Below are 101,149 nucleotides of genomic sequence, written 5' to 3'. Positions count from 1 at the left end.
TGTGCATCAGTTGTTATAGTTGTATGCACGTTATATTTGATGTACGGCCTGTGTCGTATCACGTAGATTCGTGACGTAAGTACATAATGTATGCAGACGCACGTCTGTCATGCAAGTGCGTCATAAAGTATGTACGTAATAAAATCGTACAGTCATGGACAAATGCACGGACATTCCACTTAAACGATTAAGGTGATGCCTGCGTAGTTTTGTATACTTTTACATTTTCTTCCCGATTCTCAGTGAAAGACCTGCTATCTGGAGATCTTAAACATTCGCGAGAACTGCTCGTGATCTGAAAGAATTTGTCAGCTGGTTAGCATCTGTGTTATGATCTGTTAATATAACCCGTGAAGGAGATTCCGTACTAGCCGTGATTGGACCCAGTGGTCATGTGTATGTGTACATGCAATATACTCTTTTTATATGGTGCTTATATAAACTCTTGTTTTAATTCATTTACTTACATTTACAATTATAGACTATAATTTATTTAATATCCTTTTCTGTAACCAGCACTACTAATTATTTGAATTTGTATATTTGTTTTGATATCGTCGCTTTAAACAATAAAAAAAGTTATTAAATATACATATTGCTTACATTTTTAAATACAATTATAACATAGATGGGCGAAACACTCCACAGGATGTGTTTACGCTGATGGCGCCTCATCGTGCCCGAGGGCGCTGCTCATGCTAGCATTGGTTTGTCTGATCGAGCCTAGCTAGCTGCTTATAAACTTTTGTTTTTATTTGTTCTTCAAGAAATAAAAATTTATAGAAATACATGTATGGGTAACCAGTAAACTGTGAAACTATTTGAAAACATCTGCTTGTGATCTGTTTGTTTATTAGCTAGTTAAGCGTTTATGAAGTGATCTGTAAAATAGCATGTGAAGATCGATGTATCTGCAATATCCTCTTTTTCTATGTTGCTTTAATAAAGTCTTGTTTTAATAAAGTAACATGAAATACAATATTTCCTTTAAATATGGAGTATGATATTTTGAATATGCTTTTCTGTAACACAGCAGTTTATTCATTCAATTTGTATATTTGTTTTTCTTCCCTTCACTTTAGTCCATCACAAGGGATAAGTACTTCAAAGTATCATCCATGAATGATCTTTTTAATCAGATAAGTCCTCATTTTATACTTGCTTTTTTAAAGGTAATTGAATTGATTGATACATTTTGATGACTATTTATTGTAAATAAATAAATAACTTTTACTACTGATAGTATGAATAATTAACTGAGATTGTAAGTGGCTATATCCTTGAAGGGGGTTAAAGTAATGTAAAATTATTGTCCCCCTGAGAGGATATGTAAGACCATTTCATCCAAAGTAATTTATCTATGACTGTTTTTAAACGCAGAATATTTGTATATTTTAATTTTCGGCTAATCTCGTCAACATTCGCCAATGTGTAAATCCTGCTGGGGAACCATGTAGGTAGCAAAGGTACTGCAAGTCCCCATGGTCCCTAGTATTTAGTTGTTTGTGATTAATAGCCTGTCTTTATAATGTGTCGTCTGTCGTAATCCAATCATTTCATTGATCTAAAACTAGTTTTAAATTATAATCTGTGATATATTGCTAGTCGTTGTACTGTCCTTTGACGACAGTTTTTATATATGCTATACCTTGTTCAAGTCACGATTATGGCTGAAATATTGCCGATGTGGCTTTAAATATTAACTCACTCACCCTTCACTTTAGTCAATAAAACTTCATTAATTATGTTAATTGTTTACACGTTTGTATACAACTATATAGTGATGACGTCAACGATCGTGAAGAACGATAGGAATAAGATGGGAAATTACAAAGTTGATGTTTTTGGATGTGTAGTACGTAATATACATTCATTCAATGGACGAGGAGTTTCACAATGGTGGTTTGAGGGAGTTTGTCTACTTCAGCCAACGTGGTCGGCGTGCTTCCGTGCGTGCGTGCCTCTGTTTGTACTTGTCCGGTGAATGCAGATTTTAAAGTGCTGTCCCACAGAGATACCCTGCCTCAGTTTAATATGAAAACCAGACTCAGACACAATATACTGACTCCGAGCGCTGGCAGGTTAACAACATAAACCATCGGACGTTGTTTTGTATGACGCAGCCGGGGATCGAACCCCAGACCTTCCGTTCTTCAACTACACCATGGTCTGTCAATCGGGAAAAGGTCTAGGCTCATTGAGGAGGCACGGGTGGCCCCGTCGTCTGAGCAGAAATGCGTCCCTTGGGCACGCCAGAAACCTATGATTGTGGGTTAGAATCCCGGTTCACCCGGATTATGTTTCTAGTTTTGTCAGCACCATACCCGTGCTCACTGGTTTCAGCGAAGTGGTTAACGTCTGAGACCTGCATCCTTCGACATTAAGCTGACACACCGTGATATAGCTGAAATACTGTTAAAAACAGCGTTAAATGCAACTCACTCACTCACTCTTGGCTCATTGCTAGCCATGGCATTCTATGAATAGTGTTATGCTGGAGCTGAGCATTGACAATTCCTGCACAGTGAGCATGGACGCTGTCGTCCTGACAGACAAAACGTCGACCCACATGCCTTACAAACGAGACAACAAAGGGTGTCACTGCTAATAGTGCTGTCCAGTGACCCTTTCTTGCCCAATTTGGAGTGTGATTGGTTCAGTTACACTGAAGCCGCCCGACACCATAACCGATCCACCGCCAAATCTGTCGTAAGGTCTCAGGTGACTTAGGTTTGAGGTTTATTTTGACGTCACCAGACACGACCAGGCCCATGCAGGATGTGCGAAATAAATTCGGACTCATCTGAAACATGACACGTGACCAGTGACTATTACCCCAGTTTCGACGTCGTGTACACCTTTGTCGTCTTTTGGCAATATGGCGATTTGTAAGGCGTGGTACAACACGAGGCCGTCGAGATAAGCTGCATGTAGGCGATATCTATACCGTGTGAACCGCTACTCGTACTCCAGTAGCCTGATGAAAGTGTGCCGTTTGAGCTCGATTTCGTAGAACTTGGTTTTGTGTTTTCTTGGGATCTGGGACGCCCTGAACATTTAGGGTTGATTGGTGCCTTTTCCATGGTATGCTAATCACAGGTTGTGAAACATTGAACGTATTGGCCACTGCAGGCTAACTACGTATACTGCCAGCGATCCGCATTCCAAAAGCCCGTAGATACTCCGTGCGTTGCAGACGACGCATCGCTAGTTCATACACAAAGAATGAATGAAATCAGTTAAATGACAACTGTATGATAAGCAGAATCAATACGACTGACAGATATAATGGTCCACTGAGATTATAACACCTAACTTGAAAAGGTCAAAACCAGGAATTGCACCCTACGCAGTTGTGTAGCGCTTCTGCGTGAGGTACTATAAAATGTGGGTTTGGTGTTAGGTTTTACATACATAAACGTTTTTGCATAGGATGTGTGTGGTCAACACATATACTTGTTTTACGTGGAATTGATATTTGAATTTCATGATCCGCTATTTTTTTAAGAGTTTAGTTACACATGTTCACAATTTTTACCTTTGTTTGTAAACCTATACGTTTGCTTCCTTTTTGTATCTATTTATATTGCACATATCTCACAAATACATCTTAAGGTGAGATGAAATCGGGTGTAACGTGTGGCAGCTTGTTCTAGTTCAGACTGATGCCGATGTATAGTGCCAGCTCACTGAGATACCATGCCGCGGTTTAACATGAATAACCCACTCAGTGCAGTTTACAGTTACTCCGAGCTGACCAGTCCTTGTTTTGGCCCCTTAATGTCGAGGGTAACAACACGTACCTTCCTTTAACGGCGTGTGGTAAGGCGCGAGCGGGGATCAAAACCCGGACCTTCTGCTCTGTTGGCGGACGCTCTACGACTAGACCCCGGAGGCGGTCCAAATACATCTTGAACGTTTCAGAAATCTGCTTAGTTATCAAAATATTCAGTAACACAATTGTTGTACAACAAATTCACATTTAATAAAAACTAATATTACGGATAATTAAATATATTTTTTCAATAACAAAACGAGAGGGGAAAGTAATTCTTAAATCAGAATTTCGGTGAGATCGGCATGAGCGCCGTGTCCCGTACGTGTTTCAGTCCATGAGCTATTACCATGAGCACCAGCAACCGATTTACAACAAACAACACATCTATACACATTTTTGACTAAATCATGATTTTACTTATCCTGCTCCTAATATACTTGTGTCAACAACAATCACTGGACAGCAGCGAACCCGGATAGTACACAGTCGTCATATGGAGAATTGATCCTTTAGCCTTTTCATGCTCTTATACATCGAGCCACAAGGAGGATATTTATTCATTAAAATGAATGCATGTGAGTAAATGTATGATAGAAGCTTCCAGACGACGGAAGTTTTATCGCTGGTCTCCATTCAATGTGTAGATATGTCCCGAAAATGAAGTACAATGTTTCGTATCTCACAGTAGAAGTAAGGCTGCGCCAATAAGAACAACACCGATGTTTTGCAGCAGTCGCTGAAACATATATAAATGGAAAGTGATACAGTTGGTACTAAATTGGGAATCAACAACGAAACTTTTGCATGTGAAACTAAGTAACATGGCGGAGTGACATTAAGCTGACGGGACGTGATGTGTCTGAAATACTGTTCAAAAGCAGCGTTAAACCTAACTCACTTTCGGAATGAAACTATTCACTGGATTCACTCATTCAACTATGATATGAATGTAAATGAATGGAAGTAGTCACAGAACCGATAGCAATAGATGATACACAGATATTCTTGTACAGATATCCCGAGTTCTGATATAGATAATAAACGTGTATGCCTTCTTACTATCAAACGCCCCATTCTATTGTTTCGTGCAGATGTTTTGCGTGCTGATATCTTTGGGCTTGAATTACCATCACCTTAGATCGAAATGTCAACAATGCCCATGTCAGGGCATATTTTAACACTCATGCGCAATCAGATTTGCATCAAGTTTGGGTTTGGCCTGTGAACCAAAATTGTTACAAAATTTTTACTTATTCCCACTACATATCCGTGAACGTCCTATCGCACCTGACGAACACTGCAGAATGCTGTTGACAATCATCATTGTTTTAGTCACTCAGTCGTTTATAGTGTTAATTTTTAAACCCCGCCCCCGTCATTTAATGCAGGGGGACACAGTTATCATCTCGTCGGTGTTTCGTTTCCGCAGCATAACTTGAAAACCGCGAAATATATTTCATCCGTGTTTGGTAGATGTTTAAATCAGGGGCTGAAGTGGTACCTTTTGTAAATTAAAGAATTTTCCAAAATTCATTTCCCCAGGTTTCCATGGAAGCAAGTTAATTTTACCTGAAACGGAGAGAGGTGTCGTTCCCGAGTACTAAACACCTATTCAACATTTTTCATCCGAGCATTCAAAAAGCATTTCGAAAATATCAAACAAGAATTCGACAAAATAGGTAACAGTTTTTCGTGAAACGTATTGACACTATTATTTCATGAAGTAGTTTTTTCCTTTTCTTATACCTGTATCGGTAGTATAAGGGCATGTTGTATGCAGGATGCTACAGTCAATTATCGTCAACAGTCTGAATCGTACATTTCATTACTACAATCTTCATGATGGTATGTTGACGACATACTCGGGCAAGCATTAGGTGTTGTGCCCTCGCTTACTGTACATATCGCGGTACGATCATTTGGTTTTAATAATGTTCTTTTCATCAGCCTCTGGACTGGGGCTCCGACACAAATAATCAGAATCCACATTCATACCATATTGCCCATGCGATCGCATATGCAGGAACGGGTTAATCTCTATGGGCACAATTGCGTTCTCAGTATAATCTTCGTAACCTGCCAGGTTTACATGGGTTAACGCTGCTGTGTATTCCGGGCCTTTGTCGTTGTGACCTCAATATGTATTCAGAGAGGGAAGTTCAGCTCTGCATATGATCTCCGCATATGAAGCGAAGACTGAAACAGCAATACGCTCCCTTGTGTACTAGCTTACTGTGATGCGGTATTATCAGTGTCTACTAATATATAAAATCGTACACATGCTCCTCGGTGTATATGAATGGATTCATGTTGCAGAAACAATGTGAAATCGACAAAACACAAATTGTGTCCAATTAAATTGAAATAATGTTTTATAAGTAGACTGTGGCAAGAAAATACAACCCCCAATTTACTTGTAAATCACGTGCTTATATGTCCGTGTCAACCCAAATGACTAACGGGTATGAAAAGAACTGCTTCAGTGTTTGAAGACAGAAGGTGAAGTGAAATAATATCACGGTGCTTGTTAACTGTGCGAGCGATAGAACGCCTACAGTGTGCAAGGTCTGTCATGATATATGTCAATCGTCAGGCTTGACTTACAGGTTCATGTATATCACATAACAACTCGCCTATTCTGATGGGAGAAACGTATTTATAAACTCCTCGGATAGATATATATGTCGGTACTTTTGTTTCTGTTTGAACCATAACATTCTTGACCCCAGATTGACACTGGTGTCTATTTCCAGGAATGTGTACATACGTCATTGTTGTATCCGCATGCCTTTCCTCACATCGTCTGCTGTACTTGAAAATGACATGCATGCTTAACAAAACGTTTACCTGTTGTGAGACGGTTTGATTTAATTTAAATCTTAACGAAATAATTAGAAGATATTGCTTTTGATATTGATGAAAGTCGTCTTTTGTCAATTTGTCAGCACCATACCCGTGCTCGTGGGTTTCACCGAAGTGGTAAACGTCTGAGACCTGCATCACTCCGGGCTTTCCTCCCACATTAAGCTGACACGCCGTGATATAACTGGAATAGTGTTAAAAGCGGCGTTAACCCAACTCACTCACTCACGTTTTTGTCAAACATAACTCCCAGGTGTTCGTTCATCAATAATAACATGGCGATATTTGCATGCATTTCATGTAAGAGGAAAAGTGATATGTATGACCTGCATGAATTCGGGCTTTCTCACACATCATCCTGGTATTCTATTCCAAGATATTCGGTCCTGGTTTCCCAAACGGTTGTTAAACTCAGAAGCAAAATTATCCGTTTAACGAATGCCTCCATGTGGATTATTATCATTAGTGGTGGTAGTAGTAGTACTGGTAGTAACAGTGGTGGTTGTAGTGCTAAGTGGTAGTGGTTGGAATAGTATACTTGTCCTCGCGGCGTCGTTGCATGAACAAGTCGATAACGTCGCCGAAGATGCCTCCCATGGCCACCAAAACTATTTTGCTCTGGAAAGTAGGAAATGTAAAGCTAATACAGTGCAATACAGTGGTTAATGATAAATGAAAACATAACAAAATTCTTTGCCCTATCGCTTCTCTGCTTGCATAACTACATTTCCTCGTCTAGGGCTCTATCGCTGTTCACTTTTTCGCCATGTAACCAACTACGTTCCGTTTTCCAGTGCTCATTTACTGTTCACAGTTTGCTTAACCAACTGCGTTGTCGCTTCAAGGGCTCAGTCACTGCCCACTTTTATCTGACCACGTTACCGTTCTGCTAATAATAACTACGTTCCCTATTTATTCAGTCCTTTCTTGTGTAAATGCGTAATCAATTGATTTATCGCTGCTTGCCTAATTTGGTCCCGCTTACTTAGTTTTGTTACTGCCAGCCTGATAAACATACATACTGCAGCTACTTGCGTTAATATTCACTTCCGGTAAATATGTATTCCACTTGCAAGGCAGCCACATCTCCGCCGATTCTCTCTTGTAATACATCCACAAAATACACATTGCATTCTTGTCGATGACGATGATGTTTTGAACCTCCAGAATATTTATTTTCAGATGTATAGCACTATCATACTACATATTAGTTTACTCAAACGTAACGTTATTATTATGCGAGATGATACTTTATAGCACCATGTAATTTATTAGCATGTGACAATATACTGTACTTCTGAACCTACAGTCAAACACTGTTTTCTCGAAGTTAAAGTTCGGTCCCTGCATATTCCTTCTTTATTCATTATTTTCAGTTGTATTCAACCTCGGATAATTCGAAGAATGCCCGTATGTCCCTTCAACTTCGACACAACGGTGTTTGACTGTATTAATTTGAGTGGGCATTTTCATACATGATGTGGACTTTCACTTGAAGGACGTAAGCATAAAGATAGGATAAACAACAATTTACTTTATAACGCTACTTTTGTTGTTCTTCTTGATGATAGTAGTTTTCGGTGCATTAGGCGCAGTAAAGAGAAATCTTCTATCAAGACAAAATACACCCCACAGAGCGTTCACAATGAACGCATCTAAATAGCAACGTAATATTCTTCCTGGTGTGTGCAGCAGGGTGTCACAATGGCGGTGTGGGCCAGAGTTGTGTTTGTGATAGCAAATCTGAGTCTCGTAGCAGGTAAGTACACCCTTTACCTACATGAGTTTCAGCCTCAGATACTTGAGTAATATTATTCGGTTATCAGTTTTACTTCAAAATAATCGTTGAGACATGTACCGAATGATTATCGGACAACATTGCTGTTGTTGAACGTTGTATAATACATAGAGTCCTTTTGAATTATCTTCTGCTTAGGTGTATACGTATCAGTAACACTAGCCCAGCGTTTTCTCTTAAAACACTGAAATGTTGCCTGATAGATCATTGACAACAGCATATACGAGGGATTGTCCAGAAGTTCTAGGCTTAACAAACAAAACCAACGATTGTGAAAGTGTTTTTAAATTTATTTTTCAATATAATCTCCTGCTTTTCAATACATTTCTCACATCGATAGTGAAGCTTTTCAATTCCAGTCAGGAAGGCTTTTTCTGAAGCGACACTGAAAAAACCCATTCAGTGAAGCTTTGAGGTCATCATTGTCACCATAGCGCTTTCCACCAGTTATTCTGTCAGTTTAGGAAACAGGTGGAACTAACTTGGAGCCAGGTCTGGCGAGTATGGAAGGTGCGGAAACACACATTCGAACACACATTGTCGCACAGCAGCCTTTGCAAGTCGAGGTGTGTGAGAAGAGGCATTGTTATGAAAAGGTACAACTCCAGCGGTCAGCATTTCTCGCACGTTTCTTTGATAGTATACTTCAGGCGATGAAGCAAATCAGCATAATAGGCACCGGCGAGCGGTAATCGACTAACTTTCTAAGTAATCAACAAGAATCACACCCTTCAGTGGTAGTGGTCGAGTCTGGACAAGACAATCCAGAGGTCGACCTCATGAACATCGATCCCCGCAACTTGGATACGATGACATGCATCAACCAAGTCAGCGAGCCTGACCACCCGATCCCGTTAGTCGCCTCTTACGACGAGCAAAGTCGCCCATTATAGCAAGCATATTATAGCAATTATATACTGAAGACCTATTCTACCCCGGATCTTCACGGGTCTAATATACAAACGGTCTCAGACCATGTACACTTGCAATAAACTACTTTAACAATGTACTACATTGACTAGTTCACTTTGTTATGGATCATTGTTGAAAGTTGGTCAGGTTTAGAACTTTTTGACCAGCCCCCGTAATTCGCACATGTATATTGTCGAATTGACGTTTGCTGTTGTTTGCTGACAAAACTGGGGTTTTGGTAGGTTGTCGGGATGCTGCTGAAGAAAGCTGATGAAACTGCAGAAACTTCAAAAGGGACAAGCAATCAGCGATGATGTTGTTTTTCCCTGGAATGTGTGAACCCTTTATGATAACGTTGAGCTGTAGGCATCTCAAAAGAAAAAGCCTGGCTAACACCTTAACCACTGGGACTTTGAAGTGAGCCTATTCATGAGCCTAAACGCTTGTGGTAGGGCAGTCCACAGAGGCTCAAGCCATGTGCTTCTGATATTACTCATCGTCACTCAGTTGTTGTGGGAAGGTCTGTTTTGGCCTCTAGAGACTTCGTCCCCAACAGTGCCCAGCATGAAATGCAGCTCTTTTGACATATTGGTACAAAGCGGCCATTCTTTCTGTCTTGGAGAATAAGTCTTGGCGTGCCTCATAAACACTTGCACAGATACTGGTCCAGTCACACAGTAAGACCACAAAGACCACCCTGAATGACTGGCATGACATCACATACTGTTCGGTTAGTACATCACCATTGAGATTGAAAGTTTCTGTTGCTTCATCATACACATTCCATGATGGATGTGACTTGTTACATGCGATGCATGCGATTGCCTCAAAGTCGGACCGAGCCTGGCCAAGGAGGGTCAAAGTTTTAGTGGCTAATTACTCCATTATCGACGACCATAAGTGGTTATAACGTCGACCGTGTACAGTCATGTATACAACAGAAAGGCAATGCGCTTGTAATAATCACAGCATAAGTGACATTGCGATACATCCAGCAAATCAAGGCATATCACGTCGTGAGTGACATTGCAATACATCCAGCACATCAAGGCATGTCACATCATGTGTGACATTGCGATACATCCAGCAAATCAAAGCATGTCACGTCATGAGTGACATTGCGATACATCCAGCACATCAAGGCATGTCACGTCATGAGTGACATTGCGATACACCCAGCACATCAAGGCATGTCACGTCATTAGTAACATTGCGATACATCAAGCACATCAAGGCATATCACGTCGTGAATGACATTGCGATACACCCAGCACATCAAGGCATGTCACGTCATTAGTAACATTGCGATACATCCAGCACATCAAGGCATATCACGTCGTGAATGACATTGCGATACATCCAGCGCATCAAGGCATGTCACGTCATGAGTGGCATTGCGATACACCCAGCACATCAAGGCATGTCACGTCATTAGTAACATTGCGATACATCCAGCACATCAAGGCATGTCACGTCATGAGTGGCATTGCGATACATCCAGCGCATCAAGGCATGTCACGTCATGAGTGACATTGCGATACACCCAGCACATCAAGGCATGTCACGTCATTAGTAACATTGCGATACATCAAGCACATCAAGGCATATCACGTCGTGAATGACATTGCGATACACCCAGCACATCAAGGCATGTCACGTCATTAGTAACATTGCGATACATCCAGCACATCAAGGCATATCACGTCGTGAATGACATTGCGATACATCCAGCGCATCAAGGCATGTCACGTCATGAGTGGCATTGCGATACACCCAGCACATCAAGGCATGTCACGTCATTAGTAACATTGCGATACATCCAGCACATCAAGGCATGTCACGTCATGAGTGGCATTGCGATACATCCAGCACATCAAGGCATGTCACGTCATGAGTGACATTGCGATACATCCAGCACGTCAAGGCATATCACGTCATGATTGACACTGCGATACATCCAGCACATCAAGGCTTGTCACGGCTGCCTGTAAATATTAAAATCCGGTTCAAGGATCAACTATCAGCGATGGACCCGATATCACACTGTCACTCAGCCGACACATTTTAACCAGTCTATCCTCATCTTTCATCTGAATATGACATTGGCGATCAATTCAATTCACGAATTGCACCTAGCATATCTTAATATATGAAGTGGCCGTTCTTCTGATTATTTCTCGGAACGGTTGTTTACCGTTACTGTTTTTTAACTTTGAAAGAACCTGAAAAAAATAAACTTGGTCTTCTTACAGCATTTGATTTCAAAGCCATTTCAGCCCCTGTTGCAATACGTGCACCACAACTCAAATCATTAGGCTTCTATGCATTTTTGTTTATCGGACATTTAATCATAAACTTGCACCTTCACATCCGTGCACCTGCTTACGTACATATTCCATGCTGCCCCTGTTTCAGTAACATTTCTTGTATAACCGTATGAATGGTTTATTTTGTCTTAATATCAACAGATATGGATTTAAGGTTTGAGTGACGGAGTTGGGTTTAACACCGCTTTTAACAGTATTTCAGTTATGAGCGTGTCAGCTTAATGTGAGAGGAAAGCCTGAAGTGATGCAGGTCTCAGACGTTTACCACTTCGGTAAACCCCACGAGCACCGGTATAGTGTTGACAAACCTAGAAACATAATCTGGGGAAAACACGAGTGGGCCACCCGTGCCCCATAGATTTGAGGATTGTTTTCTGTGAGCGAAAGTTTGAGTTATATAAAATGTTAAACTACACTTGCCTATCTAATATCATTCACATGTTAATACTTGATCTTGACACATGAAGGCTGACCGCATGTGGTTAAAGCTTGAATCAAGGCTGAAGAGTAAATATCATGTGCCTCCCTTACCGTAACTGAATGACACGAAGCGGGGATCCATTTCTTTTTAAACGCACGTGTGACGTTATCCTATTGTTTAAACAACCCATTACTTTCCTATAAAGGACAGTTCGTTGTCAATTATCTATGCCATCGCCATCTTGAAACCACATGTCATTTAATGCTTTGACTTCAATCTTAAAGAAAATGTATGTCTACATCGACTCGAACCCGCATCGTATGATAGAGGTCATGCGACAGCGATATGTACACTCTGTGTGAATGTAACTAGATAACAATAATTGCTAAAAATATTTTATGATATTATAAGGCTAAAAAAGTAATATGAATTGTGTGGTTACCTACAATGTTACCTAAAACAATATTCATGTTAAAGTAATGTGATAACCCTTTATGAGAAATGTGAAAAAACAACAACCCGAAACACATGTATCCTTGTCCCGGGCTCTACATGTCATGTCCTCAAACATGCTCAAACGTGCTAGCGATTTATAAAATACTTGCTCAGGGCCCCACGAAATTGTAAACCATGTCAGAACAACTTGCGACAGAGAACGTGCGTCAGCAGCATTTAATACATTACACGCGTATCACACAAGAGCGACTCACAAAGTATGAATACAAACTACAATCTGTTGTCATTTATGTTTTGTCAAAGAATAAACATGTCTAAAATTGGAGCCATTTGTCGTAACTGTCGGCTCGTGAGAATCCTCGTGTGTTTACGGTGACGGTGGATATGCCTTCTGTTCAGTATACAGTGCATGACATTGTCATATTTCCGTACTTCCTCTTAACCCCTTTTCATTTTTAGTTTATGCACAAATTGTTCATCACTATTGTGTTTTCCAAAGTTGTTTGAAACAAATGCGTGAATGTAATTATCACAATGTAAATAACCGTTTTGATATCATGAGCAACAGTCAGTCACACCACACGTTGTAAACATCGGATGCACATTTATTGATTTTATATAAACTACGAGGACATATTCTGCAACAAAATCGATTAAATAATAAGCAGCTAGCAACAGGTTGACACCCTGACATACTACGGGAGATAATGTCACAACATCAATGTAGAAGGAACATGCATCGTTGTACTCATGAGAGGCTGACACATGACTTCACCTGGTTATGGGGAAGTGCACACGATGAAGTCTTTTCCCTGGGGAATGTTTGCATGTTTGACGTTTTACGAGCCATGCATTACATTATATGTAAATATGTGTGTTGCCATGCCTGATCTACTTCTTTCATACAGACAAACCCCAACAGCAACTATCCTTTTTAGAACGCTATTTTTGTTCATTTTACTAAGCATGTCGTTTCGGCTATTTGGGCACATCAAATGTCAATAGATAGTTTGTGTGTCATGTGAGACCCATGGTGTCATAAATATCAGTCACATTTGTTCAACAGAATTCACTTCTTGGTGGTTCACAATGAACAGATCTAAATAGAAACGTAATATACTTCCTGGTTTGTGCGCCAGAGTGTCACAATGGCGGTGTGGGCCAGTGTTGTGTTTTCGGTGGCCAGTCTGAGTCTCGCAGCAGGTAAGTTCATTCGTTACCTACATGAGATTGATCACAGGATATTTGAGTATCATTGTACATTAATGAGTTCTATTTTTACACAATCGTTGAGACACGTGTACCGAATGGTATATCAGACAACATTGTCATTGTTGAACTGGTACCTGAAATCACCTTGTGCCATATATTAGGAAAATTATACCAGCGAGTTTTCTCATAATACTCCAATGTCGCCTAATAGACAATTGACAAAAGTGTATAATTTATTCTCGGTCACAATATAATCATGTCATACATGGTAATGAAGTATGCAATGGTGGAATGTCATCTTAATGTGCTTTATGTGCCTCCGTGGTCTAGTGGTAGAGCGTCCGCCCGGAGAGCGAAAGATCCGAGGTTCGATCCCCGGCCGCGTCATACCAAAAGACGTTGAAAGATGGCACTTGTTGCTACCCTGTCTTGCGCTCGGCATTAAGGGGCTAAAACAAAGACTGGTCGGTTCGTAGTCAGTATAGTATGTCTGAGTGGGATATTCGTGTTAAACTGCGGCATGGTATATAAGTGGGATAGCACTGTTAATCGGCATCAGACCGGATTATTGCCAGCACCAACCCCCACTCACACGTGCATGCACGTCGTTATATAAGTACAATAATCTGGCGCGCGAGGCTAAACCCTATTATCCCTCCCCTATATGACATCCAAGCATGTATGTTCATTGTACTGTGGCCTGACGGGGGTACTGTAGCCGAGATACACACACATTTAGACCCTGTCATCACTAGTTACACACAAATCTAGCCTTTAATGTTTCCTCTCGTCGATAGTGGGAAAGGTTGACTGGCCGCGTCTCGCCACCCGATATAACTTCCTGATTGACTGTCACGGTTGAATCAACAGGCATGTGTTTGTGTGGATACCAGCCGTGTAGAATACTCGTACTCGGATTACCGTTACGCGTGAATACGTCTGCGCGTAGAAAGGGCAAGTTGAAATGCAAATTGTGTGTCACAAAAGTCACTTCACAGAACAGGTCACGGGGACTCGGCTGGGTATAGATTACCTACTGATCATTCTCTTACTGCTTTTCATCAGTTTTGTAATGGAGACACGTTGACCTGTAAAGATCAACGTGTCTCTATCACAAAAGTCTTCAAAATGGAAAAAACAAGTTTGCCGGCTTGTATTATTCAAGTGCAAACGACACAACTGACATTCTGAATTATATATAGATTACGTTACGTTACGGATTCATGATTAGGGTAGTGGGGATAGGGGTGCGTGGTGTCCACCCAAAAGCTTATAAAACCCACAAACGCTATATGTAAACTTTTATTTCATTTCATTTATCAACATGACAATGCATACATAATGTCAAAATGTCATCAGATGTTAAACAAAATGTGTGTGGCCAACACTCCCCCCACACCTGCCCCCCAATCCCTGCCGCGTTATCCCCTGAATCCGACACTGTTATATTGTTATACTATACATGGGAAAAATATATTGGACAGCTTTAAGTGTTGTTACCTATTTTTGAAGCAATGTTATTCAGATAAGAGGGTATCAGGACTTTGGTGTCTGATGCATGGTCACAATTTGCATGTTAGTGGGGAAGGAAAGCTATATACAATAAACAAAAGATACCGTTTGCCGTAAACATGCCCGCGTTCAACACACACTTAAGTAAATATGTCATCCAACATACAAACGACCCATTGCCTTAAGTAAACTTCAAGCAAAACCTGACTGTTTATTCTGGTCCTTGTATAAGCCATTGTACACACAGTCACTCATAGGTATAAGGATTTTGTTCAAACATACTTCAGTGTTTAATTTGTTGAGGAGCTGTATCACACGCCTTCACACACGTGTGTGTAAACCTGACAAACCGGGACGTCGTCATGCATTTCTGCGACAATGCGACAATGATCGCATTGTCGCGCTTTGAATAATATTTTTTATTGTACCTTAGAGAGAAAATGCGGCAATGCGATATTTTTCAAGATATATGTAAATTATATCGCTTTGTCGCATAGTCGCCCTATCTAAAATGCGTTACAATGCGCCACAATGCAACATATTGATAATGTCGCATTGCCATGTTGTCGCTCTTTTTGATTAATGGTGGGCATGTTTCCTAAGTGAATTAATCTACGCACACGAAGACATGGTCATACTCTTTTTGTCTATACCCCAGTGGTTATAAACGAAACAAATTTCACAGCAAGAAACAAACTCTTTGCATTTCTATATATTTACTTTTATTCTGGTCTCCGACAGCTTATCAGGGCTCACAGATATGCGTTAACTTTAGAAACCTATGATCTTGGGTTCGAATTCTCGGTTCGTCCTGATTAATTGTGTTTGCTTGTTTTGTACCTACGTCACTTTCGGCTTTCCTCCCACCTCTAGCTGACACCCAGTGACATCGTAAAAACTGTTCAGACGAAGTTAAATAATACTCAGTCACACACTCACTCACTCATGACATCCTTTTGGACGAAACTACGCCTAAAGAGCTTGGTATATTAGGAACGTATTTCACGATAAAATGTTTGCGAGGTCTATATTTGAATCGTATATACTTAATATACCAGGGATGTCACGATTTACCCGTCCACGATGCACTGATGATATTCCCACATGATACTATACACGATACACACTTAGCTGTATCGATTCATATTTTTATCCCGTATCGTTTCACACATGGACCTATTCATTCATATTTAATTTATTTAATTTCGAGATTCACACCCAAGAGCGAATGTCCTGCAACCAATCAACCTGTCGGAAATTTCATAAAGTTGGACACTGGGATGTTGTATGCAGGAATCAAACTCAACGGGGGTGGGGTGGGGGGTCTTTCTGAGATTCACCTCGAACGAGGACCTGACAGTGAGTGTACCAACGAGGAGGAATATGCGTTCCTTGGATCCATTAGTGCTGATAGTGCATGCTCAAATCCATCACAGCCTTGGCTTGTAAATCTTTAGACTAGTTCGTGACTTTAAGATTGACACGAATGCTGACGTCACAGTCATTCCTTATGACCTTTATGTGTCTAAACCTTTTCCCAAACTTCCAAGGAAAGATGGAAGGTGAATATTCTATCAAGCTCAAAGAGTATGCTAAGCCTTTCTCTATGTCAACACCCAGACGTGTGCCTCTATCTCTCATGAAGAAAGCTCCAATCAATGGAAAGCAGTAGTGGTGTCATATCTTAGGACTAAATTGATCATGAAGGAGGAGAGAATGTCACCCTCTTACTGCTATGGGTCACACACTTAGTCAGATGAGTGAAGCTAAAGTGTTCACAAAACTGGACGCAAACTCTGGATTCCACCAGATTCCATTATCCCCAGATTCCTCACTACTTACCTGTTTGGGCTTTGGTCGCTATTATTTTTACCGCCTACCCTTTGGCATGTCGTCAGCACCAGAACATTTTCAGAAGAGAATTCAACAGATTCTGGAAGGACTGGTGGGGTTGTGTGCCAGAAGGACGATATCCTGATTAGCACGTAGCGGCAGCCTTGAGCAGATTGAATGATGCAGCTATAAAACTTTATCTGGATAAGTGTCAGTTTTAAAAGAATACAGCGTAATTGCTTGGACACATAATTGACAGCACTTGCATTTATGCAGACCCAGACAAAATTCATGCTATTACCAGGATGACCGAGCCATAGAAAGTCTCTGATATCAGGACATTTCTCGGTATGGTTAATCAGCTACCCAAGTTTGTACACAATTTTGCGTCTAAAACACAACCTCTTCGCTAACTCCTTGGACAGAACATGGGTCTGGGAAGTACCACAGTGTTTTTGCGTTTTAGTCAATCAAGTACCAATTGACATCTGCTCCAGTGCTCGGACATTATGATCCAAAGGCAGAGACTTGTGTGTCAGCCGATGTTTCCTCATTCGGATTGGGGGCAGTAATCTGTCAGAAAGACTGCAATGGAGTATATAAAGCAGTAGCCTACTACTCTAGATCAATGATGGACACTACGCACAAGTGGAAAAGGAGGCATTGGCTATATCCTGGGCTTGTGAACGTTTTTGTGACCACCTGCTAGGTAGACAGTTTCACATAAACAATGACCACAAACCGATTCTATCTCTGTTGGGAAACAAGGGCCTATTGTCATCTCGCATAGAGCGATTCAAAATGGCCTATTCCTATACCATATCACATGTACCAGGGAAACAGCTTTGTTCAGTGGATGCACTCTCTAGACCTCCGACGGATATTCTACTCTCAAGCCAAGCGTCTTGTCTTCTGAGGGAAACAAATATCTATGTTGATTCTGTTCCTGCTATATTACGTGCAACAGATCAACGACTGGATGAGATACGTCTCAAACTACGTCAAGCCACGGTATGTGAATTCATAATGAAATACTGTACTGATTGATGGCCAAAATACACATCTCTCCCGGACTGTGCACGAAATTACTGGCCATTTGAGTGGGATCTCACTGCAGCAGATGGGCTACTCATGAGTAAGACTAATAATTCCAGCTTTGCATGAGAACTGAAATTCTTGACATTTTGCATTCTTCTCACCAAGGCTCTTCTCATTACTAAGTGCAGGGCTCGAGCAAACGAGTCAGTTTGGTGGCCAGGCATCAGCTCACAGATAGAACATGCAGTCATGAGTTGTCATACATGTGCACGATTCCAACCTAACCCACTTGAACCTCTGAGATCTTCAGAAATTCCATCTCGCCCAAGGAGTAAGGTGGGGACAGACCTTTTTGAACTGGATTCCATACCATATTTACTTGTTGTGAACCACTACTCGAAGTATATTGAGATAGCAAAACTTGTCAGTACTACCTCTGCAAGTGTGATAAACCAACTGAAATCTGTTTTCATAAGACATGGTATTCCGGACACTGTGATTTCCGAAAACGGTCCACAGTACTCGTCCTATGTCTTTAAGAAATGTTCCGAGATCTGTTGCTTCACTCATATCACGCATAGTCCTAGGTACCCAAAATCCAACAGTGTCACAAATCGAACTATGACTCTCGTCACAGGTCACGCATTCTTCCCCAGGTGAAGGAGGGAGATACGGTGCTTGTTAATGACAGTGGATTCATCAGAGAAGGTCAAATCCACAGGGAGGCTGAAACTCTCAAGATCATTCTACATCATGGCAGGTGATAGCATTCTGTGCAGGAATCGTAGACACCTCACTCCTGTGCAAGAAAAGCAGCCAACAATCACAGACGCCAGGTCACAGCCCATGACTGTCTTGCCTGGTGTGCCAATAAGTATGCAGCATGACATTCAGCTGAATGTGACTTTGACCAGATCCGGAAGGGTTTCAGTTAGACCTGACAGATTTGATTTGTAGAAAATTGAACAGTGGTCAGTTAAGAAACATTATTGTTTCATGCTAGTAGTTAACTGTTCAGTAGATTTAAATCTACATTGTGTTTGTTTTCAGAAAACGACGCTGAAGATCAAATGTATGTTTACTCCAAAAATGGAAAGGACATTATTATTTGTGATGTATAGTTTAAAATCAACAGTTATTCGTGTACTACTAGCTTTGAACGAACTCTCAACCTGCCATTGTGCTTTTCAAAGGGATGTGGTATTAGCTAAACCCTAAATGGGCCCCATCCTTAAATGGGCCTCAGCCAAAGACAGAATAGGGGAGATAACTCACATGACATCAGGCGCACTCTTGTACACAGCTACACTTACAGTGATTAGACACAGTTAACGAATGAAGACATCTTTGTCATATCGACACATAGCTTGATTACAAATTTCGTTATTTAAGCTGACTTGAATTATTGTCGAAGGCAATTCATAGCCACTTGTTGCCAGATGAATTGCACCTACTTCATTCTTTCACCAATTTCTCATTCACTTTGGTTACGCAATGGCAGATACTCATGCAAAATTTTCACAGACATTGGTTTTTTCATGCTGTGTTCGACCATGTAACACGTCAGTCAGTCACAACTATCAAGCTCTCTGCTTGAAAGCAGATGCAGTGATCAGTCTGTAACATCTCCCAACAGATGATTTTCCTCATACAAGTCATTTGGATGTACAGAAACAGTTTCCATATATTTCAAGAACATTCCATTGAACAATTTCAAGTATATCATAAGCATTGTGTCATGTCGTTATGTTCTCCCACGCCACCTGCCAAGAGTGAATCTGCATCTTGATTGTTTTTACGCCATTCGTCCATGTTTGAGTACTTTGATGATTTCAAACCTACTGAAATTTGTCCACTACTGTTATAGGTACCTGGCAAAATGTCGCCCTGAGAAAACCAGCATGGGTGAGTAAAGTATACACAGGCGACAATCTGCCGGCCAGTAAGGCTGTAGATGGAGTGACTACCGCAAACAGTTTTTCATATTCAGCCCACACCGAGGCTAATGAACGTACAGCCTGGTGGAAGGTGGATCTACAGAAAGAAGTACAGTCAGCACAGGTTACAATCTACTTCAGGACTGACTGTAAGTATTCTTAGAAATAATGTAATTATGGTGGAATGTAGTAATAAAGCTGCCTAGACACTACATAATACAGCATGACTACCGTAAATAGTAGACATTCATTTGTTAGAAATTGGAGTATGTAACCAATGCATTTCTGCGAAAATATTATTCTTTAATCTAATTGGGAACCATATGTCAAATGGACTTCGGCCTACTTGTCTGCCCGATTCTTCAGCATAGTCCTTAAAAGTTCTTCTCAAATTTGTTGAAATGTTTTGACGCATATCTAATATTTGATTTTTATGATAATATTTATTGAAGTGTTGACCTTGTGGAAATGTCCATATCCTTACATATTGCAAATGAGTGAGTGAGTGAGTTAAAAGTTAACGTCACATCGGCAATATTCCAGCAATATCGTGACGAGAACATTAATAATTCTTAATTTCAGACGAAATAAAAATCCGTCATCGACGGACAGTATAATAACTAGATTTTCACAGTTTAGAAGTAAAACTAGTTTAGAACGATTAAAAGAACAACCTATTATTCAACAATACATTATAAAAACGGACTATAGATCGCCGGCAACCAAAGTTAGGCCACCTTACTGGGGACTGTGGGGACTTGCAATACTTCTGCTACCTGCACGTCTCCCCAGCAGGATTTACACCATCCCTTCAGCTGCTGGCGATGGAACGCAATTAATAAGCCATCATTTAAAAGAAACAAACATACTACGTTTAAAAACTGTGGTAAATATTGTTTGTTGCAATTGTAACAGGGCGTGGAGTCATCCCACAGATGACATCCTTACTTTGTCAGCTTGCTGACGGGGTTAACCTCTTTGGTCATGTGGACAAGGCGTCCGACCTCGAATCAGAAGGTCCGTGGTTCGAATCCCATCACGGGACTTGGGAATTTTTATGGCCACTACATTGGCGCCCAACGTGAGGCTGAGCACGTTCATATTAAATTTTAGCAAAACAAGCCTCAGTACCCTACTATGCGGCCCGGGACGTGTCTTCTGTTGACGTGGGAGTATGTAACAGGGCGTTGATTCATCCCACAGATGACATCCTTACCTTGTCAGTGACAAGGCGTCCAACCTCGGATCAGTAGGTCCGTGGTTCGAATCCCATCACGGGACTCGGAAATTTTATGGCCGCTACACAATGATAATAGTTTGTTGGTAATAAGGAAGAGAACTGTAACAAAACACGTTTCGTTGTTCAGGAATGAAGATTTATTTCTCTCAGTGCAGGATAGTTCTACTCCTGGCTCTGGCTCTCGGGACCTTTTCACTGTGTTGCTGGTGATGTTGCTCGTCTCAGTCTGTCTGCCGTCTGTATCAAACACCTCGACATTTAAGGGGTGTCTGGGTTGACATGGTGGCCCAGAGTTTGCATCGTGGCGTACGTCAGCAGTTCTTATTCCTGCTGCGTAAGGGATATTTAAATCCAGGCTATCTGCTATGTAATGACCACATGTTGACACCACGTGCTCTTGCTTGGTCAGCAAGAGTCTTGCTTGGTCAGCGAAACATCATAGGGTATCCTATCTTCCTTAACCTAGTGGTCATATGGCAACTCTGTGTATTTCAGAGTTGGGTTATTAGCCTTAGAGACAAGATAACAACTAATTGTCATCTCTGCTTTGACAAACAAAGTAATTAGGATATTTGCAGAGTCTAGCAATCTTATCAAGTGTATGTGACCGAAGTCGATGTAGACTGAACCTCGTGCTGGACAGCTATGTTACAGGATTTATGAATGTCAGCTTCTTTATTGTGATGAACACAACGTTTCAGTGTGAATGCAGTGAAGCAGAGAGCATATATATGTACATGTAAGGGCAACAAAAATAATAAGATAACAAAAGGTGGAAACTTAACAAGGGAAGCCACGAGATAATTGGCGCTGATAGGTGGTTAGCAATAGACAATAGAAGCCAACACATGACAGTAATTAGCGCTGGCAGTCCTGTCTACCAACAACAGCAACTGGCGACAAAGAAAACTAAAAGGAGCCATTGACATCAGGAGACACCATCCCGCCACGAACCGTGACCGTGACCTATCTGCCAAGTGCTTTGGACTTATTGCTTTGATCTTTATCGGTGCCAGTTTGTCGGTGGCTTCCTTTTGCTCTATCTATTCTTGTACATATCAGTGCTAATTTACCCCGGCCTACCGTTTGCCCATTGTCCATTGCCAATTACCAATCAGTAATAATTTAGTCCTGGCTTCCAGTTGTCATAACCAGGAAGAGTCGATGGAGCCATCGTTTAGATGCACATTTACAACACCGTGGCGTTGATCTGAACGCAACAATCCAATCACAGTGAAATTTCACATGATGCATGAACCGCACGTAATGGATGTTCACACGGGAGCAAAGAAATTGGTGCTCAATGGGGACCTCACAATCACTTTTAAAATAGAAGCTCAAAAGTGTTTCCGAGACAGTATTTCAATGAATAGATAAAACGGAGAATAGTGGTTACGATGGAGGTGGAGATGTCAATATCCCAAGTTGCCCGAATGTCTGACAAATATAAATGCGTATTTTCTCGACTGTGGGACAAGTACCGTCAAACGGGCGAGGTTAAATGAGACCGCAGGCCTAAACACGAAACCTATACAAGGTCGTCTCATTACATTAATTGCACAACATACTAGATTCCAATCAAATTTGCATGGGGCGGCATCATTCATACATGACCGGCGAACTCATTTGGTTACTGTGAATAGACTTTAGACTGGCCAGTCATATTATGATGACATTTTGCATCCTGTCGTTGTTCCATAAGCTAGAATTATTGGCAGAAAATTTGAACTGCAAGATGACAATGCCGAACCTCTCCATGCGCATGTATTCACCGATTACCAAAAGAGGTTTAAAGATGGTACTTGATGTTACCCTGCCTGGCGTTCGGCATAAAAGGGGCTAAAACAAGGACTGGCCGGCTTGGAGTCCGTATACTGTGTCTGAGTGGCTGAGTTGGGCATTCATGTTAAACTGTGGCATGGTATCTCAGTGAGCTAGCACTATAAATCGTCATCAGTCTGAACTAGTACAAGCAGACACACACACACACACACACACACACATGCACGTGCATGCAATATCGCTATAAAAGTGCAATAATCTTGGACGCGACGTTAAACCCAATTTCACCTCACCTCACCTTCACCGATTATCTCTGACGAGAAGGCATATGGGCATTGGACTGGCCCGCTACGCTCCTTTGCATGTCCCCAACAAAGCGCCTGTTGGATGTTCTCGGGCGGAGAGCGTATGCCAGAGACCCAGCACCAATGTGGCCCAGCGTGGGGTAGCTGTTGAGGCAGAATGGCGGACAATACCAAGGGCAACCAACCAGATGCCGTCAAGGTGTCGTACATAAATCGCCAAACATAGTGGACACACTAGATCTACAAGCCCGAAACAATTTTACAGAGGGCAGTGTAGTAGTGTAGTTGGCATTATACATGCCACTTGTGAAGCAGTATGTTTCTAATTCTTCTTGTAATGTCAGACTGGATAAATCGTTTCTAACGCTCCCATTGCTGTATGCATATATTAATTGATGGATTCCAGCTGAAATGACTTGTTTTGTCGCTTTCATTCACTGACACGTTAGTATGCGAAACAAATACTTCTTAGTGTTACATACAGTTATACATTAATACCCCTATAGTGTAATTATATGTTTATTACAATAGCTTGTTTGTTTGTTGTTTAACGCCGCACTCAGGAATATTCCAGCTATATGACAGCTGTCTGTAAATAATCGAATCTGTAGCAGACAATCCAGTGATTGACTTAAAGAGCATCGATCTACGCAATTGGTATACCATGCCATGCATCAGCAAAGTCAGCAAGCCTGACCAACCGATCACGTTAGTCGCCTCTTACGGCAGGCATGGGTTCCTGAAGACGTATTCTAACCTGTATCTTCACGGGTCTTCAATAGCTTGACGACGTGGACAACATCAATAGAAACAGTTGATTACTGTAGTCACATAAAATGTAGTTTGTACCTATAACGACCCAAACACTGTTGATCATTAAGACTCAGTGTCATATCTGGATTTGTGAATAGATATTCATAATGATGGCAGCCTCCATTCCAAGCTGTACGGCAAGAATGATTTCTATTTTCAAATAAAGAATATCCCCTTCAAGTCGAGGAGCATACCATCAGCTCCAGGGTATGGTTTCTATATTTCTCACTTGCTTAGAAACTTAAGAGCATGTGTATTTATTCAAGTTTGACATCGAGACACATTTTTCATTTTGATTTTGGTACTCTACAGGGATTGTTTTTAGTGCAATTAGAGATTGTGGTGGGTGTGTGAATCTGAGTTTGTAGGATACTAAACGGAAACCACATCTTTCTAATTATAAAGCAATACATTTGGACTGATTTACATGTGACGCATCTTACAATTATATTTAGGTATTTTTCTAATATCAAGAAATACTTGATATATTTCGAAATCAGCCTGAAATTTAACAGTAAATGGGAATGCCTTACATTACATTTATGAAATCTTAATTACAACCCCCATTCTCGCCTGCCCCCTCTCTACCTATGTACTGACCACTGTCCACTCGAATCTTCTCTTTTATCCCACCTTATAGTTCCTTCTGTTATTTAATCTACCACTAAACAGAGACACCCGTTTCTGTATTACAATAACTCAGGAACGAACTATAGGAAACGAAGTAAGCAAAAATGCATTGCTCAATTCCGAAACACAACTTTGGATATAGTTACTTATTCAGGGTTTAACATGTTACGGAAATGCTTAAATTCCTCTCTAAAACAATGTACACATTTAGTATCATTTTATCATTTACTATAAAATACAGTGATATTGCTGTGAGAGGCGTTCGGCAACAAATAAAGATTAACATTGTATTACAAATTGTGTGATTGGTAAAGCACGACACGCATACCCATTTCGCGAACATGGTGTCATCACTGATTTTCATTGATCCATTCATATAATGTTCTTCGCTGTTTTGCCTCTTAAGCCCCATTGAATGTTTCAGCAGATAATAGAGACTCATTATTCTCTGAAGTTAACGTGTTGAGTTTTGAAAAAAGATGTTGCCTTGGACAACTTAAGTCAAACAGTTTTCACAAAATGAAACACGGCGGACTGTCCATGCGTGATATTTGTTAAGTTTCGGAAGCATTGTCTTAAACAGTTTATTAATTCACGTGATTCTGTAGCTACGTATCACCTTAAATACAACATAGACCCTGGTCATCTCATTAGTGATGGTAACGTTATGATAGACTCATTCCTTCCTTTGGTGAATTAAACATACAGAAAGTCCCTTCTTAGCTTATCCTATCCACAAGTTCACATGGCAAACACATCGTTATCTTAAAATGATACACGCTGGGGCTGTGTACAAGAATTGACGGTCACATGGTTTGTTCATTGGATCATGAACCTACACACAGCGAGGGCCTGGCCGTATTTACCTCGAAGAATATAGTTTCAGATCTATACACAATTCTATTTAGTTCGTGTGACTTCATGTTTACACTGACAACGACCAGCTGTATCGCGGAATAAAATAGTTCCTAAAACAAGGTGACGAGAGAGTATGTATTCTCAACTTGTTCTACAGGAACATATGCTGTAGTTTGTTTACAATAATAATAATAATAATGCCATCATTGGATGAGAAAGGTCTGCGAAGAACTACCTCTGTAACTCAGAATGACAGCGCGTCGTAATACATGTACATAAAAACAAGACGTCAAAATGGCCGACACGATAAACTTTACGGGAGTGATCTCCCATAAAATGTGGTGGTTACATTTGTTCAGAATTGATCAACGTGCAGATCATTGAAAGTTGATTTTAAAGATGTGTCAAATAGATACTAAGGGAAATTCACGGATCGAGTCGATACTACGATAGTTCGTTTCAGCCACAATGATTGATTGTAGCGAGGATATTGGTGAACGTTACCGCAGTCAATCCTTCTGACGTTTCTCGATGTATGCTAAAACGCGGAGTTCAATATTAAAGGGTCTAAATGATCGGAAACAACACTTCTAGATCTGTATGTATTCGTGCCAGGGAATTCCCAGGGGTTCCCCTAGGAATGTGTACGTAGTCCTCCGTCTGATTTTACATAATTCTATAATGCGGTCTCGTGAACAACGCAAGAACGTCAAATTGTCACTTATTGGGTTAGCCTAGTGGATAACGCGTTCGCTCGTCACTCCGAAGACCCGGGTTCGATTTCCCGCAGGAATACACTGTGTGATTTCTTGTGTCCTCCGCCGTGATTTTGCTTGGATAGTGCTAAAAGCGGTGTAAAACAATGCTCACTCACTCATACACCTATGAACGTCAATTTCCCGGTCATGTGACCGACCTTCCGCCCATAAGAAAAGCCGTATATCGTGTTACTTCAGATTGAAAAATTACTAACGCGTTTCCTGTTAAGTTGTCTAAGGAGAGTACATTGTAATATGTGTATGCTGCTTGACCGTCAATGCAAACTGTGACGTAATTAAAAATGTCGATGAAGTAGGTATTTCATTTAGAATGCATTTCAAAATTGGTACTAGTGACAAGAAAGGAAACTTGAAATGTTAAATATATTTTCTGGATGGATCACCCTGTCCATATGTAGAAATAAACACATGTAAGTTATATACGATATTCAGAAATGTATTGGCCAACAATGCAAATACTGGTTATAGTTGGTTGGTTTGTTGTTTAACGCCTCACTCAGCAACGTTCCAGCTATATGACGGCGGTTTGTGAATAATCGAATCTGGACCAGACAATCCAGTCATCAATATCATGATCATCGATCCACGCAATTGGGATCGATGACATGCATCAACCAAGACAGCGAGCCCGACCACCCGATCCCGTTAGTTGCATTTTAAGACAAGCATGGGTCCTATAGTATGTAGCTTACATGTAGGAATAATTACATCACTAAAATATATCAATTTGTTGTTATTTGTTACTTATATTGTCTTTACAACAACACACAGAACGTTATAAATTGCAAAAGTCTTCAACACTGTCGATACTGCAGTGTATATCTATATACAATTGATTGATGTTGACCTGGGAATGCAATTGTTTCCATTTACATATAATAGTCTTGTTCATTAGGCCAACATATCTGCGACATGCCACATAATGCGGTTCCGCGCATGCCCAGAAAAGATACAAGTACAAGTATCGTACCTCGGAATGTGGGAAGGCTTGCGTGAATCCACAGGTCGGTTTTTGCGATCCGACGTTACAATTGCGGCTTTGCTTCATTGAGAAGGTTATGTCATTTACGCACAGGTAAATCCAGCAAATATCTAGGAACGAAAGCGTCCTCTTGGTTTTGGGTCTTTTTGAGCCCGAGACACATCACTATAAATTGGAAGCGTAAAATACAAAAAGTATTCCATTGATTTACCCACCTGAACTAGAAATAAAGGATACCACTGAGACGGTCTTATTTGTTTCATATCCCTTTGTACCTTTGTACGGAGTCATCCATCAACAAATATATTTTCAATTGTGTCCACCAACATTTCGATTCTGAAAATTAATCAATTAATCCTTTGCATAAGAGTTATGATATTATAAATAATATATATCAAATAGCCTAAAATGCTGTCGACCTGATGGCATGTCGAGAGAAAATATTTAGATTCGACTGTTGTGCACAGCAATGCCATGTGGGTGTAATGACGTTGTATGTTATTCTAACCAACGAACTGCCAACGTCAATATATTTTGTCACTCCCCGGCATGCCCAAACCGCCACCGTAACCAGGACGACAAAAGAAGAACTAATGTTTTTAAACGTTTGACCAAATCAGAAACAGACTCCAATAAATTTAAAAGAGACCGTATGTGCCTCAATATGAAATTTGCGAAGAGGGAAATTAATGATTTAAACCGCAGTAACATTTACAGACATAAATACCGACAGTATTTAATATATTTAAGAACCAATAGTATCCTTTTTCCACACGAACATGATAGGAACGTGCTGCAGAACATTGTCCTGGTAGCTCATCATGTAAATTTCACTACTTCCATCATGTACTGATGCATGCCTGTTGGTCATATAATCACAAGTGACTTCTGTAGTGTTGTCAATATCAACCGTCGAACAGTTATTAAAATATGGGCCAAAATCCCAGCCTGCTACAATTTGGGATCACAACTTTAAAACATTGTGGATGCTGTCGAATTGCATGCCAACGAACTTGTTAAATGAATTTTACATTGGGTTAAGTCAGTGCGTGATGCTGCAGTTAGTAGAAAACTGAAAATGAGGAAACAGAATTAGAATAAACCTATTCTGTCACCTGCAGCTGACATCCAAAGTCTTGCTGCCCAACATATAACATTTTGCAGTTGTTTCCCACTGATATGTGTTGTGCCCCTTATCCAAATATCTTCTCTTGACATCCAAAAAGGTCGACTAAATTTAAAGCTACAAGGTGGAAGGTATAATGTCTCTAAAAATAAAATAACTTTTAGTCATATTTTAATTAAGGATCATTTATTAAAATGGGATAAGTGACCAATTGCTTTAATCACGTTTCGATTTTATCAAAACATTTTATTTTCAACTTTGTACACTGTTAAAAGGTGATTTCAAAATTATAGCGCACATATTAACCCAGAAATCAGTACATACAAACCTAAATTGTGATATCTGTAAATGACCACACAAGCTCACTGAATAATCAACAAGCTACAGTAAACTACGGTTATAACGAACTGAAAGGGACCTCTAATTTTTGGTCGTTATAATCGTAGTTCGTCAGGAGCATATAAACAGTATATATACAGCAAAAATACAGCAAATGAACGGGATCAAAACATTTCTTTATATCCGTCAGTTCGTTATAAACGTAGTCTACTGTATATTGAAACGCACAATCAAGTCGGTAATACAATGGGTCACAGTACGTGGCAGCAGCAGTAAATAACAGGCCACATTACACAAGTCACTGTACTCACGAATGTCCTCAATTTGCCACTGTTGAATGTCTTGAATGAGGCATGTTCTCCGTTCTTGAATCCAGAAAACAAAGCAGACAGAACAGTCGGTGTTTTCCTACAGGTATCGCGTTTGCACTTGGCAAGTAGATAAGACGCAGGTTGTAGTAGTAGTAGGAGAAAGAGGATGCCTCGAATCGCCCACGTCTTGCTCTTACATAGGTTCTGCCAGCCTATTAGAAACTGACACCTAAAAGCGTAAATAAGCTCCCCACAGCGAAGCTCTCTGTACCCGGAGAGACGGAGTATAAGGCATTATTGTCCGGCGTCTCCATCAAATTGTTGCCTTACAATCTACACTACTGCCTATAACAAAACATAACATGATGGTAAAATTAAACATAAATTTATATTTAAACTAAGGTAATAATGTTGTCAATAAAGCTCAGACAATCTGCTCCAGAATAACTTAGAAGAATAACTGACGGTACAGTACAGAGGGTTTATGTGAAAATGAATAACTGACCAGTTGATCAAAATTCTGTCATCAAAGTATAAAACAATTTGTGTGAAATAGCTAATAGAAATAAGTATTGAAAGCGAAATATCCAATATCCCACTCTTTTGTTTACGTAGGTTTCACTTCAAGGTCGTTTAACACATTCTAATGATCTATGGGTTCTTTCATATAACTATTTATTGAAGATGTATAACGTGGTTAAAACCATTAATAATCTACCATGGGTGGGAAACATCGTTATAAATGTACAAGTTTCATCTGACATGGAAAGACTTGGATATACTAGCGTGTATATATATTATACTGATATAGGATAGCTACGCGATGAATTGCAAAGAAAAAATGAATAAGGCGTGGTTTATTTCACGATGAAACATGGTTCTATCGTGAGGTCATTTCTGGAGACTCGAACATACTCTTAAAACTTGATGACGTCGTACATTGGGAGAAGCTATGTTTGAGAGGGTAGTGAGTTGTTACCCTTAAATGTAGCCAGGCACCTCAGATTAGCGCAAGAGATGAACGATCGCATTCAAAAGTGGACGAGATGGAGCGTAAAGATACAGATAATGACCGCCAATTGTTTGTGTTTCTGAGAATATTCAGGAAATACCATACTGAACTCCCTTGTCCCTAAACTGGACTGGTTCGACATTGCCGAGGCGGATTGTATTCAGTGAGTGATCATGATCTGAATACGAGTAAATACTTTTAGATCTTGTACATAATCAGAGAATAATACGTATATAATCATAATTAACAGTAGAAAGCCGTAGAACAGCGTTTGTCCCTTGTTAAATTTGTAAATTTTAATATCGTCTTGTTAGAAATATTGTACTATTAAGCAAGATTATGAAAACAGTACACATATGCTTCGATTGAACATTATCCAATATATATGCAAAATACAAGGAGAACTAAACTTCAAGAAATATTGTACAACTGAATAAAGAAATCAAAGTCCAAATGTATCTGAATCAGTTTCATTACATCTTCATAGGCACATGTATGGCAGGTTTTGTTCCATTCCGATGGAAGGAAGGTTAAGCAAATACAAGTGATTTAAGTTTTCCACGTAATGGCATTTAATATAGGATACTCGCTACAGTCAATGAGATTTTATGTATCTATTTTCAGACAAAATCCGGCGTAATGGCGTCCAACTCTACACCTCTGCTACGAATTCATCGGACCCAAAAGAAGGAAGTTTGTGTCACGCAGTTACTGGACGTCCTGACGGTACAGACATCCCTGACATACTGAATGTGACCTGTCTTGGAACCTGGCGCTACCTGACTGTCTACACAGAGACTGATAATGATAAAGCTGGTGCTGTGTTGGACTTTGTCGAGGTACAGGTGTGGAGTAAGTATACACATCAAGACAGATCACTTTCAGCATTCCCAAAATTAACGTCTTTACAGGTATAGGTAAGCAAATATCACGTTTTCACAACAATATTATTATCACCGACATTTTGCTTTGGCCACTTCTATTGTATTCTGTACTGTAATTGTACTTGAACTGACAGTTAATTTTGTACTGCCACTCTGTTGCGAACTGCCATTGTAATTACAGTAAACTACATTTATTACGAACACGCTCATAACAAACAGATGAATATAACTGTTTTTTGGTCCCGTCCATTTGCTGTAATTATGCTGTATATATACTTAATATGAGGTCATCAGAGATCCAAAATCCAGTTCTGATGTGGTGAAAGTACTACAAGGTATGTAATATGAATGTGGCAGCGCAGCAAGAGAGGAATGATCAGTTGTGTTGTAAAAACATCCATCATAGGATTAACTGATAATACTTTATCGGAAGTTGTTGTTTACCTTTTCAAAGTTCTTAGACATCTTCCCGGGAAGCCCGTGCTAAACGCTAACTGCATACATATCCTGATTTAAAATTGCAGCAGACCTGGCAGAAACTACATCAATACCTAAAAGAAAAAATACAGTGCTCACCATTCTTTACTTCAGTTATGTTGTGTCCGACCAAATCTTTGATGGTGTTTATGATCCAACATGGCGTCTTGACTTCACACAAGACTCTCTGAAGTTTCCTATTCGCGCTTTCAATAGTTCGATAATATTTCCGTTTGGTAGATCATAAAGATATATACTAAACAGCAAAAGTTCCTGTGACTTTGAATAAAATTTAATGCAAAGTTATTTTTTTTACCAAATCTGAAACAATTTCGGTTTGCAACAGATAAACGACTCCTGTAAGTGTTCAAATGGTTTAATTTGCCATACTGACTGACAGAAAATGCGTGATTTCATTAAAAATCCTGAACATGCCAAAATGTCAATTTACAAATCAATAGCGAGTGTGTCCACACCTCTGGTTGCGATGCAAGCAACACATCTTCGTCTCATGGAATGGACCAGGCGTCGCACAAAGTCCTTTTTGGATATCTGTCCATATCTGCTGGAGCATGTTTCGAAGTTCCTTGAGTGTCTGTGGAACACGTGGTTGACGTCGAAGGCGCCGATCCATCTGATCCCACATGTGCTTGATTTGTGAGAGATCAGAGGAGCGAGCCGGCTAGGAATTGACATTCACGTTGTTTTGTTGAAGAGAATCCTGAACAAGTCGAGGAATATGAGGCCGGGCGTTGTCATGTTGAAAGGTAATGCCTTGGCCATGACGACGCAAAAACGGTAGAACAACAGGGTCGATGATCTCGTCCGTTGAGATATCCCTCTGCCACTATCAAACGGGTAATCAGCTTGCTGTAATCCCACCCCATACCATAACGCTGCCGTCCCCGAACCGATCTTCTCCAATGACACAATGATTGACGTAACGTTCACCTCGACGTAACGTACACTCGAATCCGTCCATCGCTGTGGCTGAGGTAAAAACGAGACTCGTCAGTGAATAGAACTTGTCCCCATTGCATGGCCGTCCAGCGTAGACGCTGTTTGCACCACTGTAGACGTGCTTGAAGGTGGTTTCCCGTCAAAATGGGACGTCTGGCGGGTCTTCTGGCGACAATCCCTGCACATCTGAGGCGGCGACGTACGTTTTGTGAAGATATTCGTCGAAGGCCAGGGATGCTTCTTGCAGTCTCTGTTGCTGGCTGGAATCGATTTCGTATGTGTGTTGTTCGAATCCAGTTGTCTTGTCGATTATTGGTTTCGCGTGGCCTGCCACTCCGAGGATGGTCTCTGACTGCATTCGTCTGTTGCCAACGTTGCCATAAACACCAAATGGTGTTTCTGTGGACATTAAATTGTCTTGCAACATCAAGTTGACTCGATCCTGCTTCAAGCATGCCAATGACTCGCAGACGCTCATTTTCGGACAGGCGTGGCATTTCGTAATGTTGAATAATTGCGTAATTTCGTTGTTTTTTCCGAGTGGTTGTAAGCACGATGCTAAACAATGCCTTTGGAATCCCGTTAACGCACATGTGTGTATACCCTTTCTTGGGTAGTGAAATGCATGGGGCTTGCTTAAAGTCAACTTTTTCATGGAATGCATGTTTTTCTGTAGCTGTTGCGTTTTTGTGACTTCATTCCATACATGTACTACAATATTGAAAACCAAACTTTACTTGTTTGAAAAATAATCCACAATGCCTCATAATGCCTCAATCCACAAATTGGAAGCACCTTACTATATATTTGGTTTAAAATATATAAAAAACGGCCCCGGTAGGGTGATGTATCATGTGTGGTGGCAGTTCTTAAAAGAAGATGGAGGAATTGTATCCAGTAATTTCAGAGGAGTAAGATTTTGAAGATAGTAAAATTCTCTCTGAAAATCTTGAAAAAATCTAATATGGCTTTTGGCATGCAACAAAGATAGAAACAAATGTGAAACACATGGCATCAAAACGTCCTTCAAACGTTCAACAGTTTAAGTGAAAAACCTTACAAGAAAAGATTTTCAAAGTATAATTACTGAGAAAAAAAACGTAAAATATAACGTAGCCGCAACCATAAGACAAAATCCCAAAAGAGCTCCATCGCTTTGATGTATTCAGTATGGAAACAATTCGTAGAAAGTTTGGAACCACATAATCTCGTAGGTACAAAGGAGCAGGAGTTTGAAGACATGTGCCAAAACCAATAGTAAATAAAGTACTCGTACTCTGAAAATCTTGAATAGAAATATGACCGCAAAGCAATGTTACTTTGGACATGCAACTAAGAACCAAACATGTGACAAAAAATGTGCATCAAAACTCCCTGCAAAGGTTCAATAGTTTCTACAAGGCCATTACACGATATGATTTATAGTGTACAATGTATGAGAAACAATCGATCAGAATTAAAGTCTAATATAGCCACAACCACAAAAACATACAGCAAACCAGAGCCGTTTATGGGTATCACGTGTTGAGACTTTGCGGGAAGTTTGGAAGCATTTTATCTGGCAGGTTCAGTGGATCTAAAAAAAGTAAACCGCACTTCGAAAATCTTAAATACAATATTTCAGCCAAACCACGTAACCAATGACCAATGTCAAAGAACATACATTTAAAAACCTAAACCTATTTAGCATTACACCTTTTCTCCAATATTCGAATACCACACATAGTCTTTTTTATACATGATCATGAAGTGATTAAGTTATATTCTAGTATTCCTCAACACATTATTGCTTCAGAACAACAGGGAAAAATACAGCCTAAAACGGAGAGTGCAATCAACTTTTATATGACTGAGCCAATGAAATGTAGGCGCCTGATTAAATTCGAAACCTATTCCAATTTATTCCAGTGGTAGTAATTAAAAGAGCTGGAACTCCCGTCACTGATTCACTGCTATTAACAACTCACTGTGCCAAGTTGCGTCCATTAAACGTGCCAGAACCCTGTGTCCGAGAGTTCGAATCCCAGATTCATCCTGATCATGGTGATTGGTCTATGTTACAGTGCCGTACAGTCAAAGTGACGTACACCAAACTCACTCACTCGGATATATAGCAGGTTAACGTCACTGATCATTAAATACATTTCTAGAAAAATGACATTTTGCAAATAGTTATTTTAGACACATTTATTACTAAATTTAATGTACAAAAGTCTTGATTTGGAGTTAATTTCGTCTTATGTCATGATCACATGTCAAACAATAAACATAAATATAAAGCATATCTCAGGAAAATATGTTCGTCCGATTCATATTTTGAAACCAATTGTCAAGATTTTCATCATTTCAAAACATCTAGACCTACCAATGACGTAATTTAAAGCATATATTCCAATAATCTTTCAAACATGTGTATATAGATGGACATGTGGACAGCTTACGGAATATTTCGACAAATCAATTCAACAGAATCTAGAATTCTAGTAATCATTTTAGTTGAATAGTCTATATTTGCATCACTGCAGAAACCAATATTTGAATAACACCATGTAGACTTCCAGGCTGCCGAATAAACACGTTCAACGTACATGTGTATGCGGTAAAACTACCACTTTATATTTTCGGTTACGACTCTTTTTGGTCGCCACTGCACAGCATTAGAGTCTACGGTGTATATTGTGGTCAACATATCTGTTAGACTTTCGACTGACTATGGCAGTATCGTCTGCCATCTCTAGGTCTGTCAGCACCATACCCTGGATAACTGGCTCGACGAAAGTCACTTAGGGCTTCCTCCCACATCAACCAGACACACCGCGAATATAACTGATTTGTTAAAAGCTGCCCTCAACCGAATTTCTTCACTCATTTACCAGCATGCACTTCTGGGTATTACGGAAGCAACTGTGACCAAAGCTGTGCTGCACTTCACTGCAAGACGGACTCAAGCTGTGACATACAAGGACAGTGTGTTGGTGGTTGTGCGGCTGGATATCAAGGAACAGACTGTATTCAAGGTAATAGTCAACACATCAGATCCATGACTGGTGCAACTACTTGGGCGGGATACGCTTACTATTTCTCGAAAACCTGCTATCATCCCTACTTGATGTAGTCGGAATCGTACAATGGGACATTTAGAAGAGATTTCTTCTGATGGAAACGCTCTTGTTGCTTTTATTAAAAAAATATTTTTTCAATTGCTTTTATTTAACTGATTCAGCGACTGTGCCTGTGTTGTTCTATATTAACAGCACATATATTGCATTAACACTGACACTGTTCCTTTTAATTTCGTTCAAAATCAATATCGGGTTTCATATTTTCAGAACTTGATCACAGATAACTCACATTTTGCTAAAAGTCATGTCTAGGTAGTTCTTTTCAGTATGACGGGGCATATTAATATGACAGCTTGGCCACTCTGGAAGCGGTTTTCAATATCAGATTTTACATATATTTAATGTGGACGTTTGCATTGGTCACTCATGAAAGTAATACACGGAGTCTCTTGGTAAGTGATATATATACATATATATATATATATATATATAATATATATAATGGCTGTAAATATGCTTGCTGTTTGCTGTGTTGGCATCACATCGTGAGTATGGGTTCTTGAATTCTTATGGGTTTTCTTTGTGTACATTCACGGAACACCTTAGTTACCAGCAGCAATTTTGACTGATGGACAGATGTACTTCTTATTAAATAGCATAGTTAGGTTTATAAATATGCATCTGAGACATTTGTATGTGGTAGCTTTTTTTATTGAAGTTTCACATTGATATTACTTCGAAACATTGGACTATAAACTCTTAGTAAATTTTAAAGTATATCCTGCTAAATCCTGCATGGCTTACAGTCATGAAAAACATGTTTCATTTAATTTAGGATAAGATGTTAAAAAACACCGATTATAGATGAAGAGCAGAAGTTAGCTGATCATTAATTTCAGCCTGTGGTTCTGGGATGTTTGGAGAAGGATGCAGCAAGTCCTGCAGCAACCGTCGCTGTAAGACACCAACTGACACATGTAATCACGTGACTGGGTTGTGTCCTGATGGCTGCGCTAGTGGTTCCATGGGAGATGACTGTTTGCAGTGTACGTTTATTTCGTTTTCTATTTTTAACGCATTCACAGTATTGTGCATTTCATATAAGCCGTCTTTAATATGGTTACTAATTTAATGTATTAATTATTTAAACATTCCGTTACGGAAGTCATTGATAGGCGATGAATGAAAATGAAAATCATCTGCAAAATATTACAGTAACGGTTATTTTCCAAAAAGGACACTTTGTGTTAAGGATGTAAGTTACAGTACGGATTTGATGCGTCCAACCTACACTGGATGTTCCACACTGCGGCTATAAGAACTTTCTCATAGGTTATCTGTACACTTTTTATAATAGGTTTTACTTATACCCTATTCAGCATGTAACTTTGGGGGGACGTACGGCCCTAACTGTGCCAGTGACTGCAGTTCCCGACACTGTAAGACACGCCCCTCTACATGTGACATATACACAGGACAGTGTACTGCTGGGTGTGAAGATGGGTGGACAGAGACAGACTGCACCAAAGGTTTGTACATTTCACCATTTGTTTATGATTGTCAAATGACACATTTTCCACTGCATTTACATAAGAGATGATCGAGCAACAAACACAGATTTTGTACAGACGTAAGACGTCTGTTGTGTCTCCAACCATTAGTTCTCGTACATGAACAGCAGACAAAGGCTATGAAATAAGATGAAACCACACAGATGATTCTTTGTCTAATATACATCTGTGACAGTTGATTTAATCAGGAAAGTAGATAACGCTATTGGTATTGTCAAAGGATGACGACATCTGACATAGAATTGCTTCTTGAGCTGGGTGCATGGGAGTCCTTGTTACAGTTTTCAACGAGTTGGGGGTCATATTTCTGTTCACAACATGGACTCAAGTTAAGAAATGAATATCATTGATCTTCACAAAAGACAACAACATCACAACATATATTTATTTCTTTTCATTGTCATTTCTATACAGTCATCCAAAGTCGAAAACAAGCAATTTTAGGGCAACTTTAAATTTTGCGTTTGCAGCAAGAAATATGACTATGTTTTTATATTTTTATTTGTTTGTGATTGACATAAAGCTTATGAATATGCAAATAGGTGTATACATGCTGTCTATCAGAATATAAAATGTAGCCTGAAGCACATAAGTTAGATAATCATGAATTTCAGCCTGTGATCATGGGAGTTATGGAGAAGGATGCAGCAAGTCCTGCCGCAGCCGTCACTGTAAGACACCATCTGACACATGTAATCACACGACTGGGGTGTGTTCTGATGGCTGTGAAAGTGGTTACAAGGGAAAGGACTGTATGCAACGTATGTTTATTCCCTTGCGATTGATTGAGTTAACCTAATGCATTTCATAATTGCCTTATTTCATATGGGAACGACATTCGTGAATATCTGAATATTTCCGAGGTCTAAAAATGCTGTTTTCAGGTGATATTCAAGTAACATACGATATCAAGTAATTCAAGGACGGTACAAACAGTTATTTTCCAAACTGAGTGACAATCTGTGTAAGGATGTAATTTTCGGTTCTTAATCCTTACTTTTAATGACATTTTGATAACTGGATGGTCAAATATGTGGAAGCTAGAAGTCTTTACAAGTGTAAACACTCTTCATACATAAATGTCACTGCATGTTGTAGGCGACACTTCTTTCCCATTTTAAATTATCACTCAGCCAGGAATCCCCCAAAATGCTTCAAAAGGGTTCGACTGAATGGATTAGCATGTTTGAAGGTTATTTGGGCGCGGTTGAAACTCAAGAAGCACAAATAAAGTTTCAATATATTGTTCATATGTTTTGGAGCTCTGTTTGTGATTAATATTAAGCTGATGTATATGCAAATCGGTGTATAATGTATAATGTAGCCTGAAGCACATAAGTTAGATAATCATTAATTTCAGCCTGTGATCCTGGGAGTTATGGAGAAGGATGCAGCAAGTCCTGTCGCAGCCGTCACTGTAAGACACCATCTGACGCATGTAATCACACGACTGGGGTGTGTTCTGATGGTTGTGAAAGTGGTTACAAGGGAGAGGACTGTATGAAAAGTATGTTTATTCTCGTGTGATTGATTAACTTAATGCACTTCATAAGTGCCTGCTGTCATATGGGAAAGAAATTCATGACTATCTGAATATTTCCAAGGTATAAAAAATGCTGTTATCAGGTGATATTCAAGTAACATATGCTATCAAGCAATTTCCTGGTGGTTCAAAATCAGTTATTTGTCAATCTGAGTGAGAATCCATGTAAGGGTGCATTTTCCGGTTCTTAATCCATACTTTTAATGACTTTTTGATTACTGAATGGTCAAATGTGTGAAAGTCTTTACAAGTTTATACAATCTTCATACGTACATTTCACTCCTGCCTGATGCAGCATGTACCTCGGGGATGTACGGCCCTAACTGTGCCAGTGAATGCAGTTCTCGACACTGTAAGACACGCCCCTCTTCATGTGACAGAGAGACAGGTCGGTGTCCTGATGGGTGTGAAGATGGGTGGACAGAGATAGACTGCACTAGAAGTAGGTTAAAAGCACCATTATTTTGACAGTGTAAACTGGACCTTCTTCAGACATAAAAAAAATGTTGTGTAACAGTCTTGTCAGTAGTATATCATTTAGGCAGAATATTTCCGTGAAAGGAACAAATGTAAGGCTATACCATTTACTTTATCTGGACTAAAATCCAAACAATGAATATGTCTAATTCGTACCTATAGCCACAGTGTTATTCTGCACAGGTTGTAAGTGCACGCTGTAGGCGACACTTATTTTCCATTTTAAATTACCATCATTCAGCCAGGAATCCCCCAAAATGCTTCAAAATGGTTCAACAGTTGAAACTCTAAGAAGCTAGGTTCAAATATATTGTTAAAAATATATATTAATAAGGAATCATAGAATTCAGGGTACACTAATACCACTTGAATTCCAAAACAATTGAACGTAAAGAGTTTGATATGCCCATTTCCTTTTAGACTGTGCTGATGGATTTTATGGAAATAACTGCTCTCTGAAATGTGCTGATAGACATTGTACTAGTAAGACCTGTCTTGGTGATGGAGAATGTAGTACTGGATGTGATGTGGGATGGACTCTGCAGGACTGCACACAAGGTAACATTCAATTTTCTGACAACAGTGTGACATACATATATCATATATTCAAGTAATTCTTCTGCCAGCTATCATAATCCAAGCACTAAACAGAAAAAGTACATCTAAACTGTAATTGTCACAAGATGAGGATAGAAAATCAACAATAATACTGCGGTAGTCGGTAACCTTTTCAAAAGTGTCTCAAGGCACTTCGGCAAAGATATTGGCAATACCTTTTTCCTGAAAAAGTTCGTGGCTTCGTGATATTTTCGGAATGGTACAATCGTCTATGCTTTTAGCGATTGGGATACGATGACATGCATCAACAAAGTCAGCGAACCTGACTACCCGTTCCGATTCGTTGCCTCTTACGAGAAGCATGGGAAAGTGAAAGTAAGAAAGTGAAGGCTAAAATCTGCAGCTGTAGCTGTTTCTGCTGGTATAGAAGGTATGAACAACTTCCCCGAAAACCCGACTACATAGAAATTGAATGGTCCATTTTAGATGCATGGAAGCTCTGAACAGTTTATGTATAAATCACTATGTCACATATCAAATGCATGGGCATTTGTTTGAATCGTGTTGGGGCAAGGAAACAAGTTTCGAATTTTAAATATGAGCCTCCAGGTACTTTGATTGTAAAGTGGCCTGATTTGACATTCAACGTGTATATTAGGGGCCGGCCATATTTTACACAGAATAAAAAACATAAACTATTCCCAGAATTTCTAGCACAAACATAAGTTGTACGTTTGGCATGCTGGATGTTTTGTAAAAAAAATGAGTTATGAAAATGATAATGTCTGTTCCTCACTTCACAAACATATGCTTTAAGGCAGTGACGGAAAATATGTCCTGATTCTTACATAAATCCCAGTCCCACTTTCCCCCTGCCTGAATATTAACTGATTGATCCCTCGGTGTTGATGTGTTAAGATAGGGCTACTATCTGCTCTGTGCTATTCCAAACAGAGTGCTCCAATGGATCATATGGCAGAAACTGTGAATCCACCTGCGGCCATTGTTCGGATACCAACACATGTCATCACGTCTCTGGAACCTGTCCAGGTGGATGTCAGGCAGGGTGGGAACTTCCCCTGTGTCAGACAGGTTAGTGTGAACAATCTACATACAACAACTGCACTTAGCCTAAATTTAACCATATAATGATATCAAAACAAATATGATTTATCGTGTTTGCCTGTTGCTCTGGAAGCAAAGTAGGAACGCCTGGTAGAACCCCAAACCACCTAAAATAAAGGTCTGGAATGTGAGATCCACACGTGTGAAAGAATCTGTCATTGACCTGAAAACACGCTCTATGAGAGATAATTTACTCTTTCACGGGATCCCAGAAATGCCTGGAGAAGAACCTAAAGAGGTAATTAAAGGTTTCTTAAAGAAAGAAATGAAGTGTGACACAGACATTCACCTCTTACGTGTACATAGGATTGGCCCTCACTTATCTAACAGACCACGTACTATAGTGGCAAAATTTGCAAATCCAGACGAACGGTGGGAAATCCTGACTAACACAAGACAGCTGATAGAAACGCAATTCGGTGTTACTGAACAGTTTCCTCAAGAGATTGTGCAGAGACGAAGAGATCTACTCCCCATTTTCAAGGAAGCAAGGATGCGTGGTTTGAAGTCTAACCTCATAGTAGACAGACTGTATATAGACGGGAGACGTGTGTACCCAGGAGACGACCCGTTTATAGATCTCACCCCACGAGGCCCTCCCCCCAGCAGGAGATCATACGCGAGTGCCGTCGGTCGGTCAGACAACAGACAACCCAACAAGATGGCCAGGACTGAGGACACGGGAGAAAACAGGCCGCGGTAGGAGAATAACGGAGGTCAGCAAACCCGTGAGTCGCCTAACAGTGAAAACGTAACTTCCCACGAGAAACTTAAGATACTGTCTCTTAATGTGTGTGGGATTAGGACAAAGCTGTTGAACCCCGATTTTGTGAACGATGTGTCCAGATACGATATACTGTGTCTGACTGAAACTAAAACGTGTGATTTAGATGCTGTGAAAATCCCAGGATTCTCAGTTCATATGAATAACAGAACTAACGCACTGAACACACGTGTATCTGGCGGGATCATTGTAGCCATCAAAGAGACACTATTTGACAAGGTCAGCGTCATCGAAAAGATGCATGATATTGTTTTATGGTGTAAGATACCAAGTGATTTCCTGCATGTTAACGATGACCTTATCCTAGGAACTGTGTATATACCACCAGAGCAAAGTAGATTTCATTCACCGGAAATATTTACAACACTAGAAAATGATATCATTCGTATGTCAAACTGCTCACAGTACATGTGTATTGTTGGTGATATGAATTGTCGTACCAAACATCTTCCGGATTTTATCATTTTGGACGAATATTTATGTGACAATGATATTATTGACGAGGAATTATTGTTTTCAAATGTACAACTTCTAGTTGACACCGGTGTAGAGGTAGATAGAATATCAATGGATACTGAAACAAACTGTAACGGGTATAAACTCCTGGATTTATGTAAAAATAACGGGCTGTATATTGTGAATGGAAGATTAGGCAAAGACAAGGGTATTGGTAAACTGACATGCAGAAATGCCAGTGTTGTCGATTATTGTATTGCATCAGCAGAAACATTCCCATTATTAATAGATTTTGAGGTACAGGAGTTTGACCCGATCTCGTCCGATGTACACTGTGGCTTATCGTTAACGTTAGATTGTACAGCACAACAACTATCTCCAGTTATAGATGATGACAAGGATGTACATGTACATAAAGTTGTAAAAAGATGGGTTCCTGATAAAAGTGAAACATTTTTATGTAATATCGATAAGGTTGCCATTACCCATCAGTGTACAGAATTAGATGCATGTAAAGACCAAATAGAGCGAAATGACATTAACCAAATTGTAAATAAACTCTCTCAGACGCTGGTTACTGCGGCTGAAACTACTCTAGGTACTGTAAGAAATTCCAGACATTCTGTACATAAGCACAAGCATAAACCCTGGTTTGATGAAAAATGTAAATCATCACGTAGATTCTACCACAAGCGTAAACGTATATATGGAAGGACTAAAGACAGTAATAGCAAAGCTATGTACATTTCAGCTAGTAGAGCTTATAGTAAAACCCTAAAGAAGGCATTTAAGACATTTCAAAACAAATGTGTCCAACAACTGAGGGAATGTAAGGATAGTAACCCTAAGAATTTTTGGGAAATTTTAAAATCATTTGAACCAAAGAAAACAGCAGAAAATATCAGTATTGACAATTTTTTTCAATTTTTTAAAGATCTTAATCGAAGTTCTGATGATAATGACGATGTTTTTGCCAATAACACAAATTACGATAATCATGATGATATCTTAGATTGTAGGATTACAGAAGAAGAAATTATGTCAGCGGTCCGTGCATTGAAGAACAATAAGGCTTGTGGGTTGGATGGTATTTACAATGAGTACATTAAAAGCTCTATTCATGTTATGATGCCGGTTTACGTAAGGCTTTTTAACCTCGTTTTTGACACTGGAGTTTTACCTGAAGCTTGGCTTGTTGGCAAAATAAAACCAATCTACAAAAACAAAGGAAACCAAGCTGACCCAGACAATTACAGAGGTATTTCTATCCTAAGCTGTTTAGGTAAATTGTTCACTACACTATTGAATAATCGTTTACAAGCTTACTCAGTTCAGACTAATCTGATAAGCGAAGCGCAAGCAGGATTTAGAAAAAAATACTCAACAATTGACAATATGTTTATTCTTAAAGCTCTCATTGATATCTATAGAAACCTTAATAAGAAGTTGTATTGTGTTTTCGTCGATTTTACCAAAGCTTTCGATACAGTATGGAGGTGTGGTCTGTGGTCAAAAATGATAAAGTCTAATATCAAAGGAAAATGTTTTAATGTCATATATAATATGTATCAAAATATCAAATCTTGTGTTACACATAATAACAAGGTGTCAGGTTTCTTCCCATGTCAAATTGGTGTAAGACAAGGTGAAAATTTGTCACCTTTCCTGTTTGCTTTGTACCTTAATGACCTTGAACAATTTTTATCTGAAAATGACTTTGAAGGACTGCATAATGTAAATAACCTTTTAATAGATTCACTTGAACTGTACATAAAACTTTTTCTCATTTTGTATGCCGACGATACTGTTTTAATGGACGAAAGCCCAGAAGATTTAAGAAAGTGTCTCACTATATTTGAAGAATATTGTACTATCTGGAAACTTAAAGTCAATGTTGACAAAACGAAAGTTGTTATTTTTGCCAAGCGCTCCACAAATAGAGTCTTCAAGTTTATGTTAAATGGCTCGTTTCTTCATGTTGTTAAAGAATATGTTTACCTTGGTATTTTATTTACAAACACTGGTAGATTCTGTAAGGCACTAAAGAGACTGACAGATCAGGCATCTAGAGCAATGTACGCTGTATTTCGTAAAATTAGAATATTAGAAATTCCTATTGACTGTCAACTGAAATTATTTGATCAACTTGTTCAGCCAGTATTGTTATATGGATCTGAGGTTAGGGGTTTTGAAAATACTGTTGTCAATGAACGTGTACATCTTAAATTTTGTAAATATATTCTCAAGTTAAAACAGTCAACACCCGATTACATGGTATATGGTGAAGTAGGGAGGTATCCTCTCAGCATTTTCATTAAGATAAGAATGATTTCATATTGGTGCAAGCTAACATCATCACTAACTAGCCTTTCTAGTATAGTATATAAACTTATGTTCCAAATGTCCATTGCAAATCCAGATTACCATTTCCCACTATTAAAAGAAGTAAAATGCATTCTTCAAAATATAGGCTTTAATTACATTTGGTTGTCTCAAACCTTTATTAGTGCCGCATGGTTGAAACAAAATGTGAAACATGTTCTCATTGATAATTTTCTGCAAAGATGGCGAGAATCAAAGGAAAATTCATCTAAAGGTTACTATTATAACATGTTTAAAGAGTTACCATCTCTAGAACCCTATTTACTAGAACTACCAATCACCTTACGCATCTCTCTTGCTCGTTTTAGAACAGCAAATCATAGATTACCCATTGAAACAGGAAGATGGTATAATATTGTGAGAGAGGAAAGAAAATGTACATTGTGTAAAAAATTTATATGTGATGAAATGCACTTTTTATTAGAATGTCCAAAACTCTCAGAAATTAGAAACAAGTTTTTGCCTCAATACTACTGTATGTATCCCTCTGCCGTAAAATTCTCTCATTTGATGTCCATTACTTATAAGCCAACTCTATTAAAACTGGCAAGTTATATAAGATCATGTATGGAAATGTTCCACTGACATGTTTTCTTAATTGTATCTTATCCCTGTGTCCAATTACATCTCTGTATCACTGCCGTGATTTACGAGAATAAACATCATTCACAGTAATGTGTTATGTTATTGTAGTATGCAACTGTATTGTAAATAACTGTTCGTCGTTTTCGATTTCAGAGTGTGACAATGGGACGTACGGAGAGAACTGTGAGAGAGACTGCGGCCACTGTAACGGGACATGTGATGCTGTTGACGGAAGATGTCGCTGGGGATGTACTGAGGGATACAATGGTTCTCACTGCTCAGTGAAGCTTGGTAAGTTATCTCATACAGCTCACATAAGGTCTGACCCTTAGGTATCTGTAAATGGGGCACCAGGAATCAGTGATAGTCCTTATACTACTTGTTGCGTAAATGTTAGTCTGTGTATTATGAACCATACATTACTTATTTTATGATATGCAATACAATATTCGACATGATTACGCTTTGTACCTATCAGCAATAGCAATCATTGTATATATGTATCTCCACGTAGTAGTTTGATGATTAAGGATGTGATTAGACTCAACTATTCCACGTAAAAGTGAAAGTGAAGCTTCAACTGCATCCTCGGCCTCTCAATATATGGGGAAGGCTACGGTAAAGGGACCACATGGTCGATCACCCCTAAGGAGGAATCAGCTAACATAAAACATGTTAACATACGCATGATTTTGTTCATATCCTATATGAGTGATTGGGAGTATAGGTATAAAGAGACCACTCAGACCATTACGCATAAGCACGTTGTGTGAGCAATGTTATACTTTTTTCGATTTACAAAGGCTCTAATTCTGCTAAAACAAGATATATGCAGACGAGCTCACGGAAACTTCATAATAATTATTGTTTTATGGCAAATTGAAAACACAACGTTTTCTCACTAAAACACATTTCTCAAATTCTAATAATACCATTCGTTGACAAGGCACTACGTTTTAAAGTTATTTAGTTATTTTTTTTATTTTGGAGGGATGCCGTTGTAAATTATGAATAAGCTCTTAACTCAATGGCGATCACGTGGTACCTTTACTGGTTGCCTTCCCCATGAACTGCCACTGCACTTGCATCCTCGCCCTCTTTATATACCGCCACATATAATTCTGCAGCTCATGTCCGTAAAACCTGATTCTATGATAATGTAATTGCAACTCGTATTGTTGTTTTAGGGTAATGTTGCCACGAGCGAAATTTTAGGTTGTACATAAATTTACTGGATACATTTACAGCTGCTCTAAACGGACAAGACACATCCCAGTTGTTTCCGGTGTCAGCTGTGGCGGGAACAGTTGCCGGTCTACTTGTTGCGGTCATCCTCATTGTTATTGTGGTCCTTGTCATCAGGTAATTTCTGACAATAGCATGTACACCAGCTAAGTGTGACTCCATATGTATTTACATTTAGCACACTACTACCTGTTACACACTTAACGTCAAACCTTACTTGGATATAGTTTCAACTCGGTCTAGATTTCAGCTTTTAAACAATAGTAAATGGTTCATCCCGTAAATTGGATTCGAAACCCATACATCTTTTTGACTACATATATTTATTTTCCTTGATATATATGTTTTCACTGCCGATGCTAGAACCGGGTGTTATATTTATGTAAGTGCCATGTGTGGTCTGTTTATGTTAGTAGCGTGTGTTTTGTTTTTTTCTAGTCCTGTGTGCTTTGTTCATGCCAGTAATGATTGTTTTGTTGATGTTATTAGCGTGTTTTGTTTATTTTAGTCCCATGTGTTTTGTCTATGTTAGTAACGATTGTAGGTTTACGTAGTAGTGTGTGGTTTGTTTACGCTCGTACCATTCTGATGTCATAGGAAGAGGAGGCGTTACCAAGGCGACATCAACAAACACGTTGCAGAGTTCCACCCTACAGCACAAGGTGAGAACACTAAGACGACTTGGTAGGAAACAATTTGGTCAACCACGTCTGTTTTATCTCATATTTTGTTTTATGAAAACAAGTGTTTGAAATTATTATTAAAGTTTCAGATGTATTCATATGAATGCAGGATTTGTTCTTGATGTAGAGGTTAGGGTAAGAATTGTGACTGTTGTTTTAGCTCGTTTGCAAAATTTGAATGTAAACCTTCAGGTAAACTATATTTTAAGGAGATCCAGGAAAGTTCATACAAAAATCGTCTTGAATCAGGGACGTACTTATTTTGCTTTTCTTAGCTACAGCTCTATTCTTTGTCCTGTGATAAAACAAGCTCATAACTTTCATTACAACAGTGAGTATTCAAGGCAGATCCCAACCTAAAGTATAATTCCCTTATCTGTATGCTTTCCATTGCTGTAGAGAACGGCGCTGTTGGTAACGTGGTTCTGGATGAGAATAAAGCAGTTCACCAGAAGCCACCAATACAACCAAAGCCTGCCACACACGCAGCATCAAGCAAACAGCTTAGTTCTAAAGACAAAGACCAGGAGGAAGAAGACGTTGATGAGGAAGTTCCATCTCCTGACAGCTGTTACTACAACGCAGACGCCGAAGACACCATCAGAGACGTCGTTGTGCCTGAATTAGCTGCAACAGTGGCAATGCTTAAACAGAGGAAAGATGGATTCGAAAGAGAATATAACGTGGGTCGTAAATAGTGCTTCACAGGGGGAACGCTGTTGTATTATTGTATCACATTGATGGTACCGGGTGTTGTGTTTTATTTAAGTCCCCTGTGTTTTGTTTTCTGTAAGTCCTGTGTGTTCGTGTATGTGTGTGATGTTTATGTTGACTCACCTCACAATCTGACTCTGCATAACAATATATGCAACCCGAGATCAGATTTCATATCTGAAATGCACTGTACTTACAGCGACTGCCGACTGGATTCACAGCGTCATATCAAGACTCTCAGAAACCCGAGAACAGTGGCAAAAACAAGTTCAGAGGCTACTACCCCTGTGAGTAGAACTGAAATTGGTGACTTTATAATAATATACAAGATGTGGTTATCAAGAGTTTTACTGACATTATTTTAAATTTCAGACGACCATAACCGAGTCCGCCTGACTCTCTTGCCAGCTCTCCCTGGCTCTGACTACATCAACGCCAGTCTCATGCACGTGGGTACTTTTGTAATCTCGTCTTCTTTTATTTAGTGTCATGCCATGTTAACCTTTTCACGGTTATATTTCAGAACTGTTTACTCCGGACAAAGTCATCTTTGCGAAATCGCCCGGATAAGGGGTACTGAGAAATGTTCCTTTTGGTATAACAAATCGTTCAGAAGGCGGGGTTTCGAGACTAATACGGCATACACAATTCAAATACAGAAAATAGATAGCTGCAAGGAATAAACTATAACTCTGCCCCGTTTCTATAATTTCAGAGCTTCAACCAGAGGAAGACTTACATAGCAGCTCAAGGTGAGATACAAGTACATGTATTATGGCGTAGTGTTTTTGAAAACGGTTGAATAACCTGTTGATAGAATAAAATAACTGACACAGATGTGACCAGTACATCTTACTAATTCTATAATGTACACACTTGTCTCTGTGTGTATCTGACCGCCTACATGGTCTAATGGTAGAGCGTCCGCCCGGAGAGCGGAAGGTTCGATCCCCGGCCGCGTCATGCTAAAAGACGTTAAAAGATGGTACTTGTTAGTCTGTCTGGCACTCGGCATTAAAGGGCGAAAACAAAGACTAGTCAGCTCACAGCCAGTATACTGTGTCTGTGTGGGGTATTCATGTATCTCAGTGTGCTAGAACTATAAATCGGCATCAGTCCGGACTAGTACAAGCAGCCACAAAAACACATACACGTACATGCACGTCGTTGTACAAGTGTAATAATCTTGGATCTTGGATCTAATGCATATCATTGGAAAATACAGTATTTTAGGGGATGTTTCAATCTTGTGATGATTTAACGAACAAATGGAAATTTGTACATCCAGCCAATAACAACCTCCTTGTTTCAATAACCCATTAATTAATGTCTAGCCCCCAACAAGAAGACAGTGGGCGACTTCTGGAGGATGATCTGGGAACATTCCTGCAGCGCTGTGGTCATGTTGACTGGTCTGGTGGAGGAGACTAAGGTAGGATTTCATGATATATAAATAAATAAAGTATCGATCATCCTACGAAACATTCAGTTAAAAAGGCAAAACATCAGAGAAAAATATATGAATGGATCAATAACGATCTTGGTTTCCATTAAAAAAACATGCAAAATTTCATTATAACTGTGTCTAATCACAGGAATGCACATTCTGTCAATATAGACCAACTATATCAAATTGTAGGTGAAATGTGAGCAGTATTGGCCGGCAGATGGTGTAATGGACGTTGGCCTCTTCACAGTAGAGGTGGAGGTAACACAAATCCGTGCGAACTTCACAATGAGACACATGAAAGTCGCTTCAAAGGCAGTGAGTATTGGATCAAAACAGTCACTGCATGAGTTCACTAAATTATGTCGTGGTATAACTGGACAATATGCTGAAGTAGTGCGTGAGTCAACATCTGAATTCACATTGACACACAGCAATTTGAATTAATAAGGTACCTCAGCAAGTCAAACATATTATTGAAGTTTGTTTCGTGTTACCACGAAATATAAAACACCTTCTATCACAGACTGGAGAGAGTCGGACAGTTATCCAGTTCCACTTTACATCCTGGCCTGACCACGGTGTCCCCGACACCCTCGCTCTCGTCAGCTACATCTGGCTTGTCCGACAGACAGTTGAAGGAACAAACGGACCACTGCTTGTCCACTGCAGGTAGGTAAACTTTAGTTACAAAGATAGCTAACCACTACTTGTCCACAGTAGATTGGGAAGCCATTCTTCAAACAAATAGGAGGACTAGAAATTGCGAAAAAAATCCTACTTTAATCACTTCTTGATTACATCATTCACACTATTTTGTTAAATGTTCTGACATTACGACTGGGACATGCAAAAATTAAAGGATTGTAATTTTTGAAACCACATTGTTCTGGGCCCTGAAATACGCTGATCAATACTCTGTCGGTGAAATTGATTCATTAATCAATTTATCTGGAATCAGTGCCGTCGTGGATAACACGTATCCACTGTAATATGTTCACATCACTGGTATATGATGTGATAGAACAGATCTCGTTGACGATTTGAGCTCAGAAATTTGACAGTTTAAGTAAATACATGCATATTTATGGACTATTTCAGAGAGTACAGACGCATATATGTACATTGTGGACAATTGCAGTGTGGATATTGGATGTACAGGCAGAGATAAGAATATTGTGGACTATTTCAGTGCGGTTATTGGATGTACAGGCAGAGATAAGAATATTGTGAACTATTTCAGTGCGGTTATTTGATGTACAGGCACAGATATGTACATTGTGGACTGTTTCAGTGCGGGTATTGGACGTACAGGCACATACATCGCCGTTGACTCCCTGATAGACCAGGCCCGAGAGGAGGGGGTGGTGGATGTCCTGGGGTTCGTGTCCGTGATGAGGGGACAGAGAAAGAACATGATACAGACTGCAGTAAGTGGAAACAATAACTACATACCTTTGTATGACACGTGAGTGGCGGGAGCAGGACACGCTTATCCTTTCCAAGAACACCTGGAGTCATCAGTATGTTTCACTGACCCATTCTTATAATGTCATCACTAGTTTGGGTTAGACCCAGTGGAATCTGTTTCGGAAGATAATCGCGACTAAAGATTAAAGCGTACGTAAAAGGGTTTACTGGCTGAAATAAACCCCTTATATCTTGTGTATTCTGCTATATATACCTATAGCAATAAACCTTTTCAAAACTAATGTTGAATTCCGACTGCATGACGAACATGTGTTCATGAATCTCTATCAATGAGGGATGATACCAGGTGTTCGCGAAAAGGTGAGGGTATCCTGCCCAACCGGTGGCACCCGTCACAAACATTAAATATTATTTGTAGTATTTTATCGAAAACAATTGTCACGTCCAGATACTGAAAGAAACGGCAGTAAAATATGTGCATAACCCAGTGCAACCTCGTCATAAACTGCCTGCTCGTCAACGATAGGGTCTCGAACAATCATGTCATGATGATCTTCTGAGGTTAGTATATATTTCTGATAACTGAAAACCGTTTATTATATCAGAATATATTCTGATTGTGTCAGTCATGAAACCATTTGAACCGAGGTTTTACTCCAATTAGATTGTTTTCTGAAAAAGGAAGTGAGTCGGAAGTTTAATTTACCATCTCCTAAATTGAGCTGCAATGGCAGTACTTTCAGTTCAAAATATTTAAATCAGTAAGAGTTTTTTCGAAACGGTTCATACCGACGTGAATCAACATTTTGTGTTTTTTCTCAATCACAGGCCCAGTATGAATGTGTCTTCCACTGTCTGGTAGAGATGACGACATACGGCAGCACCAGCATGGACGTCTCCAACTACACCACCAGTTACGGCAGCAGAGGCATGGACACCACGGTTGATGGCCGGACTCACAGACAGTTGTCACAGGTCAGTGTTGATACGTATGTTTATTTGTTTGTTTTTTTCTTTAACGCCGCACTCAGCAATATTACAGCTACATGACAGTGGTCTGTAAATAATCGAGTCTGGACCAGACAATCCAGTGATTTCCATCATATGTGTTAACCTAAAGAATGTCATTGTCGAACATTTAAAACATGTATCGAGAAACCTCGGAATAAGTGTAAATTGCTGGATGTCAAAGACATTTTGCGCAGTGATAATTTGTGAATAAAAAAGTAACAAGGCAAAGACTCTTGGTCCCAAACACTCTCACCTCAATCTGCGATTATACACATTCTACACAATACATACCGTCCTGTTGGACTACCATAATATTCAAGTAGGTCACTTCCAAATATTTTGTAATTCCACGGACACAGACAGAATTTCTTCTGACATACATATATACCTTCCTGTTCCTACACGAAGGTGATAATCAACATTTCTTGGAATTGCAATTCTTATCCATTTCTTATGTTATATTGAGAGAATGAATTACTTTCCTTTTTTCTGTATTTTCACAGATGCTGGTGTCAGAGACCCGAGATGGTAAGTACATATGATTGTCAACATTGAATTTGATTCAAATATATGCATTGACGCTGATGATATGCTGTAAAGTGAACATGCACTCTTTTCAACAACACAGTCCACACCTTACAGTTCCAACGTGTCTACTAGTGACCCAAGAACATCTGCTTTCAGTTTCAGTCCCTATGGGCACGGAAGTGGACGTGTAGCTACATAGCAATAGCTACATGTGTAAGATTAGAAACGTTTGGGAAATTCCCTGTTATAAGACATGTAATTCATTTTCTTGGATCAGTGACCTTAATATCCTGAATGTCAGCAGTACTTCAGTTATATCACGGTATCCAGGCAACTCATTGACTGAAAGCATGAGATCCATGTCATCGGGGATTCTGACATACCATGCACCAAGTCACACTGAACCTATTCACGCCTTACGACCAGCATGGAAGATGAGTTCATCTTATAAACCCTGCATGATACTAAAGTGCCTAGTTTTCGTCAAATTAAAGGTTAAGTTGGTTAGGTGTAAAGTCGTTGTGAAGGAAACCTTGAATAGATGCAGGTCTTTGACGATTTACACTTTTGTGAGACCCACAAACACGGGTACCGTCAAGACAAAACAAGAAACAGGATGAAGGCGAGTCTTGGATTTGAACCCACCATCAGCAACGCCTTAGACGACATGGCCACTTGTGATTGAAACGATTAACCAAACATGAAAATTGAAGATATCATTGCTTATGGAATAACCCACAACCTCCCCATCCACAACTTCGTCGACAATCAAAGCTAACTGAGATTTCTCCAGACCTGGACACACTTGCACACAGCGATCTTAGCGCTAAGATGATCGTAACTCCCATACTTTAACATAGGCTTACAATAGTCTTAGCGCTGAGATCGTTTTTTGGCAAGTGACCCCTGCTGCTGAATGATGAGACTACATATTTATGTCCTCTGACATTCTGTTTGTACTGTAACATTTTGCAGATGCCCCTAACCGACACAGAATGTGGGTGGATGGTAACCCTGACTTCATTGTTCGTGTGGGGCCGGTAGGTGGACAAAATGTTAAATATCTTTTATTGCTCATAAAACCGTTTAAATAACACGTTTACAAGTATAATAAAGAATACCAAATTTACTGTTGAGATAGAAATTCTGATGAAACATCTGCAATGGAACAACACACAAACTGTTGCATCTAAATATAGCAGGTAGACTCTCTGTTCACATTACCACCCATGACACACATATCCGTTCCTTCTTCCAGACCCTGACGTGCCTGAGGGGGTACCTGCAAGCCGCTGCCCCAGCCCCGAGATTAGTGAAGTTGTTGTGGAAACTGGTTGAAGAGAACAACGTCCACAACATCATCGTCGTCACGCCAAATGTATGCACATAGAATCTTTTGAAATAGTTAAAGAAGCTTGTTCTTCACACTGACGCATCGTGTTTTAGATTGATAGACCATAATTCAAAAGCTGTAGCATTTCATTCATGTTACTCATATGTTCACCTCAAGCAGTTTTTTGCTACCTGGAGCATACTTGTTTGACAGAAGTGAGGTAATTCGACTTCTTGTCTGCCTCACATGATATTGTAGTCTGCCTTTTGTTTAAAAAACATGCATGTGTTAAATACTGACGATTGTAACATGTCCTCCTTAGCCGGACTTAGTTGAAGCAGAGGGCAAGTCCAAAACGCACGGTGGGATTACTGTGACGACAACGAGTCAAACCAACTTATCGGGGGACCTCTCCATGATCAACTTGCAGCTTGCTACAAAGGTAAGAGTTCTTGGTCATAAGCTTACAGTATCAGAACAAATATGTTCGCAATACAATCTTTTCTTGACTGACAAAATGCACCGAAAAATATTAGTCGACTCTCTTTATGCTCCTGTTAACTGAATACTTTCACAGTATTTCTTTTCTCATCATCGTATGGCTCCTGATAACAAAACTCCTTCAAGCTGAAATTGCGATTAACAAAATCAACTGGCTCAAAACAATGTGCCATACATAAGCTGTACATGGACATATTTAGCGTTTTTTAGAGACATCATATCGTTTACGTACAGTAATTGTTGTGATCCCTACTGAAAAAATGTCACCACATACACATTATAAACTAACTATACACATGAACCTAAATCTGAGGAGCTTGCTATAATACTGAAATGTAAATAAAAGCTATAAAACTATTTCCATAATAATACGAAAGCAGTGTCCATCGTACGATTCCGTGCAGTAAGTGACTTATCTCACTGTCATATTGTAACGATACCAGGTGTGGGCGAAAATGTGGCACCTCCTGTGCATTGGAGAACGTCATTCTTTCTATGCGAGTTTTTGGGATGTTTCAATCAACAACCAGGACGGTGAATATGTCTGTAAGTGCAATTGCACTGGTATATATGGGATTACATGACAATGACAACATCATATGTGTGATAGGACAACAATATAAACAATAAATATGCATGCAAGTGAATGTTATTCTGTCTGCGGACAGTAGAGTGATATTATCTTGAAATATTTCACCCGTGTCACACAGGCAGGCAGACCCCGGCAAGTGAAGATGGTCAACGCTGACGCCCACTTAACAATTGAAGCAATGACATCACATTTGTTAAACCACGCCGACCTCCAAAACACATCAACTCAGGCCCACCCTGTTGTTGTTGTTCACAGGTGAGAATGTCTCCAGAATATTTGACATATTATCATTCAGATTATGAGCCGAATATGTTCCCAATTGTAAGTATAATAGTCAAAGAAATCAAATTGTATTTTGTAATTCCTGATATATGTTAGTTAGGACTGAAGCACATGCGGGTCAAAATCTCTTTGTTATATTATTTCTTTCTTTAAATAATCGAAATTAAATACATATTTTCACTCACTGATGCAAATTTGAAAACTATTGTAATACACACACCGACCACTATTGCACTAAGTGAAGCCCATGCTTATTTGGTTACAGAAATACACAAACTTTCGGAAACATCTATATACTTATTTGGGAATGAATGACAATGGTTTATTGAGGAAGTGGGCGTGCCATCGATCTGTAGTGCTTATCAAAAGTAGTTCCTGCTTGGCGACCTCTTGTGTAAATATAGTGGGTCGTGATACAAAGTTTATATGCTTGGTTTATCGTATTGATAACACGATACATTATGTGATAAACACATTTACTGTTATGGATACATGAAACAATGTATAACAGGAAACATGACATGTAACTATTTGAATTGCAGCAACAATGACCGAAAACTTGCTGTCTCGCTCTGCATCATGGGTAATATTCTGTCCGGTATTCGTGAGGATGCCCGTGTTGACGTAGTCGATCACGTGAGGACGTTCCTCCAATGTAGCCCAGATCTTCAGTTCACCCAGGTAGGGACACAGGAGTTTCCTCAGTTTGCCGATAAATTCTAGCTTTAAATAACATTTAATTTAATATGTCTTGGCATCATATTGGGTATATTATATGATCGGGTGATCAGCTTTGCTGTCTTGGTTGATGAATGTCATCCTATCCCAGTTGCGTGGATCGATGCGAATGATATCAATCACTTGACCTGGTCCAGGCTCAATTATTTACATAATGCCTCCATATAGCTGGAATAATGCTGAGTGCGGCGTTAAACAACAAACAATCAAACCTTACATAAGGAAATCAGAATAGACGTCAAGAAGCAGCCGGATTCAGAAGACTGGTCTCAGTCATCACTCACTACTGTCATTATTGATACTGAAGTGAAATGGTAGCATTATGTAGCACATGTAGTACCGAAACAGGAGCGTAGTACACCGTAGAAATTGCCAGCAGCAATGGGTTGGGCTGCAGCTGTGTGAGAGTTTGAACCGTGGCCCGCAGATCAACGTCAGCTGTTGACCAGAACTAGCCACAATTTTTTTAAACTGGGCTTGTAGACTGTTCTAAAACTTTGAGAACGTCTGTGGCCAGTAACGGATATTGTATTGATGCTTACCCCTGACTCAGACCCTGCGGTAGCCCTTAAACAGTGAGTTGTGTACAGATCGTGATGTCATAACCGTGACACCTGTACGAGCTTACCGGTATTGTTGGTTCCCGCAACAACGTACAACACTATCAGCTGTCTAATATAAGATAGAATGTGACCATTAATAATGCAATGTAAAACATTATAAACACAAAATATGGTAAGCTAGATGTTGAGTCTCTCATGAATACTCTTTCAGTAATATGAATTTGTTTTCATTTTTCAGAGCGATGTCCATATGTTCCACGACTTTGCGCAGCAGTGTATTCTGAGGACAGACCCAGCTAATACCTATGCCAACATCTGAACTTAACACCGAACAATCCCAAAGGACCACATTACATCAACTGTGCCAATATCTGAACTTATTACCACACCTTATGAACTTCATCTTGCCAACACCTATGTCATTTCACCTTGTTCTCTCTGTATGTGTTTCCTTCGCTTTACACTCGACACCTGTAGCCTTATATGTGATGCGTGTATCATATACCAATTTGTAAGAATTCAACACTTGTGGTAATCGTAAGGCGAAACTACCTTTACAGGTGGGAAACGAAGGAAGGGAAATCCAGTGCTGTCGCGGTTATATAGGCTTCATGCTGTGTCCGCCCTACAAAATATATATGTTGTTTTCCCATTATGTTTCGACTCAGGACAAGCATCATATTTATATACGTTGGTAGTATACCCATAGTGCATCCTTACAATGTTAATATGGACTGGATAATCGTTTGCTGACGTTTGATGTACCACTGCAAGATAGACCGCCTCCGTGGTCTTGTGGTAGAGCGTTCGCCCGGAGAGCGGAAGGTCCAGGGTTCGAACCCGGGCCGCGTCATACAAAAAGACGTTAAAAGATTGTACTTGTTGTTACCCTGTCTGGCGCTCGGCATTAAGGGGACTGGTCGGTTCGGAGTCAGTATACTGTGTCTGAGTGGGGTATTCATGTTAAACTGCTGCATGGTATCTCAGTGAGCTAGCACTATAAATCGGCATCAGTCCGGACTAGTACAAGCAGCCACACACACAAATACACGTGCATGCACGTCGCTATATAAGTGCAATAATCTTGGACGCGACGTTAAACCCAATTTCACCTCACCTCACTGCAAGATAGTCAACTCCCTATCTTGTAAAACAAAAACGTATTTCCTCGTCGTCTTGGTCTAAGGAAATATTCGGTGGACCAGGTGCTTTTTATATTGCCTTCTTGTGTGTCTCAGTTATGTCTGAATAATTGTGTTCTTCCCTAAACGGTGCTAAGTTGTGTTAAGTGAGGACCATGTAGGGAAAACGACACGCAAATACAAATGCTACGTCAAAGCATTCCTGTGCATGTATATTTCAAACGAAGGCTGGCATACTTGAGGAAGTACTGTGGTCGTGATACTTACTGCAGAAAATAACATCTTTTAGTAGTTATATGTATTTGTACGAATTTCAAAATGTCCAAACTATTTCTACTATCTAGCACTTTCTGTAGTACAGGTATCATCCACACGTTACATATTCCTGCTCTAGTTATGAATTTCATTACTCTTCATTTGTATGCATATATTTAAATACGAAACAGAAGGGGCGGTGTCATTGGCTAGTTTTATTTCTCTTTATACAGAAGGGAATTGCCTATTTGGCCATTAGTGGCACATGTACATGTGCATCAGATGTTATAGTTGTGTGCACGTGATATTTGATGTACGGCCTGCAACGTGATTTATCGTATCACGTAAGTACGTCATGTATGCAGACGCATGTCTGTCATGCACGTGCGTCATAAAGCATGTACGTAATAAAATCATAACGTCATGGACATATGCATGGGCATTCCTCTAAAAATGAACGGTAATGCCTGTATATTCGTGTATACTTTTTCCTTCTCTCCGCGATTCTCAATCTTAAACATTCGCGAGAACTTCTCGTGATCTGAAAGAGTTTGTTAGCTTGTTAGCATCTGTGTTATGATCTGTTAATATAACACGCGAAGGAGATTTTGTACTGGCGGTGATTGGACCCAGTGGTCATGTATATGTGTATATGCAATATCCTATTTTTATATGGTGCTTATATAAAGCCTTGTTTTTAATTTGTTCAATTACATTTACAATTATACAGTAAATTTTAATTCATATCCTTTTCTGTAACCCGTACTACTAATTATTTGAATTTGTATATTTGTTTTCATCTCTTCTCTTTAAACATTAAAAAAAGTTATTAAATATATATATTGCTTTATTTGTAAATATAAATATAACATAGATAGGCGAAACACTGTCGGGCACTGACATGTAAGAAGTTGTATTTCATGACAATTGTATAAATGTCAATAGATTTTGTATCATCCTATTGGGGACCCTGAGGGCCCCCGTAAACCAATGTCTGTCGGGGGAGCCGACTCCAGAGGATGTGTTTATGCTTGGTGACTTGGCTGATGGCGTGCCTGATCATCGTGCCCGAGGGCGCATTGTTTTGCCTGGTCCAGCCAATAGCCTTTATAACCGTTTGTTTATATTTGTTCTACAAAAACTAATTATAAACTGGTAACAAGTAAACTGTTGGATATTTTGAATATTCGAAAAAAGACGTTTAGCGTTTATGATATGATCTCTTTAAGTAGCATGTGAAGATTGATGTATCTGCCATATCCTCTCGTTCCATGTCTTTTAATGTCTCGTTCTTTTATAACTATGAAGTATGATTTATTGATTATTCTTTTCTGTAACCCAGAATATTATTCATTTCAAATTGTATATTTGTTTTCTTCCCTTCAATTTAGTCAATAAAACTTCATTAATTATAAATCTTGCTTGTAACATGTTTGTATACAACTATATAGTTATGACCGTCAACGATCGTAAAGGACGATAGGGGTAAGATGGGAAATTACAAAATTGATGTTTTTGGATGTGTAGTACGTAATATACTGTCACGATTTGTCAAACATTCATTCACTGGGCGAGGAACGAGGGAGTTTGTCCCATTCCTCCTTCAGCGCCTGGCCATGTTCGGCCAACGTAGTCGGCGGCCAATGATGTTGATGCACACGTCCCAGACGTGTTCAATGAATCGCGTCCAAGATTATTGCACCTGTACAGCAACGTGCGTGCGTGCGTGCGTGCGTGCGTCTGCTTGTACTAGTCAGCACTAATACCGATTTTATAGTGCTGGCCTACAGAAATACCATGCCGCAGTTTAATATGAATACCCACATCAGACACAGCTGTGTCCCTCTACCACCCGTCCTTGTTTTTGTACCATCGCGTATTGTCTTTTTGTAGGACGCGGCCGGGAATCGAACCCCTGACCTTTCGCTCTTCAACTACACCATGGTCTGTTCAATGGGGGAAAGGTTTGGGCTCATTGCTGGCCATGGCATTCTGTTGTTATGCTCGAGATGAGCATTGACGATTCTTGCACAGTGAACACGTGCGCTGTCGCCCTGAAAGACACAACGTCGACCCACACGCCTTGCAAACGGGACAACAAAGGGTGTCAGTACCAAAAGTGCTGTCCAGTGACCCTTTCTTGCCCGATTTAGAGTGTGATTCACTCGGTTACAGTGAAGCCGCCCGACACCATAACCGATCTACCGCCAAATAAGTCATGAGGTCTCAGGTTGACATTGTCGTTGTGACCTCAATATGTATTCAGAGAGGGAAGTTCAGCTCTGCATATGATCTGCGCATATGAAGCGAAGACTGAAACAGCAATACGCTCTCTTGTGTACTAGCTTACTGTAATGCGGTATTATCAGTGTCCACACCTGTATAAAATCGTACACACGCTCCTCGGTGTATATGAATGGATTCATGTTGCAGAAACAATGTGACATCGACAAAACATGACTTGTGTCAAACTAAGTTGAAATAACGTTTTATAAGTAGACTGTGGCAAGAAAATACAACCCCCAATTTACTTGTAAATCACGTGCTTATATGTCCGTGTCAACCCAAATGACTAACGGGTATGAAAAGAACTGCTTCAGTGTTTGAAGAGAGAAGGTGAAGTGAAATAATATCACGGTGCTTGTTGACTGTGCGAGCGATAGAACGCCTACAGTGTGCAAGGTCTGTCATGATATATGTCAATCGTCAGGCTTGACATACAGGTACATGTATATCACATAACAACTCGCCTATTGTGGTGGGAGAAACGTATAAACTACTCGGATAGATATATATGTCGGTACTTTTGTTTCTGTTTGTACCATTACATTCTTGACCTCTGAACCTATACGATTGACACTGGTGTCTATTTCCAGGAATGTGTACATACGTCGTTGTTGTATGCGCATATGTATATTGTTGTATACTTACCTCACATCGTCTGCTGTACTTGAAAATGACATGCATGTTTAACAAAACATTTACCTGTTGTGAGACGGTTTGATTTAATTTAAATCTCAACGAAATTAATCAGAAGGTATTGTATTTGATATTGATGAAAGTCGTTTTTGTCAATTTGTCAGCACCATACTGTGCTCGTGGGTTTCACCGAAGTGATAAACGTCTTAGACCTGCATCACTCCGGGCTTTCCTCCCACATTTAGCTGACACGCCGTGATATAACTGGAATAGTGTTGAAAGTGGCGTTAAACCCAACTCACTCACTCACGTTTTTGTCAAACATAACTTCCAGGTGTTCGTTAATCAATAATAACATGGCGATATTCGCATGCATTTCATGTAAGAGGAAAAGTGATATGTATGACCTGCATGAATTCGGGCTTTCTCACACATCATCCTGGTATTCTATTCCAAGATATTCGGTCCTGGTTTCCCAAACGGTTGTTAAACTCAGAAGCAAAATTAATCCGTTTACCGAATGCCTCCATGTGGATTATTATCATTAGTGGTGGTAGTAGTAGTACTGGCAGTAACAGAGGTGGTTGTAGTGCTAAGTGGTAGTGGTTGGAATAGTATACTTGTCCTCGCGGCGTCGTTGCATGAACAAGTCGATAACGTCGCCGAAGATGCCTCCCATGGCCACCAAAACTATTTTACTCTGGAAAGTAGGAAATGTAAAGCTAATACAGTGTAATACAGTGGTTAATGATAAATGAAAACATAACAAAATTCTTTGCCCTATCGCTTCTCTGCTTGCATAACTACATTTCCTCGTCTAGGGCTCTATCGCTGTTCACTTTTTCGCCATGTAACCAACTACGTTCCGTTTTCCAGTGCTCATTTACTGTTCACAGTTTGCTTAACCAACTACGTTGTCGCTTCAAGGGCTCAATCACTGCCCACTTTTACCTGACCACGTTACCGTTCTGCTAATAATAACTACGTTCCCGATTTATTCAGTCCTTTCTTGTGCAAATGCGTAATCGATTGCTTTATCGCTTCTTGCCTAATTTGGTCCCGCTTACTTAGTTTTGTTACTGCCAGCCTGACAAACATACATACTGCAGCTACTTGCGTTAATATTCACTAAAATATGTATTCCACTTTCAAGGCAGCCACATCTACGCCGATTCTCTCTTGTAATACATCCACAAAATACACATTGCGTTCTTGTCAATGACGATGATGTTTTGGAACCTCCAGAATATTTATTTGCAGATGTATAGCCATATACCATGCAATATATTAGTTACTCAAACGTAACGTTATTATTATGCGAGATGATACTTTATAACACCATGTATTTTATTAGCATGTGAAATTATACTGGACTTCTGAACCTACTGTCAAACACTGTTGTCTCGAAGTTAAAGTTTGGTCCCTGCGTATTCCTTCTATATTCATTATTTTCGGTTGTATCCAACCTCGGATAATTCGAAAAATGCCCGTATGTCCCTTCAACTTCGACACAACGGTGTCTGATTGTATTAATTTGAGTGTGCATGTTCATACATTATGTGGACTTTCACTGAAGGACCTATGCATAAAGATAGGACATCTTAAACAACAATCTACTTTATTACGCTACTTTTGTTGTTCTTCTTGATGATAGTAGTTTTCGGTGCATTAGGCGCACAAAAGAGAAATCTTCTATCAAGACAAAATACACCCCACAGAGCGTTCACAATGAACGCATCTAAATAGCAACGTAATATTCTTCCTGGTGTGTGCAGCAGGGTGTCACAATGGCGGTGTGGGCCAATGTTGTGTTTGTGATAGCAAATCTGAGTCTCGTAGCAGGTAAGTACATCCTTTACCTACATGAGTTTCAGCCTCAGATACTTGAGTAATATTATTCGGTTATCAGTTTTACTTAAAATAATCGTTGAGACATGTACCGAATGATTATCAGACAACATTGCTGTTGCTGAACGTTGTATAATACATAGCGTCCTTTTGAATTATCGTCTGCTAAGGTGTATACGTATCAGGAACACTAGCCAAGCGTTTTCTCTTAATACACTGAAATGTTGCCTGATAGATCATTGACAACAGTGTATACAAGGGATGGTCCAGAAGTTCTAGGCTTAACAAATAAAACCAACAATTGTAAAAGTGTTTTTAAATTATTGTATAACATAATCTCCTGCTTTTCAATACATTTCTCATATCGATAGTAAAGCTTTTCAATTCCAGTCAGGAAGGCTGTTTCTGAAGCAACCTTGAGAAACCCATTCAGGGAAGCTTTGATGTCATCATTGTCATCATAGCACTTTCCACGCAGTTATTCTGTCAGTTTAGGAAACATGTGCAATTAACTTGGTGCCAGGTCTTGCGAGTATGGAAGGTGCGGAAACACACATTCGAACACACATTGTCGCACAGCAGCCTTTGCAAGTCGAGGTGTGTGAGAAGAGGTATTGTTATGAAAACTCCAGCGGTCAGCATTTCTCGTACTTTTCGTTGACAGAATATCCCAGGCGATGGAGCAAATCAGCATAATAGGCACCGGTAAGCGGTTATCGACTAACTTTCTAAGTAATCAACAAGAATCACACCCTTAAGTGGTAGTGGTCGAGTCTTGACAAGACAATCCAGGGGTCGACCTCATGAGCATCGATCCCCGCAATTGGGATACGATGACATGCATCAACCAAGTCAGCGAGCCTGACCACCCGATCCTGTTAGTCGCCTCTTACGACAAGCATAGTCGCCCATTATAGCAAGCATATTATAGCAATTATATACTGAAGACCTATTCTACCCCGGATCTTCACGGGTCTAATATACAAACGGTTCATTACACTTGCAATAAACTACTTAAACATTGTAATACATTTACTAGTTCACTTTGTTGTGGATCATTGTTAAAAGTTGGTCAGGTTTAAAACTTTATTGACCAGCCCCCGTAATTCGTTTATTGTCACAATATCATTATGTGTTATATCTTATAGCCTTCCCGTTATTAGAAGTGAATCGTTAATCAAAAAATGAAGTGTGACCTGAACGATCGTGGTAATGCAGTATGCAATGGTGGCATATCGTGTTAATTTGCTGACAAGCTATAAGATAGTTGAGCCTTATGGAAAGTATCATGATTAGAAGTGTGTATGTTCATGGTATCACTAACGCAGCCATTGTGACCTGGATGGAGATCTGTAGCAGAGATAAACATACATTTACCACTTATCATCACCAGTTAAACACAGATCTAGTCTTAGGTGTATACATGCTTTGATAGTGGGAAGTGTTGACTCGGCGCGCCTCACCGCCCGACGTTTCTTCCTGTTTGACTCTCACATGACTATATACGTATGTGTAAAAAAAGACCGAGTTGACATGAAACATGAGTATGCCTGTCGTTTCACAGAAGTTGTCACAGGGGCTTAGCTGTGTACAGATTACCTATGGATCAGTCATGAACTGCTTTGGGAAGGATATATAGGCCTACGTGTCACTCATACGTTAGTGTTTAAACAGAGGAAACAAGTTTTTGCTTTGCTTTGCACTATTCCAGTGGAAAGGACACAACTGACTTTCCCCAAAACATGAAGATTACCTAAGATATTGTTATCATTCAGTGAGGGAGTGAGTGAGTGAGTTGGGTTTAACGCCGCTCTTAACATTATTCCAGTTATATCACGGCGTGTCAGCTTAATGTGGGAGGAAAGCCCGAAGTGATGCAGGTCTCAGACGTTTACCACTTCGGTGAAACCCACGAGCACGGGTATGGTGCTGACAAACCTAGAAACATAATCGGGGCGAACCGGGATTCGAACCCACAATCATAGGTTTCTGGCGTGCCCAAGGGACGCAACTCTGCACAGCGAATCGCGGCGCCTTAGACGACTGGGCCACCCGTGCCCCCTGATATCATTCAAAAGCTTCTTAAACGATATGTTGATATGGTGTTGAGGGAGCACTAACTGCGAGTGCTAAGACGTTTGCTGTTGTGTGCTGACAAAAGTGGGGTTTGGGTAGGTTGTCGGGATGCTGCTGAAAAAAGCTGATGAAACTGCAGAAACTTGAAAAGGGACAAGTAAGCATGATATTGTTTTTCCCTGGAATGTGTGAACCCTTTATGATAACTTTGCGCTATAGGCATCTCAAAACAAAAAGCCTGACTAACACCTTAACCACTGGGACTTTGAAGTGAGCCTATTCATGAGCCTATTGGTACCACCTAAACGCTTGTGGTAGTGCAGTCCACAAAGTCTCAAGACATGTGCTTCTGATATTACTCATCGTCACTCAGTTGGCGTGGGAAGGTCTTTTTTGGCCTCCAGAGACTTCGTCCCTAACAGTGGCCAGCATGAAATGCAGCTCTTTAGACATATTGGTACACAGCAGCCAGTTTTTCCCTCTTGGTGAATAAGTCTTTGCGTGCCTCATAAACACTTTCACAGATACTGGTCCAATCATACAGTAAGACCACAAAGACAACATAGAATGACTGGCATGACATCACATACTGTTCGGTTAGTACATCACCAGTGAGATTGAAAGTTTCTGTTGCTTCATCATACACATTCTATGATGGATGTGACTTGTAACATGCGATGCATATGTAAGGGGATTGCCTAAAATTCGGACCGGGCCTGGCCAGAAGGGCCAGAGTTTTATTGGCTAATTACTCCATTATCGACGACCATAAGTGGTTATAACATCGACCGTGTACAGTCATGTACACAACAAACAGGCTATGCGTTTGTTATAATCACATCATGAGTGACGTTACGATACATCAAGATCAAGTCATATCACGGCTGCCTGTAAATATTAAAATCCGGTTCAAGGATCATCTATCAGCGATGGGCCCGATATGACACTGTCACTCAGCCGACACATTTTAACCACTCAATCCTCACCTTTCACCTAAATATGACATTCGTGGAACACTGGTGATCACTTCAATTCGCGAATTGCAACAAACACATCATAATGAAGGGGCCGTACTACTGATTATTGTTCGGAACGGTTGTTTATCGTTACTGTTTGTTAACTTTGAAAGAACCAGAAATATTGACTCTTAAAGTCATTTCAGTTCCCTCTTGCAATAGGTTCACCACAATTCTAATTATCAGGCTTCTATGCATTTTTGTTTATCGGACATTTAATCATAAACTTGCACCTCACATCTGCCCACCTGTCCACGTACATATTCCATGCTGCCCTTGTGTCAGTAACATGTCTCGTATAACGGTATTAATTATTTGTTGTATCTTCATATCAAAAGTTATGGATTTAAGGATTGTTTTCTGTGAGCGAAAGGTTGAGTTATATAAAATGCTACGAGGGCTGGCTGAAAAGGTCGAAGCTTAACTGTGAAAAACCAGTACCAAGTCGATGGTTTTCATTTATTTTGCCACGTAGTCCCTTTCAGGTTTACACACTTTTGCCAGTGATCCTGCAAGGCCTGGATGCCGGTCAAGAATTTTTTTTTCTTCAGTCACCCTAAAAAAGTCATTCAAAGCGGAAATTACGTCATCATTACCATGGAAATGGCGACCGGCTAGTTCCTTTTTCATTTTAGGAAACAGGTGGGAGTCTGACGGGGCCAAATCGGGTGAATAAGGGGGATAGTCAATGAGTTTGAAGCCACAATCATGGATCGCTGACATGGCAACCACCGATTTGCGAACAGGATCATTGTATTGGTGGAACAGTGAGCATTCCCTGTCGCTTAGCTTTGATAGCTTCACACAACTGTCTCAGTATGTCAGCATAATATCTTCCATTGATAGTCTGGCCTTTTTCAAGATAGTCAATCAGCAGAATCCCAAAAGACTGAAGCCATCACCTTTCCAGCAGAAGGAACCAACTTGGCTTTTTGGGTGGCTGGTGATTCCGGATGCTTCTATTGTTTAGACTGAATTTTGGTTTCTGGTTGAAAGGGATGAATTCAGGTCTCATCCATGGTTACAAATCAGGCCAAAAAATCATCGGGATCCGTTTCAAAACGGCATAAATTGTCACGGGACTTCAGGAATCTGACACGTTTCTGATCCGCTGTCAAGAGCTTTGACACCCATCTTGCAGAAACTTTTGTCATTCCCAACTCGTTGGTGATAATGTGCTCAACCCTCTCATGAGAGATGCCCACAACACTGGCAATATGTCGAGTGGTCAATTGTCGATCAGCCATCACCATGTCATGCACTCGGGTAATGTTTTCAGGAATGGTTGCTGTTGAAGGCCTTGTTGGACGCGCGTCTTCGTCAAGGCTCTCTCTGCCATGCTTGAATTCCGCAGCCCACTTCTTTACAGTGGAAAAGGAAGGGGCGTCATCCCCTAAAGTGGAGACCATGTCAGCATGTATCTGTGCTGGAGTTAGCCCTTTCAGTTGAAGGTACGTGATGACTGCCCTATAGCCAGTTTTGTCCATTTCTGGTGATTTCAATGGGTAGGTTCCCAAGATGGACTGGTACAAAGCCAATAATAACACTACAGTTGCAGTTCTTATGTCTGTGATTCAGTAAATGATTGTACTTGTTGGTGGCAAAAGTTTGTTTCAATCCGATTGAGATATACCACTTAGGCTAAGAACTTTTCAGCCAACCCTCGTATATTACATTTACCCATCTTATATCATTCACATGTAATTACTTCATCTTGAGACATGAAGGCTGATCGCATGTAGTAAAACTTGAATCAAGAGTAAAGAAAAAAATATCATGTGCCTCCCTTTCGGTTGCTAAATGACACGAAGCGGGGATCCATTTCGGTGAAAACGCATGTGTGACGTCATCCTATTGTTTAAACAACCTTATTTTCCAATAAAGGACAGTTCGTTGTCAATTACATATGCCCTCGTCATCTTGAAACCACATGTCATTTAATGCTTTGACTTCAAATCTTGAGGAGAATTTATGTCAACATCGACTCGAACCCGCATCGTATGATGGAGGTCGTGCACTCGGCTGCAGCGACATGTGCACTCTGAGTGATTTTAACCAAATTAAATGATCGTTATGAATATTTTATAATATTATTAGGCTAAAAAAGTAATATGTATTGTGTGGTTATACATGTTACCTAAAACAATATTCATGTTAAAGTAATGTGATAACCCTTTATGAGAAATATAAAACAACAACAACCTGAAACACATATATCCTTGTCCCGGGCTCTACATGTCATGTTCTCAAAACGTGCTTACGATTTTTAAAATACTTGTTGAGGGCACCACGAAATTGTAAACCATGTACTGAACAACTTGCGACAGAGAACGTGCGTCAGCAGCATTTGATAAATAACACGCGCATCACACAAGAGCGACTCACAAAGTATGAATACAAACAACGATCAGTTGTCATTTATGTTTTGTCAAAGAATAAACATGTCTAAAATTGGAGCCATTCGTCGTAACTGTCGGCTCGTGAGAATCCTCGTGTGTTCTGCTTTACGGTGACGGTGGATATACCTTCTGTTCAGTATACAGTGACTGACATTGTCATATTTCCGTACTTTCTCTTCGCCCCTTTTCATGTTTAGTTTATGCACAAATTGATCATCATTATTGTGTTTGAAACAAATACGTGAATGTAATTATCACAATGTAAATAACCGTGTTCACACCATGAGCAACAGTCAGTCACACCACACGTTGTAAACATCGGATGCCCAATTATTGATTTTATATAAACTATGAAGACATATTCTGCAACGAAATCGATTAAATGAAAGCAACTTGTAACAGGTTGACACCCTGGCATACTACGGGAGACAATGTCACAACATCAAAGTAGAAGGAACATGCATCGTTGTACTCATGAGAGGCTGACACATGACTTCACCTGGTTATGGGGAAGTGCACACGATGAAGTCTTTTTCCTGGGGAATGTATGCATGTTTGACGTGTTACGAGCCATGCATTACATTACATGTAAATATGTGTGTTGCCATGCCTGATCTACTTCTTTCATACAAACAAACCCAAACAGAAACTATCCTTTTTAAAACGCTTTTTTTTCATTTCACTAAGCATATCGTTTCGGTTTTGGGGGCACATCACATGTCAATAGATAGTTTGTATGTCATGTGAGTGAGTGAGTGAGTGAGTTGGGTTTAACGCCGCTTTTAACAGTATTCCAGTTATATCGCGGCGTGTCAGCTTAATGTGGGAGGAAAGCCCGAAGTGATGCAGGTCTCAGACGTTTACCACTTCGGTGAAACCCACGAGCACGGGTATGGTGCTGACAAACCTAGAAACATAATTGGGACGAACCGGGATTCGAACCCACAATCATAGGTTTCTGGCGTGCCCAAGGGACGCAACCCTGCTCAGCGAATCGCGGCGCCTTAGACGACTGGGCCACCCGTGCCCCCCGTATGTCATGTGAGAAGCATGGTGTCATAGATATCAGTCACATTTGTCCAACAGAATTCACTTCTTGGTGCTTCACAATGAAGAGATCTAAGTAGAAACGTAATATTCTTCCTGGTCTGTGCGCCAGGGTGTCACAATGGCAGTGTGGGCTAGGGTTGTGTTTTGGGTTGCCAGTCTGAGTCTTGCAGCAGGTAAGGACATTCTTTACCTACATGAGTTTCATAACAAGATATTTGAGTATCATTGTTCATTAATGAGTTCTGCTTTTACACAATCGTTTAGACACGTGTACCGAATGGTATATCAGACAGCATTGTTATTGTTAAACTGGTACCTGACAATCACCTTGTATCATATATTAGGAAAATTATACCAGCGAATTCTCTCAATATGCTTAAATTTCGCCTGTTAGACAATTGACAAAAGTGTTGAATTTATTTACTGTCACAATATAATTATATCATACATGGTAATGAATTTTGCAATGATGGTATGTCATCTTTATATGCTGAAATGCTGTATGACATACGATGGCCTCCGAGGTCTCGAGGAAGAGCGTCCGCCCGAAGAGCGAAAGGTCCGAGGTTCTATACCCGGCCGAGTCATACCAAAAGACGTTTCTCGGAGTCAGCATAGTGTGTCTGAGTGGGGTCTTCATGTTAAACTGCACGTCATTATATAAGTACAATAATCTGGTGCTCGAGGCTAAACCCCATTACACCTCACCTAGATGACATGCAATCAAGTACGTTCATTGTATAACTAACGCGACCATTGTGGCCTGACGAGAACACTGTAGCCGAGATACACATGCATTTATACCCTATCATCACTAGTTAAACACAAATCTAGCCTTTTATGTTCACTCGCGTCGATAGTGGAAAGGTTGACTCGCCGCGTCTCACCACCCTACATTACTTCATAATTGACTGTCACGGTTGAATCAACAGGCTTGTTATTGTGTGGATACCAGTCGCGATACTAATTCTCGGATTACCATCACGCGTGGATACGTCTGTGTTTAGAAAGGGCAAGTTGAAATGCAAATTTTCATACAAACGACCCGGCAGCATACAAACGACCCGTTGCCTCGAGTAAACTTAAAGCAAAACCTGACTGTTTATTCTGTTCCTTGTATAAGCCATTGTACACACATAAACGGTCACTCATGGGTATGTACACACGTGTGGGTACAAGAGCAGCGTGGGTTGTACGATCCCGACTATATCATGAATATGTGTTTATGAATCACTATCAAATAGTCATGATGGCGGGTGTTCGTAAAAAGGTGAGAGAATCCTACCCTACAGGCAGCACTCGTCACAAATTTGCTGAACAATATCGAAGTGGGAATAATACATATCCGAAAATGAATCACAAGTATTTAAAGTGAAAGCAATGATCCCCAGGCACAGCTACGTTGTTTGTAGCGGCGTATCTATATTATGTTACAGTGGCTGTCTGTGTGATACCCAGCCTTCATTATCAACTACGCCTTCACTGCTTACTGAACCAAATCATGCTTAATGTTACATTCACATGGATGCAGTTAGGAAATCGATGTCCACACTGTGTGCACAGCCGGCCCTGGTTATCACTTATTATATAATCACTGATTATATAATCATTTCATGAGATATTGTTGTCACTATTTTTAAAGCTATTTCTTTGAGAAAATTGATAAAGAAACTAATTAAGAATGTGTATTCTAATCTCGATTGCTTGTTTGTTACAATGTGAAGTCGGTTAATATAAAGCAGCAAGCGTGTGCTGTGTACTTTTGTTCAACATCACTGTGCTATCTATTATATCATAATGTTTAAAGTCACATGGATATTTTTGTGGCATGTGATGTCAATATAATAACCTCCAATAAACAACATAATGGCTGAACATCCTCCAATAGTAGTCAGCTAATGTTCAACATCCAATAGTTTTCAACCGAAAGTACAGGAACGGAAGCAATTAAATCATCGTAGAATAGCCAAAACGCAACGCATTCTTTTTCAAGTGAATATAATACAACACTTCGGAATTGTTAACAAGTGAAATAAAACAAACAAGAAACAATGAAGCATTTTACTCTAGAAAGCCAACTGTTGTATCAGGTAGATTAACTTTCGAATCTTTCCTCTCCGATACCGATACTGACGTTGATTGGATAGCAATGTCTACAATTCCACCCGTTGAGTCTTCCGTTGTAGGAGGTACTGTTGCCCTCGATTCCAGATAGAATTTTTGGTAACGGATGTGGCACCTTTCAAGGACTTCCCACGGATAACACTGTTCAGGAGACCTCCATCTCTGCGGATGTTCTCTGCAATTTAGTATAAATAAGTACATTTTCAATTTTCTTTTTCTGGATTTGTGACATAGAGTTACAGCCTATCAAGAACAAGACAAGTATGCAAATTTCTCAGTCCACCTTGGTTATTGGCGGCATTTATAGTTAGAAACTGGATGAGGAATCATTGAACACAACCGAATATACTGTTCCCCTTCACAGAGACACTGCAACCAATGTCGCAGATGCACACTGACAACACTTCACCGACAATCATCGCTCTCCATAAAAGCATATACGGTGATCAAATATGGCCTACAAACATCTGATAAAAAATAATTAACAACAAAAGCATCACTCTATAAATCAAAGTAATCTGTTTTACTTCTAAATAAGCTATATACATCCATGCAATTTGAACGTATATTACATTGTTTTCGAAATTAAAAACAATTAAGAAATTATTGCTTTCAAATTAATATTGTTTCCATCAGTTCATAAGATCTTCTACCTTTTAAATACAACTTTATATATGGGACTTTGTATCTCGTCCGCAACAAATGATTACTGAAGAAACCTTGAAAAATAAATAAAAACAGAGTTCCAACTGTTCGATCACTTTACATGAGAGAATTAGCGTGAAATGACAATAACTAAACAAGACTTGTACAGGTTGAAACAAGGGCGTGTTTATAAATGTATCTGGTCCCGGTTCCGATTGCGCATGTGCACAGGTACAAGGGACCGTCCATTATTCAGAAGCGCCATAAAGTACAATGTTCTCTAAATATATCATCACATTTGTCGCAGAGCTGGGATACAGTTGACCTCGTGTTTTCCTACGGCAGTCTCAGCATCTCAAACATTGTCCTTCGTGTAAGCGGAGGGTCGCAGTTAAAGTGCCTTGTATTTTCTTACTTTTCCGGAGCATAAGAATATAAGGTAATATGTATTAAGTATCAGGATTTTGCAGGAAATGAAATGAAACCAAGTGACTCATAGATAAATGATAAATGATAACCCATAGGGTTAGAAATAACCGAGTTGACCAAAATCGTATGTGCACTCATGCAAATATCACTGTATTGTTAAGGTAATTCGTATCTTTTTATGACGTAAGGTCGGAATGATGTCGTTCTCGCTCGGGAAGTACAAAATTTCTGTCACCCGTTTCGTAAAATCGGTATGACACACAAAACAAGTCATGCTCGTATAATAATCTCTACATCGCAAATGTAGAGTATTAACCATTGTTTTGCCTATAATTATTCAATGTTGCAAACTGACATATTTATCTCCATACATGTCATAATCAAGGCATAAAAACTGATGACAGAACGCCAGGCATATTGATAGATATATGTATTAGTGAGTTGGGTTTTACAACGCAGTGAACAGTATTCAAGTAATATCATGGCGTGTCAGCTTAATGTGGGAGGAAGACGCGAAGTGATGCAGGTCTCAGACGTTCACTACTTTGATAATATCACGAGCACAGGTAGGCTGCTAAAAACCTATAAAACACAATTGGGGCGAACCAGGATTCGAACCCAAGATCACATGTTTCTGGCGTGCCCGAGGGACGCGTCTTTGCTCAGCGAATTACGGCGCCTTAGACGTCTGGGTCACGGATGCCCCGATAGACACAAAGACAGACGGAAAGAAAGACATATAGACAATTTACCTCAGGATAGCTTTTTTGAATATCATTATTTACACGTTCATCAACACTTCGTGATGCCTCAAAAACTTGCGAATCACTTCCACAGAAATGTACAATAGATCAATCTTACTTAAATTAAAAATCGGATAATCAACTTCTTCGTTTAGTTTCACCTAATCTTTTGAATGATTCGTTCACAATGAAAAATGCACGTGCATTTCCATTACATAGAATTGACTTTCTGTATATTATTCACATATAGCTATACATGATATAGAATACATCACAGAAGTGGGCTCATCTTTCATGAAACTGACACAGTACATTGGCGACTTTTTAAATGTTTACTACAAGCATTTCACCCTGAGTCGGGCTTGGTTTCCGTCATGAACATTCAAAGATCCATACAAGACATAACTGCCTCAAGCCAAGGTCATCTTAACGAATTTTTCCTTTTTTCATTATTGTATACTGTTGGGCACATTATATCGGCAGACCCACCCGTATCCTTGTATCATTTGTAGTTGATAGTTTAAACACAGAGAGATGAACAGAGAGATGAACGAGAATCCTTCACGGTATTAGTAATTACCAAATTAATATGCAAACAATACAGTTTGAATACAGTACTTTATGAACATGGGAATCAGATTGTATTTCTTTTACGAAGGAGGGCATATTGAAACATGTTTGCCCACATCAGCCGTGCTTATTTAATTACGAAATCAAACAAATGATTTGGATACACTATATTTCACAAAAATATAGTCGAGTATCCTAAGTTTGTATAGAGATGAAGTCAAACCTTAGCAAATCGTGTTACATTCAGTGTCAAAGGCACTTACAGTCATCACGCTAAATAAATGTTTTAAACAACTCCAACACACCCAAATATATGTTTTGTAAACATTGCATTATTACCGAGGTTCGTTTTTCTTGATCACAAACAGCAATTTGTTAAAGGACGTTCTTCCAACAGTCTTCAAATACACATTTGTTCAGAAACAAGCCAGGTGCGTGTATTTTCCAACAAACAATCGACATATGGACAGCTACTGATACAGCTAAGGCGAAGAGTTGAGTATGAAAAGTATTTTGTGAATTGAAACATAGAAAACAATTGTGATCTATTTCAAAAAGTACCACCAGAGTACCTTAATAGATATTTCCTAGTGCTTAAGAACTAATTAATCTGTTTGCATGAATCTTTAACCTCCATCTGAACTTTCATTGGAACAAAGCTAAATAAATATACCCTTTTTAATTGGTATTTTGACATCTGAATAACACCTTCTTTGTTTACCGTGTCTTCTTTGGTTTGACGCCAGTGTCTCAAGTTATGTCAGCTATATGTTGTGGGAAAGCCCAAATCTGAGATTCGAATCCACGATCATAGGATCGAGGCACGAATCAGGGACCAAACTCTACACAGAGGGTTGTTTAACCATATATGCATAGGCTACTGTACCAGTGGTGTCCCTACAAGTCACCAGATGTACATTGAGTCTTTACATTGAGGTGGAACCGCCTCCGTGGTCTAGCGGTAGAGCGTCCGTCCGGAGGGAGGAAGGCCTAATCCCCGGCTGCGTCATTCTTCAAGACGTTTAAAGATTGTACTAATTGTTACCCTGTCTTGCGCATGGCATTAACGGGATAAAACAAGGACTGGTCGGCTCGGACTCGGTATACTGTGTATACTGAATGGGGTATTCATGATAAACTGTGGTACAGTATATTTGTACAATATCTATAACCAGTTTGTACATGTGCAAAATATTGTCAACTCGCTCTATTTGACCACGCAGCTGTTAACATGAAGTCAATTTGACACAAGCGGTTGCGTAAGTTTAGCTGGGCTTTGGCTTCAGCTTCAGTGGGCTTTCCTAGGTTAAACCACAGGACCCGGTTGTACCGAATATTTATTAACTAATGTCTTCGCTAATCCCTACTAGTTCCGTTAATTCTTAATGTATGGTATCTCAGTGGGCTAGCACTAGTAATGTGTGGTATCTCAGTGGTCTAGCACTAGTAATCGCCATCGGTCAGGACTAGTACAAGCAGACACACACACACACACACACACACACACACACACACACACACACACACACACACACACACACACACACTCACACTCACACTCACAAACGTGCATGTACGTCGCTATATAAGCACAAATATCTTGGACGCGGCGTTAAGCCTCATTTCACCTCACATTGAGGTGGTCAAAGTATGCATATATTTTAAAACATATCGGTTATACTACAGATGTGAGACAAAATATCGCCGAGAACAAACCAGCATGGATGAGTACAACACGCGAACCTTCACAGTCTGCCGCTAATGCTGTAGATGGAAATACAACTGCATACAGCGAGACGTTCTCAATCCACACCAAGGCTGATGAACCTACAGCCTGGTGGAAGGTGGATCTACAGACACAAGTACAGTCAGCACAGGTTACAATCTACTTCAGGACAGACTGTAAGTGTATTATACTCATGTTAAAGCATGATTTATATGCTGCTTCCTGAACTCCACTGCACCTTACCAGAACTTTTACTGTGACCGTCATAGTATACGTTGATGTTGTTATAATATATACATGAAAGTCGCGTGTTCAATACTCGAAAATGGAAGCATCGCTATCAATCTACAAACTGAAACGATCCACAGTAGATTAACATAAGTTCATCTTAAACCTGAGTGGTGAGCGTATGTGAATATAATAGTACTGAAATGATAATATCCAGTACTTAAATTGACTTTTTATGGATTGATATTCTAGTTTTGTTATCATTAAGTACAACTTTAACGTGAAAAGATAACATAGCCTGATAATTATATTTAACGCTATGTATATCTTGAAAGTGTCTGAGTTTGAGAAAGAACAAGGGCACCATGAAAATAAGAACTGGAGTTTTGATGTTGTTTTATCCGAATGATCTGCACAAGCGTCATTCACAATGGCACTGTGCATGCCACAGCATTCTTTAAAGGCAGGAATATATTTGTACAACATCGGCAACCAGTTAATCCATGTTGTGCAAAATATTGTCAACTCGCGCTATTTGACCACGCAGCTGTTAACATGAAGTCAATTTGACATAAACGGTTGTGTAAGTTTGGCTGGGCTTCAGCTTCAGTGGGCTTTCTTAGGTTAAACCACAGGACCAGGTTGTATCAAATATTCATTAACTAATGTTTTCATTAATCCCTACTAGTTCCATTAATTCTAAATGTTTCATTAGTTATGAGTTATCAATAGTCATTACCGTGTGTCACTGTAAGACTAACATTTCCATTAACTTGTAATTAAAGTAAGGTATTGCCATATATTTAACCACAATTCCGTTCTTGCAACCAAGCACCATCTTCTTCCTGTCCTGTACAAGTGATACAAGTTCTAGCAGTTCTCTCGACTCGAACGTTTGATAAGTCATAATTGCCGAATGCATTACTTCTGACGTTCATGTTATGTATTTTATGTATTTTGTAGCATTTCAGTGCAAAACATAAAGTTCTCTGACTGGACCCAGGGATGCATTTTATCAACTCATCAAGTTTGGTTCAATGACAGAATGGTTAATTACCCGTTTATATACGGATGGCGTCTTTAAAATATTGATACAGCAGCATGTAATTGCACATTTATTAATGGAGGTTTAATGACAAGTTAATGTATCGTTAACGTTTGATACAACCGGGTCCAGATACGTATGTTTCACACATCATTACAACCTAAAACTTAATATCTGAATCAATAGAGACGAGAAGCAGTGACAACGTTGAATTGTAAAAATATAAAACGGATCGCGCCACTCGAGAGGATACATAACGTAAACAGTATTAAAATCAGACATGTTCTCAACTGATAATAACCAAAGCCAATTTCAATAGTGCCGCATTTGATAAATGTGTACGGTAAAATATAGCAGTTGTGTGTACATCGTGGTCAGTAATAGTAAAGGCTAACAGCAAAAGTAAAAATGGTAACAATTCACGTATCGTATTCTGTCAACGACTGTAATTGTCGACTTTGTCAAAATATATATTATATCGCCATCCCTCCAGTAAACTGTATAAATCTATGTTTGTAGCTTTTGTCGAATTTTAGATTACATACCAATGGTTGAAAACTAAATTCTTGTTAATTCATGATAATCCCCTTGATAATTTGCATTTACATATCAGAATGCCTTATAACCATAAAACGCCATATAATAATTATTCTCGATTATCCGCTGAAAGTGATTCCATTGGGTGGAGTGGGCGAGCGATCTAAAATCTAGTAAGCGCCAGGTGCTGATCATGAGGTTGTATCCTGCTAGTGGCTATGTTGTTAAACCATTCAGCCTTGGCTTACATGTCTTTATGGTGTTGTCACCACCCCTAGTGTACAGTACAGTCACCCCTTGCACTCAAAGGAACCCAATCATCCATTGATAGTTGACCAGATACATACATTAACAAGTGCAAAAACGTGTTGTATCACCATGGGCAAGAGATTTAGTTTAAATGTGTCTCTGTTCACCCAGCAGGAAATGGGTACCCAATGTGTGGGGAGGGTGTAAAAACCGTCTGCACCCCAGGGAGTTGAGAATGATACCAGGAGCCAGGGATCAGGGAAAACATATACCACAGTTGAGCAGCCATGTCTGGATAAGTGCGGAATGCAAATGTGTAATATGAATTTCGGTGCCAAAGACCAACAACGACGTTCTTTCGTGAACGGAAGTTTACTAGGAAAAGACAAGATTGATATGGCACTGAAATTGAATTAGGAAAAGACGAACTATACGAACCACAAAAAGTAAAACGCAGTCAAATCTACATGGTAACAGGTCCTAAAAGGCAAAATAGTGGTGAAAAGTATATGAATGGAGCACCGAAAATCGGTGATGACACAAAAGGTAGAACATGATCTCTAACGATGTCGTCCCGGTAGCGTACGCTATGTGTTCTTCAATGAGTTACGATGCCAGCCCATACCATTACACTTCTACCTCCTAAACTGACAACGTTGAGTAAGCAGACGTCACTAAAATGTTCTGGACGACTGTAGATCCCTGCGGGACCATCAGAGCTGTCCATATGAAACCTGAACTTATCTGTGAACAGTATACCGCCCCAGCCTCTGAACCTAAGATGTGGAGATGTCTTAATGAACATTTATCATGACCCCTTATTAATTTTCATAAAATATTTATTTCTAATCAGCTTTATATGAAGCACTGTTATTTTCCCCCGTTAGTATACACATTTAATAAGGCTCATTACGGTACTGACTCTTACATTTGGAAGCCAGGTTAAGAAAACATCACAGTTGATAGAAAACAGCGCAATCGACTTATTATATTCATTACGCATATATACACTTGTATATCTCGTTGTCGTAAGCCCACGCCGTACTGCCTCATTTATAATGTCGAGAATCAATATATACTAGTAGATAGATAATATTCTAGCAAATATTTCCTTTCAGACGAGAAACGACGCAATGGCCTTCAACTCTACACTTCTGTGACAAATTCATCTGAGCCCAAAGAAGGAAGACTATGTCACACAGTTACTGGACGTCCTGACGGTATAGACATTCCGGACGTACTGAATGTGACCTGTCCTGGAATCTGGCGCTACCTGACTGTCTACACTAATACAAGTAATGATGGACAGGGTGCTGTGCTTGACTTTGCTGAGGTAGAAGTGTGGAGTAAGTATAAACACAAAAACAGATCATGTGCATGTTTGTCCGAATTAGTGTATTCTCGTGGTACGTTGTAGCGCATGAACATATTTGTCAATTTCAAAGTCGTGTTGCATGACACAAAGATGAATCAGTTCTTAGTAAAATAGAAATAGTGGTGAAACGTTATGTTTGTATTTATGAAGAAATGTCACGTGTTACAGGAATAACACACAGAGGTAATATGAGTAAAATCAGAAAAAATAATCTCACTGCAACATCAGGGACAACGTAAAGTGAAAATCAGTGAATATTCGGCCTAAACAGTTTTGTATTGGATGTCGCCTTGACAAAGTAGAAAAATTCGAATGTTGAATTGTGTAATTTAACACCAGTCTTGGATCTTGAACTGCCAATGAAGTGTCACGTCTAATTCACATTAACAATAGTCCAGCGTCTTACTTGCAGCTGTTTAGTGCAAGGACTGATGGAGAGTGTCACCAATGGTATCACACGACATCATGAACAAGCATGAGGTTCATGGTAACTATTTTGACCCGCTTGGGAATAAAGGAAGGCAGTTGCAGCTCACTACCATCATGCCCTGATGTTTCATACACAAATATGTCCGATTAACCAATTACTGATCGCCAGAATAATCCTGGCAGACATGTTTCATGTGGCCACATTTGTTTTTTGTCAAGAAGGGTTCACTGCGCCCCAAACAATTGAAGGAGTTATAGGTTTGTACATATATACATGTAAGTTCACATTGGACCATTAATGAAGGTTATATACGGGATAATCGATGTGACACTTCATACATATATAGCAAACACACATAACTGTATTATTGTTTTTTTGTTACTTGTTTTGACTGGTATGAATTGAATTTTATACGTGTTCCTGATTCACAATTTTCTAATCGAAAAAGAGACTCATGTCTTATGTTAAAGTGTTGCTCTCTCATTCCATTTGTGAGTATTGTTTCTTTACACTTGGCGGCATTCATTCTTCCTATCCTACTTCGTCCTTTTTTAGCCCTGGACCTTCATTTGGATAAAATGTCGCTCAACTTAAATAGGCAAAGTCCGTAATTAAGCCCAGCGCGTGCATTCCAAGTGTCGTTCTAAAGTAATCCTCTCATTAAACCCGTATTTGGCCGCTGTATAAAACTTTAATGAAGTACTGAAGCAAACATATGATGGATCGTCATAACGAATACTTCAGAAACACAATTTGAAGCGTCATGTATTAGAATGTTACTGAAGACAAGCACTCACCGCCCCTCCCTACCCTCCTACCCCTCCCCACCCCCACACACATATATATTCAATTGCAGTTTTTTTCAGCAGTATAGAAATAACACTTGTACACGATAACATTCGTCAAGTATGCTCTTTATTCTAATAATCTTATTTTCACATATACACGTTGAATGGGTTAAGTCGAGTACAGACGGATTCACAAACGACGTACATACAGCTATATTTGTTATAACGGTTCCCCAGAACGCAGGCAGAATAATAACGTTCAAGAGTTCAAGATACATACTCACAATCTTAACAGTACGCAAACATTAATCTGACTGTGACGAATCAGGAATGATATTACGATAAATGTCAATGTGAAAAAGAGTATTTGTGTGTCAGTTTTGTTAAATATATGTTTATTAGCGAATAATTTTTTAATTTGACGTTTACACGATATGCGACTTTTCCATTGGACGAGAGGTCGGTCACATGACCGCGAAATTGACGTTCATAAGTGTATGAACGACACAATTTGACGTTCATACGTTTTTCACGAGACCGTGTTCTTGAAATGACGTAAACACTGACGGACTACTTCCACATTCCTGGGGAAACCCCTGGGAATTCCCTACCACGAAAACATACATTAGCATTATTTCTGATCATTTAGAACCTTTTATCTTGGTCACAGCATTTCAGTATACATTGAGAAACGTAAGAGAGCTTGACTGCATGATTGTTCACGAATTTCCTCGCTACGGCCCATCCTAATGAACAAACGGAAAAATGCACATCCAAACTATCGTCAGTATCGACTCGATCTGTGTCTAGGCTGACAGTGACCGCCTCCAGCAATCTACGAATTTACCTTGGTGTCTGTTTGACGCATCTTTAATCACCTTTCAATAATCGGTCAGTTGATCAATTATGACTAACACATGTAACCGCCACAGGTTCATTAAAAACTTCGGAAATCCTCCCGTTACGTTTATCATGTCGGCCATTTTGACGTCTTGTACTTGATGTAATTTATGTATTACGACGCGCTGTCATTGTGACTGACTTACTGAGGTAGTTCATTACAGACCTTTCTCATCTAATGGGGATATTATATGAAGACATGTGTTGCGTAAGATGTTTCTGAAGAGCAAGTTCTGCATCCATACGCTCATGTCACCTCTCTTTTGGGGGGATCTATTTTATTCCGCGATATAGCTGGTTGTTGTTTGGCTGTCAGTGTAAACATGAAGTCACACGTACTAAATAAAATTGTGTTTAGATCTTGGCCTACGTCCTTTGAGGAAAGAAATTGTGATAAAAAATTATAAGAATTGACTTTCACTTTGTGTGAGTTCATTGGAGTATGAACCTGCATATAGTGAGGGCCAAACATTGTATGAACGTCGTCGCAAGCTCCGACGTTCATACAGTTTGGCCCTCACTCTATGCAGGTTCATACTCCAATGAACTCACACAAAGTGAAGGTCAATTCTTAATTATCAATAATCAAAGAGAGGTCCAGTGTTTTCTCAAACGAACTAGTTTTACACTCGGTGGGGAGGCAAGTTTCAAAAGGGTGGGGGTTGGAGGTGGTGTAATCTCCTGAATCCTCTGGAACCACCACGATGACGATTATTTGTCCTTTTCTGTTCAAATCTGGAGTAAGTTATCGTCTGACAAACAACTGATTTAGCTTAGATAAATGTAAATGTGTGAGTAATCTGGTTAATACCACGTTTAGCAATATTCAGCCATATTACGATTTCGTTTTCACACCATCGAATACGGACCCTGAAATCACGACTAGAATTTGGACCTGCCCTTCTGGTGTGATGTAATCACTGGTCTATATTCCATAGAAAAAAGAGTGAAAAGCACGGTTATAGATCACGAGAACAAACGGATGTATACATGTGGACATATGAATGGAAATGGTCGCATAAGAAACTAAATGCAGTTAGTTATTTGTTGCAGTCAATAAAGCCACGGACTTGTATAGTTCCTAACTGTTTGTTTAAAAAAGTGTTATTTTATATGAAGTATTACTGCTTTTATTAATCGGTATGTGTTTTGTAATGAAAGGGTAATGAAAGATCTTTTCTTGCATAACATAACATGAAACCTATCCACCAGATGTTCAGCAAGCCGCTTGATTAAGATGGACACTGAATATTCTTAACAACTTAATTGTCCTTTGATATATCATCGAAAGAAATATAGAAAGTTTGTCTGAAGAAATCTATTTGCGTTGGATGTTTTAGAAAGTTGTATTTCACGATTGGACAAACGCCTAGTCTCTGAAATCCTATTGTTTCGATAGAACTGAGCAACTATATTTAAATTGAAAAAGAGCCCCAGTAACATGTAAATTTCGTGATCTTGAGAGAATAGCAAATTGAGCCATCTGAAACGGGACTCCAGTTGCACCCATCAGATGCCAGTCACTACTTATATATCCCAACGTAAAATAAAAGGAAACATGTCGGAAGTGTATATTATTTAACCTGCAAACTTTCATTTGGATACGTTTTAACTTTTAATATAATCAATGTACCTCGTGTACAAAAATGTACAAGTCATATATGCGATGCTGGTGCAGTGTTTGTTGCCTTTGTGTAGCTTTTGTGGAGTCATTATGAATATCAAGTACATTTATTGAAATCGGTGTATACATGCTGTTTGCAAAATTTAACTCGTAGCCTGAATCACATTAGCTAATCATTAATTTCAGGCTGTGATTCTGGGAGATATGGAGAAGGCTGCAGCAAGTACTGCCGCAACCGTCGCTGTAAGACACAATCTGCCACATGTAATCACATGACTGGGGTGTGTCCTGATGGCTGTGAAAGTGGATACAAGGGAGATGACTGCATGCAAAGTATGTGTTTTCTCTTGTGAATAATGAATCAACTTAATGTGTTTTGTGTCTAATAAACATGTGTGACAGTTAATTTAATCAGGAAGGTAGATAGATAACACCCTTGGCATTGTCAAAGGAAGACAACATCTGACAAAGAATTGCTTCTTGAGCTGGACGCACGGGTGTCCTTGTGACATCTTTCATCAAGTTTGTATAGGGGAGTGTGTGTGTGTGTGTGTGTGTGTGTGTGTGTGTGTGTGTGTGGATATTTCTATTTTTACAACATAGTCTCAATTCAAGACATTATTATTAAGTATCTTCACAACAACAACAAAATCACAACACATATGTTTCGTTTCATTTTCATTTTTATACAGCCAACCAAAGTCCAAAACTAGCGATTTTAGGGCAACTTTAACGTTTGTGTTTGTATCGAGAAATATGACTATGTTTGAATGTTTAGACGCTCTGTATGTGATTGACATAAAGTTAATGAATATGCAAATCGGTGTATGCATGCTCTCTGGCAAAATTAAAATGTCGCCTGAATCACATTAGTTAGCTAATCATTAATTTCAGGCTGTGATTCTGGGAGATATGGAGAAGGCTGCAGCAAGTACTGCCGCAACCGTCGCTGTAAGACACAATCTGCCACATGTAATCACACGACTGGGGTGTGTCCTGATGGCTGTGAAAGTGGTTACAAGGGAGATGACTGCATGCAAAGTATGTGTTTTTTCTTGTGATTAATGAATTAACTTAATGCGTTTTGTGTTTAATATACACGTGTGACAGTTAATTTAATCAGGAAAGTATATAGATAACACCCTTGGCATTGTCAAAGGAAGACAACATCTGACAAAGAATTGCTTCTTGAACTGGACGCACGGGTGTCCTTGTGACATCTTTCATCAAGTGGGGGTGTAGGGGGGATGGGGGGTGGGGTAGGGGTTTACAACATAGACTCAATTCAAGAAAATATTATTAAGAATCTTCACAACAACAACAACAACAACAACAACAACAACAACAAAATCACAACATATTTATTTCGTTTCATTGCCATTTTATACAGCCTCCCAAAGTCCAAAGGTTTTAGGGCAACTTTAAAGTTTCATGGTGGTGGGGGTGAGGGTGGTGGTGGGGGGCATATTTCTTTTTTTACAACATAGTCTCAATTCAAGAAATTATTATTAAGTATCTTCACAACAACAACAAAATCACAACACATATATTTCGTTTCATTTTCATTTTTATACAGCCAACCAAAGTCCAAAACTAGCGATTTTAGGGCAACTTTAAAGTTTGTGTTTGTAGCGAGAAATATGACTATGTTTGAATGTTTAGACGCTCTGTGTGTGATTGACATATAGTTAATAAATGTGCAGTTGGTGTATGCATGCTGTCTGTCAAAATTAAAATGTCGCCTGAATCACATTAGTTAGCTAATCATTAATTTCAGGCTGTGATTCTGGGAGATATGGAGAAGGCTGCAGCAAGTACTGCCGCAACCGTCGCTGTAGGACACCGTCTGCCACATGTAATCACACGACTGGGGTGTGTCCTGATGGCTGTGAAAGTGGATACAAGGGAGATGGCTGTATGCAAAGTATGTGTATTCTCTTGTGATTAATGAATTAACTAATGTGTTGTGTGTCTAATATACATGTGTGATAGTTAATCTAATCAGGAAAGTAGATAGATAACACCCTTGGCTTTGTCAAAGGAAGACAACATCTGACAAAGAATTGCTTCTTGAGCTGGACGCACGTGTGTCCTTGTGACATCTTTCATCGAGTTTGGGGTACATATTCAATTTTCTGACACGAAAGTGACATACATATATTTTATATCCATATATTACTTCTGCCATCTATTATAAACCAATCATTCAACAAAAAAGTATATCTAACCTTTAATTGTCACAAGATGAGGATACAAATTAAACTATAAAACTGCTGTTCACAGTAACCTTTTTTAGAGTGGCTCAAAGCAATATGGAAAGATATTGGCAATACTGTTTCGTGAAAATGTTCGTGGCTTCGTGATGTTGTTGGAATCATAGAATTGTCACAGTGATTGGGAGACGATGACATGCATCAACAAAGACTGCGAGCCTAACCACCCAATCCCATTAGTCGACTCTAGCGACAATCATGGGAAAGTGAAAGTAAGAAAGCGAAAGCAACAATCTTCAGCTGTTGCTGCTGGAAAGGCACCAGACTATTTAGAAATTGAATGGTCAATTTTAGATGTATGAAAGCTCTGAGCATTTTATGCATAAATCACCAGTCACAGATCAAATACATAGTCATTCAAAAAAAATATTATTTGGACATGGAAACAAGTTTCGAATTTGAAATGTGAGCCTCTAGGTACTTTGGTTGTAAATTTACATTCTACGTGAATATTAGGGCCCGACCATTTCTTATGCAAAAAAACTTCCAGTCCAAACAATAATTGTACGTTTGGCTGGATGTTTAAGAAACAGATGAGTTATGAAAGTAATAATGTCTGTTCCTCACTTCACAAAAGAAATGCTTTAAGGCAGTCACGGAAAATATATCCTGATTCTTACATAATTTACAGTCCCAGTACCCCTCTCCCCTCCTCCACGTCCCCGAATATGATGGATCGGCCCCTCGGTGTTGATGTGCTAAGATAGGACTATTATTTGCTCTGTACTATTCCAGTGTGCCCAAATGGATCGTATGGCATCAACTGTGAATCAACCTGCGGCCATTGTGCTGATAACAACATATGTCATCACGTCACTGGAGCCTGTCCGGGTGGATGTCAGGCAGGGTGGCAACTTGACCTGTGTCAGACAGGTGAGTGTGCATAATCGATATGTTACAACTGCACTTAACCTCAAGTAAACCATATAAATAATAAATATAAGTTTGTTTTCGTAATAATTACTTCAAAGTCATCTATCTCTCAAACGTTGAAGTCAGGATTCATTGAAACAACATTACGAAAGTATCTGCCTGTATGAAAAACGTTTAATTTTAGCGATTATAATATTGATGATGAGGGTTTGGGTGGTATTCCAGACTGACAATGAATAATGGGAATCCAGGTTCTAAACTTCAGCTTGATAATAAAATGATTAAACATGATTAAATGTTTATCCTTTTAATTGCATACTCATATTAAATGCATCCATTTTATTGACAACTGAATTATGCAATTAAAAAGCGTGGTTGTCGTAAGAGGAGACTAACGGGATCCGTGGTAAGGCTCGCTGACTTGGTTTGATGCATGTCATCGTTTCCCAGTTGCGTGGATCGATGCCAATGATATCAGCCACTGGCTTGTCTGGTCTAGACTCGATTATTTACAGACCTCCGTCATATAGCTGGAACATTGCTGAGTGCGGCGTAAAAAAACAAACAAAACTGCATATCAACATGCGAGTATAATGGTTTATTATTGGGAGTTAATTACGTTTAATAAAAAAACCTGATGGTCTTAGGTATAAAAAGACCACTTCTACCAATACGCATGAGCGCGTTGTCTGAGATATATGAAGATGAGCACAATTATCATTGTTTTATGGCAAAATGAAAACAATGTTTTCTCACTGAAACAGATTTCTCAAATTCTGATGATACCATTCTTTGACAAAGCACTACGCCTTCAAGCTATTTAGATCATTTTTTTTACTTTGGAGGGGTGGTATTTTAGATTTTGAACCCACGTAGTAGCTTTACCGGTTGACTTCCCCATATACTCCCGAATGCACTTGCTTGCGCCCTCGCCCTGTTTATATACCGCCACATATAATTCATTAACCATTGGAACATCTCTGCAGCTCATGTCCGAAATTTTAAATTGTACATTAATTCACTAGATACATGTTGTGCACATTTACAGCTGCTCTAAATGGAAAAGGCACATCCCAGTTGTTTCCCGTGTCAGCTGTGGTGGGAACAGTTGCCGGTTTACTTGTTGTGGTCATCCTCATTATTATTGTGGTCCTTGTCATCAGGTAATTTCTGACAACATCATGTACTCCAGCTAAGTGTGACTCCATATGTATGTACATTCGGCACACGACTACCTGTTGCACACTAAACGTCAAACCATACTTGGATATAGTGTCGATTAGGTCTAGATTTCAGCTTTTAAACTATGGTAAATGGTTCATCCCGTAAAAGGTTTTCGAAACCCATGCATCTTTTTGACTACGTAGATATATTTTCCTTGATAGATATATTTTTCACCGCCGATGATAGAACTGTGTGTTGTGTTTATGTAAGAGCCGTGTGTGGTCTGTTTCTGGTTGTAGCGTTTATTTTGTTTATTCGAGTCCAATGTGTTGTGCTTATGCTAATATCGATTATTCCGTTTATGTTAGTAGCGTGTGTTTTGTTTATGTTAGTCCTATGTGTTTTATTTTTGTTAGTCCCGTGTGTTTTATCTATGCTAGTACCGTGTGTTTTGTCTATGTTAGTCCCATGTGTTGTGTCTATAGTAGTAACGATTGTAGGTCTATGTAGTAGTGTGTGGTTTGTTTATGCTCGTACCATTCTGATGTAACAGGAAGAGGAGGCTTTACAAAGGCGACATCAGCAAATACGTTGCAGAATTCCACCCTACAGCACAAGGTGAGAAAACTACAACGACACTGTAGGAAACCATTTAGTCCACCACGTCTGTTTTGTTTCATATTTTGTTTTATGAAAACAAGTGTTAGAAATTATTATTAAAGTTTCAGATGTGTTTATTTGAATGCAGGTTTTGTTTAAGATGTAGAGGTTAGGCTTAGAATTGTGAATGTTGTGATAGCTCGTTTGCAACATTTGAATATAAACCTTGAGGTAAACTATATTTTAAGGAAATCCATGGAAAGTAAATACTAAAGTCGTATTGAATCAGGGACGTACTCGTTTTGCTTTTCTTAGCTACAGTTCTATTCTTTGTCCTGTGATAAAACAAGCTCATAACTCATTACATCAGTGAGTATTCAAGACAGATACCAACGTAAAGTATAATGCATGTACTGAATGCGTTCCATTGCTGTAGAGAACGGCGCTGTTGGTAACGTGGTTCTGGATGAGAACAAAGCAGTCCATCAGAAGCCACCAATAAAACCAAAACCTGCCACACACGCAGCATCAAGCAAACAGCTCAGTTCTAAAGACAAAGACAAAGACCAGGAGGAGGAAGACGTTGATGAGGAGGTTCGATCACCTGACAGCTGTTACTACAATGCAGATGCCGAAGACGCCATCAGAGACGTCGTTGTGCCTGAATTAGCTTCAACAGTGGCAATGCTTCAACAGAGGAAAGATGGATTCGAAAGAGAATACAACGTGAGTCGTAGATAGTACTTCACAGGGGGAAAGCTGTTGTATTATTGTATTACATTGCTTGTACCGGATGTTGTGTTTATGTAAGTCCCTTGTGTTTTGTTTATGTTAGTCCTGTGTGTTCGTGTATGTTAGAGATGTTTATGTTGACTCACAATCTGAATCTGCATAACAAAATATGCTATCCGAGATCAGATTTCATATCTGAAATGTATTTTACTTACAGCGACTGCCGACTGGATTCACAGCGTCATATCAAGACTCTCAGAAATCCGAGAACAGTGGCAAAAACAAGTTCAGAGGCTACTACCCCTGTGAGTAGAACTGAAATTGGTGACTTTACAAAAATATACAAGATGTGGTTATCAAGAGTTTAACTGACATTATTTTAAATTTCAGACGACCATAACCGTGTCCGCCTGACTCTCCTACCAGCTATCCCTGGCTCTGACTACATCAACGCCAGTCTCATGCACGTGTGTACTTTTGTAATTATCTCGTCTTCTTTCATGCCATGTTAACCTTTTCAGTTATATTTCAATTCTGTCTACTCCGGACATAGTCACCTTTGCGAAATCGCCCGGATAAGGGGTACTGAGAAATGTTCCTTTTGGTATAACAAATCGTTCAGAAGGCGGGGTTTTGAGACTAATACGGCATACACAATTCAAATACAGAAAATAGATGGCTGCAAGGATTAAACTATCCAACTGCCCCGTTTCTGTAATTTCAGAGCTACAACCAGAGGAAGACTTACATAGCAGCTCAAGGTGAGATACAAGTACATCTATTGTGGCGTCGTGTTTTTAAAAACGGTTGAATAACCTGTTGATAGAATAAAATAACTGACCCATATGTGACCCGTACATCTTACTAATGCTATAATGTACACACCTGTCTTTGTGTGTATCTGACCGCCTCCATGGTCTAATGGTAGAGCGTCCGCCCGGAGAGCGGAAGGTCCGGGGTTCGATCCCCGGCCGCGTCATGCCAAAAGACGTTAAAAGATGGTACTTGTTAGCCTGTCTGGCGCTCGGCATTAAAGGGCGAAAACAAGGACTAGTCAGCTCGCAGCCTGTATACTGTGTCTGTGTGGGGTATTCATGTATCTCAGTGTGCTAGAACTATAAATCGGCATCACTCCGGACTAGTACAAGCAGCCACACACATACACGTACATGCACGTCGCTATATAAGTGCAATAATCTTGGATCTTGGATCTAATGCATATCATTGGAAAAGACAGTATTTGAGGGGATGTTTCAATCTTGTGATGATTTAACGAACAAATGGAAATGTGTACATCAAGCCAATAACATCCTCGTTGTTTCAATAACCCATTAATTAATGTGTCTAGCCCCCAACAAGAAGACAGTGGGCGACTTCTGGAGGATGATCTGGGAACATTCCTGCAGCGCTGTGGTCATGTTGACTGGTCTTGTGGAGGAGACTAAGGTAGGATTTCATGATATATAAATAAATAACGTATCGATTATCCTATGAAACATTCAGTTAAAAAGGCAAAACATCAGAGAAAAATATATGAATGAATCAATAACGATCTTGGCTTCCATTAAAAAAACGTGTAAGATTACATTATAACTTTGTGTCTAATCACTGGAATGCACATTGTGTCAATATAGACCAACTATTTCAAATCGTAGGTGAAATGTGAGCAGTATTGGCCGGTAGATGGTGTAATGGACTTTGGCCTCTTCACAGTAGAGGTGGAGGTAACACAAATCCGTGCGAACTTCACAATGAGACACATGAAAGTCACTTCAAAGGCAGTGAGTATTGAATCAAAACAGTCACTGCATGTGTTCACTAAATTATGTCGTGGTATAACTGGACAAAATGCTGAAGTAGTGCGGGAGTCAACATCTTAATTCACATTGACACACAGCAATTTGAATTAATAAGGTAGCTCAGCAAGTAAAACCTATGATTGAAGTTTGTTTCATGTTACCACGAAATATATAACACCTTCTGTCACAGACTGGAGAGAGTCGGACAGTTATCCAGTTCCACTTTACATCCTGGCCTGACCACGGTGTCCCCGACACCCTCGCTCTCGCCAGCTACATCTGGCTTGTCCGACAGACAGTTGCAGGAAGAAACGGACCACTGCTTGTCCACTGCAGGTAGGTAAACTTTAGTTACAAAGATAGCTAACCACTGCTTGTCCACAGTAGATTGGGAAGCCATTCTTCAAACAAATAGGAGGACTAGAAATTGCGAAAAAAATCCTACTTTAATCACTTCTTGATGATTACATCATTCACACTATTTTGTTAAATATTTTGACATTACGACTGGGACATGTAAAAATTAAAGGATTGAAATTGAAACCACATTGTTCTGGACCCTGAAATACGCTGATCAATACTTCATTAATCAATTTGGTAAATCCAGACAATTTATCTGGAATCAGTGTCGTCGTGGATAACACGTATCCTCTGTAATATGTTCACATCACTGGTATATGATTTGATAGAACAGATATCGTTGACGATTTGAGCTCAGAAATTTGACAGTTTAAGTAAATACATGCATATTTATGGACTATTTCAGAGAGTACAGACACATATATGTACATTGTGGACAATTGCAGTGTGGGTAGTGGATGTACAGGCAGAGATAAGAATATTGTGGACTATTTCAGTGCGGTTATTGGATGTACAGGCAGAGAAAAGAATATTGTGGACTATTTCAGTGCGGTTATTGTGTGTACAGGCAGAGATATGTATATTGTGGACTTTTTCAGTGCGGTTATTTGATGTACAGGAACAGATATGTACATTGTGGACTGTTTCAGTGCGGGTATTGGACGTACAGGCAGAGATATGTATATTGTGGACTTTTTCAGTGCGGTTATTTGATGTACAGGAACAGATATGTACATTGTGGACTATTTCAGCGCGGGTATTGGACGTACAGGCACATACATCGCCGTTGACTCCCTGATAGACCAGGCCCGAGAGGAGGGGGTGGTGGATGTCCTGGGGTACGTGTCCGTGATGAGGGGGCAGAGAAAGAACATGATACAGACAGCGGTAAGTGGAAACAACAACTACATACCTTTGTATGACACGTGATTGGCGGGAGCAGGACACGCTTATCCTTTCCAAGAACACCTGGCGTCATCATTCTGTTTCACTGACCCATTCTTATGATGTCATCACTAGTTTGGGTTAGACCCAGTAATCTGTTTCGGAAGATAATCGCGACTAAAGATTAAAGCGTACGTAAAAGGGTTTACTGGCTGAAATAAACCCCTTATATCTTGTGTATTCTGCTATATATACCTATAGCAATAAACCTTTTCAAAACCAATGTTGAATTCCGACTGCATGACGAACATGTGTTCATGAATCACTATCAATGAGGGATGATACCAGGTGTTCGCGAAAAGGTGAGGGTATCCTGCCCCACCGGTGGCACCTGTCACAAACATTAAATATTATTTGTAGTGTTTTATCGAAAACAATTGTCACGTCCAGATACTGAAAGAAACGGCAGTAAAATATGTGCATAACCCAGCGCAACCTCGTCATAAACTGCCTGCACGTCAACGATAGGGTCTCGAACAATCATGTCATGATGATCTTCTGAGGTTAGTAAATATTTCTGATAACTGAAAACCGTTTATTATATCAGAATATATTCTGATTGTGTCAGTCATGAAACCATTTGAACCGAGGTTTTACTCCAATTAGATTGTTTTCTGAAAAAGGAAGTGAGTCGGAAGTTTAATTTACCATCTCCTAAATTGAGCTGCAATGGCAGTACTTTCAGTTCAAAATATTTAATGCAGTAAGAGTTTTTTCGAAACGGTTCATACCGACGTGAAACAACATTATGTGTTTTTTTCTCAATCACAGGCCCAGTATGAATGTGTCTTCCACTGTCTGGTAGAGATGACGACATACGGCAGCACCAGCATGGACGTCTCCAACTACACCACCAGTTACGGCAGCAGAGGCATGGACACCACGGTTGATGGCCGAACTCTCATACAGTTGTCACAGGTCAGTGTTGAAACGTATGTTTATTTGTTTGTTTTTTTCTTTGACGCCGCACTCAGCAATATTACAGCTACATGACAGTGGTCTGTAAATAATCGAGTCTGGACCAGACAATCCAGTGATTTCCATCATATGTGTTAACCTGAAGAATGTCTTTGTCGCACATTTAAAACATGTATCGAGAAACCTCGGAATAAGTGTAAATTGCTGGATGTCAAAGACATTTTGCACAATGATAATTTGTGAATAAAATAGTAACAAGGCAAAAGACTCTTGGTCCCAAAAACTCTCACCTCAATCTGCGATTATACACATTCTACACAATACATACCGTCCTGTTGGACTACCATAATATTCAAGTAGGTCACATTCCAAATATTTTGTAATTCCACGGACACGGACAGAATTCCTTCTGACATACATATATACCTGCCTGTTCCTACACGAAGGTGATATTCAACATTTCTTGGAATTGCAATTCTTATCCATTTCTTATGTTATATTGAGAGAATGAATTACTTTCCTTTTTTCTGTATTTTCACAGATGCTGGTGTCAGAGACCCGAGATGGTAAGTACACATGATTGTCAACATTGAATTTGATTCAAATATATGCATTGACGCTGATGATATGCTGTAAAGTGAACATGCACTCTTTTCAACAACACAGTCCACACCTTACACATCCAACGTGTCTACTAGTGACCCAAGAACATCTGCTTTCAGTTTCAGTCCCTATGGGCACGGAAGTGGACGTGTAGCTACATAGCAATAGCTACATGTGTAAGATTAGAAACGTTTGGGAAATTCCCTGTTCTAAGACATGCAATTCATTTTCTTGGATCAGTGACCTTAATATCCTGAATGTCAGCAGTACTTCAGTTATATCACGGTATCCAGGCAACTCATTGACTGAAAGCATGAGATCCATGTCATCGGGGATTCTGACATACCATGCACCAAGTCACATTGAACCTATTCACGCCTTACGACCAGCATGGAAGATGAGTTCATCTTATAAACCCTGCATGATACTAAAGTGCCTAGTTTTCGTCAAATTAAAGGTTAAGTTGGTTAGGTGTAAAGTCGTTGTGAAGGAAACCTTGAATAGATGCAGGTCTTTGACGATTTACACTTTTGTGAGACCCACAAACACGGGTACCGTGAAGACAAAACAAGAAACAGGATGAAGGCGAGTCTTGGATTTGAACCCACCATCAGCAACGCCTTAGACGACATGGCCACTTGTGATTGAAACGATTAACCAAACATGAAAATTGAAGATATCATTGCTTATGGAATAACCCACAACCTCCCCATCCATAACTTCGTCGACAATCAAAGCTAACTGAGATTTCTCCAGACCTGGACCCACTTGCACACAGCGATCTTAGCGCTAAGATGATCGTAACTCCCATACTTTAACATAGGCTAACAATAGTCTTAGCGCTGAGATCGTTTTTCTGCAAGTGGGCCCTGATGCTGAATGATGAGACTACATATTTATGTCCTCTGACATTCTGTTTGTACTGTAACATTTTGCAGATGCCCCTAACCGACACAGAATGTGGGTGGATGGTAACCCAGACTTCATTGTCCGTGTGGGGCCGGTAGGTGGACAATATGTTTTATATTTTTTATTACTCATAAAACCGTTTAATAACACGTTTACAAGTATAATAAAGAATACCAAATTTACTGCTGAGAAAAATTCTGATGAAACATCTGCAAGGGCTCAACACCCACAATGTTGCATATAAATATAGCAGGTAGACTCCCTGTTAATATTACCACCCATGACACACATATCCATTCCTCCTTCCAGACCCTGACGTGCCTGAGGGGGTACCTGCAAGCCGAAGCCCCAGCCCCGAGATTAGTGAAGTTGTTGTGGAAACTGGTTGAAGAGAACAACGTCCACAACATCATCGTCGTCACGCCAAATGTATGCATATAGAATCTTTTGAAATAGTTAAAGAAGCTTGTTCTTCACACTGACGCATCGTGTTGTAGATTGATAGACCATAATTCCAAAGCTGTAGCATTTCATTCATGGTACTAATATGTTCACCTCAAGCAGCGATTTTACCACCTGGAGCCTGCTTGTTTGACAGAAGTGAAGTAATCCCGACTTCTTGTCTGCACCACATGATATTGTAGTCTGCCTTTTGTTTAAAAAACATGCATGTGTTAAATACTGACGTTTTGAACATGTCCTCCCTAGCCGGGCTTAGTGGAAGCAGAGGGCAAGTCCAAGACGCACGGTGAGATTACTGTGACGACAACGGGCCAAACCAACTTATCAGCGGACCTCTCCATGATCAACTTGCAGCTTGCGACAAAGGTAAGAGTTCTTGGTCATTAGCTTACAGTATTAGAACAGATATGTTCGCAATACAATCTTTTCTTGACTGACAAAATGCACCGAATAATATTAGTCGAGTCTCTCCTGTTAACTGAATACTGTAAACAGCTTTATTTCTGCGGCGTTAAACTATTGCGAATACCACACCAAAGACAATACTGCGACGAGATATTTTTGCGAGTTGCCGTTTTGATATGACACCTCGATTACCAAACAATAGACAGCTTCTCTCCGAAGCTAGTTTATCTGAGTTGGCCGGAAAGTTGACCAGTGTCATGAAACCGATTCACGCAAGATGGCTTGTTTCCTGTGTGGACAAAATTGCAAAGGACACTGACGCAATCAAGCGAGGTTGGAAGAAGGCAGGATTACTGTGAGGCAACAGTGACACTAATTGGTCTGTTTACACTGTCATTTGTGATGTATTGTGTGACCATTCTGCATTCATTTGTGTTTTTAACTTATTGAGTAACTTGTGGTTCTGGTTGATGATTTCAACATTTGATGACGTGTTGCAATGAATAAAATATGTATCTATTATTTATACTTATTTTTGCGTTTTTAATTTTTGCGATTGAGTCTCGTTCGCAAAACTCGCAATAATAAAACGGTCGCAAAAAATTCCCTGTTTACAGTACTTTCTTTGGTCACAGTATTTCTTTTCTCATCATCGTATGGCTCCTGATAACAAAACTCCTTCAAGCTGAAATTGCGAGTAACAAGATGAACTTGCTCAAAACAATATTCCATACATCAGCTGTACATGGACACATTTAACGTTCTTTTAGAGACATCATATCGTTTACCTACAGTAGTTGTTGTGAATCCCCGCTCACAAAATGTCACCACATACACATTATAAACTAACTATATACATGAACCTAAATCTGAGGAGCTTGCTATAATCCTGAAATGTAAATAAAAGCCATAAAACTATTTCCATAATCATAAGATAGCAGTGTCCATCGTGCGATTCCGTACAGTAAGTGACTTATCTCACGGTTATACTGTAACGATACCAGGTGTGGGCGTAAATATGGCATCTCCTGTTTATCGCAGAACGTCATTCTTTCTATGCGAGTTTTTGGGATGTTTCAATCAACAATCATGGCAGTGAATATGTCTGTAAGTGCAATTGCACTAGTATGTATGGGATTACATGACAATGACAACATCATATGTGTGATAGGACAACAATATAAACAATAAATATGCATGCAATCGAATGTTATTCTGTCTGCGGACAGTTGAGTCATATTATCTTGCAATATTTCACACGTGTCACACAGGCAGGCAGACCCCGGCAAGTAAAGATGGTCAACGCTGACGCCAACTTAACAATGGAAGCCATGACATCACATTTGTTAAACCACGCTGACCTTCAAAATAAATCAACTCAGACCCACCCTGTTGTTGTTGTTCACAGGTTAGAATGTCTCCAGGATATTTTACATATTATCATTCAGATTATTCGCCTAATATGTTCCCCATTGTAAGTATAATAGTCAAAGAAATCAAATTGTATTTTGTAATTCCTGATATATGTTAGTTAGGACTGAAGCACATGCGGGTCAAAATCTCTTTGTTATATTATTTCTTCTTCAAATAATCAAAGTTAAATACATATTTTCACTCACTGATGCAAATTTGAAAACTATTGTAATACACAGACCGACCACTATTGCACTAAGTGAAGCCCATGCTTATTTGGTTACAGAAATACACACACTTCCGGATTGACAATGGTTTATTGAGGAAGTGGGCGTGCCATCGATCTGTAGTGCTTATCAAAAGTAGTTCCTGCTTGGCGACCTCTTGTGTAAATATAGTGGGTCGTGATACAAAGTTTATATGCTTGGTTTATCGTATTGATAACACGATCCATTATGTGATAAACACATTTACTGTTATAGATACATGACACACAAAATATAACAGGAAACATGACATGTAACTTTTTGAATTGCAGCAACAATGACCGAAAACTTGCTGTCTCGCTCTGCATCATGGGTAATATTCTGTCCGGTATTCGTGAGGATGCCCGTGTTGACGTAGTCGATCACGTGAGGACGTTCCTCCGATGTTGCCCTGACCTTCAGTTCACCCAGGTGAGGACACTTGCGTTTCCTCAGTTTGCTGATAATTTCTATTTTCGAAATAACATTTGGCATAATCTTGGGTTTATCATATGATCGGGTGATTAGCTTCGCTATCTTGGTTGGTGCATGTCATCCTATCCCAGTTGCGTGGATCGATCTCATGATATCAATCACTGGACTGTCTGGTCCACACTCAGTTATTTACATGTAGCTTGAATAATGCTATGTGCGGCGTTAAACAACGAAGAAACAACCCTGATACAAAGAAATCAGAATAGACATCGAAGCAGCCAGGATTGATTTGATACTGAAGTGAAATTGTAGCATTATGTAGCACATGTAGTCCTGAAACAGGAGCGTAGTACACTTTATAAATTGCCAGCAGCAATGGGCTAGACTGCAGCTGTGATGCGGAAGTTTGAACCGTTGCCCTCAGATCAACGTCAGCTGTTGACCAGAACTACGCTACAAGTTATGTTAACTGGGAATGTAGACTGTTATAAAACTTTAAGAACGTGTGTGACGGATATTGTATTGATGCTGATCTCTAACTCAGACCCTGCGGTAGCCCTTAAACATTGAGTTGTACACCGATCGCGATGTCATAACCGTGACACCTGTACGATCTTACCGGTGTTGTTGGTTCCCGCGACAACGTACAACACTATTATCAGTTGTCTAATATATAAGATAGAATATGACCATTGATAATGCAATGTAAAACATTATTAACACAAAATATGGTAAATTAAATGGTGAGTCTCTCATGAATATTCTTTCAGTAATATGAATTTGTTTTCATTTTTCAGAGCGATGTGCAGATGTTCCACGACTTTGCGCAGCAGTGTATTCTGAGGACAGACCCAGCTAATACCTACGCCAACATCTGAACTTAACACCAAACAATCCCAAAGGACGACATTACACCAACTTTGACAATATTCTCACTTATATACACACTTTTATGAACTTTGTTTTCCCAACACCTCTGTTATTTCACCTTGTTGTCTCTGTATGTGTTTCTTTTCTCTTTACACTCAACACCTGTAGCCTTATATGTGATGCGTGTATCATATACGAATTTGTAGTCTTCAATTCAACACTTGTGCTAAGGAAGGGATTTTCAGTGCTGTCCCGGTGATATGGGATTCACGCTGTGCTCGCCCTACAAAATATATACCTTGTTATCATATTATGTACCGAATCAGGACAAGCATCATATTCATATGTTGGTAATGTAAAATAGTAATGGGTTATATCTCAAACACGTGACAAGTATCAACTTCTTAATTACACAGAAGCGTATATTTGTAAACTAACATTGTCTACGGATGCAGCACCTGAGGCAAATATGAATGTCACATGATTATTGCTTCTAAATAGTGCCCCCCATCAAAATGTTAATATGGACCAGATCAAAGTTTGCTGACGTTTGATGTGCCACTGCAAAGTTGTAAACCCCCAGTCTTGTGAAACCAGAACCATGTGCTTTTTATGTTGTTTCTTTGATGCCTCAGTTATGTCTGAATACTTACGTTCTTCCCACAACGGTGCTAAATAGCGTTATGAAAGGACCCTGTATGCTATGTAAATGCAAATGTTACGTCAAAGCATTCCTATGCATGTATATTTCAAACGAGGCTGGCATACTTGAGGGAGTACTGTGTGTATGCGGACATGTTCATGCTTTTGTCGTGATACTTACTGAAGGAAATAACATCTTTCAAGTAGTTATATGTATTTGCACTAATTCCAAAATGTGAACATAATTTCTACGATCTAGCACTTTCTGTAGTTACACAGTGACATATTCCTGCTCTAGTTATGAACAGTACGCTATAAAAGTGTATTGATATGATAATCTGCAAACGAATCGAATGGTAAACTGAAATCAGCATTATTTTGGTGCCTTGTCAGAGCAAGTGTGGTACGGTCAAACCAAATATAAGCCAAGATGAAGATCATCAACATTTCAAAAAGCTATGCAATAAAGAAAGTAAAACACTTGGAATGTATAAAAGAGGTCAAACTATGGAACTGGATTCGACATAATTTTAGTCAGTGATGCGTCAAATTTGGCAATACTGGTCATGTATATATGTATATGTAATATGTCTCTTTCTATGGTGCTTTTATAAACTCTTTTTTTTAATTTGTGCAATTACATTTACAATTATGGCGTATAATATATTTCATATCCTCGAATGTAACCCATACTACTACTTATTTCAATTTGTTTATTTGTTTTGATCTCTTAGCTTTTAGCAAAAAAGGTCATTAAATATTCATATTGCTTACATTATTAAATACAATTATAAGATAGATCAGCCAAACACAGCCACTGACATGAAAGCAGTTGTATTTGTATAAATGTCGATAGATTTTGAATCAACCCATTGGGGACCCTGAGGAAGAATAGGTCCCCGTAACCCATTGTCTGTCGTAAAAGTCGACTCAAGAGGATCACGTGTTTGCAATGGTGCCTTGGCTGATGGCGTCTCATCGTACCCGAGGGCGTAGCTCATGCTGGCATTGGTTTGCCTGGTCCAGCCTAGTTTCTTTTATAAAATCTTTTTTTGTTTGTGCTACAAGAAGTGAAATATTTATATAAAAAAAGGTAAACTGTTAGATATTTTGAATATTCGAAAAAAAAACTTCTTGTGATCTGTACAAGTTTGTGAGCTAGTTTAGCGATTATGATATGATCTGTTCAAATAGCATGTGAAGATTGATGTATCTGCAATATCATCGTTTTCTGTGTTGCTTTAATAAACTCTTCTTTTAATTTGTTTCACAAGAAATAAAATATTTTTTACAACTATGAAGTAAGATATATTGTATATTCTTTTCTGTAACCCAGTATATTGTTCATTTCAATTTGTTTATTTGTTTTCTTCCCTTCACTTCAGTCAATAAAACTTCATTAATTACATTCATTGCTTCATGTTTGTATACAACTATATAGTGATGACCGTCAACGATCGTGAAGGACGATAGGGATAAGATGGGAAATTGCAAAGTTGATGTTTTTGGATGAGTAGTGCGTAATATACTGCCACGATTTGTCAAACATTCATTCAATGGGCGAGGAATACCCCGTATGAGTCTCAAAATGGCGACTGGAGGGAGTTGTCCATTCCTCCTTCAGCGCCTGGCCATGTTCAGCCAACGTGGTCGGCGGCCAATGATGTTGACGCACACGTCCCAGACGTGTTCAATGGATCGCGTCCAAGATTATTGCACCTGTACAGCAACGTGCGTGCGTGCAAGCGTGCGTATACTTGTACTGGTCAGGACTAATGCCGATTTTATAGGGCTGGCCTACAGAAATACCATGCCGCAGTTTAATATGAATACCCACATCAGACACAGTTGTATCCCGATCCCACCAGTCCCTGTTTTTGCCCCTTAATGCCCAGCGATGGCAGGGTAGCAACACGTACCATCAAGTAACGTATTTTTGTATGACGCTGCCCGGGATCGAACCCTGGACCTTCCGCTCTTCAACTACACCATGGTCTGTTCAATGGGGGATAGGTTTGGGCTCATTGCTGGCCATGGCATTCCATGGATGTTGATATGCTCGAGATGAGCATTGGCGATTCTTGCACAGTGAGCATGGGCGCTGTCGTCCTGAAAAACACAACGTCGACTCACACGCCTTGTAAACGGGACAACAAAGGGTGTCAGTACCAATAGTGCTGTTCAGTGACCCTTTCTTGCCCGATATAGAGTGTGATTCGCTCAGTTACAGTGAAGCCGCCCGACACCATAACCGATCCACCTCCAAATAAGTTATGAGGTCTCAGGTTGACATCGGCTTGGTGTTCGTTTCGAGGTCGCCAGACACGACCAGGCCCATCAAGGAACTACACAGTGAATCGGTTACACATCTGAAAACATGACAGTGACTATTGCCCCAGTTTCGACGTTGTGTACACATTTGTCGTCTTTTGGCAATATGGCGAATTGTAAGGGTCGGTACAACACGAGGTCGTCGAGGAAAGCTGCATGTAGGCGATATCTATATCGTCTGAACCGTTACTCGTACTCCAGTAGCCTGATGAAAGTGTGCAGCATTTTGATTCGCCGTTTGAGCTCGATGTTTTTGTGTTTGCTTGTGATCTGGGACGCCCTGAACATTTTGGGTTGATTGGTGCCTTTTCCATAGTATGCTAATCCCGGGCTGTGAAACATTAAACGTATTTGCCACTGCAGGTTAACTACGTATACTGCCAGTGATCGGCATGCCAAGAGACCGTAGATACTCCGTGCGTTGCAGACGACGCATCGCTAGTTCATACACAAAGAATGAATGAAATCAGTTAAATGACAACTGTGTGATGAGCAGAACCAATACGACTGACAGAAATAATGGTCCACTGAGATTATAACACCTAACTTGAAAGTGTCAAAATCAGGTATGACACCTTACGCAGTTGTGTAGCGCTACTGCGTGAGGCACTATAGAATGTGTGTACATCAGATTTGCAACGGGTTTTGATTTAGCCTGTGAACTAAATTTTTTCCAAAATTGTTACTTATTCCCCCTCAACTACATATTCGTGAACGTCATATCGCACCTAACGAGAATGGGTACAGCAATCTTCATGCACGAGTGTCAGACACGTGCTGAATAACATTGTAGAACACTGCAGACTGCTGTTGACAATCATCTTTTTTTTTACACTTAGTCGTATGAAGTGTTAATT

General features: G+C 39.7%; 4 protein-coding genes across 4 annotated transcripts; all 4 read left to right on the top strand.

The window, feature by feature from the left end:
- The first annotated feature begins 13,690 nt into the window (after positions 1-13,690).
- On the top strand, positions 13,691-58,884 carry LOC139479687 (uncharacterized). Its single transcript, XM_071262531.1, has 30 exons — positions 13,691-13,757; positions 20,017-20,235; positions 30,888-31,115; positions 35,461-35,601; positions 36,546-36,692; positions 37,026-37,175; positions 37,832-37,978; positions 38,578-38,724; positions 39,056-39,202; positions 39,658-39,795; positions 40,750-40,887; positions 45,281-45,418; positions 46,375-46,489; positions 46,970-47,034; positions 47,455-47,738; positions 47,969-48,056; positions 48,142-48,218; positions 48,485-48,521; positions 49,104-49,201; positions 49,409-49,534; positions 49,743-49,888; positions 50,511-50,646; positions 51,476-51,622; positions 52,162-52,186; positions 53,162-53,226; positions 53,445-53,564; positions 53,842-53,961; positions 54,731-54,867; positions 55,437-55,575; positions 56,434-58,884. The coding sequence occupies exons 1-30, from the start codon at positions 13,703-13,705 to the stop codon at positions 56,512-56,514; spliced, it is 3,801 nt and encodes a 1,266-aa protein (XP_071118632.1). The 5' UTR covers positions 13,691-13,702; the 3' UTR covers positions 56,515-58,884.
- Positions 40,961-41,656, top strand: LOC139478266 (uncharacterized). The gene is made up of 2 exons (XM_071260680.1): positions 40,961-40,972; positions 41,015-41,656. The coding sequence occupies exons 1-2, from the start codon at positions 40,961-40,963 to the stop codon at positions 41,621-41,623; spliced, it is 621 nt and encodes a 206-aa protein (XP_071116781.1). The 3' UTR covers positions 41,624-41,656.
- Positions 44,114-45,127, top strand: LOC139479686 (uncharacterized). The gene has a single exon (XM_071262530.1). The coding sequence runs from the start codon at positions 44,114-44,116 to the stop codon at positions 45,125-45,127; it is 1,014 nt and encodes a 337-aa protein (XP_071118631.1).
- Positions 58,885-69,018: 10,134 nt separating the features above from the next.
- LOC139479689 (receptor-type tyrosine-protein phosphatase alpha-like) lies at positions 69,019-99,328 on the top strand. Its single transcript, XM_071262532.1, has 25 exons — positions 69,019-69,073; positions 75,098-75,313; positions 78,315-78,542; positions 82,500-82,646; positions 83,208-83,354; positions 84,091-84,237; positions 85,322-85,459; positions 86,508-86,622; positions 87,177-87,241; positions 87,660-87,949; positions 88,173-88,260; positions 88,346-88,422; positions 88,680-88,716; positions 89,304-89,401; positions 89,611-89,736; positions 89,945-90,090; positions 90,867-91,002; positions 91,831-91,977; positions 92,519-92,543; positions 93,519-93,583; positions 93,799-93,918; positions 94,198-94,317; positions 95,628-95,764; positions 96,308-96,446; positions 97,247-99,328. The coding sequence occupies exons 1-25, from the start codon at positions 69,019-69,021 to the stop codon at positions 97,325-97,327; spliced, it is 3,090 nt and encodes a 1,029-aa protein (XP_071118633.1). The 3' UTR covers positions 97,328-99,328.
- Positions 99,329-101,149: the final 1,821 nt, after the last annotated feature.

The sequence above is a fragment of the Haliotis cracherodii genome, unplaced genomic scaffold, assembly GCF_022045235.1.
Source record: "Haliotis cracherodii isolate W230 unplaced genomic scaffold, xgHalCrac1.p SCAF_4, whole genome shotgun sequence".
Classification (NCBI taxonomy): Eukaryota; Metazoa; Mollusca; class Gastropoda; order Lepetellida; family Haliotidae; genus Haliotis; species Haliotis cracherodii.
The sequence above is the reverse complement of the archived record's forward strand: the minus strand, read 5'-3'. Positions and strand labels throughout refer to the sequence as shown.

Coding starts and splice junctions, on each gene's coding strand:
- LOC139479687 (XM_071262531.1), top strand. CDS start 13,703: ATGGCGGTGTGGGCCAGTGTTGTGTTTTCGGTGGCCAGTCTGAGTCTC. Junction 39,203..39,657: donor AGAGATAGACTGCACTAGAA/GTAGGTTAAAAG, acceptor ATTTCCTTTTAG/ACTGTGCTGATGGATTTTAT. Junction 52,187..53,161: donor GGTGTCAGAGACCCGAGATG/GTAAGTACATAT, acceptor AACATTTTGCAG/ATGCCCCTAACCGACACAGA.
- LOC139479686 (XM_071262530.1), top strand. CDS start 44,114: ATGTTAAATGGCTCGTTTCTTCATGTTGTTAAAGAATATGTTTACCTT.
- LOC139479689 (XM_071262532.1), top strand. CDS start 69,019: ATGGCAGTGTGGGCTAGGGTTGTGTTTTGGGTTGCCAGTCTGAGTCTT. Junction 87,950..88,172: donor GATTCGAAAGAGAATACAAC/GTGAGTCGTAGA, acceptor TTTTACTTACAG/CGACTGCCGACTGGATTCAC. Junction 96,447..97,246: donor CTGACCTTCAGTTCACCCAG/GTGAGGACACTT, acceptor TTCATTTTTCAG/AGCGATGTGCAGATGTTCCA.